Source organism: Vipera berus (genome assembly GCF_964194415.1).
Source record: "Vipera berus genome assembly, chromosome: 1".
NCBI lineage: Eukaryota > Metazoa > Chordata > Lepidosauria > Squamata > Viperidae > Vipera > Vipera berus.
The window spans coordinates 323,861,960-324,006,138 of NC_138202.1; the positions used below are offsets into that span (position 1 = coordinate 323,861,960).

General features: G+C 38.8%; 1 protein-coding gene across 1 annotated transcript; it reads right to left on the minus strand.

The window, feature by feature from the left end:
* Window positions 1-32,043: 32,043 nt before the first annotated feature.
* FSHR (follicle stimulating hormone receptor) lies at window positions 32,044-110,173 on the minus strand (the record flags this gene model as incomplete). The annotated part of the gene is made up of 10 exons (XM_081331721.1): window positions 110,016-110,173; window positions 74,204-74,275; window positions 60,269-60,343; window positions 59,172-59,246; window positions 53,949-54,020; window positions 52,407-52,484; window positions 45,171-45,239; window positions 43,093-43,167; window positions 36,020-36,205; window positions 32,044-33,211 (listed from the first exon to the last, which is right to left on the minus strand). The coding sequence occupies exons 1-10, from the start codon at window positions 110,168-110,170 to the stop codon at window positions 32,044-32,046; spliced, it is 2,025 nt and encodes a 674-aa protein (XP_081187847.1). The 5' UTR covers window positions 110,171-110,173.
* Between the last annotated feature and the right edge of the window lie 34,006 nt (window positions 110,174-144,179).

Sequence of the window (144,179 nt, forward strand, 5' to 3'; positions counted from 1 at the left end):
TAATACCCTTCTGCAAAAGAAGTTCATGTCTTTTCCTCCTTTCTCACCTTCTTCACTCTTACATAGAATTTACCATGGAGTCAAAATGGTCAAACTGCTTTTTGCAATCAAATTGCTCACAGAGAGGACATTTCTTAATGACCTGTTGTTATGTATTGAATATATATAAAGTTGTGTTAATCCCTGCTAAAGTGAAACTAACTTAACTCCAACTGCTTGTGAAGCTAAAATGAAACTAGCCTTTAGATGACCCTGACTGTTAATTCCAACTGTTTTGGAGGGAAACTTTGAACATTCATATTTGGGTGGGTTTTTCAAGTATTGTGATTGGTTAAGGCCCTGTGGGCTCAGAGTATAAATGACAGGCAATTGCCTGCAGTTCTCCAGTTCTAGTTTGAGTCAATAAATAATGTTGTAACTATGCTGGTCTGCTCCTTGCCTACTGAAGCCCACTACTCAATACTTGTAGCCTGAGATTGTGCTGTCTATGGCAGTGTTCCCCAACATTTCTGGGTTGGTGGCCCAGTATGGGGAGTGGGGGAAAAGAGGGGATGATTTTGTGCAAAGGGCAGGTGAGCACACACAGTTTCATTTGCGTGAGCGGTGGGTGTGCGGTGGCCCACCTCTCATGTGGCACGGTTGCCAATAGGCCACAGTCTGGTAGTGAGTCATGGCCTACAGGTTGGGGACCCCTGGTCTATGGTAAACAGCTACTTTTCTTTCACCCAAGGTCTTCACAAAAGAGATATGGTTGGCAGATTCACCGCTATCCTTTTTCAAAAGTAAAAGTGAAGGGACCAATGAAATGGAGTGCCAGTAAATTTAGAGCAACCTGGATAGGAAGGAAGGAAGGAAGGAAGGAAGGAAGGAAGGAAGGAAGGAAGGAAGGAAGGAAGCCCTTCATAGCATAATGCATAATTAGCTGATGAGATCCATTGCCTTAAGTTATTGAGCTGGCAACTTGCTAAGACAGCTTTAAAAGGTCATTAACAGATCCATAGAGATAAGCCCATTAAAATTATTAAAAATCATTATTCAATGGAACCTGCCTATTCAGCAGCAATAGATCTTGCACTAACCAGATAATGAAAATAAATATTGGAAGGACTGTTAAATTCGCATCCTGTTAATGTGCTCATGTATGTTCTTGGGGTGCAAAAAGAGAAGGCATAAATTTAGTATCAACAACAACAGCTATATTATCCTGTGTCTGATGGATCCTTAAGGTAAATTCAGTGGATGACATGGGTAGAGGCAGTTTTTTCTTTCTCATTCCTCTCCCTTGTCCTCATAAAGTCTGTTTCAGAGATTTAAGAACAGATTTGTAGTTTGCAGAGAAATGTACAGGAAGTAATGGGAGGGAAGGTCCTTTTGTATGAATGGAAGTCTTGATACAATATTAGATGATGCCTGAAATCCGAATGAGTCAGTTTGTTTAATGTTCTTTTTCTTTTCTTTAAAAAAAATGCTATTACGTGTTCTGATTGATTGTAATAAACATGTTATGCTACTATGGATTTTTCCTCCCCATCTAACAAATCAACCTAGCTGTAGAAGCTTTTTGTGCTTGTAATATCTGATAGAAATGTAGCAGTTCAGGATGGATAAAAGCAGGCTGCCAGTTGTCCTATTATCCCTCACTTTCACTTTAGGAAGGAATTGAAACTGAATTTGAGAAACAATATTTCCATTTCAAGAATTGTCCTGCACCTGTCATTTCTCCATTATGACAGGTGGCAAGTAAAAAGACATTCTGAAGATACATAACAATGACTTTATTGTGCTGTGTTAACACAACAAGCATCTTGGGAACTTCTGTGCATGCTGTAAACACAGTGCATCATAGCTATATGTTTCTCCTATATGAATGTGTTACTAATAAAGAGCATAATCTTTAAATAATGCATATTATGAAAATGCTCTTTGATACTTTAAAATTATCCACTTTCAGCAGAGTTGTAGCTGTTAAATTTTAATCATTTTCATCATTTTTAAAATCAGAATGTCTCCTAAAACTGCCTATTACTCAGTTTTAGGAGGGGCTTAACCAGGATTGGCAATACCAAAGGCCTGGTTTTCCACACGCCTGGCACGTGGCTGTCCTAAAATGGCAATCCGCGTGTTGATGGCGGCCTCTGCAGCCCATACATCTAAGGAACGGAACTGCCTTCTCAGAGATTCTCAGCCCCTTCTCCTGGTGCCTTTGTAGTTTGTTGACTTCGTGGTCAGAGTCAGTGTCTTCCCATCGCTCGATGTCCTCGTGGTGGACTGCTTCAGTGTTCGATGTGCATTTGGCGGGCCGCAATGCTTTAACGGCCCCACCAGTGGCTTCATCTGCCATAACTTCTTTCAGCGCTTCCTGGAGCGAGACAGTCTCCTTCGCAAAAAGTTTTTGTTGGAGTTCTCTGCTCCAGAGTCCACAGACCAAGCGGTCTCTTAGTCTCTCTTCCAAATTGGTGAATTGGCACAGACGAGATGCTTGCCGCAGCGCTGTGATGAACTCTGTCGCCGACTCGCTGGGTTGCTGTTCACGTTGTTCGAAGGCATGCCTCCATGCGATCATGGACAGCTTCAGCTGAAAATGGTCTCCTAGCCATTTCTTCAGGTCTGTGTAAGTTACGGACTCCAACTGCACCGGTGCAACCAAATTTTCAGCAATATTGAAAGTGGCTGGGCCACACATACAGAGGAGTGTTGTGGCCTTCAGTCCATCTTTGGCAACCTGGTTGGCGTGGAGGTAGTTTTCTACCTGTGAGATGTAGGACGCCCATCTCTCTGGGTGTGTTACATCGAATTTTCTAGCTTGCGAATCTTCGCTATGGTGAGTAGCCTTCTTTGTTTCTTTTCTCTCGTGTTGCCTCATGCTGCTGGCTTCTGTGTAGGCCTTTAGGAGGGGTGGTCTCTAGCATGGCTTGCTAGGCAGACCGAGGGGGAAAATGTGGTTCCTGCCAGGCTCTGTGCTGGCTTCACCCCCTAGTGACTTCAGGCTCTTAAGAGGAACCAGCACAATCCCATCCTCATCGCCAGTGTTGCATATTCAGTTCTTTAGGCAGTAAATGAGATGTGATTTCAAACAGGAACTGGTTTATTCAGAAGTTAACAGGAACAGAAGCAAAGCAATAGTTGCTGCACAGCTATTTAAGCAGTTGGCCACTAGGCGGCAGCCAATAGGTTTGAAGGAGGCATTCCCCACCTTAACCTATGGCTCCGCCCTCGTAGACAGCCAGTCTGGCCCAGACAGTAACCGTTACGCCATACATACAATAAGGAGTAGCATTTAACAAATATATGTGAAATTAACCCAGCATTCAAGCCAATACATTACAGTGCCCATGAAATATTCTTGTTGAAATGCATGTGAATGAAATTCTCCCTCATCCTTAGTTTTCCATTGCTTGTTGAAGACCTGTTATTTTGCTCTGATACTTGCATATTTATAAATAAAACAAAAGAATCTAGACATTTTCAATGCTGTTTTATTTAAATGAAACTGGACTCAATAATGTTGCCATGGAATTTACAATCTTTTAGAAGTGCCAAGAATATAGTATATGTCTGTGTTCTTTGCATTTGATTTTTCTTTTTTACTTATATGCTTTTGGACAATTGTTTGTTTTGCATATGGTTTTCCTAATATAAAATGACACGGAGTAGCCTTCATAGTCAATAAAAGAGTAGGAAAAGCAATACTGGGATACAATCCTCAAAATGACAGAATGATCTCAGTTCGAATCCAAGGCAAACCATTCAATATCACAGTAGTACAAGTCTATGCCCCAACCACTGGTGCTGAAGAGGATGAAATTGACCGGTTCTATGAAGCCCTACAGCACCTTATAGAACTAACACCCAGAAATGATGTCCTTATCATCATGGGGGATTGGAATGCTAAAGTAGGAAGCCAAAAGATAACTGGAATAACAGGCAAGTTTGGCCTTGGAGTACAAAATGAAGCAGGGCACAGGCTGATAGAATTTTGTCAAGAGAATACGATGGTCATAGCAAACACTCTTTTCCAACAACCCAAGAGACGGCTTTACACATGGACATCACCAGACGGTCAACACAGAAATCAGATTGACTATATGCTCTGCAGCCAAAGATGGAGAAGCTCTATACAGTCAGTAAAAACAAGACCAGGAGCTGACTGTGGCTCAGACCATGAGCTTCTTGTTGCAAAGTTTAGGCTTAAATTAAAGAAAGTAGGGAAAAGCGCTAGGCCAGTCAGGTATGAATTAAATCATATCCCTGTTGAATATACAGTAGAGGTGACAAATAGATTTAAGGAATTAGATCTGATAGACAGAGTGCCTGAAGAACTATGGACAGAGGTTCGCAACATTGTACAACAGGTAGCAACCAAAACCATCCCAAAGAAAAAGAAATGCAAGAAAGCAAAATGGCTGTCTGAGGAAGCTTTGCAAATAGCTGAGGAAAGGAGGGAAGCGAAAGGCAAGGGAGAAAAAGAAAGATATGCCCAATTAAATGCAGAATTCCAAAGAATAGCTAGAAGAGATAAGAATGCCTTCTTAAATGAACAATGCAAAGAAATAGAAGAAAACAATAGAATAGGGAGGACCAGAAATCTTTTCAAGAAAATTGGAGAGATGAAAGGAACGTTTCATGCAAAAATGGGCATGATAAAGGACCAAAATGGCAGGGACCTAACAGAGGCAGAAGAGATTAAGAAGAGGTGGCAAAATTACACAGAAGAACTATACAAGAATGAGCTTAACGTCCCTGATAATCACAATGAGGTGGTCACTGACCTCGAGCCAGACATCCTAGAATGTGAAGTGAAGTGGGCCTTAGAAAAGCTGAGCAACAACAAAGCTAGTGGAGGTGACAGTATTCCAGCTCAGCTATTCAAAATCTTAAAAGATGATGACTGCTTTTATTTCTTTGATTCCGAAGGAAGACCAAGATGCTACTCAAGTTAAAAATTATAGACCGATATCGCTTTTAAATACAGACTACAAGATATTTGCTAAGGTGTTGGCTAATAGATTGATGAGGGTTCTGCAACAGACGATTCATGGGGACCAAACGGGGTTTATTAGTGGTAGGCAAATGAAAAATAATGTGAGGCATATAGTTGATGTGTTAGAGTTTTTGGAAAGGAATAACCAGATCCCTGCGGCGCTAATTTTTTTAGATGCTGAAAAAGCTTTTGATCAATTGAATTGGCAATTTTTGATGAAAGTCTTGGATAAAATGAATTTTGGGGATAATTTTTTGCAACCAATTAGGGCATTATATCAAAAACAAACTGCCCGAATAATAGTTAATAATAGCCTGACAGAAGCATGTAATATTGAGAGGGGCACAAGGCAAGGGTGTCCGTTATCGCCCTTGTTATTTGTACTAACATTGGAGATATTGTTGGTTAAAATACGGAATTCGGAAAAAATTAAGGGTATACAAATTAGAGATCAGGATTATAGATTGAGAGCGTTCGCAGACGATCTGGTTGTTACAGTGACCCAGCCGGAGAACTCTGTTGTGGACCTGATGGAGATAATAATACAATATGGGAAGGTTTCTGGATTTAAAGTTAATACACAAAAAACTAAAATTCTGGCCAAAAATATGACAGCTTCGCAAAAGGCTCTCTTAGAAGGATTAACTGGATTTGAGATTGTTAAAAGGGTTAAATATTTGGGGGTGCTTTTGTCGCCCTCTAATACAAAGTTATATAAAAATAACTATGAAAAATTATGGGGGAAAATTCAAAAAGAAATGGAGAGTTGGGAAAAATTGCAATTGTCTTTGTTGGGGCGAATCGCAGCAGTGAAAATGAATGTCCTGCCTAAATTCTTATTTTTATTTCAAAGGATACCGGTTCTTAAGAAAGATTCTAACTTGGAGGAATGGCAGCGCGGTATCAATAAATTTGTATGGGCAGGGAAAAGGCCACGAGTTAAACTAAAGATAATACAGGATACTCGTGAAAGAGGTGGTCTTAAAATGCCTAATTTTAAATTATATTATGAAGCTGCTGCTTTAGCAGGAATAAGTGATTGGATCAATTTAACACAAGAGAGATTATTACATCTTGAGGGCCATGACTTGTTGTTTGGCTGGCATGCATATTTGTTGTATGATAAGAAGGTAGATAATGTCTTTAGAGTGCATATTTTAAGACAGGCATTGTTGAGGGTTTGGAAGAAGTACAGACATAAATTAGATTGTAAGATACCATTGTGGGCAATCCCAAAACACGCAATAGAAAATATACATGCTGGTTTCAAACACGATGTGACTACGTACAAGGAGATTCTAAGCTTGGAAAGAAATGTCTGGTGTTTGAAACCATATAGTCTCTTGCGAGATGAGAAGATTGTTCAGACTTGGTTTCAATATACTCAGCTACGGGCCAGGTGGAAAGAAGATCAGAAAAATGGTTTTACAATGACTGATGAAAATCTGATAAAGCAAATCAGAAATCAGGGTCCAGCACATATTAAACGGATATATCTTGCCTTGATAGAAATTGACTCAGAAACAGAACTCGTTAAGGATTGTATGATTAAATGGGCCCAAAATATCCAAGAAGTTATTACAATGGACACATGGGAAAGGATTTGGGTGAGGAACGTAAAATTCACACAAGCTCAAAATTTAAGAGAAAATTTTTATAAAATGTTTTACAGATGGCATTTAGATCCTAAAAAGCTGGCAAGTATGTATCCGAACTATCAGCCTAAATGCTGGAGGTGTGGTGAAGAAGATGCAACATATTTTCATATATGGTGGACTTGTAAAAAGGTTAAGGCCTTTTGGATAAAAATTTGGTGGAACATGCAGAAGATTTTCAAGCAAAGGATAAAGTTTTGTCCGCAACTTTTTTTGTTGGGTATAATTACAGATGCTACGGTTGTGGACACTAAGCTGATGTTGAATTTAATTACGGCAGCAAGACTCTTAATAGGCCAATATTGGAAGAAGGAGGAACTGCCGACTGTAGAAGAATGGACTTTAAAGGTTTCTGACCTGGCAGAGATGGCAAAGATCTCGGCTTATTTGAAAGATCACTCGCAAGAACGTTATGTTATGGAGTGGAGAAAATGGATTGAGTATATCCAGAACAAATATGGGACTAAGAAGTTTCATGTAGCATTTGAATAAGTCTTCCTTTTTTTTTCTCCTCTTTTTTTCTCTTTTCCTTTTTTTTATATATCTTATATTAATAGTGTTTGTAATTACCCTATATGAGCTAGAGAGAGACGGATTTCAGAGTTTATGGTTGTTAGCATATGAATGTCTACGATTGTTTTTTTTGGTTTTTTATACCTTGTACTTAGCTCTGGGAAGTCGGGGGGGGGTAGGGGGGAGGGGTAGGGAGGGAGGGATAGGGGAGGGCTAGGGGGGATTGTTAAAGATAAAATGTATGAAAAAACTTTTCAATAAAAAAAAATCTTAAAAGATGATGCAGTAAAAGTGCTACACTCAATTTGCCAGCAAATTTGGAAAACTCAACAGTGGCCACAGGATTGGAAAAGATCAGTTTACATTCCAATTCCAAAGAAAGGCAGTGCCAAAGAATGTTCAAACTATCGCACCATTGCACTCATTTCTCATGCTAGTAAAGTTATGCTTAAAATTCTACAAGCTAGACTCCAGCAGTATGTGGATCGAGAACTACCAGAAGTACAGGCAGGATTTCGAAGAGGCAGAGGAACTAGAGATCAAATTGCTAACATACGCTGGATCATGGAGAAAGCTAGAGAGTTCCAGAAAAACATCTACTTCTGCTTCATTGACTATGCTAAAGCCTTTGATTGTGTGGATCATAACAAACTGTGGCAAGTCCTTAAAGAGATGGGCATACCAGACCATCTTATTTGTCTCTTGAGAAACCTATATGCGGGCCAAGAAGCAACAGTGAGAACTGGACACGGAACCACTGATTGGTTCAAAATTGGGAAAGGAGTCCGGCAAGGCTGTATACTGTCGCCTTGCCTATTTAACTTATATGCAGAGCACATCATGAGAAAGGCAGGGCTAGATGAATCAAAAGTTGGAATTAAGATTGCCGGAAGAAACATCAATAACCTAAGATATGCAGATGATACCACTCTAATGGCAGAAAGTGAAGAAGAACTAAAGAGCCTCTTGTTGCGGGTGAAGAAGGAGAGTGCAAAACTTGGGTTGAAACTAAACATTAAGAAAACCAAGATCATGGCATCTGGCCCTCTCAATTCCTGGCAAATAGATGGGGAAGAAATGGAGGTAGTGACAGATTTTATTTTCCTGGGCTCCAAGATCACTGCAGATGGAGACTGTAGTCAAGAAATTAAAAGACGCTTGCTCCTCGGGAGGAAAGCCATGGCAAATCTAGACAGCACACTAAAAAGCAGAGACATCACCCTGTCAACAAAAGTGCGTATAGTCAAGGCTATGGTCTTTCCAGTTGCAATGTATGGCAGTGAAAGTTGAACCATAAGAAAGGTTGAGCGCCAAAGAATTGAAGCCTTTGAACTATGGTGCTGGAGAAGACTCCTGCGAGTTCCTTGGACTGCAAGGCGATCAAACCGGTCAGTCCTAGAGGAGATCAACCCTGACTGCTCTTTAGAAGGCCAGATCCTGAAGCTAAAACTCAAATACTTTGGCCACCTAATGAGAAGGAAGGACTCACTGGAGAAGAGCCTAATGCTGGGAAAGATTGAGGGCAATAGAAGAAGGGGACGACAGAGAATGAGGTGGCTGGATGGAGTCATTGAAGCAGTAGGCGTGAGCTTAAATGGACTCCAGAGGATGGCGGAGGACAGGAGGGCCTAGAGGAACATTGTCCATAGGGTCGCGATGGGTCGGACACGACTTCGCAACTAACAACAACAACAACAATTGTTAAATAGAAGCTTTGTCTTATTTTTTAACCAGGGGCTGCAGTCTGCAAACACATACATATATACATTGCCACTAATTCTTTGTGTGTATGTGTGTGTGTGCACAGGTGCGCATGAATGACATAATTTCTGAATTTTCTTTCGAATTTTGAGTCACAAAACAACCTGCCCCCCTCAGAAACTCTCCAATTAATCCCACAGTTTTCCCTCTTTGGAGATAATTGCAAATAATAAGAAACAGAATGGCATTTAATACTTTTAACTCCATATTTGAAGCAACTAAGAAAATGAATCCTCACATAACCCCTCGGATGCAGCATCAGACTCCTGCATCTGCTTTAATGATCAAAAACAAGGCAGAACTGTGCATCCTGAGAAAAACAGCATTCTTTGGTCTGCTAATGCATAATTAATGCTTCCTTTCCTTAGCACATCCTTCTGCAAGATTTCTTTCCTTGAGATTGCAGTAAAAGGATTTATACCCACCCCACCTCCTTCCTAGGAACAAACAATGGCTGTTTTGTTATTGTGATTGTGAGCAGAGAGTACATCTTTAATCCAGCCTCAGCGCTTACCTCTGTTGAAAGAAAAATCATCAGGTCCAGTTCCAAGCTGGGAGTAAATAAAATAGATGTTAAAATGCTGGAAATAAAAATGGAGGCTGAGATGCTGGAAATAAAAAATGGAGGATGCTTAGAAAGAAGTTTCCAGTTTACTGTTGAGCAAAACCTGCAACAGCATGCAGTTCTGGTATGGCTGACAAAATGGAGTTGAGAGTCATGGATCTTTATAGGGTTCTGTTTGAGATGCTCCAGGGGGTTGTGCAATGTAGTGAGTCTTGTGCCTTTTGCTATTCTAATGGTGGTGAATTAATCCTATTATGTCCTAAAGGTCATCTTCTTTAGCTTTTGGGTGGGGGAATATAAATTCTTAATCCCATCAGCTGTGGAGACTGAAGGCGTTTTGCTTATGAATGGTATGCTCCAAATCTGCATTTCTAAAAGCTGGCCTCCTCTTCAGATTTCTGCCTGGGAAACTTGGGCTGGTTTCTGCCTCCCCTAAGATTTTTCTCCATTATTCCTTTGGGGAAATATAATATTCTGCCTTTTTTAATATCCCCCCAAATATTTCCTTCTCTAGGAGGGTGGATGGGAGCTGACTTTCTACATCTTATTGGCCTGGTTAAAATTTCTGGGTTACTGCAATACTATTTCAGGGGCTGCCACAAAGAAGATGAAGTCAACCAATTTTCCAAAGCACCTGAAGGCAGAACAAGAAGCAACAGATGGAAACTAACCAAAGAGAGAAGCAACCTAGAACTAAGGAGAAATTTCCTGGCAGTTAGAACAGTTAGAACAGTATTTCCCCAATCCTTTCTCATTTGAATGAAATAATAATTCAACAGGGGCTCAGCTTTTTGAAAACTAGGCTATCATATTTGATCTGTTTTGAGTTCTATTTGCAGCTTCCATGATTTTTACATGTCAGGAAGGCTTAGAAATCCCATTAAAGAATAAGCAGCTTGTTCCTCTGTCTTTCTCCTCAAAATAAGTCCTGCAAACTTTCAGTAGCATTTGCATATTGGGTAAGCAGGGTCCCCATCCACTCCAGTTCCATTGGTAGATCACTCTGACAAGAGGCCAGCAGGAAAAAGGAAAGAGAGATACTTGTTAATCTTCCTGGCTTTCTTATATTTTGGGGAAGTGATTTCTTTTTCTGAGCAAAGAAAGGGAATATACAGTATTTAGAATTCTCCCAGGTTCAGGCTGGGTTGGAGGGCATAAAGAACTTTGGATCATTTGTAAAGAAAGCTCTTCTTATTCTGACCAATTCTTGCCCTAGAGCTTTTCTGAACAGACTTCCAATGTTGGTGCTTTGTTTTTGAAATAACTAGTTACAAAGCTGGCTATGTGACTGGAATGGGAATCTGATCTGGATTTGTTTTCCAAGGAGTGTGCTGATTTTTCTTCATCTCTTGGGTTGTGTACACTATTGTCCATTGTTGTTTGCAAAGAAGTGTATTGATACAAATTTATATTTTTAAAGCTGGTGTCTCCTCACTTCCCTCAGAAAATATGCTTGCATTTCCCCCCTCTTTGTTGCAGAGACAGATAAAACTCACATTCCAACTGTTAGGCATATGGTGTTAGCCTACAATGTTGGGTTGAAAATATATTAACCATAATGCTATGACTTTAAGAAGTTAATTGGCCAATGGGTGTGTAAGTGTGCTCATGGCCATAAGAGGAAGCTAGGAACGTAGCTTCTCTCTCTCTCTGAATTCACTGATCTCTACTATTACTGTTTTTGCTCTGCTGTTGGTTTACTACTGTTGTAAACCTGAACTGTGTATTGACCTCTGGACTGGTAAGAAGACTTTGTAGTTTGGATTACTCCTTGGACTGTTGCTATTGTGTATGACCTGGACTGTTTATTTTTGACTGTGCATTTTTGTTCTTACACCACCTCAAAAGTAAACTACTTTTTGTTTTTATAACTCAGTGTATTCTTGTGTGACTTTTACTGCTCTCAGTACCCTTCCTTGTCTGTGCAACTCCTTGGTAGCACAAGGAGACCTCTGCACAACAAATTCCTTAACACTGGTTATGGGCCCAGGCCTGTACTGAGAGTAAGTACACACAGTTTTCCTAGCTGAGTTTGTGTTAGCTATTTTGGTGTAAAATGGCACAAGACCTGTTGTCAGGCATCTCCTGGATAACCCGGTTGGATGGGACAAACTATGTTTCCTGGTCCACAAAATGCTGCTTGCTTTTGCGCAAGGAAGGACTATGGACTTTAGTAAATAACCCACCAGATACTACTGCTTGGGATCCAGATGATGAAGAGGATGCAAAGAAGTTAGACAACTTTAAACGTAGCAATGAGAAAGCTCTTTGCATTATTGGACTAACACTGAATGACCAGCAGCTTGTCCATATTCGTGGTGAGGAGTCTGCTGCTAGGTGTTGGGATGTTTTGCGAAGGCTTTATGTTCGTGACAGTGTGGGTGCACATATACACCTTACACGTAAGCTGTTTAGGGCTCGTCTGCAGAAGAATGGAGATATGCTGACCCATTTAAATTACATGAAGGCAGTTTTTCAAGAGCTTCATGAAAAGGAGCTGATTTTTTCAGAGTTGCATCAGGTCTACATTATTCTGTCATCTTTGGATGAGAGTTATGATGAGTATGTTTCTTCTTTGGAAGTCCTGACCAGAGAGGAACTGACTTTGACCAACATTACTGGGAGACTGCTGGAAGAGTCCAGAAGAAGGCGTGACAGAGACCAGCTGAGAGAGACACAGCCAGAAGAGGAGCAGCCACTTACCACTGCTTACAACGTCAAGAAATGTTATTCTTGTGGGGCTAAAGGGCATATAGCCAAATTCTGTAGAAAGGGTAGAAAACAGAATGTGAATAGCAGTGGGAAGGCTAAGAAGAGCATTGGTTTGGCTATTTCTGATGAACCAACATCCAGAAATAATGAATTGTGGGTTGTTGATAGTGGGGCTTCACAATGCATTACTAACGAGAAAAAGAGGTTTGTTAATATGCAAAACAGCAACCAATATGTTTCACTAGCAAACGGTTGGAGGATGAAGGCCTCTGGTGAAGGTAATTCCTATTGTCCATGCATTGATGAACAGTTACCTATGTTATATATACCTAAACTAAGATTCAACCTGTTATCTGTAAGGGAATTGGTTAAAGTTGGGTTTGTGGTAACATTCAGAGGGGAGCAATGCACTATTGAGAGGAATGGAACCTGTGTAACTGCTAATTTGAAAGATGGTTTATTCTTTCTCACAAGTAACCAGGTTAGTACAGTAAAAGCTAACTCAATATGTGAGAACAAGAAGCCACATGATGAATGTATACATTTATTGCATAGGCGGTTAGGGCATGTAAACTTTAACTCACTACGTAAAACAGTGGAATTAGTAGAGGGAGTTAAACTGAAGCCATGTAGTAAGTATTTGAATTGCAATGCCTGTAATCAGGAAAAGAGTAAGGCAAGTCCGGCAAACAGGATAAACAGCTTCAAAACAACTGTTCCTTTGGAAGTTGTGTTTGCTGACTTAATTGGACCCATGAAACCAAGTTTAGGAGGGTCATGTTATATTTTAAGTATATTGGACCACTACTCTCGATATGGATTTTGTTATCTGCTTAAGTCAAAGGCAGATACTTTCCAACAATTTGCAAACTGGCTGAAGTTCGTGGAGAGAAAAACAAAGAGAAAGGTTCAGTGCATAATTACTGATAATGGTACTGAATTTACAAATAAGCATTTTGTTGATATGCTAGAATCAGCTGGCATTGAGCATAAACGTCCAGCCACCTATAGGCCTCAACATAATGCATTTGTTGAGAGACGTGGGCAAACGTTACAAGCCATGATGAGAACCATGTTACAATGCTGCAGTAAGAACAAGATCTAAACATACTGATCTTCGTTATTTAAATGTCAGACAATGTGTCAAAGATAAATTAATACAGCTAGAGTATTGTTCATCTGATATAAATATTGCAGACCATTTTACAAAGGTACAAAGTGCTGTGAAACACAATGCTAATTGTGAAAGAATGTGCATAAGATTGTAAGAGTTATATATTATTCTACCCAAAGGGGAGAATGTTAGGCATATGGTGTTAGCCTACAATGTTGGGTTGAAAATATATTAACCATAATGCTATGACTTTAAGAAGTTAATTGGCCAATGGGTGTGTAAGTGTGCTCATGGCCATAAGAGGAAGCTAGGAACGTAGCTTCTCTCTCTCTCTGAATTCACTGATCTCTACTATTACTGTTTTTGCTCTGCTGTTGGTTTACTACTGTTGTAAACCTGAACTGTGTATTGACCTCTGGACTGGTAAGAAGACTTTGTAGTTTGGATTACTCCTTGGACTGTTGCTATTGTGTATGACCTGGACTGTTTATTTTTGACTGTGCATTTTTGTTCTTACACCACCTCAAAAGTAAACTACTTTTTGTTTTTATAACTCAGTGTATTCTTGTGTGACTTTTACTGCTCTCAGTACCCTTCCTTGTCTGTGCAACTCCTTGGTAGCACAAGGAGACCTCTGCACAACAAATTCCTTAACACCAACAAATTCATTTTGTGTCTTTGGGGTTGCTTTCTAATTGGAGGAAGTGCCTGCATGACTCTACATCCCAGCTCATAGCTACCATTTCATTCTGGTCAGTTTGCTAGCTAGTTACTTTCATAGGATTTTCTGCTGTGCAACACTGAGGAATTGTTGGGATAACACATACCCCTGGGTATGACTAAGATTGGAAAACTAGAACCATAGTGAACAGAAGGCTTTTAATATAGCATTAAAATCTATTGACAGTGCATTTGTCAATAGTTTCACAAAGCAAACATCCTCTGTAATCTCCTCCATCATATTTTATTGTGATGAATGTTTGGAAAACCACTAGACATATCTATGCAAATACATGTGGAGCAATATATAGGCTGTGTGTATGTAAAGAAGAAATGCTAGAAACTTATTTCCTACTTTTTGGGACAAGCTCAGTTGGACTGAGTAATGATTGGATGAAAGTACTCTCAGCAATATTCATTGCTCATAAGTATAGAGACTAAACCAAACTGAAAGTGCTTGAGATCTACATGTAGTAGGAGATCAACATGTAATTAAGTTATAATTTGGCTTTAAAATATCTTGGGAAAGTCTAGCAAAAGGAATAATTAGTGACAGAGCTGATTTCAAAGCCAAAATCCTCCCTCAACCTGTTAAGGAACAATCTTTAAACATACTATCATCAATCTCGTGAAATTATAATGAACTCACTGTAACTATGAGTAAAGACACATTGTATAAAATTTTTATGCATAAATGGGGAACTGGGAATCCAAATGCACTTGAGTAATTCTACTCTCTCTAATCTTTGTTTTGCACAAGAAATAATATTCATCTAAGGACTAGAATCAGCACACTAAAAAGCAGAGACATCACCCTGTCAACAAAAGTGTGTATAGTCAAGGCTATGGTCTTCCCAGTTGCAATGTATGGCAGTGAAAGCTGGACCATAAGAAAGGCTGAGCGCCAAAGAATTGAGGCCCTTGAACTATGGTGCTGGAGAAGACTTCTGTGAGTCCCTTGGACTGCAAGGCGATCAAACTGGTCAGTCCTAGAGGAGATCAACCCTGACTGCTCTTTAGAAGGCCAGATCCTGAAGCTAAAACTCAAATACTTTGGCCACCTAATGAGAAGGAAGAACTCATTGGAGAAGAGCCTAATGCTGGGAAAGATTGAGGGCAATAGAAGAAGGGGACGACAGAGAATGAGGTGGCTGGATGGAGTCACAGAAGCAGTAGGCGTGAGCTTAAATGGACTCCAGAAGATGGTAGAGGACAGGAAGGCCTGGAGGAACGTTGTCCATAGGGTCGCAATGGGTCAGACACGACTTCGCAGCTAACAACAATGACTAGAATCTATTTCCTTATTAAAAATGTTGTTTATTATTGGCACGATTAGATAGGTTTATTCAAAATCTCATTCAGCTCAATGGAGATCACTTGCAGTTAAATAAATACATGATTGTATCCTAGATTTCCATTTAGGTTTACTAAGAATTGGATTGAGATATGATTATTCTATATGCATGCAGAACCTATAACTTCTTTTATGAATAAAACTGATTCAGAGTTAACCTGATACTACATTTAACAGAATTTAATAGTAGGCACAATGGGTCTGTGCCAGGTGAGGACAGAACAGGCTACCTCAGAAACATGAGCTTGGGGTATGGAATATTTAATTCTTCTCTTCTGTTCTTATTTATTTCAATTTTCATGACTGCCCATCTTGATGTTGAGACTCTGCAGATTGAATAGCTGTTAATTTTCCTAATTAACCTTAATCCAAACTGATAATTCTTCACAGGTTTGGCAGGAGTGTAGCTCATAGGTAACAAATGTTGGAAAACAGGAAGTTTTCACTTAATGACTGCCTTTTTTAATGACTGTTTGAATTACAACGGTGCTGAAAAAGTAATTTTATGACCAGTCCTGTCACATGACTGTCACATCATCCCTGATCAAGATTTGGACACTTTGCAACTGACAGATGTTTATGACAGTTGCAGCATTCCACAGTCATGTGATCACCACAGTGGCACATCACGTGACCAGAACTTGATGCTTCAGATCCAGAATTCATAGAATCAATGGAGAACCTGAAGCAAGTGTGGCAGGGACTGCAGCACCTAACCAATTATAAGGGCAACACGAGGAACACAGTTAATACCGATGCCTTGTTGGCAGAGGAGCTGAATACCTTCTTTGCTTGCTATGAGGTGAAAAGACCAGACCCCGTAGCCTCTGCTGGCTGGCCTTCTGATTTTCAGCCACTCACCTTGTATGAACATCAAGTGAAAGCTGTATTGGGGTGCTGGGGATAGTGGTTAAGAATTGTGCCGATCAATTAGCAGGAGTCCTGACAAGGATTTTTAACATCTCCTTGCAATCGGCCTGTGTACCATCATGCTTGAAAGCAGCTACCATTGTCCCAGTCCCAAAGAAAACAGCAATTGAGTGCCTGAATGACTACAGACCTGTTGCATTAACATCTGTAGTGATGAAATGCTTCGAAAGACTGGTTCTCCAACATCTTAGGACATACCTCCCACCGGACTTTGACAAACATCAGTTTGCCTACAGGGGGAACAGGTCAACAGACAATGCCATAGCTACTGCTCTACATTCTGTAGCAAGCCATCTGGAGAAACCTGGAAGCTACGTCAGGATGCTTTTCATTGATTATAGCTCGGCTTTCAACACTATTCTGCCAAGCATCCTTATTGAAAAGCTGACTGACTTGAATTTCCCCCCCTCCATCTGTGATTGAATTAAAGACTTTCTAAGGGACCGGCTACAAACAGTGAGGGTCGGGTCTGTTTCATCCACCCCCCTGAAGCTTTGCACAGGCTCACTATAGGGCTGCATGCTTAGCCCCTACCTGTACTCACTGTACACATACAATTGTGTATCGTCCGACCCATCCACTGCGATCATTAAGTTCGCAGATGATACCACCGTAGTGGGTCTTATTTGTTATGACTCAGGGCCAGCCGGTGGGTCCGGCAGCCGGTTCAGATGTATCGGATGACTCAGATGAGGGGGAGGAGGAGGGTGTGGAAGACGAACCGGCTGATGATGGCTTGGAGGCTTTGCAGAGCCCTCAGCCGGGGCCCTCTTCTCAGCTGCGTGAGCCCGATAGTGCGGAGGATGATGACCCACAGCTGGCCCTGTTCAAGGACGCCCGACGCAGGAGGCAGTCGAGCAGGAACAAACAAAGAAAGGCTGTGGGACTCCTCGGGAGGAGGCACAGGGAGACCACGCCCTGAACTCGAAATAAAAGGAGTGTTTGGGGAGGGGCTGGTTGCTGAAAGCAACCCTTCCGCTTGAGGATTCAAGTTCCTGTGTTTCTTGTTCTGTTGTTTTGCTTGTGAATTAAACTTGGCAGACGCTTTGCAACCTCAGACGCTCTCCAGTCTCTACTGCTTGAACAGGGGTTTGCCTTATTACAAGGCCGGTAGTTGGCTGGTTCAGAACATTATTACAGGTGGAGATGAAACAGCGCACAGGGGAGAGGTACAAAAACTATCCCTATGGTGTTTAGAGAACGACTTGCACCTGAACATCAGCAAGATGAAGGAGATGGTGCTAGATTTCCGGAGGAAAAGAGAGGAACCTGCCCCACTTTACATCAGTGTTTGTGTGTGTGTGTGTTTGTGTGGAGAAATTTTCCTCCTTTAAATTCCTGGGAGTCTGCCTCTGTGAAGATCTTACCTGGAAAGTCAATACAACCCAGGTGGTCAGAAAGGCCCAACAGAGACTCCACTTCCTCAGGGTCTTGCGGAAGAACAGGGTAGAACAATGGCTAATGACCTTCTTTTACTGGTCTACTATAGAGAGCATCCTCTCATACTGTATTGTGGTTTGGTATGCTGGCCTGACAGCCATGGATAGGAAAATATTACAGAGGGTGGCGAGCACAGCACAAAACATCGTGGGCTGTCCCCTGACCACTGGATGACATTGCCAGGGCTCACTGCCTTGGAAGAGTGAGGAAAATTCTCAGGGACGACTCACACCCTGGTCGGTACCTCTTTACTCTCCTACCATCGGGTAGGAGATACAGGAGTATAGCCAGCCATACCAACAGGCTGAAGAACAGCTTCTATCCATGGGCTGTCAAGCTCTTGAACGGGAAATAACTTTATGTATGGTTGACTTGCGAGGCCGGTGTGTTGTGTGCAATTAGCTCACATGGTGTAACAAGATGGTGGATTTGTTGTCACTGTGAGTTGTGGTGGTGGGGGCATGAAGGGAGGCTCAGCCAATCTCAATGTATACATGGTTGTACTTTGACAATAAAGGTTCATTCAGTTGCATCATTCCACAGTCATGTGATCACCACAGTGAGACATCACATGACCACAACTTGAGTGCTTCAGAGCCAGATTCATAGAATCAATGGAGAAGCTGGTGGTAAAATCACAAGTCGTGGTCATGTAATGAGTTGCTTATAGTCTATGTTGATTCACTTAATAACCGTAAACAGAGTGAGGTCATAAATCTATCGTGCTCATGTAATTTCTTACTTAACAATCACATTATTTAGCAACAAAATTGCCAGTTGTAGTCATTAAGTAAGGACTACCAGCAATGTTATCTATAGCCACAGAAAGGTGGCATGCAAGTGTAGCTTTGGGGATGGGGAACAGTGAAATATTAGCACTTTTTTCCAGACTGACTTCTCTGGCTGTCAGCATCCACAGATAATTGCTCAGTTATCCTGGGCCAACAGCACATTTTATCATCACAGTCCATCTCTTTGGGAGAAAATCCAGTTACCTAGCATCATTCTGGTTTCTACAATATGTTGCCCTTCATTCCTAGGTAGTAATTTATAAAGACTGCTGCTCTAAGATTTCTCATTAGAAAGAGTCCAAAGATATACTTCTATCATTATTCACTGTAAAAATAAAATGGGGTTTTACTCCTGCTGATCTGTATGTTTTCTGCATTTGCTGTACAATGTGCACATGCACGTATACATACACACACACACAAAGAGACAGGCACAGAAATTTTTTCCTTGGTTGTCTAGCTAGAGTGAATACTTTTTTTTCATTATTCACTGGGTGAAGTGTTATCACTGAACTACAAATCAGAAAATCCCTGGTTTGAATGACATTTCTGCCATATATTCATTAGATGGCCTTAGGCAAACCACTTTCTCCCACCTTCAATCTCCCAATCTAAAATATGAAAGATAATAATATTGACTTAACCTTGTGGAATTATTTTAAGAATTATTGACTTTAAAGTGCCATTGAAATGCACTTGGATGTTGCTATTGCTACAAAAACCATTAGAGCTAAATATAGGAGAAACAAAGAAAAATTTGGAAAGAGGCATTCCTCACTATCAGATTTAAATGTGATATATACCTGTGAATTTAAATATAAGGCTGCCACTATATTACTCTATTTTGGCCCAAAGAGGTGACAGCAAGAACTAAATCCATTCCTCTGTGATGAAAATATCAGACATTCAAATACAATCTCCACAGTTTACAGAAAAGGGAAAAGAAGATAATTCGAGGGCAACATATTCCTTTTTATTGTTCCCTTTTTATTCTTTTCACACCACGACATTTTAAAAAGAAATTATGTAAAATGGCCCAGGACTTTCAATCTATCTGTCCATCAGTAAGGCAACTCTCTTACTAAGGCAACGGGATAGAACACGACCAAATTTGGTGAGACAAGAAAAAACAGAAAAAAAAATGCTTAAAATGGGCTGGATTTGAATAGAGGCTGTAAAACTCTGCCCTCTTTTTGCACTTTTTGTGATGTTGCACGTATGCTGATGGGAGGTCACATGTATCATTGTGACAGATATGGATTTGTTATTTTGCTAAAGGTTTTATTCCTGTGGGACATCATTGTCTGTGTAAATCCAATGGGTCCTTAATATTGGAATAACAATTTAGAACATTTAAAATATTAATTCAACTGAAGGCCATATTTGCATACCTATTTGTCAAAGCTAGATTCAAGAACAAAGCAGGACTTTCTGGGACTGGTTTTCTATTTCTAAAACTATTTTTTTTAAAAAAACTTTTATCTATCCCTATTTTTTCAGGCATTTATTTATGTGGATCTTGTCTGCTTGCACACACGTACCAGTACACACGTACTCCAATATCTCAGAGGCTGCCACAAAGAAGAGGGAGTCAAGCTATTCTCCAAAGCCCCTGAAGGCAGGACAAGAAGCCTAGCACTGTGTTGGCTTTTTTGGCAGCTGCAGCACACTGCTGGCTCATATTTAAGTGATTGTCCACTAGGACTCCAAGATCTCTCTCACAGTTACTACTATTGAGCAAGGTACCACCTATACTATACCTGTGCATTTGATTTTTCCTGCCTAAATGTAGAACCTTGCTTTTTTTCACCATTGAATTTCATTTTGTTTGATAGTGCCGAGTGTTCGAGTCTGTCCAGATTCTCCTGTATCTTAAGCCTATCTTCTGGAGTATTGGCTATTCCTGCCAGCTTGGTGTTGTCTGCAAATTTGATGAGTTCACCATCTATCTCCTCATCCAAATCGTTAATGAAAATTTTGAAGAGCACTGGGCCCAGAACAGAGCCCTGGGGCACCCCACTACACACTTCCTTCCATGTAGATGCAGTTCCATTGAGGACCACATGCTGAGTACGGCCTGTCAGCCAGCTACAAATCCATCTGGTGGGGATGCTATCTAACCCACATTTTTATAAGAACCAGCAAGAATAAAAACAAGCCAAAAAGAGAAGCCAAGAGTTGTCTTGGAGAAAAATGGTGTGGCGTCTCTTTCTTTTGCTCTTCTTGCTGCAACGTGGTGGAGTTTCAATACAAGTATATGACAAGCAATCATTATTAAACTGCTTTCAGTGTTTATACAAATGTTAAGGCAGGAATTTAAAAAAATCAATAATCCCACCAAACTGTAATAATGTGGTAACCCAACCTTCATTTTTTCTAAATTTCCTTTATTTGTATCACACTGGCCTTATTCTTATCCTCTTTTGAGATGCTCTGAGTCTGGGACTTCCGATAGCGCTGCCACGCTGAATGGCTGCGTTCTGAAGCCGCCCGATCTTGGGATGCATTAGAGCGCCCGGAGGCAGTGAAAATCAGCTGTCCCGTGGCACCGAAGTCTCTCCCTCGGGAGAAGAGGGAGAGGCGAGCTTGTTTGGGTAGAGGTAGAGCTCCTCTGTGATTCCCCCAATGAGTTTGGGGGCTAACGGAGTGAGTTCCCTCGGAGCCCAGGCTTTCTCTGCTCCCAGGACGCTTTCACTCCATAAAGGAGTGGAACTAGACGCGACAACTACATCTGCTGCTTAGATGGGACTGTGAGTATTGTTTTTCTTTGAGAAGCAGGCAGAGCAAAGCAGGAGGATCTGAATTTTCAAGTTGGATTTTAACTTTAACTCAGACTCATTATCTTCTTCAAGTTTTAAGCTGATGGAAATGGAGTAAAAATGGTGCTGGAATGTTGCTTTCTTGTGTGAATTGACTGTTTTGGAAAATTGTTATATTTTGCAACATAGCAAGAGATATAATTTGCAACTGATTCTACCCAGTACCGGATTTTGTGTATTTGAAAGCTTGTCCTTTTTTTTATTGAAGGATAAGGAACTTTGGGAGAAAAACTTTTATTTTTTCTCCCTTCTCCTTTCTTTTTTCTTTTTCTTTTTTGAACTTTGATTCTGCTGGGAGAAAGAGGAAATCAAAACCTAAGAGATGGCTGCAAGGCATGGGGGAGGCCCTACAATCTCTAAAAGTGTTATTTCTTCACCTTTACCACAAGCTGCAGGGCAAACTACAACAAAACCTACAGTACAACCACCTTCCCCCCACCACCTGCATTTACATTGGCAGACATTCAGCAAGTTGTGATGCAGTCAACACAAGTATTAACACAAGTATTACAGCAAGAAATAAAGGAAACAAAGGAAGAATTTGTTAATCAAAACAAACAGATGAGGGAGGATATAGTGCTTGCACTTCAGGGCTTGGCTGCACATATTGAATGCTTGGATGTTCGTGTGGATTCAGTTATGGAGTATGTGGAGAATCTGGAAAATAAAATCATCAGTACTGAACAGAAAATAGACAAAGCAGAGGTTAAAATTGATAGAACAGAAGATGAAGTAATCATCTCACAATATAGAGACATGGAGTTTGCATTGCACATCAGAAGCCTTAAAGAGAATCCTAAAGAAGATTTGGAATGGGAAGTGGTACAAGCAGTGGCTCCTGTCTTGAAATGTGAACCTAAAGAATTACTTAAAGAAATGGATAAGACATTTAGGGTTAATTCCTGGATTGCTAGACAGAAAAATTTACCTAGAGATGTAGTGATTTACTTTTCCAGGAGATCAAATAGAAATTCTATTATCCAGGCTTTTTATCGGGAAAGATTTCAAATTGCAGGCCAAGATATTATAATTTTAAAGGAGATACCTCCAAAAATTCTTAGAAAAAGGAAAGATTTCGCTTTTCTGTCCGATGAGCTTAAGAAGCGACAAATTCAGTTTAGATGGGGAATACCCAATGGAATTGTGGTGAATTATGCAGGGACGAGGTACAGGTTGAATACAATTTTAAAAGCAAAAGATTTTTATACTAAGGTCCTTAAAGCAGGCTCACCACCGTCTCCTCAAGTTAAAAGAACAGAAGTAAGACAAGAAGACAAACAATTGAGTGAAGGGGCAATGTCATTGCCTCTTGAGGAGATGCGGCAGGCTGAGATTATGGAGCAGAGTTTGGCATTAAAGGAGGACCCGAAAGAACAGAGGATGACTAGGGCTGCATACAAGCGTATGGAAAAAGAGCAAAAACAGATGCTTGTATCTGGTCTAACTACGCAAGATGTGGTTGTTTCAGAGCCTGTGGGAGGAGCACGTCTGAAGAGAGCAACAGGTGATCTTCAGGCTATGTTCCAAAGGCTCATGGTCACCAGAGATGGTGAAGTTCCTGACATGGAATGTTAATGGCTTAAATTCACCACAGAAAAGAAAGAAAGTATTTTATTATTTGAAACAACATAAAAATGACATTGTTTGTTTACAAGAGACACATATTGCATTAAAAGACCAAAAGTATCTGGCTAATTCCCGATTGGGAACACATTTTGCATCTTTTGCTCTGGACAAGAAGGCTGGAGTGGTCATTTATTTAAGAAAATATTTTTCAGCTAGATTAATTGAATCGGACAAACAAGGGAGATATGTTAGTATTGAATTAATGCTACAAGGAAAGAAAGTTCTTCTTATTGGATTATATGCTCCAAATCAACAACAGCAAAAGTTTTTCAAATTTTTACATCAGAGACTAATTGAATTGGATTACAAATCTGTTATTATGATGGGGGACTGGAATGAAATTTTGGACCCATCTGAAGACAAGAAGGGATCCTTCAAAAACTTTTCTAATTCGAAATTGCCCAAAGCTTTTTTTGATTTGAAGGAGGATCTGGAATTAAGAGATGTATGGCGGGAAAGGAATATGAAAGACAGAGATTTTACTTTTTTTTGGATAGACATAAATCTTTCTCTAGGATTGACTTTATTTTAATTACTACTGATCTTTTCTCTAGGGTTAAGAACGTTAAGATTTTTCCTAGGACATTGTCGGATCATAGTCCTGTTTGGTTGGTTTTTTGCTGAAGATGGTAGTAGAAGATCCTGGAGACTGAATGAAAATTTATTTACAAATGAGGTGTTCTTGCAGAAATGTAGAGAACATGTGAAAGAATTTTTTGTTATAAATATGCCTAAAGGTACATCGATGGGAATGGTTTGGGACACCAGTAAAGCTTATATGAGAGGGGTCTTGATTTATATGAACAATGCTTATAGGCGTAAGCAAATGCAAAAATGTATAGATCTTGAGGAAGATATTAAATCTAAGGAGAAAGACTTTATTTTGAATCCATTGGATAATAATTTAAGGATTATGATACATTTATTGAAAGAACAATTTAGTATGCTATTGGCTGACCAAGTAGCAACTAATTTGCGTTATGCTAGACATAATACTTTTTGTAACGCTAATAAGCCTGGTAGGTGGTTGGCTTACCAATTAAGGAAGAAACAGAAATTACATACTATAGATAAAATAGAATATAAAGGAAAAGAAGTCTATCAACAAAGGCTGATTAAGAGGAGTTTTTTAGATTTCTATTCAAAATTATATTCTAGAGAAAACATACAAGCTTTAGATATAGATAAGTATTTACAGGAAGCTCATTTTCTGAGACTTTCAAAAGAACAACAACTTGAGATGAATCGCTTAATAACATCAGAGGAAATCTCTTTAGCTATTAAACAATTGAAAGTGGGCAAGGCCCCGGGAACAGATGGACTTACAGCAATTTATTATAAAATGTTGTTGGTTGAAATGATTGAACCTTTAAAGATCTTGTTTAATGAAATTCAGACTGGAGGAGCAGTTCCTCCATCTTGGAGGACAGCTTTTGTATCATTGATTCCAAAGGAGGATCAAGACCTTACTCAACCTAAAAATTATAGACCTATATCGCTTTTGAATACAGATTATAAGATTTTTGCTAAAGTATTGGTTAATAGATTAATGCAAGTTTTAAAACAAATGATTCATAGTGATCAATCGGGATTTATATCTGGAAGGTATATGAAATATAATGTAAGACAAATTGTAAATTTGGTTGAATATTTGGATAAGAACAACCAAGTCCCTGCAGCATTGATATTCTTGGATGCAGAGAAAGGTTTTGATCAATTGAATTAGCAATTCTTATTGAGAGCTGTTGAGGAAATGAATTTTGGAGAAGGATTCCTACATTCTATTAAAGCTATATATCAACAACAAACTGCACAAATTATAATTAATGGGGGGCTAACAGAGACGTTTAAAATTGAAAAAGGTACAAGACAGGGATGCCCCCTATCACCATTATTGTTTGTTTTAACGTTAGAGATTTTATTAATTAAAATTCGAGAGTCCTCTATGATAAAGGGAATTAAAATAAAACAGATTGATTATAGATTGAGAGCTTTTGCTGATGACTTGGTTGTGACAGTATCTCAACCGATACAATCGGTTATAGATTTGATGGAAATTATAACTCAGTATGGTAAGGTTTCTGGGTTTAAGGTAAATAGTAATAAGACTAAGATATTATCTAAGAATATATCTATGAGTGAAAGGGAAAGGTTAATTAAATTAAAGGTTAATTAAAGAGCCTTGGTGGAGCAGTGGGCTAATGCCTCCTTAAGCAACACAAGCTGCCTGCAATTAGTGCAGGTTCGCATCCCACCAGGCTCAAGGTTGACTCAGCCTTCCATCCTTCTGAGGTAGGTAAAATGAGGACCCAGATTGTTGGGGGCAATAAGCTGACTTTGTAATAATGCCGCTTGGGGGAGGTGTGAAAGCCCTAATAAGCAGGCTTATACATAGAATGAAGGCTACTGCTAAGTTTGTAAGCCGCCCTGAGTCTTCGGAGAAGGGCGGGATATAAATGGAATTAAAATAAATAAAAATAAATAAATAAATTAACAGGTTTTGAAATAGTAAAAAAGGTTAAGTATTTGGGAGTGTATATTGCAGCTTCAAATGTAAAATTATAGAAGAATAACTATGAAACATTATGGTTGAAGATACAAAAGGATTTAAATAATTGGAAAAATTACAATTATCTTTACTGGGAAGAATCGCAGTTGTTAAAATGAATGTTCTGCCGAAGTTTCTCTTTTTGTTTCAAATGATACCTATATTGAAAAAGGATGCCAACCTTGATGAATGGCAGAAGGGTATTAATAAATTTATCTGGGCGGGGAAAAAACCAAGAGTTAAATTTAAGATTTTACAAGATGCTAGGGAAAGAGGGGGACTCAAGGCGCCGAATTTGAAACTGTATTATGATGCGGTGGTCTTGACATGGGTTAGCGATTGGCTTAATTTAACTAATAAGAGAATACTTCACCTTGAGGGTTGGGATTTGGTATATGGATGGCATGCATATTTTCTTTATGATAAAAAGGTGGATAGGGCTTTTAAATCTCATATTCTTAGAAGTGCCTTGTTGCATGTCTGGAAAAAGTATTATTATAAGTTAAATTATAAAATACCGATTTGGGGAATTCCTGGACACGCAATAGAAGGTGTATCTATGGGAGTGAGTTTGGATATGTTTTCCTATAAGGAATTACTTAGATTGGAAGGGAATGATTGGCAACTTAAATCATTAGATGAGTTAAGACAAGAAAACATAAGTTACTCTTGGTTTCAATATACCCAATTGAAAGCTAGGTGGAAGTTGCATCAGAAGGTTGGCATCACAATTACAGATGAAAATTTAGTAAAACAAATTAGAGATTTAAATCGTGCACATATAAAGAGGATATATAATGTTTTAATTGAATTGGATTTGGAAACGGAATTAGTTAAAGATTGTATGATAAAGTGGGCACAAAATATCCAGGAACCAATTCCGTTGGATACTTGGGAGGTAATTTGGGTCAGAAATGTTAAATTTACTCAGGCTCAAAATTTAAGAGAAAATTTTTATAAAATGTTTTATAGATGGCATCTGGATCCCAAAAAGTTGTCTAACATGTATCCTAACTTACAGTCTAAATGCTGGAGATGTGGTAGTTTAGAAGCCACCTATTTTTATATGTGGTGGACTTGCAGAAACATAAAAGCTTTTTGGGTTAAAATTTGGTGGAACATTCAAAAGATTTTTAAGAGAAAGATAAAGTTCTCTCTGCAATTGTTTTTATTGGGCATTGTTGTAGATTGTGATGTTAAAGAAACCAATTTGATGCTGAATTTGATAACAGCAGCATGGTTACTGGTGGGACAATACTGGAAGAAGGATAGTTTGCCTACCATAGAAGAATGGGTGTTTAAAGTATCGAATCTTGCAGAAATGTCTAAGATTTCTGCTTATTTGAAGGATCATTCACAAGAAAGATATATTTCAGTTTGGAGGAGATGGATAGATTATATTCAGAATAAATATGGGACTAAAAAGTTCCATTTAGCTTATGAGTAGATTTTAGAGGGATAGTGTTATTAATGTTAGTGTTAGTACTTTGTATGTATCTATGTTAAAGGGGAGTTAAAGCACATTATGAATTTGGTTAATTTTATATTATGGATAATTTTTAGTTAGAATATGATTATTATATCTATAACCCTGTATTTAGCTCTGGGAAGTGGGGGGGGGGGAAGGGGGGTGGTTTGGGGTGGGTGGGTTTTGGGGATATGTATTGTAAAATCTTTTTTGTAAAACTCTTTAATAAAAAAAGAGATGCTCTGAGTCTTAACCAGTGTTTCTCAACCTCAGCAATTTTAAGTATGTCTGGAAATTCTGGAGGAAGAATTCCGTGTCAGGGAGTTTTACTTAATTGTTTTTAAACAGGAGAAAGTACTCAAACGTACCTCTTACACACCCAACTTCAAATGCTGCTTTCCTGAATAATGGCAGGCTGATGCTCTATACTAGGGACTCTCAAACTTTCCATAGGTCACAGAAACTATTTTTTTAAAAAAGAAATATGCAGGCCTAATGTTAGAAAGTATTCATATCTTTAACACTGAAACTCAGATAGGCTGCATCCAAACCAACCATCTAAAAGGGGTTAGTGAGAAAGATTAAGATGACATTTTACTTTTCCCTCCAGGCAATTATTATTTGCAAAAGTTAACTCTGAAAATTTTTAATTCTCATTTCTTATTTCAGGTGAACAAAAGGTTTAATAATTTTGTTCTCTCAGTTGCATTTCTGTTGTGTTCATTTGAGTGTTCAGTGCTCTTTTAGGTTTGCTGTGGGCCATTTCTATCTAAAGGTCATTTTGACCCTGGCTGTAGACCTTGGAGCTGCAGATAAGGATAACAGTTATTTGGGACCTCACTAACAAATTCCCTCCCATTCTTGTCTTATGAAGTTATTTATTATTTCTCTGTTATTAGTTTGGGCAGTAACAAATTGGGAATGCATCAACCTGGTATAATTGAAAGGCAGCCGGTATCAATAAGGCTTCTGATAGTGCTGTGGAGATCATTTGTCACTGCTATCAGCAGCTTCAGAGAAGATATCTGGGTACATTTTATTTCTCTGAATGAAAGTTTTGGCTTAGAATTTTCTATGATTGAGCCAACATTCCATCTAAATGAGAAGGTAGAGATCAACTGTTTGTCTAAAATTGCAGGTGGGCTGAAGGGGAAAAAAACTTCTTGAACTTGGAAAGTGGGAGGAATGCTTTCACTTAGTGAAACACCTCCTGTTGACACAAAGGCTTCTTTCTACATTGGCTTCAACTAACAAATACAGAAAGGCAGGGGGGGGGTTACTTTTGAGGTGAATGGGGCATTCTGATGTTATAGGGAATGCAAAAGGTGTGGCTGTTTGCATTCTTTCTAGACAAGGGTTCCTCCCTTATTGGTAGGTCAAACATTTGGGGTCCTTTGAATGTATTTTTTTTTGGGGGGGGAGACTGGGGAGAGGTTTTAAAGGGCAAAATATGTCATTTAAGCTGTGCAGATATTCAAAAGACCGAGAACCCTCCCAAAGTGAGACTAGAGAGGGAGAAGTCTTTGGTCAGCATTCAGAATCAGCTTTACTGTAAGCAGACCTCCAGGATTTGCAATGCCTTGGCATAGCACACCTGAAATACAGTGATTATAACAGTATCTTGTCTTGCAAAGTTATTATACCATGAAATATACTTGAGGCACCATGTCTGAAGGTTACTAAAGCTTCAAGTGTGCTTCCCAGCACACAACTTCTAGGTCTGTTCCATCTTCTCGTTTGTTAGGGTGATAGAGAATAATATACAGGTGCAAGCATCACAACTATTTATTTTCTTACTAAGTGTATTAGTGGTGGTGGAGAGTTAAATTACCTTACAGCAATCATTTACTTTAAGTCATCTAGTAAGAAAATTGGAGAATAATAATAATAATAATAATAATAATAATAATAATAATAATAATAATAATAATAATAATAATAATAATAATAATAATAATAATAATAATAATTTTGGAAGGGACCTTGGAGGTCATCTAGTCCAACCCCCTGCTCAGACAGGAAACCCTATACCATTTCAGACAAAATGTGAGACTCTTCCATCACAATTTCTCTAGGGAACGGATAAATTCCCCAACAGATTCTTAGGGCAAAGGCACAACCTCAGCAATGATTTATAGCATCTCCCCCCACCTTCCCTCTCTCTTCGACATTCCCTACCTTTATTTGCCTGTGTTAGTGTTAGCAGCCACAATTGTGCTAGCAAGCTAGCACCATTTTACATTTACATGCAATAGCCCTGTTTCCTTATTGTTGAAATAGGATAAAATGAGTTTAAGAATTTACTGGATGACTTGGACCAGTCACTTATTCTCAGATCAACCTACTTCACAGGGCTATTGTAGAGAAAAAAACTGGATGAGGGAGTCCAGTGTATACTGGTTAACACCTAAAAATTTACATCCAACAAATGAAAAGAATTTAAAAGAATTCTCCCCTTAAATGGTTTGAGAAAGTTTAGCTCAGACCTAGTTATTACTACTGTCCAATAAAGCAGTAATTATAGTTGGCTCAATCTGGAAACAGGACAAGAGAATTTGGAGCCCCAGATGCAAAAATTATTTGGAAGAAAGAATTTAAAAATAATCTATACCACTCTATTATCTATCATAACCCCTAAATCTTTACTGAAAGTGTTTTTCCTCAGCTTGTTAGTCTTCAGCCTATATTGGGTTATTTGATTTTTCTTGTTGTGTGATGTTTTATCCAGATCTTACAGAATGCTGTTTGTGTTATTTGCAAAATGGAGTTGGATTTTCTTTGTGTTTTTTTCCTAATGGGTGAGAGTGCAACTTTCTTACACCATAAATTTAATTCCTGTTCTTTATCATTCAAAAATGATACAAAATTGAGGCTTACCAACATTTTTGGAATTTTTATTATTATTGCAGAGAAAAATGTTTTCTGGCTTATTCAGACCAAACTCTTGTGAGCAGGAGATATCAAAAACAGTTTATTTAAAAATATGGAATCCATGATGACTGACCACAATAAAAAAAAAATCTACTTTCCTAAATCATAGGATTGTAAAGGACCTTAACATCATCTAGCCCACAATTTTGGGAATTGAACATCTTAAAGTTGCTGAGGTTGGGAAATAGTGATCTAGTCCAATCCATTGTAGTATCCCTTACAGCATGTCTGTCAGATAGCCTTTCAACTTCTGTCTGAACACCTCTTGAGAAGGACAGGTAATTACTTCATGTAACAGCCTTTTCTACTCTTTCCTTGTAGTTTTAATTCACTGGTTCTGGTCCTGCAGTTTGGGGCAAGAAAAAAGTTCATGCTATCACATCTCCCCTTGATCATCCATTCTTTCCCCAAAGTCTTTACTATAATCTTGTTTCCATTCTGAGGAGACATATGCAAAATAGGAGTTAAGAGATTCTGCTTTCTTGATTATGATGATGTTATTCATTCAGTCAAATCCGACCCTGACACTTGGTAATTCTGTGGGCCAGGTCTCTCCACATCTTCTGATCTTGCACTAGTTCTTTGAGTTTTTCTATGCTCTGATTGGTGTCAGCTTTGATGGTGTCCAGCCACCTTGTTCTTTGATGGCCTGGTTTCCTTTTACTGCTAACACTTCCAAACTTAATTGCTTTCTCCAGTGAATTTTCCCACATGTCATGGCTAAAGGAAGATGCAGTTTTGTGATTTTGCCTTGTAGTGACGTGTCTGGTATTATGCATTCCAGTACTTGCTTGCTAGTCATCTTTGCTGTCCCAGGAATATGCAGGAGCCTTCTCCAGCACCAACCATTGTCTCTATTTGCTATGAGAACTAACATCACATTAAGGCAAAATTATAAGCTATAATAATTTGATTAAGCATTAATAAGTTATTTGTCATTTCAACCTGGCCTAGCAATACATATTATCATGTTTACTGAAAGGTGAAGGGAGGGGGAAGTTAACTTTTATTACATAATTTTTCTAATTGTAAACTCTCCTTGACTAGTTTCCATCCGTTGCTTCTTGTCCTGCTTTCAGGTCCTTGGCAGATCTTTTATTTAGTACTCAACAACAGCAAACAAACCATCAATAGCCAGGAATCCCTTTCACAATGTATGTGAAGTTTCTTCCATCAACTTTGTAATCAAGGAACAGACTAGTATCAGTAACCTAGAGTGGACTATAAAATGGATATATTTTTGACAATTCACAAAGATTTGGATTGAGATTTCTGCTTTTGGATGAGAGATTCCTGACCTTTGCATTATATAGATTGGATCGCATTCATATTTCTTTGATCTGAAGAATGGTAAAAAAAAGGGAAGCGAGGATCTATGCTTCTAACAATGTACAGTATTTGGTTACCTAAATTTATTAAGTCTCAGAACATTTGTCATTTATTGCTAAGGTAAATGTCACTCTTACTAAAAGAGTGACATAGTATGCATTTTGCACATAAAAGTTTGGCTCCTAGCTTTTTAGATTCTCTGAACAGATTTCAGGTAGGAAAACTGGTAGAAAAATGTCCAAGATTTTGGAAATTTGATGTTAGTTATACAAGTAGATAGTTCTGATCTGGATACACCAGTGTCAACTTGGTATAAATTTGTTATATTTGCTCATTAAAGAAGCCCATAATAAGCAAAAGTATATTACAACTTTGATCTCTATCATGAAAAAAATCAGTTTAGTTTGGAGAGTACATTCACAAATAGCTTACATCCTGGGCTAGTCACAGTATTTAGAGAACTTTTTAAAGTTAGTGATGATCAACATAATTCTGACTGATCTGAATAAATCTATTTTAAATATAGCTAAGTTTGCAGCTAACGTTATGTGCTTTATCGAGTGGGCTAAATCAAGATATTTCAGCAATAATATCACACATTGATAACTATATTTAACCCCATCAGTTGAATTTTATATCAGTGTGGTATGCCTGAAAACTAAATAGCTAAATAGTAATTTGAGATTATGGAAAACATTTGTCATCTTTTGTAATTGCCTTCATCTTGCCAAGGAAGCAAGGATCATGATTTGATAACCTTTGACATAAATTTATAGCCATTCTGCTTCAGTTCACATGATTCAGAGGCACTAATGAATAAATTGTTCCATCACTGGTTTTAGAAGCTGGTGTACAATGCCCATTTTTCATATGGGAGGTATGAACAGAAGAGGATGTTTCTGTTCTATAAATTTGAGCATACATTTCACAGCAGCCAAACTTACTTAGTAGGATGAAAAAATCCCTGCGAAATGTCTTGGTAAAGATGGCATAAAGAAATGGATTGGCACATGAATTAATGGGGTAGAACAAAACAAGGAGGATCTTTGAATTGGACACAGTGATCAGAGGGACCCTGAGTGATGCTGAAATGGCAAAAAAGGAGATTGGTGCCATGCAAAGGAAATCTGTGAAGATCAGTATGGCCATGCGTTTGGCAATCTTGGTGTCACTGTTGGATGAGAAAACATTGGGATTCCTCACAGTGAAGTAGATGCTGATGTAGCAGGAACAGATGATAACAAAGGCAAGAATATTTAATATCAGCAAAAACATGACGTAGGTCTGGGCAAGCAGAGTTTCAATATCCATAGGTAGGCAGATGCTAACTTTCATGTAGCTGCTGACTTCAAATATGGGAAGGAGGGCCACTGTAAAGGCAAAGACCCATCCTACCAGCATAATTATCGCTGCATGACGGAAGCGGACTTTGCGGTCTAGTTCCATGGCATAGGTGATGGTATGCCATCGTTCTAATGTGATGACGGTTAAAGTGTATACAGAGAGTTCACTTGCAAATACAGTGAAAAAACCAGCTGTATTGCAACCAGCCCCAGTTTGCCAGTCAATAGCATAGTTATAATACTGAGTTCTACTTTGCATGTCTTTGATGGCAATCAATAGTAAATAAATACCTGTGCAAAGATCAGCAAATGCAAGATTGCACATAAGGAATCGAGGGACAGTGAGCTTGTATTGGCTGCTGACTAAAATGATGAGCACAATAAGGTTCCCCATGATGGCCAAGATGTTGATGAACCATATCAGGACTCGGAGAATTATGTGGCCCATTATGTCTTCACATGGGTTGAAGGCATCAGGCTCTGGGAAGCAAACCACTTTAAACTCTTCTCTACATAGAGCATGATAGTAATCATTTTCATCCAGCTCAAAACTGAACTCATCAGACTCTTCTGAAATTGCAGATTTATTGCATATAGGGTGCATCACAGAACTGCAAAAGATGAAAATAATATAGTCAGAACCTAGGATGTATATAGTGCCAATATTAACTGAAATACTAATATGTGAATTCTGGGAAAATGCTAACAATATCAACATTTTTTTATTTTTTAAAAGTAGATTACTTCAGAAGACATGGAGGAAACCTGGTAGTATGGGTAGACATTTTTCTTTAAGTTTTGGGGAAGCTTAAACAGGTGGTTCCTTCAGCAGTAGCCAACATTTAAAACAAAGGGTGATGACTAACAGAGGTAAGAAAAATAGTGATGGAATTTGCAGACTCCAGGGCCTTTATTAGTGTCCTTTGGTCCACAAGGCCAGAGAAGAGGCTGTAAATGGTGAGAGTGAGATTCTGTACCTAGCCTATGCAGGCTGCAGGAATTCAAAATGTGTGGGGAAAAGGGAAAAGAAAGGTCCCATGGCCATAGTGGCACAAAAATCACACCCATCTTCTCTGTGATTGTAAAATATCCCTTTGCCAACTGACGAGAGGAGGAAAAGGACTCTGATGACAGTGCTGCTGGTGACTGAGGCAACAGCTAACCCAGGAGTGGCAGCAAAGGAGGGAAGTGGAGTAGCAGCAGTGGCAGTGGATACTCCCTCCTGCCTTTGTTCCATACCGCTTCTCTGCTGTGGCTTTTACAAGGGTCATGTATGATCAGAAGGGTATAGGGGCATTATAATCATCATCATCATGAATAAATGTGGCTTCTTTTTTCTGGAGGGTAAAGTTGATGGGTCAGGAAACCTGGACTGAATTAAAAAGTTCTGTAGTGCTAGTCAGTGAAATAAAAAGAATTTCACTTTTTTTTTAGTTTGATATGTTAAGTTTAGCCTGATAGGAAAGAAGTCAGGAGGGTATGCAGTACAAACGTATTGGCATGCCAAGCAGAAAAAGAACAGATTACCAGCAGCTACCTACTTGAGCTATAACTGGTCATATGGTAAACCCCCCAATATAAAAATTGTTTGTGTTTTCAGTCTGTATTTTCAAAAAAATGAAGTTGCCTGTTATTTTGTAATTATACATACACCCAAATACAAAACTGGGTAGTGTTATGATTAAGAGTAATATATCTAGACTGCAAAAATCTGGATGGCTTCTAGGCCACAGTAAAGAGGACAGAGAATGCTGTTTGCTACTATATACATTGTGGTTGTCAGAATCTTGCAGCCCAGATTTCCATGTATGGAGTCCAGGTTAACAAATATCAAATGCCGAAGATTTTTTATAGGTGTTATTTTTTAAAAAAACTAAAATATCAAAGACTAAGAACAGCCCACTTCTGATGTGAAACATACATTTGTGGAGGAGTTAGAAGCATAATCAGCAAAGCCACTGAAAGAGCTTAAGGGTTAATTAAACCAGTCATTGTGCACATCTTAAAGTATACTTGAAAAGGCAGAAATAAATGAGGAGATCTCTTGATGCTTGAAGGCCTAAGCCATACAGGGATGGAAATCAACATGAAGGATGTCTGATTTAAGAGGATGAGAAGACCTGACAATTAACACCAGTAAAACTCCGGGGTGGGTGGGGGGAGAGAGAGGTTGTGGTAATGATTATTTCTGAAAACTGGAGTTATTAAATGAACACAGTGGTGTTATCGCTGTTTTTATTTTTCTCCTGCCCCAAGGCTGTCCAAATGCCAAGGCCTGTTTTGTCCTTCTTGTTTCTAAATGGAAAAAAAATGCAGAAATAGTTTCTTATAGTATCCATTCTTTTGAAAAGAGGATTAGAAATGATGATACTTTGGCTAGAAAGGGAATTCTTTACATAGCTACTGAATTCAAGAGGGGCAGGTAGGGCATACAAACAGAGAATGTTAGCTTTAAAAGTATATTCATGTGTTCATGTAAAATGCTACCTGTTTGTCTTTAAGCTACTATCAAAATTGAAGATTCCTTGATCTTTCTTGGTAACAGTCCAAATAGTCCAATTATTTCTTTGAACTTTTGATGGGAATATATGGAAGAGCTACTAGCTACTAAGACCAAGAAACCAATTTTGTTCAAATCTAGAGCGCTTTTTATTACATTTTTAATAAGCTTAAGAATTATTTAGAGCTATGTACAAAATATTCAACATCAGAATCAATAAAATATCTGAGCTTTAAATACTATGAGATATATTTGGTCTTTGCCATCCAGCTCTTTCTATATATTTGAAAGGAAACACTTATTCTAGCCTGATAATCCTCAGTTACTTTTTAAAATAGTAATAATTTTGTATATGTTAGCTGTTTTATAGTCAAAATGCAAAATCATTTTTTCATTACATGGGCGCCATATAAGTTTCATGAATAAAGTATTTAGCCCAATCCTCATTAATTCTTACAAAGAATCCTTGTTGATATGGCCACCAACTCCCTATTCCACCCCCAAAAGCCAGAAAGGAGCAGAGTTTCTCTTAATTCTTATCTTCCTCTTATTTGCAAGATCTAATGTATAAGTAAACAATCTATTGTCCTCCAGATGTTATTGTCCTCTACTTAGGACTGTTAAAAATTAGAATGTAACTATATTGTGGAGGGCCAGATGTCCATCTCTGATGACTGTGTAGTCAGAAAGGAACTTGGCCACTACAATCAGTATCCAGCTTGTTGAGAGAAGCAAAGTCTGTAACATTTATGTTTTTTGTTGGGCTGAGAAACCTAAGGGCTGACTGTATGATTTTTTTCCCCCTGCCTGGCAAATTAAACAAGTTGCACGTTAGTCAGACTAGTCATGGAAATCAAAGCAGACTTTGCCATTCACAAATGCTTCAAAACTCTACGTGGAAAACAAATGAGCTACTCACTTTTGTTTAGTCCGATTTTCAAATGCACAGCAGTGGCTTGGATATGTGAGATTTGCCTCAATCAAAGCATGGAACTTGTCCAAGGGAGGGAGCTTTTTTAAATTGTATGTAGATTTTGCTACCAACTTGTTAATGTGTTCTAGACCAATGCTTGGTAGTTGGCTGATCTTTGTCTCAGAAATATCCCTGTAAGAAGAGATAATGAGGATTTCAGATGCTACACCATTCCATTAATGATTTATCTGGAAAGTTGGAAATACTTCAATATCACTTTTGTTAGCAATTTAAAGTAAACTGGTAAAGAAATGAAAAACTACAACTTATATAATCCTGTGCAAAAACTGGAAGCACTTTTTTGTGAAATGACTGGGTCTTACCTGCAGCAGACATACTGTGCTTGAGTTAAATGCCTACTTTCTCTTTCAAAGTGTAAACTTTGAGCTAAAATACCAAAAAGTTATGATTCATACTTTTATTATTTTTTATGAAGATGGGATTTCATCATGAGCAGCTTTTCACTTTGTCTAATTACAAAATTAAAATTGTCACATCATTGTTAAATGAATAGGGGCTGAAATTTCCTTGTTGTTGTTAGTTGCAAAGTCGTGTCCGACCCATAGCGACCCTATGGACAATGTTCCTCCAGGCCTTCCTGTACTCTACCATCTTCTGGAGTCCATTTAGGCTCACGCCTACTGCTTCAGTGACTCCATACAGCCACCTCATTCTCTGTCGTCCCCTTCTTCTATTGCCCTCAACCTTTCCCAGCATTAAGCTCTTCTCCAGTGAGTCCTTCCTTCTCATTAGGTGGCCAAAGTATTTGAGTTTTAGCTTCAGGATCTGGCCTTCTAAGCTGAAATTTCCTTAGCTTGCTCTAATTATAATCTTACTTATAATCTTACTGTCACTGGCTGTTTTTTCCCCTCTGACCCTCAGGACTGAGTGTCTCTAAAACCCACTTACCTATTGGCTATTTTCTTCCTAATACTTTAGCAGTTTGCCTCTTTTGATTTTAGATCCCGGTTTATTTATTTTTTTCTGCTGCTTAGAGGAAAACGTCTCTTTCCTTCTCAGAATTCACAGGGTTTGCCAAAGTTTTGCTTGAGCTGACAGATTTTCTTGAGAAATTAGAACGCTCATGAACCTCCTATATTATCACAGATTAGCATTTGAAGTAGAAATTAGCTGTACAATGTAGAAAATAGTTAACTTTTAGTTTTCAAGAGAAGCTTGTAAGTAAATAAGGGTACCAAGGGCAAGAAATCTCTTTGAGGTCTATGCTAGAAAAAGACAAGACGTTTTTGCAGAAATGGCAATCTGGAATTGATGAAGAAGTTCTACATGCATGTCTCAGAGTGAATCAGTACAGCTGAAAGATGAAAAATAGATTTAGATCACCAGGGGAGGAAAATATCACGCAGGATTAGCAGTTGGGGCAGAACTCTTTTCATTTTACATCAGTGGCCTAAAGGAGAAGAGAAACCCAAAAGAGCAAGGGTTGGATGATAACAGAAAACTGATGAAGTGAGAAAAACTGATTGAAGGGAGAAGCTGTGGCTGAAAAGGGATTAGAGGGAATAGTCTGTGTTCATTGCAGAAAATTGTCAATTAGGACAAGATCAATACAACCACTAAGAAAAAAAAATGACTACAGAGTGCTGCTGAGGATCAAGAAGACCATTTCTGGCTCACAACATAGTTGCTTTAAGGAATTTGGGCCAAAATGATGCTAATTATGTAGAAATAAAAAAATATTAAAAATGTAGTTTGTCATCAGCAATATCTATTGCTGGAAAAGAAGCTTTCATCCTGGCATTATTATTTTGTGTGTTTCCGGTTCTGAGTGCACAAGCACATCATATTTCAAATTGGAAGGCAACTAGATAGAAGTTGCTCATGTTCAAAGGCCAACAGGTCAACTAATTGGTTTGAAGAAAAAGATTTTTTTCCACATAATTTTATTAAAATTAAAAAAGAAAGGTAAAAACTAATAGAAGCTAATATTCAAGACAGAAGAAAAAGCAAGAAGAAAAAAAAAGCCAAAAGTGCAAAAGAAAAGAAAGAAACAATAAAGAAATAGCTTCTGATTTTCTTTACAGAGTTATAAGTCTAAATTTATACTTATACTCTTACTCCATGGTTACAACATCTCTCTCACTTTTTAATAATCTCTTTTCTAATTGTTAAAAACTATAAATCTTATGGTTTTTTCATTTCATTTGTGTAATAATCTTGCTGCAGTTTTCATATATAAAAATAAAGTTCTTTTCCTCATATTGTTTATTGATAAGTCTCGAAAGAAAAACCTCTGGTTTCAATTCTATATTAATTTTTATTTTTTTCTAAATTACTGTAGGTATTTGAATCCAAAACTTTCTGGTTTTTAAAGTGTCCACCAAGCATGATAAAATGTCCCTTCATTTTGTTTATATTTCTACTATAAACCTGAAATACATGTATGCATTTTAGACATTTTTTCTGGTGACATATAACAAAGATATATCATTTTATAAAAAATTGCTTTAAGTTTTTAATACAATGTAAATTTCAGTGTTTTAACCACATGCAATACTCTCTCACTATTCCAGGTACATTGTGACCAACATTTGTATCCTACTTTAATAGTTTTTCACGTTCTTTTGTTTCAAATCTCAAAAAAAGTTTTATTGAAAATTTAAATGTAGAAATGTAAAGCGTAAAATTTACATTTTAGGAATCACACATTCATCATTTGTTCACAGTTCTAATTCAAATTCAGTCTGAGACTGTTTAAAATGAAAAATTATTTTATCTATCTTAAATCTTTGAAGAAGGAGCTTTGATCCCATGTCTAACTGGTTGGTGATAGGGCTGACTCTATTTGTAGGTTTAAGTAACCAACTCTGGAGATAGATTTTAAGATAGTAGTTAAATGTATTGTTGGATTTTTAACACTGGTAGTAATAATGGTTTGATCATTTTGATTTTCTCTGTAGGTTTCCAATTGTCACAAAGATGCTTTGTGAACATGCAATTCTCCGGAAAACATGTCATAATAGTATGGAGATTATGCTGGAAGCCTTGTGGTCTGCTGTGATTCTCATTATTTATCATGCTCCTGGCATGTAAGCCATTGATGAGAAAACAGTGAAACAGGACACAACACCAGAAAAACCTGTTGTTGAGGGAAGAGGTCTTAGCATTGGTCCTGAGGCAGAATAAAATCCTGTTCCTTCAGACTCTCCCTCTGCAAACTTAGATCCTGCATTAGATTCTCAATATCATGCCCAGAGGGAAGAAGGAAGCTAGAAGGCAAGGACAAGTTGCATGGGGCAACATCTTGAGGAGGATGGTAGCTTGCAATCAGAATTGATAAGTGCCAGCTGCCTCTGGGCAGCGTTTCAAGCATTTAAGGCTCTATCTGTGTGCAGTATGAAGCTGGAACAATTTATCTGTTCATCAGGAAGTTTGTAACTCCAAAGATAGGTGTTGCATTGCTTTTCCTTTGGAAAATTAGACCTTTTTTTGGACAAAACGCTATTAACCATGCAAAATTTATTTCAAATTCCAACAGCTACAAGTTTCCAAGAAAGCAAGATTTCCATTTTGTTTTTATATGGAAAATAATTCAAATAAGTGACTCCTCAACCTCTTGTGTAAATGTGCTATTTATAGTGTACCTGGACAATTAAATCTAATTATGCAGTAAAGAATAGGAGTTTTATTTTTGTTAGTTTTTTTACTGTTTCATAGTAAAAGCCCATCTGCTTGTCATAACACTAGTCTCATACGGTACTCAAATTTTCAAATGTGTCCTCATTCACCACTTTGGAAAATCCTTAGATATTATTTTCTTTTCTGTACAGGTTGCCAATTCTACTTTATGTACGCATTTCATATTTGGATATACAGTTACTGAAGCTCCATTTTTGAAATTAAACAGTTTCTTTGGGAATGAGATGTGAGATGAGATGTGTGTGTGTATGTGTGTGGGGGAGGGGAGTAGGTTATATATTTTCTTTAGGATAATGTTAATGCAATACCTTTATAAGCAGGACCAAATACAAATATGAACTAAAGGATTATCAAATTGATTTCACTGCAATTCAGTTTCATCCAATGGTTTAAATTCAAACATTGAATTATTTTTATGAGAATTATTCTGTTTTATTACCATTGTATTATAGGTGATGAATTGCCTTTTTTGATCCTGGCCAACTTCATGTCTAGACATCTGTCACCTTACATTAAATATATTTTCAATTATAAGAGTGGTTGTTTGCTAGGTAAAAACAGAATTGCCAGAATTGCTCTTGTTTTTTCCCCAGCATAATGAATATCCTTTTATTAAATAGCATGGTTGACTCTCTTAAGTCCTGAATTCTGAATTCAAATAGCAATTAAAATGCTGTATATAAAGTAAGTAAGTAGTAAGAAGGATGTGTTGGAGAATGGCAAAATATACACATGGATAAAAATTCATATAAAAGAATTAGTGCTGCAAAAAAATAAAGATGAGAGAAAAGTATTGTATACTACTTATAAAAAGTAAAAAAAAGATTAAAAGAGACAGAGAAAATGTAGAGTGATTTTGATTGAAATGAAGTTATTTTGGAAATAAGTAAAGATGACTAAAAAAAAACCACCATAAGAGTGAAAGGAATTAAAAATAAAAATGATGAAATGATTTGGGATGAAACTGAAGTGAAGGAATGATAGAAGGTATATTTTAGAGAGTTAGATGGGAATTAAAATTCATAGGTTGAAGAATGAATTTAAAGCAAATGCAAATTTAATACCCATCCAATGATGAAAAGCAAATAATAAATACATGGGAATATGGAAACATTGTAAAATTGCAGATACTGATGTATAACTAGAAAAATGTTAAAACAAATGATGTGGTTTTCTTATGGATTAGGTATACAGTATATTAAACCTGTGTATTCATGCTTGGCCAATTGAAGGAATCTGTTACTGTTCCACTATATAAGTGAATGATACTGTGAATACAAAACCTGCAGAGGGTCTCATGCCTGGGAAGGTATTCAGTGGAATTCTGATTAAAAGGGTAAAAGTAGCAATCAAAATTAAATAAAAATGAGTAGAATAAATTGGCTTTGAAGGTGAAGGTTCATTCCCCGAGCTTGTGGGTTAGTTTCTGAGCATTTCATTATCAGGCTAGGTAACGTATTCAGCAGGGTTTAGGGGATGTCATTGTCAGTGTTGTTCTGTTTATAAGGGGTTTGTGTGGTCAGTAGGTCTTGTGATGGGCCAGGTGTGGGTGTGTCAAGTGAGGGTCTTGAAATAGGTCTTGTGATGGGTCAGGTGATGAGTCATCAGGGGGAGTCTTGTGATGGGGAGGTGACATCAGGTGAGGGTCATTGGGAGGTGAAGTGCTGGTTGGGGAGGGGCTTGTGTGGGATGGTTAAGGGTCAGTGCTGTCTCTGGTTAGCTGTCCGGTTAATTTAGATTCTGAGGGTTTTGTAGGATGGTGGTAGGTCAATGTGTCTGTTGATGGAATTGCCTGAGTGCCAGGCTTCAATGAAAATGAATAAATTGGCTTTATGATGAATTTTGCTCTCCAACAGGTTATTGAAAAAGATCAGAATGTATGGAAATTTATTGTATATACACTATGTTATTTTAGAGTTTGCTATCATAGTACCTATGGCTTCCTGCCCCTTATCTCTTCCTTTTTTGGGGGCGACCCTGAACTATTCCATTGCTTTTGATTTGAGGGATGCTATTACTAATAATAATTATAATCAGAATCATAATAATTCCAAAGTGATAAAGGTGATATGAACCTTTATCATATCAGTGTTGCCTTGAAATGCTATTATCAAATAAATTTGATAATAATATAGCCACCTTGGGTGCAATCCAAGAACAACTGGGATTGACAAAATCACCATCAATTAATTGGAAAACACAGCTTTATTTGGGACAGCTTACATAATGCAGTCATACCTTAAAGACCATCAAACATCCACATCTGCCTATCCCAAGTCCTTGGAAAGGACTTGATAGGTGGACAAAATGCTGAATCCAGTCTGAACATGTGGCTGACTGCCCAATAAAGAATAACATAACAAGATCACATCATTGGTCCATCTATTCATAACATATTACCAATGGTGCTGGAGAATATGGTGCCAAATAGCACACGCACACGCGCACGCTCACACGCACACGCACACACACAAAATTCTGAAACACTTCCCTGGTTTGCCTCTGAATATGGAGTTTCCATTTAGTTTATCTATTATACTCTGTACTGGTTATGTTGAACTGTAGTACTGGGTCCCATTCTGGGCACTGCATCTTCAAAGAGATATAAATAGGCTGGAGCAGCTACCTCCAAGTTAAAGAGCCCAGAGGCCAGATGTTAAAGAAGATGGGCATGTTTATAAAAGTGAATATAAAGGCAGATATAGCAACATTCTACAAATACCTACAAGTCTGTCAGATCAAGACAGAATCAACGGTTGAAAAATAAAGAAGATGATTCAGGTGGAATATTAGTATGATTTTCCTAGCTACACTAGTTTCCTAGTAGTGTAACAGTCTCCTTAGAAAAATGAGACACTGTCTTGGTGGATACTTTTGAAAGAAACTGAATGGCTATCAGCAATGGAGATTCTGCTGGATTCTTGCAATGAGTAGGAGTTTGGACTTAGATGACCTCTAAGATTCCTTCTAATCCCTACAACCTGTAACTCTACTGACTATGAATTCATACTGACTATGAATTTTTCTCAGTCCCTTTTAGATTATCTAAGATGGAATCCATTGTCAGTTCATGAGAAAATACATTCCTTAGTTTTTTATATAGCCAAAGCTCCTTAAATGAATCATAAACTGGGAATTATGTGTTAATTATTTTGTGCTCTTTAGGGGAGCAAAGAATCAAAAATAAATATATAGTGCAGAGCAAGGAGATTCATGCAGTGATGAAATTTAAATGCTTCTTAAATTTCATAAAGCCACATGCATTTTTTAAAATGTGAGCTGTGATGGTACCTTAAAATCTACTTATCTGAGATTATACAAGCAGCAATGGTAAGCATATAACGAGAATTATTACTTACAAATAGCCTGGTCCATGTGCTCCTTGGAAAACTTCATTAGGTAACTTTTCTAGGTTATAATTATCACTCAGATTTCTGTTAGTGAAATAAAAAATAAACAATAATTGTTTAAAGCTAGGCACTTCAAGAAGGGTATCTACACATTCATGTATCTTTAGAAACCTCTCTAATTGCCCACAGACTCTCTGTGACATTTGATAAGGTTGCTTTATGATGACCTTCTGAAAAACATAGGGTCATACAACAACATATTTTCCCAAGAAAAAAAATGAGCTCCATGCAGGTTCACAGGCTTCCTTCAGGAAATACCGTATATACTTGAGTATAAGCCGAATTTTTCAGCCCACTTTTTGGGCTGAAAAATTCCACTTTGGCTTATACTCCAGTCAACAAAAAAACTTACCGAGGACTTGTGCGCGGCCGAGGCTTTGGTGCTTCCGGGATCGCGCGCACCTCTCCCAAGCCACCGCCGTCCGGAGACCTGCCGAAGTTTGGGGAGGTTTGGGGAGGTGCGCGCGCACCTCCCCAAACCTCCCCAAACTTCGGCAGGTCTCCGGACGGCGGCGGCTTGGGAGAGGTGCGCGCGATCCTGGAAGCACCGAAGCCTCGGCCGCGCGCAAGTCCTCAGTAAGCTCCGGGCGGTCACTTGCTTCGCGTCTCCTGAGGGAAGGGGGGGCGACTGGAGCGGGCGTGTTTCCTCACCTGCTGGGCGCCGCGATTTGCCCGGGGAACGCGCGGGCCCCGAATGGCAGCGTGGAGCGAGGAAGCGGACAGCCAGGGCTTCCCCGAGAGCCGCGGCCACACAGGGTATTCCTGTGTATTCAGGCTTGCAAAATGGCGGATCGAGCCTCTGCTGGCGGCAGAGGCTTGCAGAGCGCGGATCCAGCCTCCGCCGGTGGTGGAGGCTTGCAGAACGGCGGATCGGCTTATACTCGAGTCAATAACTTTTTCCAGTTTTTGGGGGTGAAATTGGGGGTCTCGGCTTATACTCGAGTCGGCTTATACTCAAGTATATACGGGTAAATATTGCTGCAATGCTGTGTGTCACTTGGAAATGAATCCATCAGTCCCTATCATAGAGAAAGCTATGCTGGCACGTGTCCTGGGAGAGCTAGAAACAAAGGGGAGATCTTTAACAGTTGCATTTGCTAAATGCCTATTTTGGGACTGACCATTTCAGGACATGACCATGACCATTTTATTTCATGACAATTTCCTTGTGAGAGCAGCAATATATGGTTTCAGAAAGGTTTGAGAACCCTGGTTTATAAGTTTGGAAAATTCTGATTTAATTCCATCCCTTCACTCAACTAATTGCATTGCTTAAATGATTTCATTTAATTTAGATTTCTCCTGGTCGCGTTCACTGGGAATTCTGGTATGGCAGTTTCCCTACAACTGAAGATGCCATCTTGGAGAATGTTCTTTTAAGTCAAAGGTTATTTTACAGGCTACAGTTCCATTCTGAAAACCAAGAGATGGCCTCTCATTTGGATTATTGTCAGCTGATTACAATATTCAGGGATGTAGGTAGCATTTGTATTACTGTGAAATATTTCAAAACTTAAAAATTTTGGGATTTTGTCTTTGGTATCTTACTTATCACTCTCCATTCCAAAGAATATTACTTTCAAATAATTTATTTATTCATAGTTACATGTTTTTCTCATTGGTGCCTTCTAGATGCCTTATGATAGAGTCCTAGATTTAGAAAGCCTGGCACAACCTTTGGGGCATCAAATTAACATGACAGTCCTTCCAGCAGGTATATGGGCTCCATTTCAGATATTGGGCAGAGAGGATATATTTAGTATAAAGCTTTGGTAAAATTCTATTCTTCCTCTCCCTTATGCCACTCACATAGGACAAAAACATTTCCCTGCTCCACATACTGCTACTGTAACCATAGTTTAGAGAACATACTATACTTTTAAACAACGAGAAAGTGAAATGAACGTTGTTTTTTTTGCAGTAACTATTTTACAGGAAATCTTTCAAAATTTCCATATAATGTAACTAATGTAACCTAATCTTGCAATACAATACAATACAATACAACAAAATACAAATATACACACAGCTCAGACAAGATAGTCCCATTGAAGGCATGGTTTTCAATTTCACGTATTCCATTTTTATTCAGTCTTCTGCAAGGAAAAAAAGTTTTTTTTAAAAATCTATAAAAGGCTTTTAGTACAAACACTGTTTTTCAAATAGTTAGATAAAAAGAGTCCTTGGTGGAGCAGTGGGCTAATGCCTCCTTAAGTAACACCAGCTGCCTGCAATTAGTGCAGGTTCGCATCCCACCAGGCTCAAGGTTGACTCAGCCTTCCATCCTTCCGAGGTAGGTAAAATGAGGACCCAGATTGTTGGGGGCAATAAGCTGACTTTGTAATAATGCCGCTTGGGGTGTGTGTGAAAGCCCTAATAAGCAGGCATATACATAGAATGAAGGCTACTGCTAAGCTTGTAAGCCGCCCTGAGTCTTCGGAGAAGGGCGGGATATAAATGGAATTAAAATAAATAAAATAAAAAAATAAATAACAATACATTTTCCTCCAACACAGTTGTATCAACCTGATACATACTTCTAGTCCCCCTCCTCCCTCCCCCTATTCTTAATGAGAAACAAGTTCAAGAAAAAGATTGGGGGATTTCCCACTGAGTAATACCTAGTGGTGGGGATAAACAAGGACCAGCCACTCTCTTTAATGTGTGCTAAAGTACTTAAGAGTGCAGATGAGTGCCTGGGGCAGAGAATGTAGCCTGTCTTTAAAGTCTCCTGTGTGTCAGGTAAGAATCAAAATTGTGCTATTGTGTTTGTGTCCTTCATTCAGGCTGTTCATGAACAGAGATCTAGTGTTCTTCTAATTTAAATGTCTGTACTCTAGACCTGATTTTTAAACAAAAGTTATTGCTCTTTCAAAAGAGCATTAAACTCACGGTAAAAAAAAAAGATCCTGTCCTTCCTCTTTAAAAACAAAACAAAACACTAAACCCATGAATGCAAGAAGTCCATGAAGTGTCTAGTTGGCACTTTTTGAAGCACCAATTAGTTACTACAGCAGATACCATTGCAGAAATTAGGTATCTACTTTTCTCCAGCAGCTCAAGGATAATGGCCATGGAAGGCAATGCCCAGTGCTGGAGTGGAAAGGGCATGACTTCAGCACCTATAATCATCAACTATATATATACAAGGAAGTACTGAAGATCATGAAAGCCAGTTTGGTCTACTGATTAGAAATCTGGTGAGTTCTAATCCAGCATGAAAGCCACCTGGGTTATCTTGGGCCAGTCACTCTCTCTCAATCAACCTCATAGTGTTCTTGTTGTGAAGATAATAGGAAGGAAGAGTATTACATTGTTTGCTGACTTGAGTTCTTTATAAAAAATAATAAAAAGAGGTATAAATTAAAAAAAAAATCATGAAAAAGAGGGTGTCAATGCTAGTTTAAACTGAAATAGCTCAATATGACTTTAGGCTGCCTATGTGGCAGGTTAGAGATGAAATAAAAGCAACATCATGAGGATGTATCCTTTAAAAACTTTTTGTGGGATGTCTCCATGCTATGGTTGGAAGGATGTAGGATTGATTCCTCTGTCTTTTGCAAACTATGAGAGAGATTCTTAATTATTTGCCATTTATTCCTACTTCAAGTTATGTTTTAAGTTAATTTTTTCTGTTTGTATTATTGGATTTCTTTGGTTTTTCTCAATGCAAATTATTTTATTAATTTGGCAAGTAACATTATTAACTTGCAATTCATCAATAAGAAGAATACTAAGTTAAAATTTTCAAATATTTTTCCAAATTTTACCATTTTACCAAATATCAAATGTCTGTGTTCTGTTTAGCACAGTCATCACCATCCACTAACCACGTGTTACATAATACAAAAAGGTTAGTTGCTTGCCAGAATTGTCCTCACATTGTCACAGAGATGGGAGCAAGAAATGGAAACAGGGATAAATGGAGGCAGAATGTATGTTTAAATAATTTATTTATACCTACTCACACTTCCTTATAGTAGAATATGAAGATAGCACTATTGTATGCATTACAGATACAGTATGAATAGGTATAAATGAATGGGCATGCATTGTTCACCAGTTTACCCCTGCTTTCCTCTTTCCTCTCCTTTTCCTGGGGCAAATTTTAAAGATTGTAAACATATTGGAATAGGGGTATGTTCTCTTTATATTTCAGTTACATCATCCACAATAATGGTATACAATGTATACCAATAATCAGTGCTTTTTTCTAAAAAAAAAGGTGCCAGAACTCTCATCTTGGCGGGCGCAGGAGGTGGGGGGGCGGTGCTGCAGTCACAGGTGCAAAGGGTGTTGGCGGTGGGCTCCCCCCCCGGGGCTGGAGCCGGCGCATCTGGTGCTGTGGGAGCAGCAGAGCCCACTCTATATGGCAGGGCTGCGCGGTGCGGGCAGCAGAGGCGGTGCGGGCCAGGCGATGTTTTAATCTTATGATTTTAAATATATATTTTTTTCTATTGTAAGTTTCCCCAAACCTCGCCATGTGGATTGCATACAAATATTATATAATTGGTAAATAAAGGTAGAACATATGTTAAATATACATCAAATGATAATATGCTTCCCTACAAAGTCAATTCTTGCTCAATGACAAACCAAGGAGTTAACTCGGAAAGGCAAGAGGAAAATCTAGAAGAGATCTGTGCAACTTGTACAAGGGAAAAGCCCACACTGATAAATTAAAAATCTTTGTGGTCTGCAAAGGAATGCTGGTGGGCCAATCAATGATTTGGTGACTAGAGGAGCATCTACAGTGTTGGAGTTCATGGTCATGGTAAGCCATGGAGGCACTAGGCAACATGACTTTCAGGGCAGTGGTGGTGATTTTATTACTTAAAAAAAAAAGTCTGTGCTCTGTCCAAGGGTGCTTGGTAGGCTGCATGTACAGGCCTGGTCTAGAATTTATTTTGAAGCATTCAACTATCTAGAGCAGGCATGTCAAACTCATTTTGTTTGAGGCAACTTCTTATAAAAGAATTGCGATTAATTTGTTTTAATAAAATAATTTAAATCAATTTTTCACTTGATTTCAAATTAAATGAATTATATTGGTTGACAATGAGATTTTTAAAATACAATTGCCAAATGCAATAAACTGGTTTTAGGTATATGTTACTGGAAGGAAAAAGCAATCCCTGCTGCGTTACTGATCCCAGAGAAACATTTGCATGTATGAAGATATCCTTAGGGTGCCATAGTTATGGATGAGAAATTTTGGTTGCAAAGTTGGCATTTCTGGATGTAATACAGATATTTTGGACTTATGTTTGTTTCTTTGCATGTTTTATACTTTTAAAAAGGCATATGCTACTGACTACGCTTATGCACATATGTAACATTATCACTGCTTGTCCAAAATTTTACTATACAGATAATACCACCAGAAATTATTTTAGCCTTCTTAATAAATGTTGTTATTGATGTTAAGCTCACCAGGGAAAACATCATATATTGTTATGTATATACTAGGTTAATTATTTAAAGACTGAAGTGCAACATAACTAGATTCTAAATAATCTATTTTTCAAAACACACAACAGTCCAAACAGTAAAAGTAAAGTCCAAATTAAGAATATTTCATTCTTAAGAATTGTTTAGATTCAAAATAGTTTTCAAGAGTGTACAAAAGATACTATTTTTTTCTAGAATCAGCTAAATTAGACATATTACATTGAGAAAAATGTTTCTCATTTCTTTCCTGTTACCTTTGATTTCATTGCAGAGATGTTAACATAAGAAATAGATTATTTTGTTATCTAATTTTACCTTCCAAAAGACAGAAGCAGATGAAAAATGTGAGGTTCTTTCCTGTTGGCTTTTTTGAACTAGCTGTTTTAGATTCTAAAAGTTTAGTTCCTAAAGAAGTAATCCTGTAAATAATTTTTATGTCCTCCTCTGGTGCAGGCTCTTTTATGACTCAAGGACTTCAACTCCCAGAATTCCTGGGCCAGCATGGCTCAGCTTGGAAACCTCTCCCTTTCCCCTCAGCATGGCTGGCTCAGGATTTCTGGGAGTTGAAGTCCACTAGTCATAAAAAAGAGCCAAGATTGCTAGCCCTGCAATAGGCTTAGGAAAGCCAATAAGGGAGCTTTTGTTTTTTTTTTGCAAAAAAAAGGTGCCGGAACACCGTTCTGAGCGTTCTATGAGAAAAAAAGCCCTGCCAATAATGGTATACAATGATAATTAAACTAAACTAGTTTAGTGAGCCCTCTTCTCAGCTAGCTCTTGATCATCTGAATTTAGCATGTTATAATCTCATTCCTCCTTCTGTAACCATTCCTCCATGCAAGCATTTAATATATTAGGATATACTATTTCATTAGATGTGGAATGTGCTAGCAAAATAATAGTAAAACCTGAGGATTCCACCAATGGAATCTCAGAGCCTGCTGCAAATTTGTTCCTCAGGATATAGTGAAGTTAATATGCCTTTCCCTCTCTTTGCTTCTTGCTTAGACCCAATCTACAGTCAGCTATATTTATCATTCCTCCTGCATAATTTGCTTTCATCTCTGCTCTTATTGTGACTTGGCAAGGCTCATTCACACATAACCTAAAGTGGCAGGCCTGAGTGATGGGTTAACAATGAATCATTTAATTAAACTGTCAGAAATCCTTCACACTTGGTCTCTAATCCAGAGCGAAACCTGCCCATTCAAGTGATACACTTATCTAAGGTCCGAGAAGGAGTGTGAAGGTTGATGTGGAAATCAATTATGTTCTTGGTAGGGGAGATTACCCTTTTGACAGTGAAAGGCATGCGCCCTTTGGTGTCACATCTTCAGTACATGTCAGAACCTATCACAGTTTACCAAAAACCCTTCCATAATGCCTTTGGAGATGACAAACCAGAGAAAAAGAGCTTCACTGTCAGGTACCCTGACATTAGCTCTTGTGGCAGTGGAGAGAAGACCTGATCATAAAGTGGACCTCCAAACAACAAACTCCTGTTTTTGAGGGAAAATTCAGATTGAGAAGTCATCCAACAGATAATTACTTCCTGACAGGAAGCTCTCTTGAGGCTGGAATAATGCTTATTGGCAGTTCTTCATTAAGTTAGAGATCAGGGAAAGTGGATCTGCTGCATGTTTTCTTCCTGGGCCTTCTTGCTTAACATCTTTATAAATAATATGGATGAAAGAATACAGAATGCTCATTTAGTCTGCACTATGATAGCTAAAACTATGAACATGGCTTTAGATTGCACTATACTGCCTTTCTAATGTTGGTAGGCAAGTATGAAATTTTGAGATCATATTGATGGCTGCTAGAGAACTTCAATGAGGAGGTTCTAAAGTAAGGTGCACCATTCCCTCTAGTTGCCAGAATTGCTCTTTATTGCTTTCTTTCACTCAGATTTTTGTTTTTTTTTCTTTTCCGGAATAGGAGGCCCTGCTTACACTCAGCTGCAGCCATCCGTTATTTTTATTTTCTAAGACTGTTTATGGGATGTATTTAATTTTGTTTAATTAAAATAACTTTAAAAAATATTTAGGTAGGGCAGGAGAGCTGGATGGTGCCCAGGAAGATATTGCGAGCGTGTGGGAGAAGACCTTTGCCTGGGGTGCTGCTTGTGATGGAATTCAGGAATTCCATTTGAAGCACATTTTTCACCTTTAAAAGAGCAATGAAAAGATATCTCTTTAGCCTAGTCCATCTAATGTAAATAATTTTAGTACTTGCTGTTTTAATTGCCTTATGATTACTTTATTTCCATCTTGTGTTTCTATATTGTTAAATCTACTGAGTGTTCAAAAAATAGACAGTATACTGTATAAAATGAATAAATACATGAAGGAACCAATTAAGATGGAAGCTGAGCTCCAGCATTAGCACTCGATTCATGCCTCTTACAAGTTTTCCAGAAATCTGCAGTTCATAGGATTTCTTGCAGTGAGCCAGGTAAATTGTTAAGGCTTGTTTTTAGAACCAGTTGCAATGCAAATCAGCTTCTTACTACAAACATGGGCCTTTCTTAATATTCCTTCTTTTCATCATGTGCACCTTATTAGACCACACACTTGAATTTTGCCTGCAATCAGCTGCCTTTTGCCTGGTTTTAAGAAGCGCTGCTCACAGCAATACCTTACCAGAACCTTAGAGTTCAGTAGTACAGAATTGAACAGGATCTTGCAGAAGGTCATCATGACCAAATCAGAAGAATCCATTATTTTAGCAGCTTAGAGAACAGTCATAAAGAATCCTCCCCCCACCCACTGTTTTATGCAAGTGGATATAAAACAGAGATAGGAACATGTAACATGTTGGAAAAGAAGGACAGAGAAGTGCCCAAACCACCCAGAATGAACTCTGTTTAACTCTGTTTGGTCAGAAAGCATTGCTGAAGTGGCACAAACAAATGTTGGTTATTCTCATAATGATAACAAGAGAAAGCAGGCATCTGCTTTGCCCTATATATATATATTCAGTTATGCCCAACAGACAAGTGATGAGAAGTGTCAAGGCTGCATGCTGGTTTACTAAAAGACACAATGCAAAAGGTTCCAAGCAGGCAGCATGACATTGTCCTGTGAAGTAGCCAGTGATGATATATTAACATTATGCACAAGTGTATCAAATAATCAGCTGCTCTCCCCATCGTTTAATGAAGGAAGGGAATGTCGGGAGCTGACAGGAAATAAGAAGCCATCCTGCTGACTTTGAGTGGCACTTGAATGATATGAGAGTGCCTTGGCATGTGAAAGGGGGAAGGAATGGGAGCATCATTAATTTTTAAATGTGCTTCATGTTGAGAAAGAGAGCTGGGGGGGCATTGAATGCAAAAGGAGTAAAGCAATTCAATTCTGTCAGCACTGAAGCCTATTTTCACATCCATGAAATTAAATCAGTTGGAAAGGTGTAGTAAATTCAAAGCCTACTATAACATCTGCATTTTTTTAAAAAAAATGTAAGTTAAGCAGTATAAACTTGAGAAAATGAAGACATGGAAAAGGGAGGACTATACAGTATAAGACATGCTTTAAGCAGACACTGGAAATGCCATGAGAAAAGAGATTGAGCTGGATAAATCAGCAACAATGGAAGCAAAGGTGATTTTTAATGCCAATCTGTCCTTATTTGCCAAAGTAAATTGCATGTAATTGTTTCCCTTTCCCTTTCCCCCCCCCAAGATGGTATCATACAAATAAATAGCAGTTCATAAATTTTAATTTTAAAACTTTGGAGATAACGAAAGATCTACCTACATATAGATGGACAAAAAATAAATAACATGTATATGTATAAAATCAGATGTAACTTACATATCAACACGATCAGAACTTAGGCCGAGAAAAGAATTTCTTTCAATTTTGCGAATATTTATGTTGTCTTGAATATCTCTGAGATTAAAAGAAAAGTCAAGGGAAGGGATACAAACATGGATTTTCATACTGTATTGTTAAAATACAAGGCAGATCCTTTAAGATTTTATAGTAGTAAGTACCAAAATAAAAATGAAGTGAGAACATAATTACATAATTGCTGGTGATGACCTATAAAGCCCTAAATGGCATGGGTCCAGATTATCTCAGGGAGCACCTGCTGCCAGCATCAGCCTCCCATTGTCTTGTGCGCTCCCACAGGGAGGGCCTCCTTAGGGTTCCTCCGGTTAGGGAATGCCGGCGGGTGATTCCAAGGGGGAGGACATTTTCTGTGGGCGTTTCGCCGGGACCTGAAAACTTGGTTATTTGATCTTTCTGGCCCGGACTGAGGGGGTTTTAATTTAACTTTAAATTTTAAATTTTAATTTGTTTTAATCGTGGGCTAGTCTTAATTTAATTCTATTTTAATTGTATTTATTTGTATTGTTTAATTCGCCCTGTAAACCACCCTGAGTCCTTCGGGAATAGGGCAGTATATAAAATCAATCAATCAATCAATCATTACAATCAAATCAAAATATATAATATATAAAGTATATAATAAGTACTTTATGTAACAACTAATACTACTTTATTGGTGACCAAATGCTGGTATTTACTAAAGTTCTTTTTCATGGTGGCTGAATCTCCAACCAATGATCACCACACATAATTCTCTCTCTGCTCTGATCACTATCAGCAGAACAGAATTTGAAATTAACAAGGAAAGGTCAAAGTCTGATTTTAAAGAGAGAGAAGTTTGAAGGTAAATCCTATTTTCTTCTGGGAATCTATTCTTGTATAAATGCCAATGGAATGTGGTTTCCATGTGCAAAATGACTTTATTGTCTTCAGTATTATTTTATGAATGAATTCCAGTGGTGTGCATTTACTGCTACAGATATTAGGAGAACAAATTACTCCTTCCCTCTGCAGCTTCTTCTCTTGCCCCCCCCCCCCATCTTGCTCTGGAGAAAGGCTAAGTGCTCTTTGAAGCAGATCTGGGGAAAGGCATGTAGGTACATGTGAAAGAGATGGAGGGAAAGAGTCTCTGCATAACTGGAAGTATGTTCATGTGACGTTGATAAATGTATTTTACTAGAAAGAATTTTATATGGCCAGATTATTTTAATTTGATCTATTGTTTAATTCTGAAGTTATATTCACTCTGAAACTTTTGTAGAGTTTCCAGAAATATGTATTATCCAGTATCAATTTATATTTTCATGTTTGCATTGCAAGTTTAAAATCTGAGATTTTATTCTGTTGAAGATTTGTAAAACCTAAACTGTAATCTGAATTGAATCCATCTTAATTTATGACTCCTATTTCTCTTTGCTTTGCTTCCCCCCACCCTGCTCTCTCTTACACACATACATGCAGGAGCATACATAACGTATGTTCATAAAATTAAAACTGCAAAAAAATCCAGGAAAAACTTACAACACAACTTTCTGCAAAGCGTATACTTGGTTAACAACAGGCAAAAATCTGATGGCAGTGTTCGATATTAACCTAAAAGAAGAGAAATATATAGTCATAATTACTTAAGGGACAAATGAGAGATTCATGAGAAATGCCTTCCCATCATGGGTGCCCTCCAGTTGTGTCACTGCAAGCCAGAATGTTCACTGTTAATCCAATATATTTGCAGGAAAGCAAAAATGATTAAAAACAGTGGGATTTATAATCCCACAGAACCAGAGTGCTAGATTGGAGAAAGCTGTCCCAGGATGATCTTGTGATCTTGTCACTGACATTATTTCTGACTCCAGTAAACAACTTTGTTCAGATATGCTGCATAGTTCTCAGCTACAATATGTGACACTGAAAGGGGAAAAGCAAGTTTTGTCCTCACACTTATGAGGATTCTAAAGGGATTCTGAAATATGAAAAGAAGCATCAAAGAACTTGTGCTGCAGAAGAACTAATGAGTTTGTGGAGTAAGTCACATATCCAACACCAGGGACAACTAGTTCCATTCCAAAGTCAGCCTTCAAATCAGTATCATAATGTTCTGCAGTGTTTCAATCTTTCTGGTTATTCACAGTCTAATAACGGTTTATTATCTGACTTATTTAATATCCTCACAACATTTGCTTGAGAGCAAAACAGCATGCAAAGGAAGGCTTTTAAGCACTACAGCCAAGAGCCTGTGAATACTGATGACATTTTGCTCTTTGCATCTCAGAAGGAGAAGTGACAAATCTTGTCTTACTCAGTATGCCAGAATGCGGCTTGGCTGACTGACTTCCTGAGAATGGCTATCCAATAGATAAGTTGCTTGTGTTTCTCTTAGTTTTTTCAGGTAGTGGACATAGGGCATTTTTTTCCTGAGAGAATAGAGCATACAGTTATTAGGTCTGAACAGTGTTTTATGCAAGCAATTATATTTATTTGTAAAGTAAACAATTCAAAATAAAATTCTTAGCAATGACATGGATAGATTTTTCTCCAGGATTATGGTTCTCTAGCTTACATGTTTCAGAGATGTGAATGTATGTTTTTACAACACTGTGTTATATGGTCATGTTTCAGCAAGGGAATGTTTTTGAATCTGAAGTGGAGCAAAAGGGAACACGTTTACTGCAGCATGAATTGTCAGGCTTGAACCCCTGCCAATGCTTCTCCCCTGGTGCTAGGACCTTGCCAGTTCTTCAACCCCTATAGATGTACAGTTATAAACTAAACCCAACATGAATTTCAGTGCCAAGGAAATCCCATTCCCTTTCAAATTTGAACTATATATAGGTTCACATTTGTTTAAGTCTATTAAGAGTAAAAATGTGTAGATGGGATTATAGTCATTAGAGTTGGTTGGTTTGTAACTAAAGCAGCATATAAGCCTGAACAAGCAAGCAAGCAAGCAAGCAAATAAATAAATACAGTCTATGAACAATATGATGTTTTCAAATACTGCTCTGTAAAATATTTCCTGCAAATATTTTTAAATCACCTCCTGAATTGTATTTGTTCTAATTGTAGTATACATTTTCTTAATCTTTTCCTAATAAACATACATTTATATCCCACTTTCCACTATGTATACTTTTTGTACATACACTTTTAAGCTATCCAAGGTATGCTTTTCTTCATGCAGCTTTCTTAAATGTTCATTCCAATGAAAGAAACATTCGGATCTAACCTAGCCAACTCAGCACATTGTGTTTTTATCTGTTCTGGAAGATTCCATGTTGGTATCTTCTGCCATTGAACTTGAAAAATGGAATTTATGATGGATTTCTTTCCCATCCCTTGAAATGACAGAACATTCTAGAATCCAGATTATAAATGAACAGCAACTCTGGAAACAAAAGAACCCAACAGTGCGATCTAATAAGCCAAAACATTTGCAGATAATAGTTCCCCTTACTCTTTCCTTTTAATGAAGTTTATATCTACAGTATTGAAAAGGGCAACAAGTTACCATTTGGAAACAGATTGTCCATTTGGCCTGTGCTGGAAAGGAGCAATTAACAATTTTATGTTCTGTTTGAAAAATCTTTGGAAACAAGTCAAGGGCACACTTTCCTTAAAAAAAGCAGGAGGGATGGAGAAACAATGAATGAAAGGCCTTAACAAATATAATTGGACCCTAATCATTTTTGTTCTTTTTGTAACTGCATAAACTAGTTATTAACCAGCATTTTAGTTTTAAATACTTTATTAATCTATATGGATGCCTGATTATGATTTTAAAGTTAGTAGAAAGTTTAAATATTAACATGTGGAAGAGGAACGCAAAGTAATTGCAATTTCATTTTCCCAATTGAAACATATATTAATAGAAATAAATGTGATATGAAGCTAAATTCTGTGTGTGTTTACTCAGAAGTTACTCCTGTAGTTCAGAAGTATATATAATAGTGCAAGCCTTCTCTTCTAAATGGTGATGTCAATAGTATTATTTGCCCAGAAATCATGCCATGTGAAAGGGTAAACCTAGTTTCCTAATTGTGTATGACTCAATACATGTAGTCTTCAACTTACAACCACAACTGAACCCAACATTTGTGTTGCTAAGTGAGTCAGTTGCTAAATGAATTTTGCCCCAGTTTATGACCTTTCTTGCCCCAGTTGTTAAGGGAATCAGTGCAGTTATTAATTCAGTAACACAGTTGTTAAATGAATCTGGCTTTCCCATTGACTTTGCTTGTCAGAAGGTCACAAAAGGTGATCACTTGACCTTGGGACACTGCAACCATCTTAAATATGAGCCAGTTGCCAAGTGTTTGAATTTTAATCATGTGACCACAGAGATGTTGCAAAGGTCATAAGAGTGAAAAACATGACTTAACATAGACTGTATTTCTTTATTTGTTTGCTTCCTTGTTCAAACTTATATGCTGCTTTAGTTACAAGCCAACCAACTCTAATAAATATGTCACTTTTTTCAGTGTTATTGTAACTTTGAATGGTCACTAAATGAACTGTTGTAAGTTGAGGACTTACCTGTATATAGAGCTGGTTATGATTTATCAGTACCAAGTAGATAAAATGTTACTACTGTGTTTCCCCGTAAATAAGGCCCAGCCAGAAAAGAAACCCCAGCATGATTTTTCAGGATACTCGTAATATAAGCCCCACCCTAACAATAAGCCCCAGTTAAGATTGTCAGCCAGACAGATGCATTTAATACTGTATTTCCCTGAAAATAAGACTTAACCAGAAAATAAGCCCTAATGCATCTTTTGGAGCAAAAATTAATATAAGACCTGGTCTTATTTTGGGGGAAACATGGTATTAAAACTACTTGTTTAACAAGGATTCAAAATTATAATGGCATGGGCAAAAGTAACTTATAACCTGTCTTTGAAGTTAAGATTCACCACCCCCACAGTCATGTCATCACTGTGCAGTCGACTTGTATTTATGATAGTTGCAGTGTCTTGTGGTCATATGATCACGATTTGCAACTTTCGTGGCCAAAGCAAAGTCAGCTGGGGAAGCTGGATTTGCTTAATGACTACATAAGTCCCTTAACAACTGTGCAATTTGCTTAATAACTGCAGTGAAAATGTCCATAAAATCAGGTCCAGCTTAATGACCACATCACATAGCAACCGAAATCCCAATCCCAACTGTAGTCGTAAGTCAAGAACCACTTGTACTGCAACCTTTAGAAGAAAGTTATTGTATGACTGCAGGAAGCAATAAGCAAATAATCCCATTTTCTTGACACCTTTCCTCATCACATGAAAAGTCTAAATATTGTGATGCCTGAAAGAAATGGAAAATTAAATTTACACTGCTATCTGCAGCTCTGTCCCTTTTCTTTATTCATTAAGTTTTTAAAAGCCACTCAAGTTTTCTCAGTGGAGTGTGTAATGCTGTGATGAAGCGCTGAGATTCTTTTGCCTTTCCATTATATCTCATCAGCTGATCAGTGTGAAATAAAGCTGGGAAAGAACTGGTCTGGCATGGCATTTGTGAATACATTGCAGTGCCAAAAATAATTAAAAAAGAAACACAATACAAATTGCTGCATTTGTCTCTGGTAGAGACCATAGTTTTTTAGGAATTCAAATAAGGAATGGCAGCATAGTACCGAATGTGTCACAATTCCCTAAACCAGGGGTCGGCAACCTCGGCTCTTTTATGACTCGTGGACTTCAACTCCCAGAATTCCTGAGCCAGCATAGCTGGCTCAGGAATTCTGGGAGTTGAAGTCCACGAGTCATAAAAGAGCCGAGGTTGCCGACCCCTGCCCTAAACCAAACTGAGCCTAACCTCTTGTGTCTCCATCACAACTTAAGGCAGGGGTTAAAAAAAAGGCCTTTAGTCATGAAAAGTGTAACAATAACAGCAAAAAAGGCCATTATATCTTTAAGCTTGTTTCTTCTACCATAAGGATGTGAAGTCCTTTTTTCCTATCATTAACATTTGCCTGTTTCCGAGTTTAATACAATATAGATATATTCAAAGAATATATGAGCTACTTGGGAAAAAGAGGGCAGCTGTTGTAAGCAGTGCTGCATGAATGGATTTTTGATGTACATGGAAAGTTCTAATTCCTATTCCAATATCTGACCATATCCACAGAGTGGTAAGAAGATAGTAAAGGGAAGAGCTGCTAGACTTTTCCCTGTTGAATATCCCTTCACTGCAAATATCTGTCCAAACAGAAGGGCACTATGGCTTCAATTAAGTCAATGGATTACATTTAGAAACAAACCCTCTTAGAACCAGAATGCTCTTCTGGATCATTATGTGGATTATTATGGCAGCAAAGGGAAGAGCAGAATTGCCCGTTGCTCCTTAAACATAACAGAATTAGAGATATATTTCTGATAGTGACTTGCAGTTCTTTGAATTACATAGTTTATTATATACTTTTTCTCAGAAGGCTTTTGAAGCTCATAACATGTTTCATATATGGAAATGGGAGAAAGAAGAAACTGCCACACTTATCAAGCAACAATTCCATTTTATTCCCACAGTTACATTCTATAAACACTAAAAAATATAGCAATAAATGCATAAGCATAAGCAAAAACCTGAAATAAAATAATGTTGCCATCATCAAAACTTTCACCACAGGAGCAGTTGCATTAATTACATGAAAGAAATTGACTGGATGGTTATTGTGTAGACAAAACAAAATAAAAAGAATACTGTATGTAAAAATAACTTGATTTGAAACAGTTACATAAATAACAAACTTACAAATATCTGAGACTGGGAAGTTTCTGGAATGCATTTCTATCAATATACACAAGACTGTTTGCTTTCTCAATCCTTCTGTAGGGAAAAAAGAAATACGTCCATAAGAATATGTATTGTAAAGATTTAAGTCTTGCTGTTTGATAGTAAATAGAATGGGTAATCAGTATTTATCTATTAAGCTGTATGTAACTTGTCAAATATAAAATTTCACTATGATATCAAGTTATATGTTTATAGAAAGACACCACCATCTCTTGAGGACCATTACCCTACCCTACTTTTCTGATGTCAGTGTAATCAATGTATACATCTGCATATGATAACTGTAGCCCTACATACAAGCTTATTGTGAATCAATTGTTAGATGCTTACTATCATACTATCTCTCTATTGATCTGTTCTTACCAAAGACTAACTTATCACATGATAAGTTAGTCTTTTGATAAGAACAGATCAATAGAGAGATTCTGTGATAGTATGAATTATGAATGTCAATTTATCACTAATATATTATCACATGACAAGTTAGTCATAAATTGACTTTATGAATTTGATTTCAGCCAGAGCTTATCTTGGAAACTTACCTGTTCAAGGATTATGATCCATCTGGCAATTCCTTCCTTTACTCCAAATGCATCATTCCTTGCAACTCATTGAGTAAATCAGGGCTTTAATATTTGCCTTTTGAAACTGTTTATTGTCTTAGATTATTATTTGAAGCTTCTCCAAAGTGCCACCATTTTCAATATCAGGCAAGCAGGAAAAAAGAGGCAGCCTTTTCAGTGATGATACTACATCTTCATAATACCCTCCACAGGAATAGTTGGTGAGTGATTTTACTCAGTCTAGAAGTGAAGAAATGGCAGCCAAGGGCTAATTTCTATTTTTGTAATAAAAATATTAGTGCATTTTTTCAGGCTCCAAGGGAAAGGTAGTCATGGTACTATGCCTCTAAGCTCATGGTAGTCACCAATGGTGGGATAGAAATAGACTGTTGTCCTTTTTCTTTTGATAAATATAAATAACATTTATATCATTTCATCAATTAGTTCATCACATTTTTATGAGATTTTCTTTCAATTCCATTTATTACTTACATTTCATAAAGCTTGGGCAGGTGTGAGAAAACATCTGATTCTATAGTTTCCAGGGCATCATTTTGAGAGATCTCTCTGTCAAGAAAATGGAAATAAAAGTTTATATTGCCTTGCTAATGACTGGAAATGTTAATAGGGCAAATACTGTTTGTATGAAAACAAATAATTCAAAAATTTGATAATTTAAAAGAATTAAATAGCTGTAAACTGGAGTCAGTTAAAACACACTATTGCTTTCAAAATTAAATCATATCTCTAAACTGTTCTCTACAAATGAGACATAATCTTCTCAATTTAAAGGTTAATGTTTGGAAGAAAGAATCTTGTTTTCTTTTCAGATAAATATAGTACTGTACTTGGAATCAACCATCACACCAAGAAAGACTTGCTTAAAAATCGTTTTTGATTTTCAGGAGTTTGTGTATGCCTTCACCAATTCTATTGACATGACTGCCTGGAAACTAAAGTAATACAGGTCATTCTGCTGTCCATGTACCCTCACTTCTTCATATTGGCATTAATGTCATAAGTAACAACTCTGCAAGAATGTGCAATATCACAGCAATAAACATGTTTATTTAATTATGGTTGGCTGAGTAATAGATGTTGGCTGGCTATGTTTATCCAATATATATAGCCATAGATACACAAACTGCTGTCAAGCAAACCAGGCTGCTGTATGTCTTAGCAAGATATATTAATGAGGGGGTTTTTGATGCTCTCTGAGCTTGGTTGTTTTCTTCCAACCATGAGCTTAAATATTTTCCTTAATTGATATGAAGTATTAACCTTATCTGCATACCTACATACTGTAGGTGTTAGTCTAACTGGACTCAGTGTGGGTTTGGCAATAGTGGGATTTACTTTAGAGATCTTTGTATGTTAAAGGGAATAAAAATAAGGAATCATTTAACATTTCTTTTCTAAAAAATTTAATCATGATTTTCAAGGCTAACATCTTAATAAAAGTTCAATGTATATACGGTAAACTAGTAGAAATAAGATTAAATAATAAATATCTAATTAAAAATAACAAAAATAATCCACAATCTTCTACTTCTTTTCATCAGATATAGATTTATTTTCTTGAACGTTATACCTTTAATTTATTTGGATTACTATTTCTTGCTCCTTTCTGTGCTCTGCATAATATACTTAACTTGAGAAGGTATAGCTATGTATATATGTATATATCTACATACAGTAAAACCCAGATTTTCTGTACTTCCATTGAGCAGACTCCAGATCAATCGTCAAAATTTTATTTTGGAGTTTATTTTATTTATTTTATTTTATTGAATTTATATACCGCCCTTTCCCGAAGGACTCAGGGCGGTTTACAGGGTACTTAAAACATTGATACAAAAATTAAAAACAATTAAAAAGATTAAATTTAATCCCTGAAAAAAATATAAAAAACCCCAATTAAAAAACTCTCAGCCTGGGCTGGAAAGCTCGAAGAGCCAGGTCTTCAGGTCCCGGCGAAATGAACGAAGGTCGGGGGCGGTCCTAAGCTCTGCGGGCAGCTGGTTCCAGAGGGCAGGCACACCCACAGAGAAGGCCCTCCCCCTGGGTGTTACCCACCGGCAATCTTTAACCGGCGGCACCCTGAGAAGGCCCTCCCTGTGGGAGCGCACTGGAAGAAGGGAACTTGATGCCGGCAGCAGGTGTTCCCTCAGATATCCCGGACCCAAGCCATTTAGGGCTTTATAGGTCATCACCAGCACCTTGAATCTCACCCGGAGGGCAACCGGAAGCCAATGCAGCTCACGGAGTAGAGGTGTTACATGGGAATATCGGGAAACCCCCATCACAACTTGCGTGGTTGCATTTTGCACCAGCTGAAGCCTCCAAGTGGTCCTCAAGGGCAGCCCCATGTAGAGAGCGTTGCAGTAGTCTAAATGGGAGGTCATGAGCGCATGAGTGACTGTGCGTAGAGCATCTCGGTCCAGATAGGGTCGCAATTGGCGCACCAGGCAAACCTGGGCAAAAGCCCCCCTGGTTACGGCTCCTATGTGATCTTCAAAATTGAGCCGTGAATCCAGGAGGATGCCCAGGTTGTGAGCCCTATCAATGGGGGGTAACACCTCACCCCCATCATTAAAGATGGAATAGTCTGGTTAACCCGAGATGTCGGTATGCACAGCCACTCAATCTTGGCAGGATTGAGACGAAGCCTGTTTCTCCCCATCCAGACCCGGACCGCCTCCAGGCAACGGGACATCATGGCGAGGGCATCACTGGGTTGGTTTGGGGTGGAGAAAAAGTTGGGTATCATCAGCATACTGATGATACCCCACCCCGAAACCCCAAATGATCTCACCCAGCGGTTTCATATAGATGTTGAACAGGAGGGGAGAGAGAACTGACCCCTGAGGGACTCCACAAACGAGAGGCCTCAGGGCGGATCTCTGCTCTCCCATCAACACTGACTGCGAGATACCATGGTCGATGGTATCAAAAGCCGCTGAGAGATCTAATAGGACTAGGATAGAGGAACAACCCCTGTCCTGAGCCCGCCAGAGATCCATTCTTTCCAAATTTTCTAGCTTTTTTACATATTCACCAAGCATGATAGCATGTCCTTTCTTGTTGTTTACATTTCCAATGTGTACTTGAAATGATTTTATACATCATAGACAGTTTCTCTTGTGACTTTTTATTTATTATTAAATTTATACCACTCATCTTGCTGAGTCTATGAAGTATAGATATATATTTGTACATCTTTTTTTTTTTAAAAAAAACCTCTTTAAGATTATAACATAGTATAAATTCCAGTCCTTTCAATCATATATTTTCTCATTTTTTCATTTATAAATTATCATACATTCTTTCACCTGGTTCTTTTAAACTTCAGTAGAAATTATGAGCATCATCATTCTAGCCATTGTCTACCCATAAAATATAAATACATCTCCAATTTAACTTTACAACAGAAAAACTCTCAGAAAATAAAAATAGAGAGTGAGCAGAAAAAACAGACAACTGAATATGAGACAGAGGAGAGAGATTTCAAGATGGAACTTAACAATAGAAGGAAATATGACTTAACTCAGATGGAAAAAAACTTACAGGAAACACTGAACATGGAAAAGATAACCCATACTCTAAGACAGGGGTCTTCAAACTCGGCCCTTTTATGACTCATGGACTTCAACTCCCAGAATTCCTCAGCCAGACATGCTAGCTGAGGAATTCTGGGAGTTGAAGTCCATGAGTCATAAAAGGGCCGAGTTTGAAGACCCCTGCTCTAAGATCACAAAATAAGTTTGAGGCTGGCCCCCACCCTTTTGGCCTTCTGGATGAGGGTTAAAACCTGGCTCTGTCATCTGGCATGGGGATCCAAGGGCAATATGCAACCCTGTGGTAGTTGATGAGTTAGGCCATTCCCTCTGTCTTTTTAACTCCATCCTTTTAACTCTTTTTAATGTAGTCTTTTAATTTGGGGGTTTTTTTGTATAGATTTTATAGATTTAAAAAAAATCTATAAGCCAAGATTCACTTCAATAGTGATAGTGATAGTGTATAAATGTGTTAAATAAATAAATCCATTTCAAATTCAGTCTTACAATGTTCAGAACCATAAACTCTTTTGTCTCCTTTAAAACTTTCTAATAACTGTAAATAAGGAAACCATTGGCAACTATGTTCCTCTGCCACAGGTTTTTCTCTTGATTTTATTTTGTATTCCTTGTAACAAAATTCTAGTATCTCACAATAAGTTACCCATTTGTATTTGCCTATTTTCCTTGCCTTTAAAATGTTTCTTGTGCCAAGAACCACAAAGTTTTTGTTTTGAGTACAACCTGGATTTGTACTTATTCCATATTGTGGAATGTGGCATGTTTATGTGATGTAATAGAATGCATGGATAACCTTGAGGAAAGAGTGAAGCAATATGGCTTAGAAAACTATCAGACAAAAGAGGCAGGAACCCACAGTTGTTTAATAGTCAATGAAAGAAACAGGACCTTAATGGGTCTAGCAGTTAAAAGTGGTGGATGGAAAATTTGTAATTCCACACTTGCAGAATTTAGCTGTTTGGGAAGTTTAATTGACTAGAAATACACTCATAAATAGTATATTTAACAATTAATGGAATTTAAAACCATCAGATTTATGAATAAAGAAATTGTTTTTACGAAATCCCCTTAGCCAATTCAAAACGGATGACTTCTTAAGGTCTGCTTAAAAGGTTGATTGATGATTCTAGATATATCTCCCATGAAAAAGGAGTTCTATTAAACATGAAATCACAGAAAAAGCCAATTTTCTACTGATCTGATGGACTATCAGCGTATATTAAAAGCAGACTGGACAGGTTCAGAATTACAATATGTAAATATGGGTAGTCAGTTCAGGTTTTTAGGTGAACTCTTGGAGGCTGAAGCAGAGATATGTACTATAAATGTTAATATCTTCCTTTCTTTATACCTTCTTTGCATCCACTTAGGGCATTTGACAATGTTTTTACAATAAATTGGGCTGGTAAGTATTATTTTTCTTCCCCAGGAGAGAGACAGTAGAGAAAGAACATATTTAATTAACCTTATAAACAACTTAGAAAATGCAAGCACCAACATTTATATCCACCTTTATATAAATTATTCATTCATATCAAGAAATGCGATTAACTGCATTTCTATTGCTAATTCCACTACATTTCACATTATGATGAAGCTGGGAACAGCAGGTGCTTTACAGTGACACTTTATATTTCACTTAAAAAAACCAAGTTGTAAATTAAACAAAACAATCCAGTTTCTATAAAAATATGTATTTTAAGTTTATAAGCTGTCTCTTGCAATTCAGCCAAGCTGAACAACTAGATGCAGCTCCCACCTCCTTGAATACTAGCTCCCTGTAAAAGGGATTGTTTTTTATTTGAGAACACACTAGGTTTAAAATAATTGTAATATTTATCTTCTAATTTATATAGTATGCAGAAAGGAGCAGAGGAGGAAGTTACTATTTTGGCAGGTCTAGCAATTCAGAAATGAGCAGAGGAAAAACAATAGTTAGGCTTATGCTGATTAAATTTTAAGCTTTCCTGCTGTCACCGCCTTCTCCTCTTCCTCCTCTCATGTTCTGGCAGACAATTAGTCAGATAGGTTTGAGTCCCAAGAAGACCTAAATTAATCATCCTACTATTTGGTCTCTACAGTATTTAGATCTTGCTAGCCTTCTACTATTTTACCTAGTTTTTTCTGGCTATTTTGCTAAACCTTCAGTTTAGTTGAACCAGTTCATCTCCAAATGGCTACAATACTATGTTATATTTTGTTATATTTTGCAAGCCTCTCTGGGAAGGATATGCAAATTTTATACTTTGTAAAGTGCCATGATCCCAATTGTTATTCTTAAAGTTGCCTTATGCTGTCCTTTCTGGTCCAAGTTAATTATGAAGATCAAAATCAGATTTTAGAAATGGCTCCATTGTTAACATTCAGAGTTCTGTCTTCCCCTTTATAGTGAGATGTATGGATTTCTGCTGTATTTCTATTATATTCGAATCAAAGTAAATATTTCTGAATATTTATTTACTGTTGAAAACAGGAAAACCAAATTCAATTTTTTAAAAATCTTTATTTGTCCTGTTTTTGCTTTACTTCATTCCTTTTTTTATCATATTAGCTGCTATGTAAATAACACCAACTTTATATGGTTACCACTTTTACTGTTTTTAAGGGTCACTGATATATATATACATACATATATATACATATATACATATATACACATAAAAAAGGTAAAGGTAAAGGTTCCCCCGCACATGCGTGCTAGTCATTTCCAACTCTAGGGGCCGGTACTCATCTCCGTTTCAAGGCCGAAGAGCCAGCGCTTGTCCAAAGACATCTCCGTGGTCATGTGGCTGGCATGACTAGATGCCAAAGGCGCACAGAATGCTGTTACCTTCCCACCATAGTGGTCCCTATTTTTCTACTTGCATTTTTTTACGTGCTTTCGAACTGCTAGGTTGGCAGAAGCTAGGACAAGTAACAGGCACTCACTCTGTTACGCGGCACTCGGGATTTGACCCGCCAAACTGCCGACCTTCTGATTGACAAGCTCAGCATCCTAACCCACTGAGCCACTGCGTCCCTTATATACACACACATATATATACATATAGTGCTTGATTGTTGACCAGGAACAGTCAATAAAATTTTTCTGCTGATGAGCACATTTGGAATTTTGCAATTTTGTTGTGGATGATCTCATAAAATATCCACTGTGATGTATGCGGCCTGGTCACATAGCACTCCTTTACTAGAAAACAACATTTCATGATAGTTCTGTCATCCCTGTAACCTGTCAGATTGCTCTGTACCATCCTAGCTTACCTGTGCATTTTTCCTGGCATTGGGAGATACTAATTTGTAGCCACCTACAATTCTTATTTCATAAGAATGTTTACAGACCAGACTGGTGCTCTTAAAAATAAAAATGCTGAACGCTAATATGTCATTTGGTTGTTAAGCTCTTATTTTTAAAATAATTAAAGAATTTAAAAAAGGAATATAAGAATAAATATATACTGCAGATCAGAGGCCCCTAACCTTTTGGGTATCAGGGACCAATGCCGTGGAGAAAGGGTTTTCTGCGAACCAGAGGGGGCATGGTTTTGCATACTGCCCGCATCCCGTAGTTGGGGCTTTGCTTGTTTGTGTAGCCCAGTTGCTGACATGCCGCAGCCTGGTTCCAGTCCATAGACTGTGGGTTGGAGACCCATGCTGTAGATGGAGGTTTTTGTAGGTACCAGCTAAGATATCTGAGGCACAGTAATATCCAATCACATCTCACCAACTACTGTTGTAGATGGATTTTTTGATTCCCTTTCATCCATCCTCTCCCAGCTGATAGTGTCCCTTAGCAACATAGACATGTTTGTTATGTTTACATTCCAATATATTACAATTTTCCCTGCCAAAGTTTTGGTTCTGGTTCTGGTTCTGTTTACTTCTTAAACACAAATCTGCAGCTACTTCATTCTTGCCTCAATCTGATAGAAAATTGCTGTCCACTCTGCCAGTTCATCCATCTAACTATGTATCTTCTTGCACGTGCACACACTATTATTTCTTAAGTAACTTTTAAAGTGGCATATAATTTAGAAATTGTGAAAAGGAAATAAATATTTCTTGTGACGGAACTGATTTGAATGAATTATCTTTTAATTTTGAAAGCCTCGGCTACTGTCTATAAACAATTTTGGGTAAAACTACCAAGTATTCTTTCTTTTGGTTCATGACCCAGGAATTACTGTAGCAACTTGTCTTCGAATTAGTCTTCAGCTTCTCACAATCAGAATGATTAAGTAAGGTCAGCTTCAAACCAAATACTATGGATTTTCTTAAAAAGCAATAGCAGAATTAAGGAACAGACTTCATTTTATTTTTCTTCTTAGACATGAATATGATTTTTTAATGTTTAGAGCTTCTCCTGTTACACATTGCCCCACAATTTTAAAATCAGTGCATCTAAATATTTCTTTTTGTATTTTCTGATTATACAGAAATGGCAGAATAGCTGCAGATCACCAATTAAGAAGCAAAGTTCTAAACTCATCTATGTTTTAAGGTTTTGGCACAGGAGGTTGCTATAAATTAAAATGCAAATTAAAATGCAAAAGCATACACATCTTTTACTGAAGAGAAATAAAAGCAAAACATAATGTACAATAGGATGTAATAGCTACATAAATGGGAAAAATATGTTGCACACTCTTAAAAAGTGCAGAACCTTATCATTCTTTCTCTGCACTGTAAACTAAATTAGGGTTGCTGAAATCAATGCCATCATTTTGAGCCACCTCTTTGTAGTGGCCTAGTTGCAAGGCTTCAGCAATTTTTGAGAAACCATTGTGCAGACTGCAAATAGCCCCACTGAGTTCTGCAGATAAGTCAATAGCTACAATTTGGCACCCAGCTGAGAAGGAAATATCGCTTTTCCTCTGTGCACCATTTATTTTTTCCATGTAATGGTTCATATATAACCAGGTATGTATATGTAATGGTTGACCTAGGTATGTAGCCTGAGCTTATAAATATTAGCACCCTAGTTGTCTCATTAAACTCTGGTTTTATGGAGTATTGCTCTTGGACCATTGATTCCAAACATTTTAAAATACGTCTAGGAAAAGCCCTGCTCTTTGATAGTAGCAGTAGGTTATTGGCAGGAATAACGTAAACAATCAACTCCTTTTTGTTAGTTCTTCAAGAAACTGAAAGCATAACATAGTGGTCAAGGCCACTCACATTGATAGGCCTTGATGGTAAATAGCAATGCATCAGGTACTCTCCTAGTTAGGTGGATAGAGCAAAACAAGCCATAGAAGGAAGTCGTTACAGTGAGGATGTCAACATATATTTTGCCTTTTGGGCTGTTTTAGGTGGATGATTGAAATGGAAAATAGATTTGATAATTGCCACTTTATTTTAACTCCCAAATCACATCACTGAAGATCAGTTATTTGCTGCTGAGTATCTATATTGTCATCAGTCTGTGTTTTGGAGGATGCAGATATTCAGTGGCAAATAACTGATTTTATCTTTTACAAACAGCTGTTTGGTTGTGGCCCCGGGTTGAGAGAATTGCACATCCTTCTTCTAAGCAATAATTTACATTGGGAAGAGGTATGTGCTGTTTCGCTGTTGGATCATCAGTAAGTAACAGAATAAACACATGCCATAGAAGTACTTAAGGCTTGACTAAAAGTACTTCAATGGTGAAATATAACCCAGAAACTACTGGAAGAACATCCAAACTACTTGTGGTGTATTTTATCTAGTTTCTAGCCTTCAAACTGATTTTTTTTCACATGCCAATTTTTTAAGAATAAGAAAAGCACATTAAAGGCTGTTCTCTAGTTCCTGAGAAGAAATGCATATGATTATGAAAATTCAGCAGTGTGCACATTGGCCTTAGGACAAAGTGGGAGTTAAATATCTTAATTTACATTAGTAGAGATTATGCATAACAGCTACATTGTTGCAATGTACCCTGGAGAGTATAGACCACCTAATCTACATGCACTTCACTGTGCATTTTGATATTTAAGTCATATAGATGCTATTCAAGAGTAAGCATTTTATGAATTGTAATTTAATTAAGATACCTGAAAGACCATTTCAAAACCACACAGAAATAGCTGAAATAATGTCAAAAACGTACAAAAACCTGCCTCATTTGTCAAATAGAGGAGGCTTCTGTTTTTCTATCCTTTTCCCAGAATACCTGAGAAGGTCTTTCAAATGTCTCCTGGTGGGTTTTGAATGTTATCAATGGGGTTGTTTTTTGTTGCCTGTCTTTCCATTATTCCATTATTTCCATTATTAATGGGTTCAGAGCAATACTTAGTAGTAAATGATGGAAGCACAGATGCCATGTGATTAGAACCTGTTTCCACAGTTCTGAAAAGGTTTGTAAGTGCAAGTCCAACAGCCAGCTAACTAATGATCCACATGATGGAACCTACCTTTTCAGAGAATCTGAAAAGAATTGTAATTTTCACCAAACAAGGTTTCCTTTAGACTGACATCCTCGGTTGGAATTAGAAAATCTGCCCATTCCTGATTCCCAGTCAGTAAACCCACCCCAAAACAACTTCATGGTTTTTTTTTTCTCCTTCTGGATAAACACATAATGGTCTTGTAGCTCTTGCACAACATGTCAACTCTTTTCTCTTATAGACTTCGAGCGAAACAAAGAATTAGCTTCTCTAGCCTGTTTTACTCTAAGTTATGGCTTGTTTCATTTTTGTTATTATTCTTGGAATAATTAAGATCTAAAAATAATTTTTTTTGCAGGCTCTATGTTCCAGATTTGATTTTGGGTTTGGTAAGGAATAATCAGATAGTCTAGTGCTGCGGATTGGTAATCTTTGTTAAGTATAAATATGTTTATGTTAAATAAACTAAAAAAATAAAAATTCAGTAAGTGTAAGATTTAAGGGAATCCCATATTGCAAAATATATGCCTGTATTTTTAGGTGCACTGTGTATGAATGGTCCTGGAAAATAAGCAAAATCTGGACTTTGCTGCTTGTATCTGCAGTGTTATGCTACTCTCCACTTTTCAGCTCAGAGGCTAAAAGCAAAACTATACAGGATCATGGGTGGGTATGGAGGTGCATTCTTTCATATTTTGACAACAAGGGGCTAAGTACTCTAATAAAGCTGGACTGGCACTTGTATTAGAGTTGGCAGCTGTTTTAGACAATTGATGTTGGATATCATAAAAGGGCAATGAAGTACCTTATATTTATTTCATAACTTGTGCTTTTTTACTGTTAGGAAGGGCAAGAAATGGCTATGGGTTTTTCTGCCTTACTTGCAACCTAGTTAGCTAAACTTGGATGATGTCCAGTCTCATCAAGGTTCATTTGAGAAGCTGACTGGAGCAGAAGCATTCTTGCTAAGGCAAATCTTGCATGATATGGACCACGTTCATTGTTATCTTCAGACAGGCTAGATTTCTTTCTGAACCTTCAAGGAGATAGTGTGGAAGATGAGGGATGGGATGTTCTCCTTCAATAAAGGAAAACTTCAGGTTGGGTGAGATAAAGAAGCCTTCAAAAGACTTATTTGGAGTTGTTCATTTCTGTGACATGGATGCTTGTGTTATTTAAACTTTTTGAATTTAAACAGTCAATAAAATGGTATCTTGTAGTCTGGAAAATCAAGATGTGTGTGTGTATGTGGGGGGGATTTATTTATTTATTTATTCAATTTCTATAGATGATTATTTCAGTCAATGACTCTGCATGGCTTGTAGTTCAAAACATACTGTATATTACAATTAAAACACTAAAAACATTTTAAAACAATAAAAAACAACAAAAACATCCAAAATAAATATTCATAGCAGCCGAGATACCTGACCCGTTAACAATAAAGCTAACAAATGGGGCCCTTGACATATTTAGTGTCCCAGGCTTGGAAAACTACCAGGTTTTTAGAGCCTTATGAAAGACTAACTGGGTTGGGGCCATTGTAATCTCCAAAGGGATAATGTACCATAGACCAGGGGCCTCTGCAGAAAAAGTCTGATTTTTTAAGTCCCTGCCAACTGACATTCTTTTGGCTGATTTGTTAGATAATGTTGGATGGGTAGAAACTCTTGGAATAAAGGCAATCCTTCAAGTAACCTGGACTTTAAAGTTGATAACCAGCCCCTTGAAATGCACCCAGAAGCACATGTTAACCAATGCAGGTCACACACAAGTGGTGTTATATGTGCCACTTATACCTGGCACCATTTACTGCCTGCACAGCCACATTCTGCACCAATTAAATTTCCAAATGATCTTCAGGGAAAACCCTGTGTAGAGTGTCTTGCAAAAATGAAGATTTCTTGGGAGATTGCAATTCTCCCACTTGGTGTCTCTTCTGAGCCTTGAGGGGGAACTAAGGCAGAAAATAAGGCAGGTTCTATGTGAGCTTACTTGAAGTGGGCAGCTTATGCAAATTACCAAGACTCCTTAGAGAGCAGGGACAACTGCTGAATCTATCTGTAAAATGTTTATATCATCCTTCATTATCTGGAAACGAGCTGCCTGCCTTGTATAATATGTGAAAGAGTATTGATTGGGGAGGTGATACAAGGGACAGATACTGCTAATCAGAAGACAAAACTCTAAATGCTAAAAAATGACTTTCTGTTGAAAATACATCAATGTGCCATGGCAACTCTGTGGGGAAACTGCTCTGAAAACAGGGGTATATAATGAATATGCAAATACAACCAATCAACATCAGCAGCATCTGCAGATGAGAAGTAGCAATGAAATGTGAAATAGCTGACAAATTAAACATATAGGCCTTAAAACATTTATCGGCAGTAGTCATGATAATTGCGGGACACAAACTATACAATCAAGTGATATATTTGCATATAGAACAAGAAACTCCTTGTGTGAGCTTCTTCCTCCCCCCCCCCCATAACATCATGGTTGTACATACACATGCACACCAATATTAAAATGAATAGTATGCTGTTTGAAGAAAACAACTATTAATAATGTAATACTTCTATGTGATAAAAGTCATTTCATCTACAGTATACAAATTAGATACTTCAGTACACATATGGCATGCTGGCATACTGCTGAGCTGCTTAAATAAATAAATAAATCTCACAATAAATATATATTTCTCACTGAGATTTCGTGAATTAAAAATTCATCCATCCTTTCAGAGGAAAGGATGGCTCAAATAGGCTCTCTCTCAGGGCCTTTCTGTAGAAAATGAGTATGAAAATTTCAATGCATTAAACTTTGCCAGCAAAAAGAGCTTTCACAAGGAACAAGAAGTTCAAATTAGATTCAGGCCAATCCCTCTAGAGTGTCTTCTGGTAGTGAAAATGCATGTGGGAATGAAGAGCTTGGTGGAGATGACTTGCATGTCATAGGAGAAGCATTAAGCCCTTGTATAAGTGTAGTCTTTGAAATGGATGATTGAGCTTTGCTGAGCTGAGATCATGAGACAGTCCAGGTATTTTTTTCTCTGTTACAGAATTAAATAATAAATATGGGCTCTTACCAAATTGCTTGATGGATATGACCTTCAAGCTGCAATGTACATATTTGCCATTTGTGCTGATGCTCCAGGAATTGGGGTTTAATGTTATCTACTAAGAGGCAACTTTCAGTTTGTGGCCAAAGGAATATTTTGAATTGCAAGAAGTTCGATTTGCATTAAATGGGGTTATTAGTTACAGATTTCTTGTATTACTATATAGAATATTTATAATGTTTAGCTGGATTTGTACACTACTCTGTGATGAGATAAGATAAGCCATAGTATGCTTAATTATGATTTATGAATAAATAGGAATTGGCTGATCTGTAATTTGCCTTGTTTGGCTTTGTCTTAGCATATTGGTAAAATCAAAAAGCATATATAAAAACTTCAAGTATATAATTATTTTGTTTTGGGTGAAGGAACCAAGCCCAGTCCACTTTACTTCTTGAGAAAATTCCTCTACTACTCACATTGTATAAAAGGGAGGACAGTTTATTGTCCTCAGTAACAGTTGCTGTTGTTCTTGGTGCTTTGGGGCAGAGATTCAGAGCTCGACTCAGAAAGAAGCCCTTTCTGAGCAAAGAAGAGCAGGGCTGGCTTATTGTACTTGGAAATGAATGAACAACTATTGTCATCTAAGTAGGGGCTCCCATAAAGTCATTAAATCTGCAGATTATAGCAGTGGTCTTGGTAAATTGTTAGGTGTCAGCAATTGCTGCTAATCTGGTACAAGTCACCCTTAAAATGCCACTACGATCATTACTGACATATGGGGCTGAATCAGATAGCAATTTACAAAGCACCCTTTTAAGTTAGGAACTGCCTTAAATTAAATAAAAGAGTCCAAATGAAGTCAACCAAACATTAAATCCAAGGGTGTCTAGAAGGGGAGGTCCCAATCTGTAAGATGGCAGACACAATGTTGTGATGCTATCCCCAAGCCTTACATAAGATTCTGACTCCTCATGGGTGCTATTGCTTAGTCTTGAACTAACATTGCAAATGTCTATTCTGTCATTGGTTTTGGTGCTCAACTGAGTTATAATAAAACCCCATATGTGTGTTTGTGTGTGTCTATCTTTATCTCATTGCTAGATAACACTGCTTTGGAAGGCTACTTCTGTTTTGCTTTCTCCAGATCATTCAATAAATCCACATCAGTATTCTAGTTTAATTCAATCTGTGCCAATTTGATGGCTTTTATAATTGGATTGTCACTCTTATAAGTGGCTGCTCCTTATATTGGCTGGGAATAAAAGGAACTGATGTTGAGCATATTTAGAAGGCATGAAGTTGCTCTAGGCTGGTTCAATTAATACATTGTGGGTCAGGGAAGAGAAAGCATACAAGGGACCAAGATATGAAGATATATAAAGTAGACATACTGAGTATATTTGAAAATACATACATTTTTTCCACTTCTCCAAATCCCGAGAAAGCTCCTTTGGGGATGATTCTTATTTTGGTGAGGAAAAATATCCTGAAAGCACAAGAAGATGCATATTTTATTTATTAAGTACTGCATAATAAAATATCTCAAAAGCACAAGAAGATGCAGATGTTATTGAGTAGTGCATAATATTTAATATTGATTCACTTTCACATCATCTAGGATTACCTGCCAAAAATATACTAAGTTATTGAGATACTATAAAATTTCTTCAGTTTGGGCTTTCTCCTAAATCTGATAGTGGGATTCTGAAAAATGTGCACCTTTTTTTACCTTGGTAATAAAAACAGAGCGGATTAAATGAATCATGGGCAGAAGAAATATAGCTAGTAGACCATGGCTCCAGTTTGATGTAGCTGCCAGAATGCAGAGTTCAGAAGAAATGGAAAGACAAGAGTAAAAGACTCTGCTCAACCATGAAGATGAGAGAATGGGTGGGATAAAAATAATAAACCATAATAAAAATGGAATACTTAGCAAGTTAATAATATAGCAACATTATGATAGTCCTTTACAAAAAAATATAAGTGAATGAACATATTTTGTGTAAAATGCATACAGTCATTAGCAAGCAAAATTCACAGGGTATTGTTTTATATGCTTTTAAGGTTGTTGTACTGGCTTAAAAGCAGAAACTGCAAACAGACAGGCTAGAATATATTTATCTGAAGGATCTGCATTAGCTGATCAGGATCTACAATTCCAAAAAATTCAACAGCTGCATGCAGAACTAAAAGTTAAAAATCTGATTGGCTTTTGCCGGATGCTTATATTTGTTTATATAAGTGCAAAAAGGAATATTGGTTGCTTGTTTTGAGTTTGGTCACCATGCAAATCTACTAGGCCAAATTAGAGACCTTGAACACCACTCAGTTTAAGCTTTTGGGTGTTCTATAAATAAAACAAGTGAACAATAACAAAAAAAACCAAACCAAAATAGATAACAAATATCCAAGGTCAATTTAAATTTTAAAGCCTGATCAACTGTAAAAAGAATTTAGGGAAATAACTGGAAGATGGGACTCTTAATGATTCCAGACATAATAATTCATAATTCTTTAAAGACATTGTATTTGTACCACATGATGTAGGGAAACACTTAAATAGCCTTTCCAGAGCCATTCTCAGTGGGAATTCATTGGCTACTCTTTGAAATAGACTGATGAATAAGACAACATTTTTGTCTGATTCATCAAAATAATTCATAAGCTGATACCAATATTCTAATATCATACTTATTGTTTGCAAATTTTGGAAATGTTAATTTTGAGAATATAGATCAAAGCAGGTTTTAAAACATAGCTTATCCATCTCAAAATATGGCTCAATAGTTTAGTTTTATTTGTATAAACCTTAGATGAGGGATCTTCAAACTTGGCTCTTTTATGACTTGTGGACTTCAACTCCCAGAATTCCTCAGCCAGCATGCCTGGCTGAGGAATTCTGGGAGTTGAAGTCCACAAGTCATAAAAGGGCCAAGTTTGAAGACCCCTGCCTTAGATTCTACCATTTCCTTTCTTCCTTTAGTTAATTTTAAATTGGTTAAAAATTTACTATTTTTTTTCTGGAAAATCAAAAGTGTTTGTTTCAATTAATAACTATTATTTATTAAATTCATATGCCATCCATCTTGCTGTCCAAGAATTTTTCATTCAAGCCAAGAATGTTGTTTTAATACTAACCAGAGTTTAACAGAGAAACTATTACAGTAAAAATGTATAACCCTGAGTTTAACTAAGCCATAATTAATACCAAAAAGAATTTTCAGTTTGGATAAATGGTAGCATAGACTGTGTCATGAGGCTTCCTCTGGGATGTTTCTGCATTAATTTAGTGTTATATCTCTACACAACCATTATGGTTTTTAAGGATGTTTAATAGTGCAAATTATTAATGTGTTTTGCTTCATTTTGGTTTATTGAAATAAAGAGGCCCTGACCTATATAATTTTGAAAAACAGGGCTCAAGTATGTATGAATCAGAACAATGTGATGATTCAAAAGATCTCAGTTAAAAGGAGTGGAAAATTAGAATGCCACCGCTGTAATGTCTTTATACAAATCTACAGTACAGTATGTGTGTAACTGAAGAACTGTCTATATTTCAGGTCACTATGCTTGCAAAAAAAAAAATAGGTGGAAAAAGTGCTGCAGAGGAAACCCAAAATTATTCGGGGAGTTTGAAAATTTTCCCTGCAAGAAATTAGCTACAAGATTTGTGATTCTTTAATTTGAAAAAACATATGGGTGAGAAAGGACATGAATGAGGTGGATGAAATCATTCACAACATGGAGAAGATAGATAGGAAGAAATTTTTGTCCTTTCTCAAACATTAAGACCAGCAGTCATCCAGTCAAACTGATTGAAAGAAGATTTAGTGCAGACACAAGCAAGCTCTTCTTCACATAGCACATAATTAACCTGTCCAAAATGTGGTGCTGGACACCATCTTGGATGACTTTAAAGAAGAATTGGATAAATTCATGCTGGACAAGTCTATTATGGGCTGCTGGATTGTTGTCTCTGGGTTGGGGGTGATGTGTCTCCAGATAATTGCAGGGAAATAACTTTGTGAGAAATATGTCTCTATTTCCTGCTACACAAGCACTCCAGAGGAATCTACATGGTTACTATATAACCAAAAAGCCAAACTGGGATGGACTTTCACTGATCCAACAGGGCTGTTCTTACATTCTAATACCTTAATATAATAAGTGAACCTGGCCATTGATTATGGCAGATTGAATGAAACAGACAGCGTTTAAAATTAAAACAAGTTGATTCTGACAACTGTGAATAGCCTGTGATTAGACTACTTCTCCAGGTTTCAGTATTATTTTTTGTCCCTAGAACTGAGAATTCTCCTCTGAAGCCACTCATAATATAAAGATGATATCATCAACTAACTACTTTTCACAGTCTGCTTCCCCTTAGGGGTGACAGCTAATTGTTTCTTGAATTACTGCAGTTCTTGCCTCAGCAATCTTGCTCTGATAGATGCATCTTCACTTTTATCTCTTCAGAGCACAGATTTCTTTTCTAATAGCAACTATGAATCAAATTTTCTTTGCAATATTGTTTTAAAATCTTTTTTCTTTCTCTACTCCATCCATTTCTCACTTAACCCTGGATAGGGTGAGTGACTCTTGACTTGATTCTATCTGCTGCATAATGTTACTGATCATGCCTGCAGCCTCAGAGCCAAATTTCATGGCTCTGCAGCACTGGCAGATTCTTTTGGAGCATGTCCTGATGTCTGCAGGTTGTACATCCATATGTCATATACTGGTGCTTTTGCAGTCCATATTAAATGAAATAATATCCCCAAGAATATTTATTATTAAAAGGAAACTGTTGACTTAAGCTTGAAGTTCCCTGTAATGAGCTCTGTAATAATAGAGTTTGCTATTTAGTGAGTCCCATAAACCATTTCCCTGGCTTGACTCAAGGTACTGTATTTTAATGACTGCCAAATTCAGAAAATGTGACTCTGGGTACATAAAAAGAGAAAGCAAAAAACCGAAAACCAACAAATAAAAAAATGGCATATATGGTTGAAAATTACTAAACAAGAAAAAGATAATTGGGGGTGTAATACATTCTAACTCATCAAAGTGGGGACTCTACTCATCCTACCTCTAAGGCCTGGGAAGCAAGACAGGTCTTACTGACATAAAACTCTGCATGGTTGGGCCAATTGTATATTGGAGGAGGAGGGGAACAAGGCCTTCAAGATGACGGAATGTACATCTTGCAATGTACAATCAAATTTGAACATAAATCACCAGGACCTGACGGATTACACCTCAGAGTTCTGAAGGAGCTGGCAGATGTCATCTCAGAACCACTGTACCATACGTTTAAAAACTCCTGATGTGGTTCCCATCTTCAAAAAAGGAAGAAAAAAAAAACACACCCAGGAAACTATACACCCATCGGCCTAACATCAATAGCTGGGAAGACATTGAAAAAAAATAAAAAAACAGATCTGTGAATACCTAGAAACAAATAAAGGTATAACTAGCAGCCAGTGTGGGTTTGTTAAAAACAGATCATGCCAAACTAATCTTATTTTATTCTTTGACAAAGTGACTAAATTAGTAGACCAGCAAAATGCTGTGGACATAGTATACTTAAACTTCAGCAAGGCATTCGACAAAGTAGATCACAACCTACTTCTTGGTAAGGTAGAAAAAAGTGGGATAGATAGCATCACCACCAGAGGTTTTGTAACTGGCTGACAAACTGTATTCAGTGAGTAGTCCTTAATGGTGCTACATCTATATGGAGGGAAGTAAGCAATGGGGTACCACAAGGTTCTGTCTTAGGACCAGTACTCTTCAATATCTTCATAAATGACTTAGATGAGGAAATAGAAGGGGAGCTCATCAAATTTGCAGATGATACTAAGCTGACAGGAATAGCCAACACCCCAGAAGATAAGCTCAGGATCCAAAAAGATCTTGACAGACTTGAACAATGGGTCCTATCCAACAAAATGAAATTTATTGTGGAGAAAAGAAAGGTTTTACACCTGAGCAGGAAAAACCAAAGGTACAAGTACAGATTAGGTGAATACAATCCTTGGTTGTATAAACAGAGGTATAGAATCAAAATCATGTGAAGTATTAGTACCACTTTATAAATTCTTAGTAAGACCTGCAATAGTTAGTCATACAAACCCTTCAAAATGAGAAAGTCTATAGTAAATAATCAACACATGCTAACATGTCTTTTAAAAAGCTGTATAACTTCATTTTTCTAATTCAATGTTTAAAATCTTTTTAAAAAAAATATTGGGTCCTGTGATGAAATGAAACTGGCATTGTTGTCTGTGCTTGGGAAAAGCAGCTGCAGCCAACTCCTTTCTTAAAGCTCAGCACTGCTCTTGTTTTATAGGCTGTAAAAGTTTATTACCCAGAAACCTGAGAGGGCTCATGCATTCATTCATTCACTCACTTGCTCACTCACAAATTTACTCATAAGAATCCACACCAACTTTCCAGCTGCCTGGCTAATTGAGCCACACGCTGCATTTCAAGGACACTAAAGTGCAGAGGTAGCCTCATTCCATCCAGACCCTTAGCTTACAAAAGCAAATGCTAAGATGGAGTGTATAGGTGTGAGGGGAAAAAGCAGATGGGGAAATGAAGGCAATGTCTGGAGGTTGGCAGGTATTACAAGGCGGCAAGAGGACTGCCAGGACCACAAGCAAGGATGGGATTCCTGTTTGGAGCTTGGGAGCAACTAGGAAAAGAAAAGAAATGACAGCAGGCTGGACTCAGGGAATTCTAAAAGAGAAAGGGAAGAGAGATAAGCTCAAAGAATGGATTTTATTAAGCTAATTTCCCTTCTCAGGAAAACAGAAGCCACCAGACAAGAATCTCAATATTTGCCTAGCTGTACTTCTAGTGTATGAGGGGGTATAGGTCCCTGTGTTAGGGATATAAAAATCTGCAAATTAAGTGAAGATGAGGACATAAAGGCATTTTTTTTGCTATGTCTCAATATGTGTCAGTGTCACATAAATGGATGAAAGAAAGGTGGGAGAGCTAGGTCCCACCAATGCCAACAAAACAGGTTTTTAAACTTTACAGTGGTATGTAACACTAAAATTTTAATATAAACATCCCTTCTTATCACCATGTGATCATAAATTCAGCCATCTATTCTAAATAATAAACTTTATCTAAACTTAATTTGAAACTGTTGAAAAATGCAGTGATTTTGAAATGTAAATTTTTTCCATATAAAGAGTTGCCCTTGAGCTGGGTAGCATTTGTTGATAATAAAAAGAAACTTTGGTCCTCACTGTTTTACTCAAAGAATGGAAAACAGAAGGAAAAACAGTTTGACATCCATAGTGTGTGGATATTGGGAAAAATATGAGTGCTTAAAAGGAGCTCTTTGCATTTAATTTTTTCACAGTCTTTTCAATTGTCAGCCATTCAAAATACTGCTGATATAGAACACAGATAATTAAAACAATTTTAAAGGCATTAACTAAGAAGCATGAGCTTTAGTCCTAAATCCATCAGTCCCATTTCTACTTGGATAACAAGTAGTGGTGTGATAACAATTTTGTGCTCAATGTCCTGCTGAGCTAAATAGACGTAGAAATTGGAAGACTTTTTCATCTATATGCTACAATTATGCAGAACAAAGTGCTATCAAAAAAGTAATCGGTAGAAAATAGATTTTTTTTGTTAGTATCAGTGTTTTCTGGAGTTAAGACATCAATTCATATTTTTCCTTGAAGAATAGGGGGATCCTGTAAGAATTGGGGCTCTGGCTTCTGGATGCAAAGTCCAACACTTGCCAGACATTTCCAGAGTTTTCTTCCTAGTCTGGTTCAGCAGGAGAAGATGAGATTTTGATTTAGTCCTAGTGCAGGGGTAGGCAACCTCGGTTCTTTTATGACTCATGGACTTCAACTCCCAGAATTCATAGCATAGCTGACTCAGGAATTCTGGGAGTTGAAGTCCATGAGTCATAAAAGAACCGAGGTTGCCTACCCCTGTCCTAGTGTATGGGACAGTTTAACTCCATGTTCTCACTCAGTGGGTAAAGAGTTTCTGTGGTTCTTTGCAGGAATCTAAGCAGATCTCACTCATTCAAAATAAATAAATAAATAAAAACAAAATAAATCCAGATTCAAAAGGAGGAAGGTAAATTTTGATCCCTTCACCCACTTAGGTAAAGAGTACAGCCCTCGTTTCTGGAGACTTCATTAACATCTCTGTAAGGGCACAGTGGCTCAGTGGGTTAGGATGCTGAGCTTGTTGATCAGATGGCCGGCAGTCTGGCGGGTTGAATCCCGAGTGCCGCGTAACAGAGTGAGCGCCTGTTACTTGTCCTAGGTTCTGCCAACCTAGCAGTTTGAAAGCACGTAAAAATGCAAGTAGAAAAATGGGGACCACTACGGTGGGAAGATAACAGTGTTCCGTGCGCCTTTGGCATCTAGTCATGCCGGCCACATGACCACGGAGACGTCTTCAGACAAGCGCTGGCTCTTCGGCTTTAAAACGGAGATGAGCACCGGCCCCTAGAGTCGGAAACGACTAGCACACATGTGCGGGGGAACCTTTACCTTTACCTTATAGTTTTTCTGGCAACAGTTCAAAAGCTGTTAGCCCTTCCTTTATTCAGAGAAGATATTTTTTCATCTTAGTTTAGCTTGATATTCCCCAGAGGTTTTCTGTCCGAGTGCTTCCCAAGTCTGACCTCACTTAGTTTTGCAAAATCAGTCACTTAGCTGTTTCTGTGTGCTTAGCAGCCTGGGGGCCTTTGGCTGATTTCAAGCAAACTGTGATTTCAGGCAGATTGGTTGCACTGAGAACAAAGAAGTATATTATTGCTTTCTGCCAATACAGGGAGCAATCAGGGCGAGTGCTGAGAAATAACTGTTGTTCAGTGAGCAAGGGGCTAAAATGCAATTCCTGCCAACAGATAATTGATTTTTAAAAAGATCTAAGATTCCCTTAGTCAGTCATTCCTTTAGCATCCCACCAGCATTATCTGCCATTCCAAAATCAAAGTACCTTCATCTAGGCATGATACAAATGAAATGTGGAGCTTTGCCCCAGTATTAATACAACAGAAATAACAACATGACTCAGAAATATTAAAACATGGGAAGACTGCCTCTGAAGTCAAGGAAAAAGTTCTGAATTTTGGATCGATAGTAGTTAAAGGGCAATTTCTCTATTAAAATCAAAGATTCAGAGATATGATGAATAGTCTTTGGACAGAAAGCTAAGATTAATTCAAATAAATAGAATAACACTGAGCTGATTATCATGAGGATACTGTGTAGTGAAATTCTTGCCCGGAAAGGCAGATGGGGTGCATAGTTAATCCTGCCTACTACTTTCTGTCACCTTCCCCATCTTTCCTCCCCGCTGTTCTGCTTGGTATTATGGCAAATGCTGTGTAGCAATCTAATCCAAGAAAAAAATATCCATCCACGTAGGAATTCCAACAGGGGAAGCTTCTGATCAGGGTCAGGTTGAGCTTTTCCCCCTTTGTCCAGTTTATAATCTTTTGATAGGACCGGGATTCCCCAAACTATTTTTGATTGTCAAACACATTTTTAATATGTATGCAGCGTTCATTTCCCATGAAAGAAATAATATTGCATATTACTGGTTCCTTTTTATGACATTTGTGGTAATTTACAGCAAGAGCTCTATACAAACTGAAAAATGTTATTACTTAATTTATAATTTATTGCAAAGAGTGCATGATTTAAACTGCAAGGCTATTTTATAAATTGATAATAAATATTTATCACGATATCCACAAAGTCCTCCCCCACAGCTGCCCCAAAATCCCTGTTCCTTATGGAGTTGCATAAGTCTGGAGGCAGGCTTCATTTTGTACTGGACTCTCTCTCATCCAGGTTATTATAGGAGAAATGAATTTTGATTAAAACCATGTCACTTATCAAAATTCAAGTAAAGTCTTTAAGACTGATTATATTTTTCAATATTTTTCAATTTCTGATAGTCATATCTCTGTTTTAAATAATTTCCACTATTCTTTAAATGCCTTTTCTTCTTAGTTGCATGGCTTTCAGAGCAGTGAGTGATACAGCTTGTGCACATTGCCAAAAAACAGGGAACAGATATGCATAAATGGTGCATTAAAATATATTTGTGCACACTGAGAAATCTGCTTTTATTTTTTATCTTTCCCCCCTAGTTTTAGGAGCTCACAGTGATTTCCATGAGATTTTTCCATCACTTCATCCCAGAAAGATATTGGGAAGTAGGAAAGTAAGTTGGTTAGGGACAGAATAAGTGGAGAAATCTCCCAGTGAGTTTCCATGGACTAAGGGTGGATCTGTGAGTACAGTGTTTTGAGATATATATGCTGTGTTCAAATTCCTTGCAGAAAAGATGAACCTGTTGCTAGCGGTAGGCTCCCACCCAGACTGGTTAGCACAAGGAAGATCAGTGCTAATCATGAAAGACCCACACAAGGGAACAGCAACATCCAACTACCAGCCAATAACCTGACTCCTCACAACATAGAAACTCCTATCAGGCATTGTAGCTGTCAGGTTATAGGTCCATATGAACCCAGTACATGAGTACAGTTTAGAAGGTCATTTGGAACAACAACAGAGGCTCAAAATGCCATTTGCTCATAGATAAAGCAGTTGCCCAAGACTCAAAGTTTAGACTGACCAATCTGAGTCAACTCTGGATTGACTACAGGAAAACTTATGACTCAATGTCACATGGATCTGTGACTTCCTAGTGCTATACAAAATTAATAGGACATGAAAGATCTTCCTAAAGAACTCAATGGGACTATGGAAGATAACACTGGAAGTCAACAGCTCTCACAAATGGACATCTAGTGCACATATACCATGATCATACACTATTCCCATTGTTCTGCATAGGCTTGAACCCTCTCAACCAAATAATAACAAGGACCAGATCTGAATACAAAGTCAGAGTGGAGATATCAGTCATCCCCTCTAAATGCATGATATCAAGTTGTAGGCCAAGAATGAGTGAGACTGATCCACCTGACATGAATCTACAGTGACAGCATTGGGATGTTATTCAGGCTGGAGAAGTGTTGCCAAATGGTAGTCAAGAGAGAGAAAGTAGTAAAGATTGATGTGGTGAAACTACCAGTGGGCTGGATAGTAGGCATGCAGACCAGTTACAAGTACCTTGATATCCCACAGTCACATGGAAACACAATGAAGAGGTAGTAACATTGAAGTACCACCAAAGGATCAGTCATATTCTGAAGACCCAGCTCAATGGGTAGGACAGTCATCAGATATTCCATTGGTATAGTGAGCTGGCCAATAAAGGACATGGCAGCTGTCAATATGAAGACCCAGAAGCTCCTCACAATATATGGAGATTTCCACCCCAGGTCCAACATGCAGAAACTGTACATCAGATAGAAAGAAAGCTATCCTGGCTGAGAGTCAGGGGATTTAGGAGTACATTAGTAAGATGGCATCCAAATATGAGTTGCTGAGAGAATGCCTCAGGTAGCAGCAGACATGGGAGAAAGATCAAGCAACAGATATTCCATGGCAAGAGAAAACCCTGCATGGGATATCATTGACAGATAACAGTGGTGGCAAACAGTGGGAAATCCTATCAGTGGCTGGACTAATTGTACCATTGAGGCACTGATCATAACAGCACAAGAAAAGGCACTAAGCACCAGCTCAGCAGAAGCAGGGATCTATCATATTAGGCAGGACCTGAGGTGCAGATTATCCAGAGGCCTCAGGGACACTCCAATGCATAGTGGCAGGATGTAAGATGTAAACAGGAATAGCATATACTGAATGGCACAACCAAGTATCTGGCATTGTGTACAGGCATGTCTGCACAGTTTATGGGCTAGATCCTCCTAAGTCCAGATGGGAAGATTGTGGAGAATAATAGGGCTAAGATACCATGAGACTTCCAGATCCAGATAGCCAGGTACTGGCGAATCAATCAGACATTGTGGTATGTCGCTGTGACTCCAAAGTTCGAAGAGTGGCTCCAACAGATCCCAGGAACAACATCAGAGTTCTCTGTAAAGAAGAGTGCAGTGCTTGGAACAGCTAAGATATAGCACAGAATCCTCAAACTTCCAGTCATCTCTGTAGAGGACTTGAGATTGAGGAAGACACATTGGGGGGGGGGGAGAGAGAAAAGGAATTGCTTATTTTCACACACACACATATACACATATAAACATGTGTCTGTGTGTATTTGGGAGTTTTACAGTTTTATGCACATGGTGGAAAGAAAATGGTATTTAAATGGTGAACAAATGTGTGTGTGTGTGTTGAAATTAGTCGCTATATTAAATATATAGGACCAATTGGTTTCCACCAAAGGAATCTATCTGGGCTACAGTAAACATATTACCTGAGTGCCCTATTTTACTTTTTCTTCAGAAACAAGAATGGGAAAAGAAAAATGCTTCTTGAAGTGAGTATAGAAATCTATTCTGGATTATCAAGTCTAATAAAAAAAGGATCTTGGCCACAGGGACAGTACAGAGAGTTTCTCTATCTCAGTCACTACAGATTGTCTGCACAAAAGCATACATGCACTCTAATGTACAAAATCACTTTTCACATACATTCTGTTTATCACTATAACAGGAAACCTTGTTAGATAATTAATGTGAAAGAAAGATGGACCTAAATGAAAACAGAATATTGTATTGGTACTTCTGCTAAAATCTGGGACATCACAAAATAATTCAGAAATTTGCCCTTCAGCAAGTAGATTTTAGTCATGAAAACATGATGCCCTCAGTCTCAACACTGATATCCTAAAAAAGAGCTATCAGGGCACAAAATTCAATGTTTTAATCATTCAGCATGCAGAACTATTTCATCTGTGTAACTCTGTGTGCAAAGCTGCAATTGAAAGCAGTTAAAAATGAAGATGGAAATATTTTTTCATGCACCACAATCAAAATTTAACTTGTTCACTAAATAATTTGTTTTCAATGTCCCTCAAGGAAAAGAAAGGTAACTGGGGAAAAAAAATAAAGGAGTAATGCATAAACTAATTTTAAATAATTCTTAAGCTTTTCCATCATCATATCTAGAAAATTATCCTTTCGAAACTCTTGAAAATATACCTACTAAGATTTTGAACTTTTCCAGCTTTAGCATAATGTCCTTTACAACAGTGGCATTGAATGTCTTGCTGTTCTGCTGTATAGTGACAGCCAGGATGGGACCAGCCTTGAAAAGGGTAATGCTTTTGCTTGGTTTTGGATAAGGTATACTAGTTATTTGAGGCAAACTGTCGGTGCCTGAGAACAAGAATGTAATGCTTCCTGTTTCTCCACATCAATATCAATGATGCCACAGCATCTTCTCCCCCAAGTTAGAGCCACAGTCTATTTGGAACTTCTGAGTTCTACTGCTCCTTTATGCTTAGAAGTTGGCTGAGTTACTTTGGGACAGTCATGCTTTCAAGACTGGAAAGTAAAAAATAATAATCTAGCAATAGCAATAGCAATAGCACTTAGACTTATATAACACTTCATAGTGCTTTACAGCTTTCTCTAAGCAGTTTACAGAGTCAACATATTGCCCACTACAATTTGGGTCCTCATTTTACAGACCTTGAAAGGATGGAAGGATGAATCAACATTGAGCTGTTCAGAATTGAACTTCTGGAGTGAGCTGTGAGTTAGCCTGCAGTACTGCATTCCAACCACTGCACCACCACGGCTCTACCAATCTACATTGGGCCAAAACTGTGGATTACTATCCATAATTTCTTGTGAAAAGGCCTTCATCCTGCAGTGGATTTATTCACGCTAAGGATAACAACAACAACAAAGGATTCCCTTTGGTAAGATGGGTAGCTATATAAATTTGATAAACACCACACAAACAAAAATACACAGAAATACACACACACACACATACACACATACGCACACACACACACACACACACACACACACACACACACACACACACGTTCCTCTCAGATAGGACAAAATAGCTTTTTCCAGAGTAGTTTAACTTAATTTCCTTGATATTTGTCATTGCTTTTTGCAAGATTTTGTTTTCAATCTCTAACTTAGTTTAAAGGGATTTTTTTTTAAAAGTGATCTATCAAGTACTACAAGTTCTCAAAGAGATGGGAGTACCAGACCATCTTATTTGTCTGTTGAGAAATCTATATGCAGGTCAAGAAGCAACAGTGAGAACTGGACATGGAACCACAGATTGGTTCAAAATTGGGAAAGGAGACCGGCAAGGCTGTATACTGTTGCCCTGTCTATTTAACTTATATGCAGAGCACATCATGAGAAAGGCAGGGCTGGATGAATCAAAAGTTGGAATTAAGATTGCAAGGAGAAATATCAACAACCTAACATATGCAGATGATACCACACTAATGGCAGAAAGTGAAGAAGAACTAAAGAGCCTCTTGTTGCGGGTGAAGAAGGAGAGTGCAAAAGTTGGGTTGAAACTTAACATTAAGAAAACCAAGATCATGGCATCTGGCCCTCTCAATTCCTGGCAAATAGATGGGGAAGAAATGGAGGTAGTGACAGATTTTATTTTCCTGGGCTCCAAGATCACTGCAGATGGGGACTGCAGCCAAGAAATTAAAAGATGCTTGCTCCTGGGGAGGAAAGCCATGACAAATCTAGACAGCACACAAAAAAGCAGAGACATCACCCTGCCAACAAAAGTGCGTATAGTCAAGGCTATGGTCTTCCCAGTTGCAATGTATGGCAGTGAAAGTTGGACCATAAGAAAGGCTGAACGCCAAAGAATTGAGGCCTTTGAACTATGGTGCTGGAGAAGACTCCTGCGAGTCCCTTGGACTGCAAGGCAATCAAACCGGTCAGTCCTAGAGGAGTTCAACCCTGACTGCTCTTTAGAAGGCCAGATCCTGAAGTTGAAACTCAAATACTTTGGCCACCTAATGAGAAGGAAGGACTCACTGGAGAAGAGCCTAATGCTGGGAAAGATTGAGGGCAAGAGAAGAAGGGGATGACAGAGAATGAGGTGTCTGGATGGAGTCACTGAAGCAGTAGGTGTGAGCTTAAATGGACTCCAGAAGATGGTAGAGGACAGGAAGGCCTGGAGGAACGTTGTCCATGGGGTCGCGATGGGTCGGACACAACTTCACAGCTAACAACAACAAATCAAGTACTAACTGCATTTGAACCTGCTTAGTTTTTAAATACATATTAAGTTCATCTAGGTACTCACACCTGTGGCAGACATCCTAAACTCATAGCCATACACTGATTGGTACATTAAACCCAATATCCAGCACACCTCTTTATTAACAAAGCAACAAGCAATAAAGCCTTCTTCTGGCTGTATTTCAGAGATTTAGGGTGTTTGAGACTAGAATTTTTTTTCTTGATAATTGACCTTGGCAAGTGATCTTTCATCTTCTTGAGATCCACCTGCTGTCACTCCATGATCCCTGTGCTGTGTAATGAGATAACACAAACGAATCCATTCCATGCTGAGATAAGGAGGTTCTAAAAACTACTGCTAGATTTGGTTTTATTTCAGTGGGTATTTTTATACTGCGTTTCTTTTCAATGTCCCTTGCTGATCCTATCAAGAAAAATAGCATTAATGAGACTATCAGTACTTCCAGCTCAGCAGCCTTTCTTTGATGTCCTAAATCTTCACTTTTCTCAAATTCAGGGAAGACGTACATTATAGTTGAAACCGGATTTTTCCTGTCCCAATGAAATACTTAAATTCTGTCTTTTTTGCCATTAAAGAATATTAGAAAAAAAAATCACCCAGGGCAGGTGATTACTGGAAAAAATAATAATCTGCTTCTCAAATAAAATGTTTCTAGGAGCTTAGCTTCATTATAATCAGAATTAGAACTGGAGATTAATTATAGGTTTTTAATATTAGGACTTATTTTTTAACATAGAGGAGCAGAAAATATTGCCACGAAATGCTACAAAGCACAATTAGAAAAGGAGACACTAAAAAAACCCTTTTCAGCAACTTAATGGCTTTTATTCACCCTCCCTTCTGTCTATTATTCTTCAAAAATTATCCGTTCAGTTTGATCACTCTTTAGTAGTTAAACCAGGGATCCTCCAGTTGTTGCTAAATTATAGTTCCTAGTATCTCCAGTCAGTACGACCCCAGGATTGAACTGGAGGTTATCCTCCCCAGCATTCCTTGCAAGATATGGCCATTTCATTTCTGTGTGAGATGTCAGATAAATTAATGTAGAACTTAGTTTAATAAAGACTAGGTGGACTATTGGTAACTTTTATAAGGTCCTTTTTAAAATCTTCCTGTGTAAGTTGCTTGCTTTTCTACAACTCCTAGTAACTCCAGCCATAATGACCAATAGTGAAAGATGCTTAGAACTATAGTTTTTCTGGACTGACCAATCCTGCTATTGGAAAACAGGGCACCAAAAAAAAAGCCTATTAAAGATTAAGCAGCTTGTGTTAAAATCCTTGGTCAGCAAATGGCCAAACTCAATTAAGTACTTTGACCAACATTGGGAAACAAAGACCCACCTTCTTCTCTACAATTGCCATCCCCAACTATGTTTCCTCAAGTTACATGGGTTGGATTACAACTCTCAGATTTCCCACTATTTGACTTTGTAACAAGTCTTCCCCTAATATTACCTCTATGTTCCCACTGATTTAGAGCCACATATTTTACAGTAATCTAAAAGAAGCTTCTAGAAATTATTGTGTCAATTGTATAAATCTTCTTTCAATTTTAAAGGCCACAGAAAGCATCATGTGGTTATATTTCAGCAGAATAGTCCTTAAAGCCATCAGAAAATTATATTGGGCCAAGAACCTCCAGTGTAGACCATTTATATTGGTCCTGAAAACCAAGTACATAGTAATCAATATTGGCCCTTTTATTTTTGTTAACTGACAGGAGAAAATCAAGCATTTTTCCCCATGAAGAAAAAGTACAAAATATTTTTGTTGATATAAATATATCAGTAATATTTAATTGCAATAAAACAAATACCTATTCATTTGCTGTTCTTTCAGAATAGTCTCAACCTACTTCTTGATTTTTTTTTAAATGTATGGAGGCTGAGGAATTCTGGGACTTGAAGTCCGCAAGTCTTAAAGTTGCCAAGGTTGGGGACCCCTGACATATACACATACATATACACACTTGCATAACTTGGACTCACAGAGCCACTTATTATTAAATCAATGGATTTCTCTTGGTAAAGGCTTGTCAAACAGAGCTTAGAAATTACTGGCCTGTACTGCCTACAGTACACAAGTGTCATTATCAGTGTTGTGGCTGAAATGTAGATAAACAGGCAGGGTAAGGGGAGAGAACAGCCTTCATTTCAACAGATTGTCTTTATCCTTGTATTTCTAGCAAGCATTGCTGTCCTGCCTCCTTGCCCTGTGCTTAATTTCAAGAACACAGCACTGAACCTTTGACAGACAGAAATTACTTCAACACAAAATTTTGTTCACTCTATGGTTTTTGGAGTATGTCCTGTAATGTTCCAAGACCAACTAATATCCCAACCAATAGAAATGCATCAGTTTCTTTAGGTAGAAATGTCATACATATCTTGGTTAAACTGTCAATTTAGTAATTCAAGCAGAGCATAAAAAGGGACTTTAATTTTAGCCCAGAAGAGCTGATTTGCTCAGAAGCAGTCACGTATAATGGATTTAAACTGAACACACAGATCAGTTTCATTCTCTTCCTGCACTAGTCAGATACACACATATGCATGCACTCACACATGTATACATGCACACAAACATGTAGATACATTTATTTTCATTTATTCTCCTAAAGCAGGGGTGTCAAACTCACAACATCACGTGATGTGTCGTGACGTATCTCGACTTTTTTTCCATTTCTGGCAATGGGGTGGGCACAGTTTTGGCATGACACATCCGGCTCACGGGCCGGCAGTTTGATGCCCCTGCCTTAAAATGTATCTTTTCCACACCATTTTCATAATTATACATGTTTGTGCATGAATTCAAACTATTTGGAAACTGCAAAATTCAAGGTGAATTGATCAAAAGAATAAATAAATAAATGCATTTAATCCAAATTTTGATCAAGGAGGTCAGTTCCTCCTTGATCAAGTACTAAATTCTTTCCCATCATTATGTCTTTGCTAGAGGCAAAGCAGCATTTTTTTTCAGGCAGTGTTTTAGCCCATGGACTGCTCCTTCTCCACCATATTTCTGGTACCAATTCATATGAATTCCATACATATTAGTAGACATTCTGAAAATCTTGAGGGCACCACGATGTCCACATATGGCATGATTATATAAGTTATATTAAAATTTGCAGAACTTCATAAAATGTGACAAATGAAGAATGATTAGTTGCAATACATATCAGTGGTTTATCTTGTCAGTTTTCCTCCAAAGCAAGATTTTGAAAAATATATTTAAAAAAACAGAGGATGTAAAGCTTTTGCCCCTTGCCTTTGACAATATTCAAAAAAACATGAAGAACTGAATTACAAAACATTCCACCCTTATTAAAAGAGCAGGACAAATGAAAATATATCACAGAATCTTAAATGGATAGACGCTCTTAAAGTTTCCCCAGTTTTAAAATAATAGTACGCAGTTTGAAATGCAAAGCAAATCCAGCCAAGCTGCAAATGTTTAAACTATTGCCAGTGGAGGATGGTGGGGCCCAATGGAAATAATATTGGAAATTATTTTTTTCCTGATATGGGGAATTATTGTTAGCAATATTTTTTTTCTCTAAAGCAAAATTTATTTATAAAATTTCTATTCTTTTTATAAGTAAAAATCATTTTAGAGCAAGCTACAATTAATGAAAATGAATAATAATATTTACAAAGTTTACATAACTTTCTTAAGAATCAGATAAGCATGTTAGACTTGAATGAATAGTCTAACATAAAGCATGAATAGTCAGAGCAAGGCAGAAGTACCACCTCCACAAAAACGTGGATGAGCCCTAATGTTGGAAACAGAAAAGACTTTGTCCAAACATAATTATGTTAAGTAGAGAATCCCCAAATGGAGGCGTTTATACTAGCAATGTTTCTCCTCTGACTGCAGAGCAAGTATAAACTTTATTCAAGGGCAGATACCAAGGCCTGCCAGTTTTTTTTTAATGTTCAGCGAAACCAAGTGAAGGGAGGAGAGCACGCCTTTCAAATCTGTTTTTTCTTAAATTATTGGATCAATTATATCTCTGGATGAATAGTTGTTTCTTTGCAGATTTAGTTCATACTCTCGGTTTTCAAGGTTTTGGGAGCTCTCTCCCCTTGACCTCTTTCCATCTCCCTTTCTCCAGCTGCAGGCTGATGCCATTCCTTCAGCCTTCATTTGAGGGAGAGATTTGGCAGCTTGATGTCCTCCAGGCTGAAAGAATTGAGCCACCTGGGTTATCAGCAAAAAGAAGGAATGAAGCCAGGGCTTAGTTCGACACCTGCAAAGAGTTTGCACAAATTTTCAGAGGGATAAAAGATCAGTCTTCCTATTTGGAGAAATTAGCTTTAAATTTCTCATTCTTATTTTTCTCCATCTAGATACTTTGAATATTTCCAAAGAAAAGCAAATACAAATATATTTTATTTCAAATTCCATACAATTAGCAAATGTGTGTGTGTGTGTGTGTGTGTGTGTGTTTAAAACCAGCTAGGGAAGGAGACACAGCATGTAGAGTTCATAAAGCATTTCCTTTTTTCTTACCTTAAGCTACATTTTTTACAAAGAAGGAAAAATAGGCCACCTTCATCCATACAGTTCTTTTTGGGAAACCAGATTTGTAAGTGAGAGTATGTGATTTTACAGGCAAAAGACAGGAATCAACAACCCCAGCTCTCTGCAAATCATTTCCTTGCTGTAAATTTTGTTTACTGATACTTTGTGTCAAAACTAAAAATAGGAAAAAATAATAAGCTTCCAGTCTCATTATCCAAAACTATTCTTAAAATGTTATCAACCAAAAACATATTTTTTATTCAAATCCAAGTATCCACATTTCACAGAGATGCTCTGAAAAGCACAAATGTAGCAATTTAGTGAGAAGAGCAGAAGCAAAATCCAATCCTCGCTTTGCCCTAAGCCACTGATTAGCAGCATTGAGAAGGGAATTCCTCTTCCACAGGGCCAGAGGTAGATCCAGAAGGGGACAACCAGTGTGATGCATTACTTAGAATATTTGGTTTGTATCTAGGAGACCAAGATGCAACGCTCAATAAGGTAAAGGTAAAGGTTCCCCCGCACATGTGTGCTAGTCATTTCCAACTCTAGGGGCCGGTGCTCATCTCTGTTTCAAAGCCGAAGAGCCAGCGCTTGTCCGAGGACGTCTCCGTGGTCATGTGGCCAGCATGACTAGACTCCAAAGGTGCACGGAACGCTGTTACCTTCCCACCGTAGTGGTCCCTATTTTTCTACTTGCATTTTTATGTGCTTTCGAACTGCTAGGTTGGCAGAAGCTGGGACGAGTAACAGGCGCTCACTCTGTTACGCGGCACTTGGGATTCGACCCGCCAAACTGCCAACCATCTGATCGACAAGCTCAGCGTCCTAACTCACTGAGCCACTGCGTCCCTGCAATGCTCAATACAGTGACAAAAATTCATTCATCCAATCACCATATTTCTATATATGTTAACAGTGGCGTAGCGTGGGTTGTCAGCACCCGGGGCAAGGCAAGTAATTTGCGCCCCCTAACCCGTGGATTTTAGCACTCGAGTCTCTTCCACTAGCTCAGGAATTCTGGGAGTTGAAGTCCATGAGTCATAAAAGAGCCAAGGTTGCCTACCCTTGAGTTAGGTTCAAGGCAAAAAAGGGTCTCTGGAGAAGAGGGAAAATGCTAGTTTAAAACTGAAACAAGGCAACTTTAAGGTGCCTCAGCTGTGATTTAGGATGAGACAAAGAGAGGACATGGCGTTGAAAATGGTTAATGGGGCATGTTTGTTCCACTCTTAGTGGATGTCAAGATAAACCCCACGAGAGAATGACCTTACAACAGATGTGAATAGGCTTGGACTACGTTTGTAGATTGAGTGCATACATCACATGGAGCGATGATGGGCTTCATCAAGATTTATGATCCCACAATTGGCTAGTTTTCTCCATCTTGTCCTAAACCCTGGATACCAACCACGGTTTATGGCTTAGCATGTGGTGTGGGGTGACCCAACATGTTAGGCAACAAACAATGACTTCCAACTTACAATGCCTCAGCTTCCCAAGGTTATTCCAAATTGTCCATATTCCAGATTGTTGCCTCCTGCAGACCCACAGTCCAGGCTACCCCCTTCCTCCCCCTTTCCCCTCCCAACCCAGGCTCGCTCGATGTCCTGGATTTCAAGTCCCAGTCATCACCAATTCGTCCAGGGTCAATCAAGGATGAGGGATGCTGTAGTCGAACGTACTGGGAAGTCTTAGGCCAAAATCGCAAGAACGTTATATTATGGAATGGAGAAAATGGATTTATAGGGTTAAGAAGTTTCATGTAGCATTTGAATAAGTCTTCTTTCTTTTCTTCTTCTTTTTTCCTATTTTTGTTTTTCTATATATATTTAATATATATATATATATATTATCCTATATAAGCTAGAGAGTGATGGATTTTAGAGTTTATGGATGTTAGTATATGGTTGTTTATGATTGTTTTTTTTTATATACCTTGTACTTAGCTCTGGGAAGTCGGGGGGGGAGGGGGGGAGGGGGGAGAGGTAGGGGGGGAGGGAGAAGGGAGGGGGAGGGGGGATTTTTAAAGGAAAAATTGTATGTTAAAACTTTTTAATAAAAAAAAAAAATTAAAGATGTCTGTTGTATGCAAAAAAGAAAAAGAAGGAAGGAAGGAAGGCCAGACAAAGCATGCATCTCTTCTGCGGTAAGTAAAACTAGTGTTACATATTCATGTTATGTTATACAATTAAATAATTTACTCATTTAATAATGAGTATCAAACATACAAATGAATGTATGGAATTCAAATTCCCTAATGAGAGACTTGTACTCATAAAAATTTTCTTCAGACGTAGAAAAAATTTAGCTCTTCAGACCATGGTATACAAAGAACAGATGAGTTTTCCACCCTTACAGGATGTCTACATACGTGAAAGTGTGTACTTTTGATTTCTGTTGTCCCCTGTTAGTTTCTAAATTCAAAAGCTTAGAGCTTGCCCATTGTTCAGGATTTATGATCCCACAATTGGCTAGTTTTCTCCATCTTGTCCTAAACCCTGGATACCAACCACGGTTTATGGCTTAGCATGTGGTGTGGGGTGACCCAACATGTTAGGCAACAAACAATGACTTCCAACTTACAATGCCTCAGCTTCCCAAGGTTATTCCAAATTGTCCATATTCCAGATTGTTGCCTCCTGCAGACCCACAGTCCAGGCTACCCCCTTCCTCCCCCTTTCCCCTCCCAACCCGGGCTCGCTCGATGTCCTGGATTTCAAGTCCCAGTCATCACCAATTCGTCCAGGGTCAATCAAGGATGAGGGATGCTGTAGTCGAACGTACTGGGAAGTCTCTGCTTACCTGGGAATGAATCTCACGGAACTTGCTTCGGCTACTTCTCAGCAGGAGGGGATTGGACTATAAAGTGACCTTATTAAATTCAACACGGATTCGAGAGTGGGTCTTGTCAATTTCTCGGACCTACCCCCCAAAGGGAAAACTCTGAAGTCCCGTTGACTAGTCAATTTCAGGCAGATTCCTCTTCCCAACTAGGACTAGGACAAGCGCCGTTCTCTTCCTTCCTTTTCTGGCAGAGATTTCAGGAACTTGGCGCTACCTGGACTTCCGTCCCTCTCCAGTCACCTTCCTCCTCTCCTCAATACCTTCCGGACAAGGTACATTGCCCCCCTCCCCCTCCTTACCCCACAATAGAAACCCAGTGAAACCAATTGCCCAAAGATAGCGGCTGTCTCAAAAGTGAACTTCCACAGCCGAGGGGAAGCTCCTCCGAATTCTCAACCTGGGAGCTCCCGTTTGTCTTGGTTAAGAGGAAGTTCAAGATCAGGGGCAGCCGCCGAGTGATTTTGAGAACCGCCTATCCGTTCCTCTTGCTTAAATGGAGGGTGATGGATTGGTTATTTAGATTTAACACCGACGCCTTCATTCAGGCCCCGTGAAGACGGGCGCGACCCGGCGAGTTCACGACTTCAGCAACCGGGTCTTCTGAATCTAAGAGAGATGGGGGGATCTCATCTTTACCTTTACCTCCAGGAAAGGAGATGGGGGCGGGAGCTGGGTCGGGGGGGGCCGGGCTTGCAGGTTGAGAGCCAAGCGGAGGAGAGCCGCGGCGGGAGAAAGAGAGGGAGGCGAGACGCCGCCAAGCCTCCCCACCCCCACCCGAGAAAGGAGGCGATCCGCAGCCGCGAGAGGACGGGATCCCGCTCTGGCTGGGCGCAGCAAATGCGGTTGCTTTCTATGCTCCGCCCACTCGCTCGCTCCTCCGACCCTCGGTGAAGCAGAATCGTCCCCCTCCGGCGAGCTTAATGGGCGCCCCCCCAGATGTTGCGCCCGGTGCGGCCGGCCCCCCCTGCACCCCCCACGCTACGCCACTGTATGTTAATATAACAAAGAATGAAAAGGGGGAGGAGAGGCAAAAGACTCCTTCCCAAAAGAACAGATGCTTAGCATCCATAAGATTGATCTCCAAGACTGCCTTATATGAAGTGAATCTCCCCATCCACTAAGATGAGAGAGAGAGAGAAAGAGAGAGAGAGAGAGAGAGAGAGAGAGAGAGAGAGAGAGAGAGAGAGAGAGAGAGAGAGAGAGAGAGAGAGAGAGAGAGAGAGAATGAATGCTGGGAATCCAGCTCTGAAAGAATTCCATGTACAAGTACTCCATAGCAGGGGCTGCTCAATGGTGGTATCCATTTTACAGAATAGAAGGCTTCCATATATAAATACTAGTTTCTCCCTAATGAATTTCTATAAAGAAATAAATCCATGACTCTGGAAGAGATCATTTGGGGAATGTTCAATGTTCCACCCTGGTTGGTCAACATCACTGGAATGTATGTTATTTATTACTGTCCTGAGCTTTTAATCCTCTGGAGGCTTTTTTAGTGCACTGTTCTAGCCTTTGGGACTACAGTGGCATGAAAATGTTAGTAACAAATGAACCCCCCCCCCCAGCTTTTCCAGCAGCTTAGCGACATTATGGAAAAGAAAAAAACGTGCTTTTGGCTTTAGGAAATTAATTACATTTCCTCAGAGAAGACTCTTCAAAAGCGTTTGATACAAATCATTGTAGAATTTCAGTTCACTCCCTTTTGTGAGATTGTAAACTGGAAATATATTTGTAGAGCCCCATTTGCTTTGAAACAGCAAAGGAGGGACAAGAAATACTAGCACATGAAGCATCTCCCATCTGCTGTTGTGAGTTTAAAATGAGTATGCTATTTGTGCAGTCCCCAGAGACTATAGTAAATTTAACACAAATGCAGGAATACAAAAACAAAGTAAGCAAACAAAAACAAATGTCCTCACTCATCTTTAAATTTGCTATTGGTGGTACAGATGTGAAATTCTCTTAACAGAGCATCAGGAACTAGTAGATGAAAGGTATATAGAAAGAGACAGATTTTTTTTAGAAATTCTAGATAATTCAGGTTAAAGCAGTAGTTCCCAACCTTTTCTATACCCTGCACCCCTAGAATGCTTCTGATATATTCTCGCACCCCTTACAAAAGTTTGAAATAACAGCAATAAATTATGCATATACACTATAATTTTGAAAAACCAAGTTTTCTTACCGCCTGGAATATCGTCTCCCACCCCCAGGAGGTGCGAGCACCCCTGGTTGGGAACCCCTGGGTTAAAAGATAGAAAATGGAGGAAAGGCTTCAGTGTGGGATAAAAGGGACCTTAGTTAAATAATGGAGGAGATTAAAGCTCTGTTGACTGAGAACTTTAATTCACTTACTCATACTTTCTGTCTAATTCTGATCCAGAACTGCTTGTCACTGTATAATGTGATCAGGAAACATTAAGGTTGGTACCTTAATGGATAGGGGCTGATTTGGTAATAAGTGATAGATGCCCCTGGGAGAAGGGAATATGGAATTGACGGTTCATGAATGCAATAATAATACTATATAATGTGATTGTGTGTGTGTGTGTGTGTGTGTGTGTGTGTGTGTGTGTGTGTATGTGTACCCGTGTGTATGTTTAGAGACAATCCTGTGTTGTTGGCTGAATATGCAACTGATCTACAATGAAATGTTAGATTGAATGTGTGACATAATAAGAAGTATATATCTGAAAATAAATGTACTGAAGTCCAAAATAGCTGTTTGACAATAAACATGGAGTGAACAACTGCAAGTTATACATAGTAAAAGAACCTAAAAGACATAGATGTATTTCTGTACCTTCATTTAATGTTCACTAAAGGTGAGAAATGGAAGGACAAATTTTAAGACATGCAAATACCAGTAGAGTAGTAATGGTGTTTGCATGTCCTAAAATTTGTCTGTCCCTTTCTCATCCCAGTAGAGTGGTAGCAGGCAGTTATGTACTCTCTTGAGAGTAATGAATGTTTGCTGAGAGAAGCAAAAATGGCTGTGAATAACAGAAAGCTTTTCCCCTTTTTATTATACTATATGGAAACAAAAGGTGAGTATTTCAGGAGAAACATAAAAATAGCTTGAATGAAGGAAATGGGAAGTGTGTATGGTAAAATAAAAAGCAATAAAATAAAGATTGACTGAGTGCTCAACGAATACACATGGACTGAATATTAAAGTAAGTGACCAGTATAAAAGTCAGCACAATGAGTTTTTTGAATGAGGACCACATAACAAAAATATTCAAATATTATTTAACAGTCATAAATATATAAAGGATGAATGGCTCAAGAAGAAGGGAATGTCCAAGAAAGTCAAGATTGGATGAAGTTGATGGGATCCTCAAAAAAGATAGAAGTGAGAAGTTTAAAAGAAGAATAGAAAATACGGAGTGTTATGAAGACTAGTGTTGCTATAACTGCATTTAGCTATATTTCTTATTTGTTAGTACTTTTGATTTTCTGCAACATTGCTTATCCCAAAAGGAAATCTTGGGTATATACTTATGTATAAATGAAAAATGTATCATCATTTCTCAAGAAACCTTATTTCCATTCTGAACAGCACTTACCATTAAGAAGTTTCCCCAAAAGGTTACCTGAAATGCACAGTCTTGCAATTTCTGTCCATGGGATATAATCCTTTTCTTATTTAATCCTTTATTTCTGGATTTAATTGTGACCAAGCAAATGCCTCTTTGCCCTGCATCAGTTAATATGTAATTGCATTCAGGAGGTGAACCATTTATTTAGCTAGCTAATAGCCTTTTGTAGACCTCCATTAATTTCTTATTTTTTAAAAGCCATCTGAGCCAGTGACTATCATCTCATCACACAGCAGCAGAATTTAGTTTGCAAATTATGAATTCAGTGAAGGACTTTTGTTTGTTGGAATTTGATGCTATTCATTTCTATCCAACTATGGTTATACTTAGAAACTACAGTTTTGTTACACATAATTGCTTTATATTGTTTTCTTTTCTACTATGTATCTAATTTACAGTTGTTGGAGCTCAAAGGTAGCAACTAGTAGAAAGTAAACAGCATCTCTAACAACTCAAGATTATACCATTGAAATCTGGTAGAAAATGGCCAAATTTTGGAATTGTTACTTTTCCCTGTTCTCTGGAATCTGGATAATTGAGAAGGCAAATGGCTTGATACTGGTGGGCTTCCTGTTTCCATAACTACTGTTAATCTTTGTAATAATATTTTTTAAAAATCCCCCTCCCAATAGTTCATGTTCCTGCTGGTGATGTCCTATACCTTTGAGAAGATCAGAAATTTATGTTACAACTGTCACCTCTTCAAATGTTGCTTACCTCTGATCTAGCTGATGATAATGTGAGCTTGGTGTGGGAAGGAAATTAAACAATGCACTGACTTTGGTATTAAATAAATAAAAAACAATACAACTTAGATTTTTGTCTGGAAGCTGAAACTATCTCAATGAATGCTATTATCCTATAATTAATAATTCACATTTTCTGTTCCAAATTACTTGATTTTACTTTTTGAAGACTAATCACATAATGCATTAGAAATCCTCTCTTATTTTTTCTTTTATATCTGAATGTTCTGCAGAGAGTTCACTCATTTGCATTTTACTTTTCACAAAGGATCCTCTTGATCACAATTTGATGAAATCAGATAGACTGCCTCAGTAAGATTTCTTTCTCCTATGTTTTATTGATATGCATTTGGTTTTGTGTAAGTGGATGACACTGCAATGATGATATGATCAATTATAGAGCAAGATACCAGGAACGTCTTGATATATTTTGCCAATATACAGGAGCATTCTCAATGTATATGAGCATTATCTTGTGTTACCTTGATGTGATTATACATACAACATGAAGAAATTCAGAATGATTGTATGAAGGAAGGTTGCTCTTTTGCAACAATTATGGTAATAAAATCCCTTCTTACCCCTATGCGTGGTGTGTGTCTTTCTCAGTCTCAGTTCTTTTATTAAAAGTCTGGGAATTTGAGGGTTCTGCACTGTATCTTAACTATTCTTACCACTGCACTTTTTTGGACAGAATGCTCTGTTGTTGTTTCTTGGATCTGTTGGAGCCACAGCCCCAAGTACTCCTACCATCACTAAGGTCACTTTGGCCTTTATTACATCCTCTCTAGTTCCTCCTTCTGGCTCTGGTATTTCTCCAGCTTCTCATACACTTTCTTGATGTTGCTATCATTTGGCACTGCTACATCTATCACCACTGCTGTCCTCTGGTCCTTGTCTACTAACACAATATCTGGCAAGTACTTGCCTGCCTGTCTGGATCTGGAAGTCACACAGTATCTTAGCCCTGTTGTTCCCCCCGATGTTCTTGGGATTTCACATCTGGTCTAGGTCACATACTGTGCAGATGTTCCTTTACACAATGTCAGCTATTTTATTGTGCCATTCAGTGTATGTAGTTCTTGCCTGCGTGCTGTGCCCCTATGTGCTTCTGAGACCTCTTTGCATAGTCTCCACCTTGGGTTCTGTACATACATACATACATGTGTGCATATTGAAGGCTCTAAAAGCTGCTACAAATTAGCAGCAAAATCCTATACAGGATATTCAAAAGTAAACATTTTCATGTTTCAATGGAAGCATAATAAATTCAGGATGGGATTAATTTTAATCCTGAAATTAATTCCAGATTTTTTCTAATTAAACCCAAAATGGAATGAGAGGCAGAGATAATTCACAGCATTCTGAAGGGATATAAACTGGGAACTTTTCTTTATATTCTATTGCTGATCTTCAGTGTCTGGGTTTAAGTTGCCAAAACAGCAACATCCATGTCATCTGTGCACTGATAAATGGAGAAGAATGCTGAAAGTTGCAATAATAAATTCTATAGAAAAATAAAAGGTTCTAGGGTGATCCAAACAACTTCAGGAAGATGGAATAGGGAGTTGATGAAGGAGAGGTGAAGAAATATATAGGGATATGTATTAGTCTCTTTCTCAATATCATTTTTTTTCTCTCTAGAAAGAACAATTTTTTGATCATATAAAAAGGTTGCTAGATAGCATGTAACATGCATAAAGTAAACAAACAGAGAGAAAGAGGGAGCTACTTATCATCTGGCTGTATAAGTTCTTGATTCATAGAATGAATCAATGAAGTTGAAAGAATTTGTTGCTTATCAAAATCCATTGCCATGTTGTCTGATTTGTGTGGCCAGAAAAATGCTTTAAATAAATCAATAAAATCAGTGGAGAAGTCCAAGAAATGTTTTTATGGGAGAGTCCTGAAAATGACTTGACAGGCATAATGAAGGAAAACATGGCTGACTTACTGAAACAATAACCAAGTGTCAAAATGTTTTCAAATCTCCAAATCACTGATTTAAACTGTTTAACAAAGATGTTAAAGAAAAATAACTGTGTAAATAAATAAACATAGCCCTTCATTCCTGAGAATGAAAGCAGGCTTTTGTTTATAAAGGCATTTTTTTCTGTGTTTTAATAACGGTTTGTTCCCTTTTTTGATGTTTGTCTTAAATATTTCTTCCAAGGAATTTCAAGAAGTACACAGAGTCGTTGTTTGCTTACACATGAGAGACACTAACTCAAGAAGTCCTGTGTTTCACTGTGATAAGAGCAATTGTAGAATGGAATTGTGCTATTTCAGGAGTTGTTAAAGCTGAACAGTATAATTCATGTATTGGAATACACTTCTACATTAAACCTGCCTTACAAGTAAAATTATAGACTCACAACAAACAAACAAAATTCCCTTAATGTGTAAGTAGCCTATAGTATTATGATTTCCACTTATGCAAGTGCTAATAACTCTTGTGGGCAGTGCTAATGCAAGAGAAAACTTGCTCTACTTTATGTTCCCCAATTTTCCATCTGTATATTTTCTGTTTTTTCTAGACTGGGGAAAAGGAACCCCTTTGATTTTTTCTGCATTCACAGTTAGACAATTTAAAGAGCAATAACTATCCAAGCTTTGAATAAGCCTATCTGAGAATGGGATATAAGCAATAAATCATCTGCATAGTGGTAATGACATCTAGCTTATATAAGGTTTATTAAATCTGTGCACAAATGACCTCTTGAAATTATTTCTCTGGCAAAACATCTTACCAACTTTCTTTAGGAATAGTAGTAAATCTTCTATATTCCTCAGGGATATGTTAGCAGTAAAACCTTTTTGATGGCTTTACCCAGTGATAACAACTGCCTTAGCAACTAGATATCATTTCTAATGTGCAATAATGCTCTGGAGGACTTTGAATTATTCTGTGGCCTCTCATATGAAAAAGATGATAAGGAGAGATGAGAAAAAAATGAGAATGGGGTGACTGCAGGATAATCTTAGGCTACACTGCAATAGTTAACATGAATAAGGTCTGGAAAAGCAGAGATATTGATATAAATTTAAAAAGCAGGTTAGTTAGAGCAATAGTCTTCCCTACAATGATGTATGGGTATGAGACTAAGAATGGCTGATTGAAGAAGAATTGATCCCTTTGAACTGTGGTGATGGTGTAAATTATTATATATGCCATGGATCGCCACAGCAACCAACAGATACGTCATTAGAAGCCAAAATCACAAGACTATGTCTGATTTACTTTGGCCATGTCATGCATGCAAATTCATTGGAGAAGTCAATGATCCTAGGAATTATTATTATTATTATTATTATTATTATTATTATTATTATTATTATTATTATTATTATTATTATTTAAACTTATATACCGCCCTTCTCCCGTAGGACCCAGGGTGGTTCACAAGGCGATTAAAACAATATGACAATACAAAAGTTAATAACAAATTAAAATAAATTAAATTATCCTTAATTAAAATCTAAAACCCTTAACTCTAATTAAAAACCCAATTGGAATAGGTTAAAAATTAAAAGTTGTCAGTCCTGGCCGGAAAGCTCAAAGAGCCAGGTCTTCAGGTCCCGGCGGAACGAACGAAAATCTGGGGCAGTCCTGAGCTCTACAGGTAACTGGTTCCAGAGGGCAGGCGCGCCCACAGAGAAGGCCCTCCCCCTGGGTGTCGCCCTCCGGCAATCCTTTGCCGGCAGCACCCTGAGAAGGCCCTCCCTGTGGGAGCGCACTGGACGAAGGGAACTTGATGCCGGCAGCAGGTGTTCCCTCAGATATCCCGGACCCAAGCCATTCAGGGCTTTATAGGTCATCACCAGCACCTTGAATCTCACCCGGAGGGCAACCGGAAGCCAATGCAGCTCGCGGAGCAGAGGTGTTACATGGGAGTATCGGGGAGCCCCCATCACAAAAAGAAGAGGCAAGCAAAGTACATTCTGGCTTGATAATATCAAAAGTGATACAAAGATGAATATCCAACAACTGACAGAAGCTGTGCTTGACAGGATAGCATGGAGAACACTTGCCTATAAAGTTGCCAAGAGTCAGACAAGACTGAATAGTTAAAACAACAATAGAAATATTACCAGCAACTGATTTGGCATTAAAAAACAGAATTTAAAACTGGAGGTCTAACTTATCTTTCATCTAGGCTTCGTTGGCTACACTGCAACCTTAACCTAGAGATGTAACAAGACTTGTAATAGTGGTGAATGTCTGTAGCTTGGGTATAGGATGAGGGTGAAGGTTCGTTCTCCGAGTTTGTGAGTTGGTTTCTGAATGTTTCGGAAGGTGGTAAGACTATACAGATTTCCACCCAGCAGCCAGCCAAATTTGAATGCTGCTGCATTTGGGTGGCCAGGGAAATATAGGAGTACTATTTAGTGTACTATTCCTCTTTGCCATAGTATTAAGTCTTAGACTTTTTGGAAAAGTTAAGAATTCATGCCGAGGCTATCCAGTCCAGAATGGATTTCATGCCATTCCACAAAGCTGTGTTATTTCTTATGCTCTTAAACATATACACGAAACCACTGAGGGAGTCATTTGGAGTTTGGTTTGGGTTACAGTCAGAATGCTGATGATACCCAGCTTTTTAGTACACTTGAAAGTTGCCTACTTGAAAATGGACTGGGAGAGGGAGAACAAGCTGAAACTCAATACAGATAAAATGGAGGTGCTAACAGTTAGGGGAAAAATGAATTTGGGACTGAGGTGAAATTTGCTCAGAATTGGGTTGCATTTTCTCAAAATACTATTGCTATTATGCCAAATGTGACTACCTGAGCTGGCAAAAATTAGCAATAGTTAATTGCACCTTCTTTTCACTATCTTTACCTGCACTAGGTGATAGCAGCTGCCTGCTGGGCACAGTTTAAAGTTGTTGACCTTTAAAGCCCCAAATGGCTTAGACCTTGGTTATCTGCAAGGCTACATCACCTACTATGAGCCTGTCCACTATCAGTTAATAGAAAAGATCTTTCTGAAGAGGCCTTAGAACGCTCTTAGAAGTTAGACGATCAGGTATGCGAGAAAGACGCTTCAATTTTGTTACTGTTGCAAACTGACTTGGATGTTGGAATAAACAGAGAAGTGGCGTATAAATTCAGTAATAAAAAAAAATTGCTGAGATAGTGTCCTGATAGTAATAGGGTGCTATCTGGAATGACTGCCTAGTGCTAGTGGAATAGTCCTGATTAAGAAGCTGGGCAGAGAGGCAGCTGGCTTAGGCAATGCATTTTAGCAGATATGTTGCTCGGTTTTGAAGTGAATAATAGGGAGCAGGTGCTAAATGAGTGGCAAACTAGTTTTCTCCATAAATTATCCTCTACCATTAAGGTAGAGATAAGGGGTGATTTCTAGAAATAATGCAATGCAAATGCTGTAAGACCAAGCATAGTTATCAATGCCCTCCAGTGAGGGAGGGGGGAAAAACCAGGACACAATGTTTTTTGAAGCAGAACTCAAGACAGTCTTCCATCTTTCATCAAAGAAGTGCTGGATTCCTTATAGGTTCAGTCTTTTGGAAGGAAATGTTCCAACCTGCATTTAACAGAGATGGTTAGCACAACTTCCCAGTAATAAATCTCTTTATAAGTGACTTCCAAACTCTGCCTTTTCAAGGAGCAGACTAGGGAGCTGACCTCTTAAGTAAATTTATTTACAGAATGTTCTGGGTTCAAAACTACATGCATTTATTTAATTTGAAGATTTCTTTATTGATGTCTGCAATGCATTACAAGCCCTTGATTGGTAGAGAAGTCTGTGTTGATGAATGTAATTACATTAAATATACCCCATCCCTATTTTTATATTTCATAGATCAGACAGCAGAAATGATTGAACCAAACAGCCTGTAAAAATTTCTGGCAGATAAATTTAGGTCTTTCAGTGTGCAATCTACTTTAAGGACATGTCATCAGAAAGACAGTAATTTTTTAAAGAATTGTTTCTCAAAGGTAAAACTGAGCGAACAAATCAGCATTGGATGTCTATATTCCAACTTTTTGTTTAGGCTTCTCATCAGCCCTGTCTAGACTCAATAGTTAGCAGACAAAGAGCACCAACAATCTTCTGCAACCTTGATTGCTTGCAAAATTCATAGGAATATTTCAAACTAGTGAGGGCAGGAAACTTCTGTAATCTCTATCGTTATTGTTCCCAGTGTGAAAACAGTGTTCTTAGCTCAGGCTGTCATGTAAATCTTGGCCAAGAAGCAGGGTCCTAACATATGTACTTGTTATTAGCAATGAAAACAAGTTAATGATATTGGAGGTGTGGGGAAGCAACCAGAAAGGTGCAAAACACTTCTGGGGACTGCATGAAAGGCTAAAAATTGTTGGCTGGGGAATTCCATACACCTTAAAGTTACCAAAGTTGAGAAACACTGTCTTGGACCTTTGTAAGGCACTCTGTTGGGGAGATTTAATATATGCTTTATTTTATCTCTCTCACTACTTATTTTGTACCCATTTTTTTCTTGAAAGGAAACCCTGAGAGATGCCCATGTTGTTTTGATCTCCTCTTTCATTTTATCATCATTATAGTGAGAATAGTGCCTGATTTTAGATTATCTGGTGAGCTCCTTGGCTCAGAAGGCATTTCTGAATTTCTAATATTCAACATCTGGCCCCGCTAACATTATATTACTTCATTATATTGATTATATTCTCTCTCCTGTATGTGTACGCTATCATATTTATAGCATACTGTACTGTGGGGTATTCTCAAGCAATATCTTTGCAAAAATAATGCTAGGTCATCTAAATTTTACTTTATAGCATGCTAGATAGCAGTGTGCTAGCAGCAATTTAAAATGAGCTTGTTTCTGTGCTAGAAATTTTTCCTGTATCTGAATATCCTTATAGGTTATGAGACCTATAAAAGCACATCAGAGCATAGCTATATCTGAATATAGCAAAACTGAAATCTGTAAGCCAAAATCAGACCACATTACATTTTAGCGTATGAACTCAAGTCACTAAAAGAGATGACAGTATTCTATAAATTAATCTACCTATTTTGTAATAATCTACTACCTTTTCAGTTATTCTGTTACACTCTGCACAAAATTACTGCATAAACTGGTTTATTTATAGCATTTGTGAAATACATGTTTTGAGCAGTATCTTCATATTGATCTTTGATAGAATTGATTATTAAAGTCTCATTTAATAATCAGATTAAAATGGGGGGGGGGGTTGGAGATTTTTGCTACATCTCCACATTATTCTCTGACTACCTAAACACTTTGATGTGTAAGGAAGTCTGTGAACTCTAATTTAATTATTGTCTTTAGTGGGATTTTTTCCAAGATAAACCTGTGCAGGCCTCTATATGATGATTGGACTTGCTTAATTTGGTTAATACACTTTTTTAGTAAATGAACCCATTTTATAAAGCACACATGCATACACACACACACAAAACCATAACCACAATTGTAACTAAACAAGCTTAGTGTGTTGTACAAAAGGACTTTCTAGATCTTTCAATGATATAATTCACATCATACAATCCCAGGGAAAGAATTGCTTTCATTCCTATTCGTGTACAAATGGAAGAGTCATTGAAAATAATCCATCCTGACCATTCAACTCTGCTCAACAGGCCCAACTAGAAAATGTTTATAGGGAACATTTTCTGTGATTCAGGAGGGGAAGAAAGCCTATTTACTACCTTCCTGCATGATTATTTGATTCCTGCATTGAGAGGGGATTGGATTGGATTGAATTAAATAACTATTTCGAACCCCATGATTTTATCTTGAATATGGCCTATCTTTATTAAATCCCTACGGTCTAACATGCTCATCCAGGCATTGTGGGTATGACTTGTCACAATGTTCTTGAACTCTCAAAAGAAGACATTGAATCAATATCAACGCCTATTAAGAGTTTGATTAATGGACACTTTTTATCTTTTCCTTTCATCCATCTGCTTTTCTTCCAAATTTGGATTGTTGAGTGAATACTTTTGCATAAGAACAGCTGAGATTAACAGCTGAGAAGAATAAATGTTACAAAAAAGACAGAGTGCACACTGCTGCTGAAATTTACTCTCAAACAAAATCTAAAACAGATTTGTGATTATTCCTCAGGTAAAAAGACCCAGGAAGACTAAAAATGGAATTGGTAGCATAATTTCTAAAAGGATAGAAATAGGGTTGGTGGTGGTTTGCCCATTTCTACACTATGACTATGATTTTCTGCCAAGCAGAATATGAATTTTTACATACATACATACATATATACATACATACATACGTAGATACATACATACGTAGATACATAGGTTTTTTTTGAGAGGTAGAACCAGAGCATTGCTTTACTGCCAAACAATGGAAAGGTAAAGATGCCTTTGAGTTAAGCATGACTCTTAGTGTTTACATGAACACAACTATGCAGTTTGGCAGTAGTGCAAGGTATTTGGCAGTGCCTTCCTCCATTATATTTTTTTCAATGTTCCTGCCTAACAATCTGAAAGGGTGACATTAAAAACAAAATAAATATTAGTGGATACAGATGCTCTGAAACCAAAGACTGAAATGGGGGGAACTTTTGTTAATCAACTCATGAGCCCTGTCCTTTCCCTAGGATATTCTAACCACTGTTTTGCTTTTTTTCCACAGTCCTCACAAAAGTCGATTCTGCTTTAAAGGGGAGCTTGTCCATATTAGCTAACTGTTGGGCTTGTTTTGGACAGAAATTTAGTGTTCAGGGACTGTGCTTGACTATGGAGGGTCCCCAATAATGCATCCACTCTCCTGATTTTGTCTTATTTGTGTTTATTATTTCTAACTGTATTGTAGAATGTTTTGATTGGTTACTTTTGTGTGAGATGGGCAGCCATATAAATTTGACAAATAAATGTTTGACTCTAAGCTGTGACAGTTATGAAGAATGGAGGGTGGGATAAGACGAAGGCAATATTATGAGGACACAGTAGAAACAAAAGTTGCTGGGAAGTGTTTGTGCCATGGTTATCAAGAAGGGAGGAAAGACCCTGAAAGTGTATGAGTTGCATAGTATCACATTTCTCCATTAATGCTATTTGACCACACAGAAAGATATATACGAAAGATAGCATATAGTCTGCCTTTTGTCTTGATATACTATTTTTATAACAATGGAATTTCATTTTGAGGGGCAAGTTCAACCTGCACATTAAAGTAGTGCAGCCAGACACAAATTTACTAATAGATGATCTTTCTACCGAGTCACCTTCAGTTCTCTCTCAGTCTATTTACGTTTGCTATGACCTGCATGAAAATATGATTTTTTATTACTTCTTTATTTAGGGAAGAAATCTTCATGTCTAAATTTTGTACATTTTACCTTGTAGTACATAGCTGCTTTGAACTTTTCCCAGAAAAAGAATTCACAAATTCACTTACAAGATCTCTTCTTTGTAAAGATCCCAATAATTCTATAAAACTTTACTGATGTAAGGCAGCTGTTCTGCAGTTACAGCTGTGTCATGAGGTTTGTTAAGACTGCCTCATTAGACCCATTTATTTGGAACTAAGCCCCACTGAATTCTGAGAAATCTAATTAATGCTATGGACTCTTTTTATACTTTCACCAAATACAGGCACATATTTGTACTCTGCATCTTTAGCAGATAGATGGAGAAACAGTATTTTGTATTTGAGATGGAAAAAATACCATTGTTTTTAATGTAGTAACAACATAGCATTGGTGCTCCAGGAGTGGGTGGGAGCAATATGTAAATTGCTTCATGTCTGTGGAAAATGAATGAGAACTTTAAGAAACTCTTCTGGTGTGGAGAAATGAACTGTCTCATTTATTCTCATTAGCTGTTCTTCACGAGGACTCTTTGCTTCACTGACTTTACTTGAGAGTCACCCTGCTTCTTTATGAAACTATGCAAAGAACTGTGTGATCCTAACACAAACCACCAAGTTTATGCCAAGAAACCTTTATCTTCTTCCTGAAGAAGTGACCATTGCCAGATTTCTAGCTTCTTAGCAAATCAGATGTGCTCTGTTCAGTTTCAACTGCCTGAAATTCAGGCTTTAGAGAGGAAGTGCTGGGTGTTAATAAATTATTTTGAAAGCATCCACTGCTATCAAAAGAAACTTTGTTTTAAACTTCTGTCTGAGGTGGCTTATCTTTGCTCTGCAGCTGCAAAATATCATGTGAATGAACTTCAAGGGCTGCAGTGTTCTGAAGAATCATCAATCCCCCAAAAGCTTTCACCCCACACAAACACATTGAAAATGTTCGCCAGACCTATCAAATGAGAAGCTGACCCAGAAAGACAAGAACAAAAGCTGCTGTTGACTTGACTGTTTTTTGTCTGCTTCTCTTTTTTTTACTCACAGTTCAGTGGAATTCCTGGGGATGTCCTGTGGTACATAGGTCACCTCACTCTCCTGGCAGATGAATGCCATTCTGTCCGAGCACTGACAGAGGGGATGCTGGCACCCTAAGCAAGCCCCCAAGAGGAGCCACAGGCTGAGGAAAAACAGAGCCATGCTTGCTTCTACGTTGCCCATGCCTTCCTGAGCAACTGGGAAATAAGCTCCTCCTGCCTCCCACCATAACTCCGTTCCCTGAAGACCCGCCTTCAAGATTTGTGGTAAGTCATGTGATCCCCAGGGAAGGACATCTCTGTGTATCAGGGTTTTCAGTCCATCAGGATTTCAGGAAAGGTGGGGTTACAGTGTGTCTGCCTCTGTTTCATGTGCTCATGGTGTACTTTTTGCACTCTAGATCTGGGTGTTTGGCATCAGTGAGAGGACTTAGCATACTGCAATATTCGGAATAGTTTTGTTTGCTGACATTCATTTGTACTTGCTCCCTATAATTTAGTATAGACTGAGTTTCTTTATGGCAGGACTAGGAAACAATTTTGAAGCCAAGTGAATTGCCACAGGTGCACTCTCCAAGGTGGGTAGGCTCTTACTAAAAATTAAATTTGATTAAATTTAAATCCACAATTAATTGCAGTACAATTGATTATTCCCCACTGAGTTAAATATAGAACCCTGCTGTCAAATCACCAGTTAAAATTCAGTAGGAACCTTTGATGATGTTCATATCTTGGTGCATCCAAGCCATCACGGGGGCCACATATTGCTCTAGGATCCCAGGATGAACTCCTCTGGTTTATGGGAGCATCATATTTCCTGACCAGGTTATTGTGAACAGTCAGATTTCTGTCCTGTAAAGGAATATGGAAGCAGCTTTGTTTTTCCACATTTTTAGAAGCTACAATAGAAAATGAATGTCAGGAGAGAAAATAGAAAGGAGCCTAAATAAAATTTATGGACATGATAACACAGACAATGGACTCAGAAGCACAGTGAAAGAGAAGACAAAGCAAAACCTCTGAGGAAGGAAGAACAACCACTTTTCATGGAAATTTATTAAGCTTCCTTACACATATGTAGTCTTAGCTAACCAGGAATCATGGGAATTGTAATCCACCTCATCTGGAAGGTTAAAGAAAACTGATTTATTTCAACATTTTATTTATTTTTTTATTTTTATTTTAATTCCATTTATATCCCGCCCTTCTCCGAAGACTCAGGGCGGCTTACAAGCTTAGCAGTAGCCTTCATTCTATATATATGCCTGCTTATTAGGGCTTTCACACACCCCCAAGCGGCATTATTACAAAGTCAGCTTAATTGCCCCCAACGATCTGGGTCCTCATTTTACCTACCTCGGAAGGATGGAAGGCTGAGTCAACCTTGAGCCTGGTGGGACTCGAACCTGCACTAATTGCAGGCAGCTGGTGTTACTTAAGGAGGCATTAGCCCACTGCTCCACCAAGGCTCTTATGTACTAATGTATAGAAGCTCCCCCCCACCAAGTCTCATGCAGAAATTTTTCTTGTCACCATTTTAAAGAAAATTATCAGGAGATACATATTTTTTTAAAACCAAGGAACAGCTTGCCTTCAGAAGTTGTGGGTGCTCCATTACTGGAGATTTTTTTAGAGATTAGACAGCCATTTGTCCAGAGTGGTTTACGGTCTTCAGTTTGGGCAGCATATTGACTAAAAGGCCTTCAAGGTCCTTTCCAACTCTGTTATTCTGTATTCTGTAAGTATCTGAGCCAGAAGGCCTTGTTTCCTTAAACCTCTGATAAACATGCTAAGATAAGGGAATTAGTTTGGAGAGGTTGTGACTGAATGGGTTTTTTTCTGTATCAAGTGAAGAAATTAAATAAATATTCACTCAAGTAGAAAACTAGCATGTTAAGGAAAGAACTAGGTTCAAACTCATCTCTTTAGAATCTACTGTTTTTAAAAAAATATTATGATAAGTTAACATTGAAATATGTGAAGCATCTTTTTATCACCTGCCCTTATATTTAATTCATTCAGTCCAAACTCATACTGGTTTACCATCTCTTATTTCATTTGTATGAAGTCCCTTGTTGAGGATCAGGAGCTTTCAGGTCATACTTACTGAAAAATGCTCCATAAATATTCTTTGACACAATGTGGTTTGCCATTCATTTGAAAGTTTGCCAAGTATTTTGGTAATGTGTATAGACAAACAATTTGTAGGCACATAATAAACTCCTTCCTTCTCTCTGGCCTGAAATGGGCTGGTTGCCCTTAGACAAAGAAAGTACACTCTTGGCAAAAGTACTTTCATGTTGCTTAAGTGCTAAGAAGGATTGTTTAGTTAAGATTTAATCCATAGTGGTGTTCAAAGAAACTTGAGGCAGGAGGGAGAGAGTGGAGTTATGATGCAACTGTGACTAACAGATATTAAATAAGGAAATATTTCCCCAGGGCTGAAATGCAATCGTGGGTCATAGGTTTGAAGGTCATCTTGGACCTTTGGGATTCTCATTTTTTATTCAGACAGGGAGCAATTTAGTTTCTAGTTAAATCACTTGGAGGTTGAATGACAGATTTATATATAAATTGAATGACAGATTTATATATAAAGACATATAAATTTAAAAGCTGGGGTAATGTACACTTTTTTAAACTCATAAGGGAAGGTACACTTTTTTAAACTCATAACCAGTTTTTTGAGCCATTGATTTATAAGTAAGAGTCGCTTTGCAGAAAGAGATGGTTGGGATATAATTTAAAGAAACAAATAATTCCAATGTTTAAATTAAAAGCTGTAAAAAGTTTATGAGACCAAATGTGGGGAAGGGGGCAGATGAAAGTTACATTTACTTTTAAAATATATGCTTATTTATTTTATTTCATTCAGCCTGAATTGATAGGTCACAATATAAGAAGCAATAAAAATGCAATACATGGCCAAGTGGGGCTCTGGCTGTTTAAAACAAAAACAACAAAGGGCTCCATCCAGGCCTGGGTGGCAGATTGGTTTCCTCTATCACTGCCTACTTTTAAAAAGTTTGACATGTTTATAACAACATGGGTGTCCTTCAAGATTAGAGGTTTCTTCCTGAGAACCTCCTGGGATACTATATGACCATTCATATAGCTTCTTGTTCTCAAAGAATTCAGTGTTAGTATAAGCAACCTCCCCTCCCCTACACCTCAGTTACCTCATATATTCTAAATGTATTATTATTCTATTTGATAATGCTACACATTTTCTTTCTTGGAAATAATGAATCTTTGTAATCTTTAATAAGGTTCACTTTCTGTTCTAGGACTATAGAATACCTGCTTCTGATCAAGAACAGAGAGGATTATTGCTTTAGATCCTTGAGGTGTCTATCATCCTTGAGGAATCCAGGATGTTTTACTATATAGGCTTTTGGTTTGATCTAATAGGACTTTTCTGAATGCGATATGATCAAAACATGCCATCTGTACCTGCTTATGGGGAAGAAAAAAAATCAGGCTGATCACTTACTTTACCTGTGGAAACAGATTCAACCCACCTACTTCTTCACTATGATTTGTAAAATTCTTTGCCATACCTGACCTTTCTCCACTGTGTATCATATTTTGAAATTTAAATATATACTGATTATTAAGGGGAAAGTTTGAGATTGAAGGAGACCCAAACCATTTCCCCTCAATTGTATCCTTTTTTGAAACTCAATAAAATACATAAAAAGAAATGGCAAATTAAAATTTGTTAAATTGTCCTCAAAACTATGTAAATTAGGAATCCCAGGTGTTGGTTGCTGAAAAAGAACAATGAAAGTGTTGCAGCATTATTGAAGACTATTTCTATTGACAGAAAGCAGTGAAAGAAGCATAATTACTTAGCAAGTATGGAAAGATGTTAGCGAGGGCAATTGAAGTAGCAAGCTTCATTGTTGGCTGAAATGGGAAATAAAAAAACAAAACAAAATTTAAAGCCACAATCAGCCTGTGAGAGAATAGTTGGCTTATGAGTAGATCTAGAAGTTTAATGGAAAAATGGAAATATCATTGATGGTCATTAAGATGTAGGCTATGTTATTTGGGGGTATGTGTGCATGTTTTTATTTTGGGTATTTATAAATTTAAGATTGGCATTGCATTTTTTCCCTAAACATCTGTGAGAGAAAATGTCAGATGAGTAAGTTACAGTCTTGAATTAAATGTGATAAGAATGTATTCAACCTCCTGTCCAGGCTTCTGAATTTCCCAAGTTATCCAGTTACCCATTGTCTAATTCAAAATGCTGGACTAGATTGGTCTGTAGTCTAATCCAATAAGAAAGACTGCATTGGCTACAAGCTAACTAACCTTATACTAACCTCATATAACTGAAAAACCTAATGTTTTTAGCCAATAGAGTGATGTCCTAGAAAACTAAGATAGTATTATCTCTTGGACAGTTTAAGAGCCAAGATATCTTTGTGTAGGCATCTTTTAAATTTAGTAGTGGAATTTCAAGCTTGTGCCACCATTCATCTGATAATTAGTTTAATAGGAAAATTCTCAAAGAACAGCAACTGAGAGACTTAGACCACTGAGATGGCCTTGAAGAAGGAATGTAAGAGTCATTATGAAATCATGAGCTTAACCTCAATATTTGATCTGTAATGGACAGTAGGAATAACCTTGAATAACAGGAGGAAGAACTGCTACCAAAACAACAGACAAAAGAAATCTGCTTCCTCTCCATAAAAATAATTTGAGAAAGTGTCTCTGACATGATTGTTCCTAGATGTCATGAAGGTAAGGAGATGGGGAGGGGTAAGTGCATTCAGACTTGCAAGAGTCTGTATGATAAAAATAGGTTTAGCTTTCATAATAATGTTTCACAATGTTTCCTATCAGGTATACCCTAAAGTGCTGACATCTTAAAGGACAAAGGATGCATGACAAAGAAATTCAAAATTGCCCCACCTTGAATCACTTTAATATAAAAGAGAAGATGAGAATTTTTCTTATTGTTATTATATTTTTTATATTTATATTTATATTTTATTAGATTTATATACCGCCCTTTCCCAAAGGACTCAGGGCGGTTTACAGGGTATTTAAAAACCAAACCAATACAAAATACAAAAGTTAAAAAAAGATTAAATTATCCCTAAAAATAAAACCCCGGTTAAAAATTCTCAGCCTGGGCCAGAGAGCTCAAAGAGCCAGGTCTTCAGGTCCCGGCGGAATGAACGAAGGTCAGGGGCAGTCCTAAGCTCCACAGGCAGCTGGTTCCAGAGGGCAGGCGCACCCACAGAGAAGGCCCTCCCCCTGGGTGTTATCCGCCGGCAATCTTTTACCGGTGGCACCCTGAGAAGACCCTCCCTGTGTGAGCGCACTGGACAAAGGGAACTTGATGCTGGCAGCAGGTGTTCCCTCAAATATCCCGGACCCAAGCCATTAAGGGCTTTATAGGTCATCACCAGCACCTTGAATCTCACCCAGAGGGCAACCGGAAGCCAATGCAGCTCACGGAGTAGAGGTGTTACATGGGAGTATCGGGAAACCCCCATCACAACTTGTGCGGCTGCATTCTGCACCAGCTGAAGCTTCTGAGTGGTCCTCAAGGGCAGCCCCATGTAGAGAGCGTTGCAGTAGTCTAAAAGGAAGGTCACGAGCGCATGAGTGACTGTGCATAGGGCATGTCGGTCCAGGTAGGGTCGCAACTGGCGCACCAGGCGAACCTGGGCAAAAGCCCCCCTGTTCACGGCTCCTATATGGTTTTCAAAATTGAGCCGTGAATCCAGGAGGATGCCCAAGTTGCGAGCCCTATCACCGGGGGGTAACACCTCACCCCCCATTGTTAGAGGTGGAATAGTCTGGTTAACCCGAGATGCCGATATGCACAGCCACTCAGTCTTGGCAGGATTGAGACGAAGCCTGTTTCTCCCCATCCAGACCTGGACCGCCTCCAGGCAACGGGACATCACAGCGAGGGCATCGCTGGGTTGGTTCGGGGTGGAGAAAAAAAGTTGGGTATCATCAGCATACTGATCATACCCCACCCCGAAACCACGAATGATCTCTCCCAGTGGCTTCATGTAGATGTTGAACATGAGGGGCAAGAGAACCGACCCCTGAGGGACCACAAACGAGAGGCCTTGGGGTGGATCTCTGCCCTCCCGTCAACACCGACTGCGAGCAGCCCAGGAGATAGGAGGAGAACCACCGTAAAACGGTGCCTCCCACTCCCAACCCCGAGACGCCGCAGTAGGATACCATGGTCGATGGAATCGAAAGCCGCTGAGAGGTCTAATAGGACTAGGACAGAGGAGCAACCCCTGTCCCGAGCCCGCCAGAGATCATTCACCAGCGCGTCCAATGCCGTCTCCATGCTGTGCCCGGGCCTGAAACCCGATTGGTATGGGTCCAGATAATCAGTTTCGTCCAGGAACAGAGGAAGCTGATGCGCCACCACGTTCTCAACAACCTTTGCCAGGAAGCGAAGGTTGGAGACTGGACGATAGTTATTTAAAACAGCTGGGTCCAGGGCAGGCTTTTTGAGGAGGGGTCTCACCACCGCCTCATTCAAGGTGGCGGGGAAGACACCCTCCTTCAAAGAAGCAGTTATTACTGCCTGGAACCAGCCTCGTGTCCCCTCCCGGGCCGCATAAACCAGCCAGGAGGGGCACAGATCCAACAAACAGGTGGTGGAGCTCAGCCTCCACATGATCCTGTCCACATCATCAGGGGAAACAGGATCGAACTCAGTCCAGATAACATGCTCAAGACCGTCCGATTCCTCCACGTCAGACTCCGCCCAGTCAGAGTCCAAGCTGGCCCGGATCTGAGCGATTTTGTCCGTCAGATGATGACTAAACTCCTCAGCCTGTCCCTGTAAGGGATCCTCCCTCCCTCCTGGTTAAGAAGGGAATGAGTCACCCTAAACAGGGTGGCCGGGTGATTATCTGCGGACGCGATGAGGGCAGCGAAGTAATTAGCCCTTGCCGTCCTCATCGCAGCAAGATAAGACCTTATAAAGGTTCTTACCTGCAATCGGTCAGATTCGGAACGGCTGGACCTCCAACGGCTGGACCTCCAACCGACTCTGACGCTTCATCTCCCGGAGCTCCACAGAAAATCATGGAGCCCAACGGGATCTGCGCCGGGTCAGAGGTTGCAAGGGTATGACACAGTTGAGTGCCTCAGTGGCTGCCTTTTCCCAGGCATCCACCAAGGCATCAACAGTGCTTTTTTTGTAAAAGTGCCAGAACTCACATATGTCATACAACCCACCTTGCCTCCCAAAAAAGCTGCCAGAACTCCATTCTGAGCATTCTGTGACAAAAAAAGCCCTGACCCTATAACAATAAAATAGATTCAAGAAGTTGTAGTGAGGTCTCTTTCCTGACCTGGTCTACTTCAAAGTGCTGATAGCCAAGGTTGCCTACCCCTGGACTAGTCTAAAGAAAAGATGAAGCAGGGATGACATGATAGCAGTATTTCAGTATTTGAGGGGCTGCCACAAAGAAGAGGGTGTCAAACTATTCTCTAAAGCACCAGAGGGCAGGACAAGAAACAGTGGTTGGAAACTGACCAAAGAGAGAAACAACGTGGAATTAAGGAGAAACTTCCTAACAGTGAGGACAATTAACCAGTGGAACAGCTTTCCTTCAGAAATTGTGGGTGCTCCATTACTGGAGATTTTTAAGAAGAGACTGGACAGTCACTTGTCTGAAATGGTATAGGTTCTCCTGCTCAAGCACGGGGCTGGACTAGAAGACCTCCAAGGTCCCTTCCAGATTCTATTCTATTCTATTCTATTCTATTCTATTCTATTCTATTCTATTCTATTCTATTCTATTCTATTCTATTCTATTCTATTCTATTCTATTCTATTCTATTCTATTCTATTCCATTCCATTCCATTCCATTCCATTCCATTCCATTCCATTCCATTCCATTCCATTCCATTCCATTCTATTCTATTCTATTCTATTCTATTCTATTCTATTCTATTCTATTCTATTCTATTCTATTCTATTCTATTCTATTCTATTCTATTCTATTCTATTCTATTCTATTCTATTCTACAGCATTCTGACCTCGGTCTGCTGTTATTTTGATAACTTCAACATATCTTCCTAAAACAAAGACCCTATGGAATGAACATGTAAATATCCTAACTAGACCCAGCCACAGAATTGATCCTGTCATCACTTTTAGGCAATCATAAGCATGGCATTAACAGAATTTAACATTGCAGCAAAACAGCAATGCTTCTTCAACGCAACCTCAGGCCATCTGGATTCTTTTGCTCCACTGTGTCTTGCTCTGAGTTACTTGCAGAACATTGTGAGAGGACATGGTTAGAAGGAAGAAAGCAATAAAGCCAGTCCCTTCTATTGCACCATGCAAAGGAGGTAGGTATGGAGAAGCTTGCATTTCCTTGCTGTATGTTTGTGCTCTCTATATTCACAAGCCTTGCACTCTGTAATGTCTAAAATAATACACATCTCCTTTGTACTTGACCTTGCATGGTTTCAGACAAACCAGATCTGCATATGAAAAAGAACTGCTCCAAATGAACCAAGACATAAAATATTCAAAGAATCCTTCTGGGAAATGTGGCCAATCTGGATGGTTCATTAAAACAGAAAACATAAAGGGAAAATGGGAAAGAAATATAACATCTATAGAAGTCTCCAAACAGAATACAAAGTTCCAGCACTGGTTTGAGGAGAGTAAGATGAGATTATTTAGGTAATTGATCTTATTTTTTACACACAGACACACACACACGCACAGACACACACACACACACACACGAGCGGGGGAAGGGAGGGAGGGAGTAAGATGCAGCAGGAAGAACATAATCCATGATCCATTTTTTAATATTCATGGAGCTCTGGCATGCTCTCAAGATTGGAGGGAACTGAGGCATTTTTATCTCCTCTTCCAGTTTGATCACACAAGGTATGGTCTAACCTACCGGTATTTTGGTTATACCCGAAACTTAAAGTTAGTGGGTTGGAATCAGACTTACTGTAAATGAAAATAGATCCATTGAAATAAAGAAGGTGAATATTCTTTAAAAAATGGCTCTAATCCAGTGTTCTGCATTTGAAGACAAAACATAGTACTCATTAGTGCTTTTATATGCTATTTTAACCTGTTCATTTTTATAAAATGGGATTGCTGTTTCTGTTTGTGTTGTGTTTAGACAGGGTAGCACTAGCCCTTGAAGCAGTTGGTTTACAACTTATGGGTTCTTCTACTATTAACTGAAAGGGACGCGGTGGCTCAGTGGGTTAGGACGCTGAGCTTGTCGATCAGATGGTCGGCAGTTTGGTGGGTCGAATCCCGAGTGCCACATAACAGTGTGAGCGCCTGTTACTCATCCCAGCTTCTGCCAACCTAGCAGTTCGAAAGCACGTAAAAATGCAAGTAGAAAAATAGGGACCACTACGGTGGGAAGGAAACAGCGTTCCGTGTGCCTTTGGCATCCAGTCATGCCGGCCACATGACCACGGAGACGTCCTCGGACAAGCGCTGGCTCTTTGGCTTTGAAACAGAGATGAGCACCGGCCCCTAGAGTCGGAAACGAGTAGCACGCATGTGCGGGGGAACCTTTACCTTTACCTTACTATTAACTGAGTGAGTAAAGGCTGAGTCTAGGAATGACTTTGCTGAACAATGGATGTGTACCATTTGTGGTCTTACCAAAAGCAAAATAACTCAGTTACAGTAATTCATCCTGTAATCACCATATGTTTGGATTACTGCAATACAATCCATCAAGGGCTGCCTCTGAAGACTATCAAGTAGTTGCAGGTTGTTCAAAATTCAGTGGCCCACTTATTAATTAGTTCGTATCACCTATGTTGCAGAATCTCTCTAGGTTTTCAGTGGATATCTGAGTGCAATTCAAAGTGTTGTTTTGGCTTATTTAGTCCTTTATGGCTTGGGACTATATTCCCAGAATCAAACTGGCTGACTTGAATGTACCAGTAGCACCTGCTGTTGGTATTCTATTTTTACAAAATGAGGGCTCCTGAGGTACAAAGTCTATTCTTTTCATTGGCAGTGGCTAGATTATGGAACAGCCTTTAGCTAAGATCAGGATGGTTCCCTCTGGGAGTGTCCATGTCAGATAGGTATTGAAGACATGGCATTTCCAAAGAGCTTTTGTGCCATGAACTGCTGCTATCTAGGGTCTTGCTCTGTTATTAGGTTTTGGTTATTGCTTTTCTGTTTGGGTTTTGTTTTCTTGTTCATGTTTTTGTTGTTACTGTTATCCAAAAAACTCTTGGCAAGTATATTGGATAGATTCTCTCTCTCCATCCACTCAATTGTTTATTTCATAGTGTAGAATAGAGAAGATATCACCTAGTGTCTTACTTTCTATCTGTCTTCTGCTGCATAACAGCAGCAGAATTAAAAGGTTGGGGCTGGAACAACCAAAGGCCATTCCTAGGGGACTTCCCATGCTAATTATCCAGAAAATTGTTTCATGCAGCTCTGGAAAGTTCTTTGCTTTTTGGTCTGTAAATACTTAGATATGTAGATAATGTCTCTTACTTTCTCTGCTTTTGGCGGCCTTTTATCCCATTTTTGCCAACTAATTATTTTGATGTTTGTTAATATTTAATTAATAAACAACAAGATATAATTTTTTGCTGGCTTAATTGAATAGTTTGGTGTCTCTCTCTGTTCTGGATAAAGAGATTGGCTGGGAGTATGCTAGGTGCAAACTAAACTGGATATTACCCACAGTAACCTTCTTGAACCGGCATTTGATTTGGATTTGTGGTTTAATTTACCTGATGAAAAATGTAATTCAGATTATATTGGAAATTATTTCTTACTGCAGACTGTCTTCTTCTAATGACCTTTTAATTGGCCTGCTTATAATGGGGTCTTTCTTAGATGACTGGATGTAAGAATGGAAGTGGTATTGATTGATTTTTATTTTCTTGTTTTCCATGACATTATATAGTTCCACTGGAAACTCTAAATATGGCCTATCTTTATTTTTTTAAAAAATAAATCACAGTTTTGCTAATCAGATTAGGTCGCACATCCAACAATTCTTTTCTAGGACATTTTACACAGAATCCGAAATGAGAGAAAAGCTCAATTAGTCTCTTGAGAAGCTCTTGAGAAATCAATCTTTATGAATGCCAATACGAATTGGCCTCATCTACCCTTCTTGGCCTAGAATGTAATCATCTACTGTGATTATCCCTGTCATGTTTCCCAGTTTAAAGATCTCTATGGGTAAGATGTTCTGAAAGAAAGGAGACTGAAAGCCACAGTTCTATGCCACAACTGTTTCTGTTATTTTATTAGCAAGATTTTTATATACGGTAACCTATTTATAAGACTCAGAGCAGTGTCCATCTGTAAAACAGTTAAATTGTTACTCTGAATTGTAAAAGTAAATAATCAAGAACTAATTAAAAACATTACAGTCACCCCAACATCATTGCTAGATATTAATTGCTGTATAAAGGTAGTGTTTTTAAATCATGTCAAATTTAGAGGCAATGAACCCTTCAGGGAGCCTCATATTCTGTAAAAGTGGGAACCACCACAAAGAAGGCCTCCTTTCTGACCAATGTCCTTTTTTTCCTCTTGCCAGAGGCAAATTTTCAGCAGGCCCTCCCCAGATAGCTATACAAAATGTACAGACAATGTGGACTTGGATGGCCCTGATACAATTCATTGTTACTATTATTATTTGATATCAGGTACATACGAGAGCCAGGTTAGTGTAGTAGTTAAGGCATCAAGCTAGAAACTGGGAGGCTGTGAATTCTATTTCCACCTTCGTCACAAAGTCTTGGGAGACATTGGACCAGTCAGTCTTTCTTAGCTCAAGGTAGCAGGCAATGGCAAAGCACTTCTGAAAAACCTTGCCAAGAAAACTGCAGGAGTCAACAATAACTCAAAGATATTGAATTTGTCCTCCTTACCAACAGCCATGCAATGAACATTTTTCCATAATGGGGGGGACATCCAGTGATCAAATTTAGAGACATAGTATTAATTTCCTGACTTATTTTCCAAAAGCTGGCTTACTCCACTGATTTAGTGGCTATTAGTTAGTTTTGCCTTGTCGTGGCGAAGGGGCTTGCGTAATTCAATGAAGCTATGAGCTATGCCATGCAGGGCCACCCAAGACGGACAGGTCATAGCAGAGAGTTCTGACTAAACGTGATCCACTGGAGAAGGAAATGGCAACCCTCTCCAGTATCTTTGCCATGAAAACCCTATGGACAGTACCAAAAGGCAAAACGATATGATGCTGGAAGATGAGCCCCTCAGGTCGGAAGGTGTCCAATATGCTACTGGGGAAGAGCAGAGGGCTAGTACTAGTAGCGCCAGAAAGAATGAAGCGACTGGGCCAAAGCCGAAAGGACGCTCAGCTGTGGATATGTCTGGTGGTGAAAGGAAAGTCCGATGCTGTAAAGATTTTTTCTCCATAGGAACCTGGAATGTAAGATCCATGAATCAAGGAAAGCTGGATGTGGTCAAACAAGAGATGACAAGACTAAACATTGACATCTTAGGTATCAGCAAACTAAAATGGACAGGAATGGGTGAATTTAAGTCAGATGACCATCAGGTATACTACTGCAGGCAAGAATCCCTCAGAAGAAATGGAGTAGCCTTCATAGTCAATAAAAAAATAGGAAAAGCAATACTGGGATACAATCCTCAAAATGACAGAATGATCTCAGTTCGAATCCAAGGCAAACCATTCAATATCACAGTAGTCCAAGTCTATGCCCCAACCACCGGTGCTGAAGAGGATGAAATTGACCGGTTCTATGAAGCCCTACAGCACCTTATAGAACTAACACCCAGAAATGATGTCCTTATCATCATGGGGGATTGGAATGCTAAAGTAGGAAGCCAAAAGATAACTGGAATAACAGGCAGGTTTGGCCTTGGAGTACAAAATGAAGCAGGGCACAGGCTGATAGAATTTTGTCAAGAGAATACGATGGTCATAGCAAACACTCTTTTCCAACAACCCAAGAGACGGCTTTACACATGGACATCACCAGACGGTCAACACAGAAATCAGATTGACTATATGCTCTGCAGCCAAAGATGGAGAAGCTCTATACAGTCAGTAAAAAGAAGACCAGGAGCTGACTGTGGCTCAGACCATGAGCTTCTTGTTGCAAAGTTTAGGCTTAAATTAAAGAAAGTAGGGAAAAGTGCTAGGCCAGTCAGGTATGAATTAAATCATATCCCTGTTGAATATACAGTAGAGGTGACAAATAGATTTAAGGAATTAGATCTGATAGACAGAGTGCCTGAAGAACTATGGACAGAGGTTCGCAACATTGTACAACAGGTAGCAACCAAAACCATCCCAAAGAAAAAGAAATGCAAGAAAGCAAAATGGCTGTCTGAGGAAGCTTTGCAAATAGCTGAGGAAAGGAGGGAAGTGAAAGGCAAGGGAGAAAAAGAAAGATACGCCCAATTGAATGCAGAATTCCAGAGAATAGCTAGAAGAGATAAGAATGCCTTCTTAAATGAACAGTGCAAAGAAATAGAAGAAAACAATAGAATAGGGAGGACCAGAGATCTTTTCAAGAAAATAGGTGAGATGAAGGGAACGTTTAATGCAAAAATGAGCATGATAAAGGACCAAAATGGCAGGGACCTAACAGAGGCAGAAGAGATTAAGAAGAGGTGGCAAAATTACACAGAAGAACTATACAAAAATGAGCTTAACGTCCCTGATAATCACAATGAGGTGGTCACTGACCTCGAGCCAGACATCCTAGAATGTGAAGTGAAGTGGGCCTTAGAAAAGCTGAGCAACAACAAAGCTAGTGGAGGTGACAGTATTCCAGCTGAGCTATTCAAAATCTTAAAAGACGATGCAGTAAAAGTGCTACACTCAATTTGCCAGCAAATTTGGAAAACTCAACAGTGGCCACAGGATTGGAAAAGATCAGTTTACATTCCAATTCCAAAGAAGGGCAGTGCCAAAGAATGTTCAAACTATCACACCATTGCACTCATTTCTCATGCTAGTAAAGTTATGCTTAAAATTCTACAAGCTAGACTCCAGCAGTATGTGGATCGAGAACTACCAGAGGTACAGGCAGGATTTCGAAGAGGCAGAGGAACTAGAGATCAAATTGCTAACATACGCTGGATCATGGAGAAAGCTAGAGAGTTCCAGAAAAACATCTACTTCTGCTTCATTGACTATGCTAAAGCCTTTGATTGTGTGGATCATAACAAACTCTGGCAAGTCCTTAAAGAGATGGGCATACCAGACCATCTTATTTGTCTCTTGAGAAATCTATATGCGGGCCAAGAAGCAACAGTGAGAACTGGACACGGAACCACTGATTGGTTCAAAATTGGGAAAGGAGTCCGGCAAGGCTGTATATTGTCACCTTGCCTATTTAACTTATATGCAGAGCACATCATGAGAAAGGCAGGGCTAGATGAATCAAAAGTTGGAATTAAGATTGCCGGAAGAAACATCAACAACCTAAGATATGCAGATGGTACCACTCTGATGGCAGAAAGTGAAGAAGAACTAAAGAGCCTGTTGGTGCGGGTGAAGAAGGAGAGTGCAAAACTTGGGTTGAAACTAAACATTAAGAAAACCAAGATCATGGCATCTGGCCCTCTCAATTCCTGGCAAATAGATGGGGAAGAAATGGAGGTAGTGACAGATTTTATTTTCCTGGGCTCCAAGATCACTGCAGATGGGGACTGTAGCCAAGAAATTAAAAGACGCTTGCTCCTTGGGAGGAAAGCCATGGTAAATCTAGACAGCACACTAAAAAGCAGAGACATCACCCTGTCAACAAAAGTGTGTATAGTCAAGGCTATGGTCTTCCCAGTTGCAATGTATGGCAGTGAAAGCTGGACCATAAGAAAGGCTGAGCGCCAAAGAATTGAAGCCTTTGAACTATGGTGCTGGAGAAGACTCCTGCGAGTTCCTTGGACTGCAATGCGATCAAACCGGTCAATCCTAGAGGAGATCAACCCTGACTGCTCTTTAGAAGGCCAGATCCTGAAGCTAAAACTCAAATACTTTGGCCACCTAATGAGAAGGAAGGACTCAGTGGAGAAGAGCCTAATGCTGGGAAAGATTGAGGGCAAGAGAAGAAGGGGACGACAGAGAATGAGGTGGCTGGATGGAGTCATTGAAGCAGTAGGCGTGAGCTTAGATGGACTCCAGAAGATGGTAGAGGACAGGAAGGCCTGGAGGAACACGACTTCGCAACTAACAACAACAACAACAAAGTTAGTTTTGCATTTCTATTTATAATGGTTTGGCTTTTCAATGCTCTTTATAATTTTGCAACTAGTCTGTGCAAATGCACCAAGGTTGCTCATTGTCTACTCTATGTCATTATCAAGTCCATCACTACTGGACTATTTGGCCTTCTATTCCTGCAGGTTGAATGGGAAAAATATTTTACAGAATGCACTGTTGAAAATTTAGGAAATCTATTGTTTTTGAGCATCTTGTTTTATTTTAACTTATTGTTCCTGAATAATAATTAGAAAAAAGAGAAACTAGGGTAGAAAAGCAATATCTTATCCCACCTAGACACTTTTAAGACAGCATTCTGAAGCACATTCTTAGTAGATATGTATATATCTTTTTTAAAAGCAAGAATAGTCAATACAGGGCACAGTTTATAAAGACTGGGCAGCCTGGAACTTCTGAAAACAGAGATCAGATTGAAGAAGGCAGATATAAGGAGTTGTTTTACTTGATTCTGGATTATAATTCCATTTACACTGATTGGTAATGCCTTCCTAGATACATCCATGCTACCCTCCTCTGGGATTTATTTATATTCATTTAAGAAGGATCTGTTACTGCTAGATGCAATAAATAAATGGAACTTCTACAATGCTGAAGCAATATGTTATCCTTGAGGCACACAGAACAATAAGCCACTTAAATCAGCAGAGCAGTAGAATCCCATAAATCTCTCCTCAGAAGGAAGCTCCATTGAACTTAATAGGATTGAAGCTCAGGTACATAGGTATAGGATTACCATTTGCAGCTCTTGTCTTGTACTCATTTATCCAGGGAATAAAACCCAGTGAACTGAAGGAGGTTTATTCAGAAGAGCCGTACCCTGGATTACATGTTAATTTGTGAAATGCACTTTTAGGATTACCATTCAAATATAAAAGGAACTGCAGAGATTTGAAAACAAATAAATGCTAAGGTAGACTGGGAGACTGCTGCTTTCATTTTTGTTATTGGTAAACTCCCAGGGTAATTTAATGTCCAGATCAATAGCCCATCTTCATTTTCTGCCTGCAAATAAATTAGGAAATTAGGGTGCTGGACGGGAGGGGAAGACATTTTGCTCAGTGCAGTTGTTTAGGGTGTTAGATACTGGGTTTGTGGTTTCAATGACGAGACGAGGCTAGTGAGTTCAGCAAAGACCATTGTTTATTGCTTGCAGGAACTGAACTGAGAAACAGGGCTGCGAATGCAGCAATTTATACCCTGGCCTCTAGGCGGCGGCCAATAGGTTTAGAGTAACCTATTGCTGCCCTAGAGGCAGCCAATGGCAGCACTGGAGACGGGTTGTCTGAGGAGCTGTGAGCCGTTAGCCAGCTTCCCTGCTTAAACAACCTACCAGCAATTAACCCACGTGATGTTCCCTTAACAAGACAAAGCCCAATACATTACACCCCTCCCCCCTAGAATGTACAAACATTATAACAACAATGAGAATGATTACAGCAATACGAATTTACAGAGGTACAACAGTAATGTGCAATATACACGTTTTTCCATACTGGCTAATACAGAGGGTCTCCTAGCTAGCAGCACAATAATGATACAGACAACATCATGGCTCAGTTATTTCAGAACAAAAGCTTGTAAATATGCAGGAGGCTTGTGAACCCTCATGGAACGCCTGGGAGACCTAGGCACTTCCTGGCCTACCAGCTTGACCACCGGGCTGGGTAGACCAGTGTCCATAAGTTCAAGCGAGTCTCGTTGACTTGGAATTCTCTGGCTGGCCCTTCCAGGACAGCCAACCCCAGAGTCCAATTGCTCCGCAGAGTTAGCACAGCGGCTGTAGTGTTCTGGTTGGCTTTCTCTGTCAGGGGCCCCATGTTGCATTCCTGGGCTTTCCTCCCCTATGGCCACCTCCCCGTTGCTCTGACTGCTTGGCGCCTCAGAGCCTATGGATTGATAGGCCTGGCTGCCAGTTTGCAGTCTGTGAATGGGACCTGGGAAGAAGTCCTCGCTTTGTGACCATTCTGGGAAATGCTTTCTAAGCTGATCGATATGGCAATGGATGACTCGCCTGCCCTCTAGGCCCACTTCATATGAGAGAGGGCCTGACATTTTGGTGATTTTCCCTGGCACCTATAAGTTCCCATGCCCATAGTTCCTGGCACACACCCCGTTGCCCACTTGCAGCTCCCTCGGGGGTTTTCGGCACGAGGCCTCAGCTGCCACCTGGTCTGGGTGCAACCTGTCCAGTTTTGTGATTAGACGCCTCCCCCAGTGCAGCTCTGCTGGGCTTTTCCCTGTTGCCATGCATGGTGTGCAATGTTGGCAGAGCAAAAAGTTGGCCAGTCTGTGGTGCCAGTCCCCAGTCACTATACGCCTCAATGACTCTTTCCTGGTGCATACCATACGTTTGGCTTGACCATTACTAGATGGGTGAAATGGAGCCGATGTCACATGCCTAATGAGGTTTGTCCTCAGGAACGCCTGAAATTCTGCCACAGTAAATTGGGCCCCGTTATTGGACAATATGACGTCCGGCAGCCCGTGTATTACAAAGAGTTTCCTAAGCACCTGGATGGTCCTAGCAGTAGTCATGTTTGCGATTGGTATAACCTCTAGCCATTTAGATTAGCTGTCGACTGCTATCAGGAAAAGTTGTCCCTGAAAGGGCCCAGCGAAGTCTATATGAATCCTTGACCAGGGGGTATGTGTCTCCTCCCATCTATGAACAAGAGCATGCGGCATTTCAGGCCTAGACTGCTGACACATGTAACACCCATGTACTTGAGCTTTAATGGCTTTATCTAATCCTGGCCACCATAAACAGCTTTGTGCCAAAGCTTTCATGCGAACAATACCCGGATGACCTTCATGAAGCGATTGCAATACCCTGTCCCTCAATGAAGTGGGAACAATGACCTTGTTCCCCCATAGAATACAACGCTTATGAGCTGAGAGCTCGTGTCTCCGTGTGAAGTAGCTCTGGAACTCAGGTCCAGGGCTTTTTTCTAGCCACCCCATGTGCACCCAAGATAGCACTCTGCTTAGAGTCTTCTCTGCCGCCGTTTCTGCGGCTATGTCCCCTATGTGGAGGGGAAACTCCGGCAAGTCCTGAATGGACAAAATGTGGGCTGCTGGGGCCGGATCTGGCTCGATTTGTGGCAGTGAAAGCCTGCTCAGGCCATCTGCATGGCCCATATTCTTGCCAGGTTTGTGAATTAGCTTAAAGCTGTAAGCTGATAAAAAATGGACCATCTTAGCATTCTAGGGGATAAGATGTGGGGTGTCTGTCTATCTGTAGTGAATAACCCCAATAGCAGTTTATGGTCTGTGAAGACCGTGAAGTCCCTGCCGTATAAGTAGTCATGGAATTTTTTTACTCCAGCTACTATAGCCAGTGCCTCTTTGTTGATTTGAGCATAATTACGCTTAGCGGAGGACAGTGTCCTCGAATAAAAAGTAATTGGAACTTGAGTTCTATCTCTCTCTAAGTGATTTAGGACTGCCCCTACCCCATATGGAGATGTATCACACGCTAGGCATACTGGCATTGATTCCTTGAAATGAGTGATCATGGAACTGACCGACAGAAGAGCCTTCAGTTCTTGAAAACTTTTTCTGTGAACACTGGTCCACTACCATGCAGCATTTTTGTCCAAGAGCCAGTGTAACGGCTCTGCCACTGCAGCCTTGTTAGGAAGGAATGCATGGTAAAAATTTAGGAGGCCTAGGAATGCCTGCAGCTCTCCCTTCGTTTTGGGGCTGGGTGCCATCTGAATGGCTTTTACTTTAGACTCGGCAGGATGGATGCCATCAGTGTCTATACGCAAGCCCAAGAACTCAGTTGAAGGGACTCCAATACTGCACTTATTCTTTTTAAGCTTTGCGCAGCCTTTGAAGAACGGCTCTGAGCCTCCTTGCAAGCACCTCAGTGGATTCACTGGCGATGAGCACATCATCAAAATAGGGGCAAACCTCTGGAATGCCCTTGAGTGTCCATTCCATAATGCCCTGAAAACTCCACCTGAAGTCTAAACTCCACCTGAAGTCTAAACTTCGGCTTAATAGGGCGGCGATCTCCTGTATGGCAAATGCTTCCACAGCTGGAGAAAAAGCCCACGCTATACTGTCCTGGGCCCCCGATACCTCTCCTGCTCAGGATGTCTGACTGGTGATTCGATTGCTGGTCCCTCTGGCGACCTCTGCAGATGGACGCAATGTGGCCAATATTTCCGCAGGACTGGCACATGGCTGTCCGGAACCTACAGTCCAAGCATTGGTGGCGGCTGCCACACCTTGGGCACATAAGGAAGGGATCTGCCTTGTAAGTCACCCCTTGTTGCTTGTCGCTGTGATGCCTTTGGTTGTTGTGTCTTTGTAGCTTGTCAACTTCTGTGTCATCATCGGGGTCTTCTGTGTGTTTGGCGTCCTCATGGTGGATGGCTTCCATGAGTTGAACTGTTTTGGTGGGCTGCATGGCTCGTATAGCCCCGCCAGCGGCTTTGTCCGCCATGATTTCTTTCATGTGTCTGGGAACAACAGAGTATCTTTAGCAAAGAGTTTTTGCTGTAACTCTCGATTCCGGAGAATGCAGACAAGCCGGTCTTGTATCCTCTCCTCGACTTTGGAGAACTGGCACAGGCGTGCGGCCTGCCTCAAGGCCGCGATGAATTTGGACGCTGTTTCACCTGGCTGCTGAATTCTCTGCTCAAATGCATGGCGCCAGGCGATTACCGACAGCTTGGGTTGAAAGTGGTCTCCGAGCTTCTTCTTCAAGTCTGTGAACATTACGGACTCCAATGGCATTGGCACGAACAGGTTCTCTGCCATGTCAAACATGGCTGGGCCTCACACACACAGGAGCGTGGCGGCCTTCAGGCCATCCTCGGGAACTTGATTCACACAAAGATAGTTCTTGACCCTGGATAGATATGAGGACCATCTTTCTGGGTGAGTTATGTTGAATTCTTCCAGCTTTCCAACCTTGGCCATTTCTGCTGGTCTTCGTGGCTGGGGCTCGATGTCTTCGCATGCTGCTCCTCCGTTGCCCAGGGACTGGTCATCTGGGTGCGTGGTCGCTAGCGTGGCTGTGCTAGGCTGACCGTAGAGGGTGAGAATTGCTTTTCTTGCCAGGCACTGCTCGGCCTCTCCCCTAGTAACTCTTCAGCTCAGTTGGAGGAGCAGGATCCCACCTTTGTCGCCAGTGTTAGATACTGGGTTTGTGGCTTCAATGACGAGACGAGGTGAGTGAGTTCAGCAAAGATAATTGTTTATTGCTTGCAGGAACTGAACTGAGAAACAGGGCTGTGAATGCAGCAATTTATACCCTGGCCCCTAGGCGGTGGCCAGTAGGTTTAAAGTAACCTATTGCCACCCTAGAGGCAGCCAATGGCAGTGCCAGAGACAGGTTGTCTGAGGAGCTGGGCGCCATTAGCCAGCTTCCCTGCTTAAACAACCTACCAGCAATTAACCCATGTGATGTTCCCTTAACAAGACAAAGCCCAATACATTACATAGGGGTTTTACTGAACACACAATCCAGCTCTATATTCAGCTCTATCAGAACAATAGTAACCTTCCACCCAGGAAAGAAAACTAGCAGATTTGTGGAACTACAGGTTAGCTATGATACATAGTCAATGAGCTTCATTCACCCGGATGTGTAATAAACAACAACAACAAAACAAAAAGTCATCTATTACTAGCCATTTCACTGTATTATGATGCACAATCAAGCGTGTTGCATGACATCAATTTTCAGGAATACTGGGTGTTACTGTACTGATTAAACAAAGGCAGGAGATTGAACAACTGATCTTATCATTTAAATGTCCAGGGAAAAATTAATTTGTCAGGGAAAGTAGTTGCCCAAAGTCCTAATCTCCTCTTACACTTTTAGGGCCAACAAAAAAGAGGGAAATTCTGTTAAAGTGATTATAGAAAAAGAATTAAAGAACAGGGAGGCAGGAAACAAGCAGCAGAAAAATAAGAGAAAATGCCTGAAGACTTAGTGGCTTCCACACACTTTCATATTCAGTAATGCTCCTTTACATATTTGTTTTTATTTTCTTAATGCTGCTTTATATATTTGTTTTTATTTTCTGAAGGTTTGTGTCGCTCATAACAAGTTCTCTGAACAATTTACTATGCAGTTTATTTCCATAAAATATAAATGCATGCAGAATATAAAGGTGCAAAAATATATTATTAAGAACAGTATAAAACCAGAAACAGAAGGGTATTGTAAAAGAAATAAGAAATTGGCCTTAGTTGCTGCAAAGGCTAGGGCACAAGTACCAGGTCACCTCTAGAGAGGCATTCATGGCCACCTTTAAGAGCCTTTGTCTCTAGCCATTGGCTTTTTTGCAGTTGGTAAGTGCACAGGACAAGTTAGGTAAAGGTAAAGGTAAAGGTTCCCCCGAACATCCGTGCTAGTCGTTTCCAACTCTAGGGGCCGGTGCTCATCTCCGTTTCAAAGCCGAAGAGCCAGCGCTTGTCCGAGGACGTCTCCGTGGTCATGTGGCCGGCATGACTAGACGCCAAAGGCGCACGGAACGCTGTTACCTTCCCACCGTAGTGGTCCCTATTTTTCTACTTGCATTTTTACATGCTTTCGAACTGCTAGGTTGGCAGAAGCTGGGACGAGTAACAGGCGCTCACTCTGTTATGCGGCACTCGGGATTCGACCCGCCAAACTGCCGACCTTCCGATCGACAAGTTCAGCGTCCTAACCCACTGAGCCACCGCGTCCCTTCTCAGGACAAGTTAGTCTCTGGTAAATGCCTAATCAGACAGATATGGGGACAGTTGGCAGCTCTGCCTAAACCATTCTTGCTTTACACTAAATTCCACTGTTATCAGTGTGACTTGTCTTGGTGCAAACATGGGGGGAGGGGGTGAGACTGGAGCCTGAGGCAGGTAATAATCTGAGCTTCTTCTGATGTAGCTTATCTCAAGTGTTCACATCCAATTTCCCTCAATTAAGTATTATCTCTCCTCCTTTTAATTGTATCAGAGCAGGAATTTAAGTAATTATTTAATCAGAGATAACCTCCTATGGGGGATAATTTCATGTGAAGGGAAAGCTCACATGTTTGCCATGATACCTTTGCTGCTGGTCTTTTGATTTGGATAAGGGATAGCTTTAACACCAACTCTTAAGCGGAATTCACCAAGACCAAAGTGAATAATTTAATCTGAGAGAAAAGAAATGCTGCCTTTGCAATTAGAGTATGCTTTTCTTTGCTTTCTTTTCTTCTAGTCTCATCCCTTTTCCAGGGTAGCAATCCCTACATTATCCCAGACAAACAGCTGAACAGTTTTGGATTGAAAACCTCCAGTGATGGAGTATTCATAGCTGCTCCATAGCAATAGCAATAGCAATAGCAATAGCACTTAGACTTATATACCGCTTCACAGTACTTTACAGGTCTCTCTAAGCAGTTTACAGAGTCATCATGGTCCTAATTTTACCAGCCTTGGATGGATGGAAGGCTGAGTCAACCTTGAGTTGGTCAGGATCGAAGGAATCAAACTTCTGGCAATGTGAGCAGAGTTAGCCTGCATTCTAACTACTGCGCCACCATGGCTCATACTCAAAATGCAGGCTGTTGCATTGATCAGAAAATCGCTTCTTATTTTCTTCTGTAAAGCTTCCATCTATTGGTTCTTGTTCTACTCTTGCATGCTATGGAGAACTCATATCATTTCCTCTTTCTCCTGTGATTGTCCTCCAAGTATTAGAAGACTATGATCATGTCTCTCCTTAGCCTATGTCTATTTCCTTTATTGCTCTTGATAGGATTTAGCTTCTTAGCCCTTCTCCATATTACTCATCATTCTCTGCTTTCTTTCTAGTTTCTCAGTATTCGTTTTTGTGGCAACCAAAACTGGACACAGTAGTCACAATGTGGTCTGACCAGAATGGAGTTCCATGAGCTCAATATTACACCTAAATGCAGCTCAAGATTACTATTTTGTTAACTGCTACCTTGTAGCTCATGCTTTACCTGTAGTTTACCAGGATGCCTAGATTCTACTCACAAGTACTACTGTCAAGCCAGGTGCCGCTTATCTTGTGTCTGCATATCTGGTTTTATCAAGATTTATCTAAGTACAGAGTCTTACATTTCTCTCCACTGGACTGCATATTGTCAGATAAGGTCCAATGTTCAAGCTTATCAAGATTCTTTAAATCTGTTTTCTGAGGTGTTATCAGTCCCCACCACCAGATTTGTGTTGTCTGCAGATTTAATGACAGCAAATTTTATCTAGTGGTTAAGGCACCAGGCTAGAAGGCAGGAGATTGTGAGTTCTAGTCCAGATTTAGGCATAAAAGCCAGCTGGGTGATGCTTGCTTTCTTCAGTTATTTCTAAAAATAATAAAACTGTAATAAAAATAAATATATAAATGATGAGCAACTTTTTCATCCCCTCATTCAAGTCATTTGTGAAGATATTGAATAGCACTGGGTCCAGGACAGATCCCTAGGGCAAACAGCACACTTACCTTTACATAGACATGGATCTGTTAAGGACCATATACTGGCTCATGAATGCATCTGGTAATAGTACCATCTGTCCTGCATTGTTTTTGTGGTAAAGGATTTGATATACAGAGAGTCCTCACTTAACAACCACAATTGAGACTGGCAACTCCATTGCTAAAGTGATATGCCTACTAAGTGATACATCATGTGACCATGATGAATTTATGTCACTTCCCATTTGTTTGTTTAAGCAAATTGTTATGTATATATGTATATAGGGGATGTTACACAGAGATAGCCACTGACACCACAAGGTGGCAGGGTGCCCTGTCAGGATTGGCAGGGCAGTCTTTGGCGGGAAATCCGGACATTGGGATTGGTTCCAAGTATACCTGGCTAGGTATATAAGAGGGGCAGTTGCCCCTTTGTTTGCCAAGTCTGTGCTTCATCAATAAAGAATGTTATGCTGAACCCTGTTGTCCTGCATCGTCCATCTTGGCCATGCAGTCCAGAGCTCATGACTTAACACAAATCACCATAAGTTGTTAAATGAGACATCACATCACCATGATTTGTGATTTTGCTTCTGGCCTCTCTGACTCTGCTTTTGTTGGAAGGTAGTTGTGAAGCACGCAAGTGGAGATCATGGCTTCCGGTTGCCCTCCAGGTGAGATTCAAGGTGCTGGTGATGACCTATACAGCCCTAAATGGCTTGGGTCCAGGATATCTGAGGGAACACCTGCTGCCGGCATCAAGCTCCCTTCGTCCTGTGCGCTCCCACAGGGAGGGCCTTCTCAGGGTGCCGCCGGTAAAAGAATGCCGGTGGATAACACCCAGGGGGAGGGCCTTCTCTGTGGGGGCGCCTGCCCTTTGGAACCAGCTGCCCATGGAGCTTAGGACTGCCCCCGACCTTCGATCATTTCGCCGAGACCTGAAGACCTGGCTCTTTGAGCTTTCCGGCCCAGGCTGAGTTTTAATTGGGGTATTTTTTCAGGGATTTAGTTTAATCTTTTTAATTGTTCTTAATTTTTGTATTGATGTTTTATATACCCTGTAAATCGCCCTGAGTCCTATGGGAAAGGGCGGTATATAAATTCAATAAAATTCAAATTCAAAATGTGACGGTGGGATTCTGCAATGGTCATAAATGTAAGGACTGGTTGCAAGTTATTTTTTCAGTGGCATTGTAACTTCAAAGGGTTTAACAGGACAACCATTAAGTGAGGTTTACCTGTCCTTGATTGTAGCCAGTTTCTTGATAAAATTTAATTATTTAAATTGCACTTAGCTACAAAGCCTTTTTATTTTACAGCAAACTTCAGTGCAATTGTCTTTATATGTGTACAATCTTACAAACTTAAAAGGGATGAGTTAGTCCCAATCAATTATATATTAAAAAGTTCAATAAAATGATATTTTTAAAGGAGTAAATTTTCTTTACTCCTTGACTAATGGTAAAACATAATTGGAATAAAGATACTGAAATATGAATGGTAGGGATAGCATTCATTAAACAAAACCTTTGAAATTATAATGGCTTAAAATATATTGGAAGGCAGTACCCTAATAAGTCTTTAAGATCTATATCATTTTGTACAGAAACAATCAGGAAAGTATACATTCCTAAACATGGATATTGAGTCACTCATGACTAAAGTACATGCTTAGTTCTGTAAAATCAGTACAAAGTCCTCCTTAACCAAGGAAAAACATTGGCCTCAGAGCAAGCTGGTCATGGTCAATGAGTGAAAATATTTTGCAAAACCATGAAGATGGATCAGAGAAAGTGACTTTTAAACACCATAGACAATTTATGGATCTTATCTTGTCTCAGATGTAGTGAAGACCAGGAAGATTATGAAGACCAGCCTGTTCATTCCATTTTACTGTCAGTGCTAAATGGACTTTTTCAAAACTTCACACAGAAAAGGGGTGAGTGAGCATATGGTATAGATAGGAAAGAAGCAATAAAGAGAAGAAAATAATTTCCTTAGCAGACTGGATGAATGAGAAAATACAAACAGGAACAAGCATACCACTGTGGTGTGCATAAATTAATTGGCTAAGCCTAGGCAGGGCTGAGTTTTATTTGCTAAGCTTATGCTATTTTTCTTTGACAAACTTAACTGTATGCAAGGGAAGGACAGATTAGGTACTTTGGGCCCTGGAGAATGAATGAATCATTGGCAGAACCGTTGAAGAATCCAGTGTAGAAAGTCTGAAGATAAATGAGAGATAAGGAGAAAAATATTAAGGAACCAATAGGCAACCTATTCAAACTGAAACTGGATACCCATTAGAAAGGGATTGCAAAATGGCAGATTTCTCTTCTGGAGAGTCAGACTGGAGGCCCCTTATAGTCCCTTTTGCAGTGTATGCCTCCCAGCATACACAAAGGACAGCACAGCAGGAGGCTGATGGTGCAGATCAGCAGAGGGGCTGGACACTCAGGATAAGCCTAATGACTTAAGCTGTTGACAGCCCCAGGCATGGTCAGCCTGGTGGGAAGCCAGGATCTACACCCATTGTCACCTGCACTGGCAGGAAGCCCAGGTTTGAACTGATTGGATGCCATCCACCTGGGCAGGTACAAATAGACGCCAGGCTTCCCTGTTTCCCCAGTTCATTCTGTTCAGAATAAACTCATCTTCACCCCAGCTCTGTGTCTGTCTCTATGTGAAGCACGCGACTTTACACCTTTCAGCTCTACAATTCTATAATCTGCAGTTTAGACCTGAAAGGAAATCAGTGCATAAAATGGGGAGGACTGGTGGCTAAGTCAGGTATGATCTGTATTAGTCTGTTTCTCCACTCACCCTACTCCTGCTAGATGTTTGTCCCATTTTGCAATTTGTGGTTGCAAATGTTTTATTCTTCCCATTTTGTTTTCCTCCTGGCTATTAATGAGTAGCCAGGAGAAGCTGTGGAGCTGAAAAGTGACCCTGAGGATTGCATCCGATCTGATGTTTTTAAAAAAATGGCCTTCGTAATTCATGAAAAATGTCTGCCACAAGAGTGGTGTACACATACACACACACATCTTTCATTTGGCATGCATTCTGTGTCCTTGTAAGCAAGCAGTTTATCAACTGGGATTCTCTCCTCCTCTGTTTTGTCAGCTCAGCATATGGTGTTCAAATCCTTTCCCCCTCATTTTTCCCCTAAGGGGAGGAAAGTTTATTAAAAGCATTTTATTTGTGACTCACTGCAAATAAAAATTTACATTTCATCAATAAAAAGTCTCCCCCTCCTCTTCATGATATGCTTTTGGTTTTGTAACAAACCAGATCTTTGATTTAATTTACTTTTAGAGGGTTATCTTTCTGCTAATAATCTCATTCTGTACACAAATATTTCTTGACTTGTTTCCCTCTTTCAGCCTTGAGGTTCTTGCCGGCTTTTGTGATATCCATGCATCTCTTCTGGGGAGAATCTGTTAGGTTTACAGAAAATAATTAACAAGATTCAGTAAGAAGTTAGATAGCTTTATATAACTGCATAAGCTGTATGAGCAGGAAAAGCCATTCCCTTAAATCCACGACTGGAAACAGTTTACCTGCCAAAAAAAACCTGGAAATGTCTTATTCATTATTTCCTTCCAAAGAATCCTGTTTATTATTGATATAGTGCCATAAGCTAAAGAAAAATTCCCAAGTAAAGTAGACTTGGGGATTTAAGAGAAGGAATATCATAGGAGAGCAGGTTAGGTCATGGAAGAGAAACAAATTTTCCTAGTTAGATATTGGGCTAAGCAATCACATATACTTTCAATTGAAATAAAATTTCAGTGAGTAATAAACATCCTAAAGAGCAGCCTAAAAAACTCCCTATCTGTGATTAATAACAACAACAACAACAACAAAAACAATATCATCATCATCATCATCATCATCATCATCATCATCATCATCATCATCATAATGTTGGAAGGGACCTTGGAGGTCATCTAGTCCAACCCCCTGCTCAGGCAGGAAACCCTATACCATTTCAGGCAAATGGCTGTCCAGTCTCTTCTTAAAAACTTCCAGTGTTGGAGCATTCACCACTTCTGGAGGCAGGTTGTTCCACTGGTTAATTGTTCTAACTGTCAGGAAGTTTCTCCTTAGTTCTAGGTTGCTTCTCTCCTTGACTAGTTTCCATCCGTTGCTTCTTGTCCTGCTTTCAGCTGCTTTGGAGAATAGCTTGACTCCCTCTTTGTGGCAGCCCCTGAGATATTGGAACACTGCTATCATGTCACCCCTCACCCTTCTCTTCATTAAACTACACATACCCAATTCCAGCAACCGTTCCCTATATGTTTTAGCCTCCAGTCCCCCAATCATCTTTGTTGCTCTTCTCTGTACTCTTTCCAGAGTCTCAACATCTTTTTTACATTGTGGTGACCAACTGGAAGCAGTATTCCAGGTGTGGCCTTACCAAGGGATTGTAAAGTGGTATTAGTACTTCACGTGATCTTGATTCTATCCCTCTGTTAATGCAGCCTAGCACTGTGTTGGCTTTTTTGGCAGCTGCAGCACACTGCTGGCTCGTATTTAAGTGATTGTTCACTAGGACTCCGAGATCCCTCTCACAGTTACTACTATTGAGCAAGGTACCACCTATACTATACCTGTGCATTTGATTTTTCCTGCCTAAATGTAGAACCTTACTTTTTTCACCATTGAATTTCATTTTGTTAGATACTGCCCAGTGTTCGAGTCTGTCCAGATCCTCCTGTATCTTAAGCCTATCTTCTGGAGTATTGGCTGTTCCTGCCAGCTTGGTGTCGTCTGCAAATTTGATGAGTTCCCCATCTATCCCCTCATCCAAATCATTGATGAAGATGTTGAGTCCTTCGGGAGAAGGGCGGTATACAAATTAAATTAATAATAAATAAATAAATAAATAAATAAATAAATAAATAAATAAATAAATAAATAAATAAGAGCACTGGGCCCAGAACAGAGCCCTGGGGCACCCCACTACATACTTCCTACCATGTAGATGCATTTCCATTGAGCACCATTGAGTACAGCCTGTCAGCCAGCTACGAATGCATCTGGTGGTGATGCTGTCTAACCCACATTTTTCTATCTTATCAAGTAGTAGGTTGTGATCTACTTTATCAAATGCCTTACTGAAGTCCAAGTAAATTATATCCACAACATTCCTCTGGTCCACTAATTTTGTCACTTGGTCAAAGAATGCAATAAGATTTGTCTGGCATGATCTGTTTTTGACAAACCCATGTTGGCTTTTAGTGATGACTTTGTTTGCATCAATGTGTTCGCTGATTTGTTGATTCTGTTCTATGTGCTTCTAATTTGCCTATCCTCTAAATCTGTGTGGTGTATTACAACATTATTTAAAATAAAGGTTTTGAAAGAATCAGAGCATGACATTCAATAGAAGAACATTTTTGGCATGTACAGTATTGTATGCAAAAAAGCAAAAACATTTCCCAGGAATGTGTGACCCAGAAAAGGAAAGCAAAGCAAATAAAAGAAAAACCTCTAAGTTGGAAAAAAAAATCTCCATTTGCTCTTATGATCTGAAAAACTCATTAAATTAAAATTTGAACAAGAACTTTACACCCAAAGTTTATGTGTAAATTTGGGCTGTATTTCTGCCTAATTTCCCCTCTTTTTGCTACCATTAAGTAATCTGACTTAATAACATAATTATATATAAAGATTGCAAAGTCGCGTGGTCACACAGAGAGACGGACACTGGAGCTGGGTAGTAACGTCTTTATTGGATCAGGAATGAAGCTGAGGCAAAAGGGGTTACTTGGCGTCTCTTTATACCTGCCCAGGTGAATCGCGACCAATAGATTCAAACCTGGGCTTCCCGCCAGTGCAGGTGGCCAATGGATTTAAACCCTGGCTTCCCACCAGAGCTGACCATGCCCTGGGGCTGTCAACAACTTGCTCTATTCAGGCTTTCCCGCCAAAAGTGGTTATAGCCTGGAGCTGTCCAGCCCCCTGCTGTGCTGACATTCCGTGTATGCTTTAAGAGCATACACTACAAAGATATATAAGACTAATTTATTTAATGCACAAGAGGTCTTCTATGTCAGGGGTCTCCAACCTTGGCAACTTTAAGGCTTGTGGACTTCAACTCCCAGAATTCCTCAGCCAGCTTTGCCTATGTAACAAGTGTACGTTAGAGAATAGCTTCTTCATAAGAAAAACAATGCTACAATGAAATAATAACTCAGAGAGATGGTTGTTTCCCCTCACTGTATGTGTTCAGACAAAAACCAGGCAGACAATGCAGTTACTATGCCGTCATAGTTACCATCTTCCCTTTTTTTACACCCTCTCCAATGAACATCCTTGCTATGCCTAAGCAAGTCATATTATGACTTGAAACAATGTGCTTAGGCATGATTGCTCAGACTCTAAGCAGCCTGGGGAAGTCACAATTGTTTTTTTAAAAAAGTCCTGATCAGGCTTGTGCAGATCCCCAAAATGGAAGCACTGTCCAGATTTTCTTTTCTTTTGCTTGGCTCATGCAAGGAATCTGCAGGCTAGTCCAGTCAAAGCATTGGCAAGTTTGAACAATGAATGCTCAGATGTTGGTTGCTGTTGGACCATCCAGGCTGTGGGACTTGACATCAGGCTTCATTTCTTCCCCTTTTGCTCTCCATTGTCTTTAACAAGAGAACAGAGGGCACAGGAAGCAGAGATCCCTTCTTGCTTTCTCCCTTCCTATCATAAAATGAACATTGATCACACTAGTGTAAAAAACCTCTATAGCTCTCATTCTGAGATTGGGCAGGTTGATTTACAAAGGACAGCTCCGCAATTTTCACAGAAATTATCTTTCAAATAATTGAGAAGATCTGAGATTTTTTAAAATCACTTCAATCTTGTCCTAATTCCTCTTCATCTATCTGTCTGAAACACATTCGTTTTCTTTGTCTCTGAATTGATATTTTAGGAGCTTATCACTAAGACGACTACAGCTATTTCTCTGAAATTTAGCAGAGTTCATTCCCTCAGCAAGATCTATTTTATGGTAGCTCTCTGTAGATTTTCCCCATAGGCATTAAAGGCAAAGCGACAAGGGTTTTCAATACTGCTTTTGATTTTATCCTAATTAGATAGACTATGAATCAGGCTGTTTCCAGAGACATAGAAGTGAGGTCTGATTTGAATCTTGTGGTCAGTGCTCACTCCTGCTGTTGAGTGAACTCAAGCTGAATCAGCAACTGGCATCTTTGTTAGGTGATGACCCTTCAGGTACAAACCAATGTATGCTTGTTTAGAATATAGTGAGTACCAACTGCACTGCAGGTGCTTTTAAAAGTATTAAATATAGAGGTCTTATTTTAATTTTCTGGGGCTGCAGGAAGCTAAGATTTAAATGAAGGCACCCCACAGAAAGAAGGTTGCAGCTTAAAAGCTCTGATTGAATGTTGCACTTAAAGACTATAAAGACAATATTAAAAAACTGCGATGAAAAACTATTGTGATGTAAGCAATATAGTTGCAAAGCACTGGTTCACATGGTGTAGTAAGATGGAGGGTTTGTTGTCACTGTGTGTTGGGGGGTGGGAGCACAAAGGGAGGCTCTGCTAATCTCAGTGTACACATAGTTGTACTTTGACAATAAAGGTTCATTTCATTTCATTTCTATGCTGTAACACATCTTTTGTTAGAGGGACCATGTAGGGCAGGGGTGTCAAACTGCTGGCCTGTGGGCCGGAGCGTCATGGAGAAACCGCGCCCATCCCATTGCCGGCAATGGGAAAAGTTCCGATATGTCACACAATGTCATGTGACGTCGCGAGTTTGACATGTCTGATGTAGGGGAATCACATTTCCCTTGTTCGCACACACAAACAGGCACAAACATAAAGATGATCTAATAACTAGTTTTTTAGATACAAGTTTCCTCTCCTGTAGTTCTGAGTATGTTTGGGGCAGGTGAGAAAACCTTCAAAAAGGTCAAATGATCCCAGTCATCCTCTTTTTACAAATATTTTACTGATTGCAATCTGTTACAATGGCAAACAGAGAGTTGACTGAACAAATGATTCTCCCAACAGGTGTAATGGAAGCTCCACACATTTTATGTGTTTAACACATTAAAAATGGAAAGATCATCAATTGTATTGCTCTGGCTGACATCTTGTTTTCAACCATACTCTGCTAAAATTCCTTCAGGCAATTGAAATCCAGTCTGATAGCTGGGTGCAGTATAGGTAGTTTAGAGTTCAGTCCAGAGTCAAACAATTTAAGACAAATGCCACAGGTTAATGGAAATTGGTACAAGCAAGGATAGAGAGGCAAACATAGATGACAACATTCCAGGAGTAAATGCCAGAGAGTTAGTCAAGGTGCAATAGAAAACAAGAATATATGAACATAGATATGAGCTTGGTGAATTGTTCCAACTGAGCGGCAGTTCATGTTGCCTTTTCTTAATTGGCCAGATGCAGATGTGGCTCACCTGTGGGCAGCAACATATTTGCTTCTGAAAAAAACTGCATATTCTGAGGCTGGGTATCCTGCTAGAATCTAGCCACTCATTACCCAATTCCTCCCATATCTGCATCTCCCTTCAGCCTCTGACTGGGAGGAGTCAGAGTAGTCCCCCAACTATCTCATTGATGGAGCCAATATTACAGAACAGGTCCATCTTCTCCATTCAAGATGAAGCTTACCATTCATACTTGATGAATGTACAAAATAGAACCCTAGAGTCACATATAGCCACAAAATATCTCCAGAATCTCTTAAAAAGTTGCCATTTAATGCAATTATTTACACGGTGTAAAGCCCTTGGTCCTAAATGATGCATAGCACTTACACTTATTTTCAGCCATCTGTTTGTACTGTCACTGTCCAAGACCTCTCTGTTCATCTTTTGCTAGCTATTCTGATTTTGAACTTGTAGGGCTGAGTACAGCTCTTAGATCTCATTTTCATCTATGTCCAGCAACCCCTGGCAAAATTGTGTATTGAATTTTTATCAGGGATGCTTGAGGAATCTTTTTGGCTTCTGATATGTCTTGTTCAGAGTAGTATCATCTGGAATAACATGTGGATTAGATTGCAATCTCACTTTGGGTTTCAAGAAAGGAGAATATTTGTAGCTCAGGGTTGAAATGAACAGTCCTTGGTACTCTCTGTGCTTGGTTGTTTTTTTGCAGACATGCTGATGATGTTACCTAATTTGGGTAATAAAAAGTTTGCAAGAAAACAATCAACTCAGAGAGCATGAAGGAGCTTTCACTTTGGGTTTCATGCACATTTGAATGCTGCATTGTTTTTTTTCCACATAAAAATACACAAAAAGTACTTATACCAATGCTACATTAGAAGTAATTTTTACCTTATTGGAAAAATATTCAAACAAAAAATTAGCTACTGGTTCTGCCGAAGTGGTGCGAACTGGCTAAATCCCACCACCGAGCTTATGCCAAAGGGAATTGGTAAATATAAATAAATTAAAAATATTAATTTTCATAGAATTTATTGTGATCACTTCCACATACAATAGATTTCTGAATGGGGTAACCCCAGCACAAATGTAACATTTATTCCTAAAGCCTCTGCAGAAAAGCAGCATTTTAGCCAGCATCCCGAAGATTAATAAAATATAAGCCATCATGACTTTAGAGAAAAAGCTGGTTCAGAGAGAGGGTGCCATAACATTGAGAGATCCAGCAGGATCAAAAGGGTTGCACTCTTCCTATCTATGTCCCACCATGGGTCATTCATAAAAGTGACTAATGCCACCTAATTTACCTAGAATATAGTTTTATTTGCATTGCATTACAAATTGCTGAAAGTTGTAATTTCTAGTTGAGGAAGAAATGATTTCTGGAATTACTGGTGCAAGGTAGTGTGACATCAAATACAAACTGCATTTAATGAATTCCTCAGAAGTAGGTAAATGGGAGAAAGAAATAAGAGTTTTGTAAGAGGAGGGTTGGTTCAGTAATTCTGGGAGTTGAAGTCCACAAGTCATAAAGGGGCCATAGTTCCTCCACCTCTGCTGTACAGGAATTTATGAAAGTAGAGATGAAATTCTATTTTAGGATTCTCATCCTCTACTATCTAAACTTTGCTTTATTCCGATAAAATTAAAGCTGGGTCAAAAGTATTTGGCAAAATCTTTTGAGAGAGGAATGAGTGTTTATGTGAAAGCACTCTTCAAAGATAGATTCAGGATTTTTGTTTTCATTTTGATGGCAAGGGGGAGGACAATTTAGATTTTAAAGATTTCACATTTTGGAAGCACAACTATATTATGTTTTATTTCTTAAGTTTGCAATGAACATTCATAGGCATTATTGACACTCTCATGGTTTATGAAAAATTGTACATAGTTTTGCAACTGTTTTTTTTTTGTAATGTGTGTCAATCACTTTCCTCTAAGATCCATTTATTTGTGTGCAATTTCCCTAATGCAGTTTTGAATGTTGAATGCAATTGACTCTAATATAGACATTTTTGTGCATCTACCATCATTGAGAA